This window comes from Semicossyphus pulcher, unplaced genomic scaffold (assembly GCF_022749685.1).
Source record: "Semicossyphus pulcher isolate SPU_LCO1_2020_fin unplaced genomic scaffold, fSemPul1.0.p SCAF_8, whole genome shotgun sequence".
In the NCBI taxonomy this organism is placed as follows: domain Eukaryota; kingdom Metazoa; phylum Chordata; class Actinopteri; order Labriformes; family Labridae; genus Semicossyphus; species Semicossyphus pulcher.
Genome location: NW_027211759.1, coordinates 12950036 through 13066921, shown reverse-complemented (window position 1 = coordinate 13066921; position 116886 = coordinate 12950036). Strand labels below are relative to the sequence as shown.

The 116886-nt window shown below is 40.8% G+C and overlaps 14 protein-coding genes across 17 annotated transcripts; 8 read left to right on the top strand and 6 right to left on the bottom strand.

Moving 5' to 3' along the window:
• Positions 1 to 2729: 2729 nt before the first annotated feature.
• Positions 2730 to 28496, top strand: dennd4a (DENN/MADD domain containing 4A). Of its 2 annotated transcripts, XM_069685684.1 has the most exons (31): positions 2730 to 2891; positions 7906 to 8237; positions 8422 to 8668; positions 8773 to 8842; positions 8931 to 9100; positions 9901 to 10139; positions 10244 to 10310; positions 10456 to 10514; positions 10625 to 10769; positions 11660 to 11835; positions 12173 to 12273; positions 13322 to 13540; positions 13909 to 14054; positions 14528 to 14548; positions 16061 to 16194; positions 16521 to 16653; positions 16851 to 17057; positions 17143 to 17271; positions 17374 to 17515; positions 18514 to 18636; positions 20267 to 20377; positions 21513 to 21584; positions 21681 to 22501; positions 22590 to 22806; positions 23349 to 23440; positions 23520 to 23695; positions 23953 to 24325; positions 24836 to 24953; positions 25241 to 25403; positions 25493 to 25557; positions 26749 to 28496. In XM_069685684.1, the coding sequence occupies exons 2-31, from the start codon at positions 7927 to 7929 to the stop codon at positions 26883 to 26885; spliced, it is 5184 nt and encodes a 1727-aa protein (XP_069541785.1). In that variant the 5' UTR covers positions 2730 to 2891; positions 7906 to 7926; the 3' UTR covers positions 26886 to 28496. The 2 variants fall into 2 exon arrangements, with proteins under 2 accessions (XP_069541785.1, XP_069541786.1); XM_069685685.1 differs by lacking the exon at positions 14528 to 14548.
• Positions 28497 to 29716: 1220 nt separating this feature from the next.
• LOC138612935 (sodium/potassium/calcium exchanger 1-like) lies at positions 29717 to 34829 on the bottom strand. Its single transcript, XM_069686469.1, has 9 exons — positions 33786 to 34829; positions 32941 to 33000; positions 32676 to 32784; positions 31442 to 31522; positions 30875 to 30963; positions 30479 to 30721; positions 30302 to 30391; positions 30058 to 30224; positions 29717 to 29966 (listed from the first exon to the last, which is right to left on the bottom strand). The coding sequence occupies exons 1-9, from the start codon at positions 34827 to 34829 to the stop codon at positions 29717 to 29719; spliced, it is 2133 nt and encodes a 710-aa protein (XP_069542570.1).
• A 2481-nt stretch (positions 34830 to 37310) lies between these two features.
• On the bottom strand, positions 37311 to 40353 carry LOC138612964 (sodium/potassium/calcium exchanger 1-like). The gene is made up of 6 exons (XM_069686504.1): positions 40283 to 40353; positions 39170 to 39243; positions 38183 to 38410; positions 38004 to 38093; positions 37645 to 37805; positions 37311 to 37554 (listed from the first exon to the last, which is right to left on the bottom strand). The coding sequence occupies exons 1-6, from the start codon at positions 40308 to 40310 to the stop codon at positions 37311 to 37313; spliced, it is 825 nt and encodes a 274-aa protein (XP_069542605.1). The 5' UTR covers positions 40311 to 40353.
• On the bottom strand, positions 39260 to 39787 carry LOC138612603 (sodium/potassium/calcium exchanger 2-like; the record flags this gene model as incomplete). The annotated part of the gene is made up of 1 exon (XM_069685962.1): positions 39260 to 39787. A coding segment is annotated over exon 1 (528 nt), but the record flags the coding sequence as incomplete, so codon positions are not given.
• Positions 40354 to 40731: 378 nt separating the features above from the next.
• ints14 (integrator complex subunit 14) lies at positions 40732 to 45921 on the top strand. Its single transcript, XM_069686751.1, has 12 exons — positions 40732 to 40789; positions 41237 to 41523; positions 41623 to 41730; positions 41892 to 42047; positions 42197 to 42315; positions 42410 to 42552; positions 42653 to 42745; positions 43247 to 43391; positions 43542 to 43675; positions 44034 to 44152; positions 44716 to 44781; positions 45053 to 45921. The coding sequence occupies exons 2-12, from the start codon at positions 41302 to 41304 to the stop codon at positions 45278 to 45280; spliced, it is 1533 nt and encodes a 510-aa protein (XP_069542852.1). The 5' UTR covers positions 40732 to 40789; positions 41237 to 41301; the 3' UTR covers positions 45281 to 45921.
• Positions 44978 to 49604, bottom strand: hacd3 (3-hydroxyacyl-CoA dehydratase 3). Of its 2 annotated transcripts, none has more exons than XM_069686753.1 (11): positions 49434 to 49604; positions 48593 to 48635; positions 48430 to 48503; positions 48164 to 48328; positions 47985 to 48030; positions 47759 to 47869; positions 47545 to 47672; positions 47324 to 47436; positions 46638 to 46744; positions 46419 to 46550; positions 44978 to 46305 (listed from the first exon to the last, which is right to left on the bottom strand). In XM_069686753.1, the coding sequence occupies exons 1-11, from the start codon at positions 49509 to 49511 to the stop codon at positions 46229 to 46231; spliced, it is 1074 nt and encodes a 357-aa protein (XP_069542854.1). In that variant the 5' UTR covers positions 49512 to 49604; the 3' UTR covers positions 44978 to 46228. The 2 variants fall into 2 exon arrangements, with proteins under 2 accessions (XP_069542854.1, XP_069542855.1); XM_069686754.1 differs by lacking the exon at positions 49434 to 49604 and adding an exon at positions 48711 to 48750 and having other exon boundaries at positions 44980 to 46305.
• Positions 49605 to 49773: 169 nt separating this feature from the next.
• ppcdc (phosphopantothenoylcysteine decarboxylase) lies at positions 49774 to 54681 on the top strand. Its single transcript, XM_069686794.1, has 5 exons — positions 49774 to 49958; positions 51086 to 51181; positions 51823 to 51951; positions 52063 to 52231; positions 53458 to 54681. The coding sequence occupies exons 1-5, from the start codon at positions 49815 to 49817 to the stop codon at positions 53583 to 53585; spliced, it is 666 nt and encodes a 221-aa protein (XP_069542895.1). The 5' UTR covers positions 49774 to 49814; the 3' UTR covers positions 53586 to 54681.
• A 4469-nt stretch (positions 54682 to 59150) lies between these two features.
• Positions 59151 to 69409, top strand: cunh15orf39 (chromosome unknown C15orf39 homolog). The gene is made up of 3 exons (XM_069685628.1): positions 59151 to 59308; positions 61665 to 64821; positions 67713 to 69409. Exons 2-3 carry the CDS (start codon positions 61707 to 61709, stop codon positions 68762 to 68764), a joined length of 4167 nt encoding a protein of 1388 aa, XP_069541729.1. The 5' UTR covers positions 59151 to 59308; positions 61665 to 61706; the 3' UTR covers positions 68765 to 69409.
• A 1287-nt stretch (positions 69410 to 70696) lies between these two features.
• Positions 70697 to 83268, bottom strand: arih1 (ariadne ubiquitin-conjugating enzyme E2 binding protein homolog 1 (Drosophila)). The gene is made up of 14 exons (XM_069685941.1): positions 82738 to 83268; positions 78226 to 78293; positions 77989 to 78136; positions 76336 to 76428; positions 76182 to 76237; positions 75439 to 75505; positions 75157 to 75263; positions 75008 to 75050; positions 74801 to 74872; positions 74462 to 74592; positions 74132 to 74189; positions 73442 to 73702; positions 72676 to 72788; positions 70697 to 72588 (listed from the first exon to the last, which is right to left on the bottom strand). The coding sequence occupies exons 1-14, from the start codon at positions 83023 to 83025 to the stop codon at positions 72504 to 72506; spliced, it is 1590 nt and encodes a 529-aa protein (XP_069542042.1). The 5' UTR covers positions 83026 to 83268; the 3' UTR covers positions 70697 to 72503.
• Positions 83269 to 83883: 615 nt separating this feature from the next.
• hexa (hexosaminidase A (alpha polypeptide)) lies at positions 83884 to 90572 on the top strand. The gene is made up of 14 exons (XM_069687158.1): positions 83884 to 84180; positions 84688 to 84792; positions 84900 to 84965; positions 85202 to 85248; positions 85381 to 85491; positions 85587 to 85688; positions 85924 to 86056; positions 86929 to 87109; positions 87491 to 87577; positions 87671 to 87743; positions 88774 to 88954; positions 89163 to 89253; positions 89355 to 89462; positions 89560 to 90572. Exons 1-14 carry the CDS (start codon positions 83886 to 83888, stop codon positions 89621 to 89623), a joined length of 1644 nt encoding a protein of 547 aa, XP_069543259.1. The 5' UTR covers positions 83884 to 83885; the 3' UTR covers positions 89624 to 90572.
• A 7669-nt stretch (positions 90573 to 98241) lies between these two features.
• nr2e3 (nuclear receptor subfamily 2, group E, member 3) lies at positions 98242 to 100336 on the top strand. The gene is made up of 8 exons (XM_069687001.1): positions 98242 to 98317; positions 98545 to 98695; positions 98814 to 98917; positions 99022 to 99285; positions 99399 to 99586; positions 99674 to 99914; positions 99993 to 100098; positions 100204 to 100336. Exons 1-8 carry the CDS (start codon positions 98242 to 98244, stop codon positions 100334 to 100336), a joined length of 1263 nt encoding a protein of 420 aa, XP_069543102.1.
• Positions 100337 to 101349: 1013 nt separating this feature from the next.
• Positions 101350 to 104238, top strand: stoml1 (stomatin (EPB72)-like 1). 2 transcript variants are annotated; one of them, XM_069686702.1, is made up of 7 exons: positions 101350 to 101682; positions 102157 to 102263; positions 102354 to 102503; positions 102819 to 103022; positions 103116 to 103320; positions 103409 to 103609; positions 103734 to 104238. In XM_069686702.1, exons 1-7 carry the CDS (start codon positions 101529 to 101531, stop codon positions 103928 to 103930), a joined length of 1218 nt encoding a protein of 405 aa, XP_069542803.1. In that variant the 5' UTR covers positions 101350 to 101528; the 3' UTR covers positions 103931 to 104238. The 2 variants fall into 2 exon arrangements, with proteins under 2 accessions (XP_069542803.1, XP_069542804.1); XM_069686703.1 differs by having other exon boundaries at positions 103738 to 103829.
• Positions 104239 to 106051: 1813 nt separating this feature from the next.
• Positions 106052 to 109432, top strand: cyp11a1.2 (cytochrome P450 family 11 subfamily A member 1, tandem duplicate 2). Its single transcript, XM_069686195.1, has 9 exons — positions 106052 to 106323; positions 107375 to 107530; positions 107664 to 107863; positions 107980 to 108183; positions 108306 to 108466; positions 108547 to 108713; positions 108872 to 108950; positions 109032 to 109223; positions 109310 to 109432. Exons 1-9 carry the CDS (start codon positions 106052 to 106054, stop codon positions 109430 to 109432), a joined length of 1554 nt encoding a protein of 517 aa, XP_069542296.1.
• A 410-nt stretch (positions 109433 to 109842) lies between these two features.
• Positions 109843 to 114826, bottom strand: ccdc33 (coiled-coil domain containing 33). The gene is made up of 10 exons (XM_069686051.1): positions 114579 to 114826; positions 114421 to 114484; positions 111678 to 111873; positions 111075 to 111163; positions 110846 to 110977; positions 110655 to 110748; positions 110459 to 110571; positions 110271 to 110360; positions 110040 to 110156; positions 109843 to 109935 (listed from the first exon to the last, which is right to left on the bottom strand). Exons 1-10 carry the CDS (start codon positions 114812 to 114814, stop codon positions 109882 to 109884), a joined length of 1185 nt encoding a protein of 394 aa, XP_069542152.1. The 5' UTR covers positions 114815 to 114826; the 3' UTR covers positions 109843 to 109881.
• Positions 114827 to 116886: the final 2060 nt, after the last annotated feature.

Genomic DNA, 116886 nt, shown 5'->3' with positions numbered 1-116886 from the left:
ACACCTAAAAGTTGTATGATTGTTCCCTTTTTTTCCTTTATACTGGTCTTATTTCAAAGCTCAAAATAACCCCATAACTCGTGCTTCTTATAAATCCCCAGTGTATGTCCCGAGTGACAACAGAGGGTGCAGTTCCTGTAAAAACACCTCCTTCTCTCTGTCTGTCGCATGTTGGTGAGGGAGGTTCAAAGATTCTTCTTTGTCAGGATTAAAAAATAATCATCCAGTCTGTTCAAACAGCGTTGCTAGCTTAAAGTCTTCTCTTTGCGATGAGCAGCGTCTCACAGACGTACAGGCTGTTGCTTTTGTTTCCCTGTCACTCAGAGCTTGACAGCTGTGTTGTTGTAGTCTCTGACAGGCCTTCATCTCAGGCTTCATCTTCTTTCCTTGTTATTCGCTGGAGTGAAACGCCGACAGAAACTGGCTGTTTGCGTTTGATCCCCAGCTCGCATGCTGAGCTATACGCCGAGATCCAAACGCATCATGTGATGTCAGCGCTATGGATTAATGCTTCTGTGGAAGCTTTATTATGTTAACCAATGCAGAGCTAGTATAGCTTTCTTTACCAGGTCAGAGGTCATGACTTACTGGAATCAATGTTATTTTGATCACATATGACCACAGGCAACACAGGCTTTTCATCCATAACACAAGGTCATTACATAACAGGATCCATACATGACTGAAGCTCTTAGAGATGTCCTCTCTTAATGAGGGACACAGAAATAACAATATAGAGTCTCAACACCAGGTACAGCATGTAACAGGGATTAACTTCAAGGCCCTGTTGGCCCAAATAGTCATTTTTTCTTTGTGATCACTCCTCCTGTTTGTACTCCTCTTTAAGTCCTCCTATAAGAGCCTGTTTGTGGAGACAATCCAAAGTCCTCATTTAGTGCAAAAATAGTTATCTGAAAAGGTTTATCCAAAGCTTATATGAGGCTTCAGCCCTCTGAGTCAGACAAATCAAGTAGTTATCTTCCAAAGTCACTTTCTTTCTAGAGTGAAATTCTCTCTTTGTGTTACTTTCCCTCCAGTGCAGCCCAGAAAAAGCTGCCCAGGGAACAAAGACAGAAAAAAAAGAAGTCCCAGCTTTTGATGTATTTTGCACAGAATGAGGACAGAGGATTTTGTCCCCAATCACTGACACTGAAAGCGTCTTAGGAAGAAACATTATACTTTTACAGCAAGCGGAATTTGTTCAAATGCACATATTGGCTCCAGAATTATTCATAAAACTTTGACCTTCAGTAAAGCTACAGTACTTCAGTGAGTCACCTCAAATGTGATGTTACTGTCACATGGAAACTGCTGCTAGCTTATGCAGATACACATCAAATAACAAAACTGTTCCTTGAGGCCTATTTGAGTTTTCTCATGTAATCTTTGTCTTCTGTGTAAAGGTAATACCACAGCTAACTTTTCTGAGAGACTGCCATGATCTTTGATCCCCAAATTGCCGTCAATCCACTGTAGATGTCATTATTAAAGAGGTATAAATACAGCAGCAAAGACGACAGAGCAAAATGGTTGAAAACAAATCCAATCTGTCTGCGATCTTCCGGTTTTCAAATATGGTCATTTATAAGTTTCATCTAGAGTGTATGTCTTAGAAATCACCACACAAGGGCAGCAGAGGGCAGGACAATAGGCTGTGTTGTTTCTGGACACCTACTGTTTCTCTTCTCTGTCAGCCTCTATAACAATGACACTTTCTGAACTTGTATTTTGACTGTCACTTCTAACAAAAACAACAACAACACAATTACTCTCTGCAGCAGTCCAACTTTCAGTGAAACAAATACAAATGTGCTGTATTTCTATTTTATGTTCTGTGCCAATATCTGCTTGGTTAAATGTGACTGTTAGCTGACGAATAAGAACAGCACACTGATTTATAGCTGCTGTGCTCCAAAGAATAAAGTGTGTTAATTACAATAGAAAATGCATGTAATTTCTCAAAATCAAAAGTATTTTCCTTCATATAAAAAAATTAGTATATAGAATTTGAAGGGTTTTTTTTGTTTCATGTCCTTTTTCACGATGCTATGTTTGAAAAATGTTTGTAAAATGGAATTAAACTGTGTCTTAGCTACCATTAAGAACACTGTGGTTACACAGGCTGACTTCAGTCTCTGTTAGACTTCATATATTTGAATTTGAAAGCTTTTGGGCCACCATATCACTCAAAACTGTATTTTGGCATGTGTGGAGAAAGCTGAAATAGAGCATGACTGACACAAATGTATTGCCAACCATTTTAATAGGTGAATTATCATTTAAATCAATTTATTGGGGCAATATGAACTGCTTTCAGCTCCTCAACTGTGTCGATTTCACAATTAAAGCCACAATAAATCAATTAAATTAGAAAAAAAATAAATGACAAAAATGTGTCCAAATAAAACAAAACAAAACGTGTGCATACAATGCAGTACAGTGATACATTGTGAGTTGGCCCAAATCATCTAATAAACTGTTGAATATAATGATAGTGAAAGTAATCCTAATCAAAATAGGCTGTGACTCCTGTATTGCTATTCTGTGCAGCTGTGTAATTCAGTGTTTGCAAATCAATGTTTCTCCACACCTTCAGACGTTGTTCTTCTGTCACGGCTGCCAGCAGTGTCATCAGTGACGTCAGTGAGGTTTGTAATCAGTCACGTGAACCGCGCAGGTCTGGATAAAGCGCTGCTCAGGTCTACACCGTCCATTCGGATTCATTCGTCCAGGCGCATTGTGAATTATTATTATTTTATGATAGCAAATTTAGACAGATAAAAAAACACCCAGCAGGAGCAGGCACTGAGGAACAATATTTCTCATCAACAGAAAGCTTGTTTTTCGACGTAGGCTCATTATTCGACATCATCTTTCAGTCGTGCTGAGACGTGAGTACACTCTTCTTTTACTGAGAATAATAACACGCGACGATAACACGCCCAGTCTCTATAATTAACGTGTTTTTGTGTTGATATTTTATATTTAGAGATTATGGGATGTATTTTTTTCTTTTATTTATTTTTTGGTGATGGTGGCTGTCAGCGATACAAACAATAAGGTGAATGATTATCTGAATATTTGATGGTTGATCAGGATAATTTAACGTCACGATTGCAAGGTTAGCTGTATTATCGTCTTATGCATTGCAAAAATTATTGGATGCTTTATGGTGAGCATCATTCTGTGTATAATATATTTACAGTGCGCCCATTGGCTACAATGAAGTCATATGGAGGCGTATTTCATTGCCTCCCGTGTAGATGCTCCATAAGATGGCTCCTTGTGATGTGGGCATGAGAAACCCCTCTCTGTAGTATTATGGTCGCTGTGGTCAGTTGTGGGCTTTTTTAAAGGGCTATTTGCTAGCTGCGTGGCAAACCAAAAGCACGTAATGCACGCTGCAGGCTTAGCATGCACGCTTTAATATTTTCAGCACCACTTCATAGTATTCTTTCTTCGTCTTTCTGCTGGATCTATGTCGTTGGGCGTGTGTGGTTTCCTCCTCAAACAGGAGGGGTACCCCCTGTCAAACATGAGGAATGCAAATAGCTGATGAGGGTAAAGGGTTGTCTCCGTGTTTAAGAGGGAGCAGATGCTGAGTGAAATGTTGTGGTGATTCCCTCCCCAGAGCAGACTGCCCTTCCTCCCTGCCCCCCCTGCTGTTGATACACAGCTCTCTAATCCCTGCACAGCCTGACTGACCGTCCAGCAGGGCCACTTCTGTCTCTGGGGCCATCATTACAACAACACTGTGCTGCTCAGAGCAAAGCAGAAATACAGTGCAGACAGAGGGTTATTGTTAAGTTGTTATCTGTTGAAATCCTGTATAACTGCTTGGGGGAAAATGTAGAAAACAAAATGTTCTTTGCAAGTCATATCAAAAGGTGCGGGAGATAAATAATCAATTATGTTGTTTTGAATGAGTAAAGCTCCTGTTTATCTTCCATATTGAATATAATCTCAGGCAAGCCAGCAGTTTGAGATGTTTTTTTCCACAGTTCAAGCTTTAAACAAAACATGTTTCATGATTTATATTATTGTAATTTGGCTGTCCCATCTTTACAAACTGATTCTGTGTGAGGACAAGCAATGTTATATTTAAAGAAGTTATATTTTAGTCAAGACTCCAGATTTTCCTTTATCTAATATGTTAGGGAAAGAGTTTAAAGGTATTAACAAGCATCAAGTTTTGTACATTAAATCAATGGTGCAAGCACAGACAGTACAATATTTAAAATGAAGCTCTGGGAGCAGCTGATACAGACGTGTGATGCTTAATGGCATCAGACAGTGGTGGGAAAATTTTAGGTCTGTGGCTCCTTTAGCTTGAAATTAAAATAATGGTGAAATTATCACACAAGTGGTTAGCAAATTACTGGAAATTGACGGTTGGATGTGACTCACAAACACAATAGTGGTTGCAAAAAAAGGGAAGTTGGCTTGTTAGCTGGTCAGAAGAGGAAATCCGCCATGTCCTTATTTGTGCTGCTTTTATGAAGAAAACTGTGGTGAATGAAAAGATTGCAGTTTCTGGGGAGGCCGTGACTCACTCACTTCCAGTCTTGAGATTACACAGGCTTGCCTGCAATATGAGAGATAGTTAGAAGATGGTAGAAAATCATGTGGAAGATAAAGTATAAAGTCTGGTCAAATCGGGTCTATTTATAAGCTTTTTTTTTAGAGCAGGTCTCAAAGGAGCTGAGAAGACAAGTTTTCCTAGACAAGACAAAAAACAAAGCAGGGAGTTGAGAGTTTCAGATTTCCAATTAAACACACCAGAAATCCCAAAAACATGAACCTGTGATATTTTATATTCAGGTTACATCTGTCAATATTTAAACAAACATTTCATCCCCAGGCTGTTTCATGGACTCACATTTTCCAAACAGAAAACATATGTGCTAATGACACAGCCCATTAGTCGACTTGTATTTCACAAGAACAATGTTCCCCGGCTCCTTTAAGCATCAGAGAGAGAAATGTTCAGTGTTCGGCTTTAATGTTGTTTCCATGGCGAGGATTAGATGTAATTTTAGGACTGCTTCCTGCTGAGGGGGAGGAATAGATGCAGTAGATGTAGCGGTTGTTGGAACTGGAGATTATTTTTATATTTAATCCTGAACTCTATTTTATGACACATCTGCCATGCCATCAGATGTATGTTGAGCATCGCTCAGGCAAAGCCTGCTGAGAGCAGGTATTAAAGAGGTGAGCAGAGAAATGTTGGACTTTAACTTCATGGTTGTAAGGTCACCAAAACTGATGGATTGTGGACACATATTACAATGGAAATAAGAATTGAATTCTCCATCATGATGACTGTCTGACAGGATTTGAAGTGACGATGGAACAATTGTGAACCCTTTAATAAACTGTGAATAGTTTACTGCCAAATAATATTGTAGCATCCTGGTGGTTGGGCATGTTGGGATAGCCTCTCAGAATGGTGGGACGTTGGACCTAAGTTTGATGTAGATGAGTATTCCTGCAATGTTATTGACTTGCCGTGTTAAAACGATGTTTTCTGTTATCTTTGTTATAGTCGGCATGCAGTTATAACATGCAGTTGGAGTGGTCACCATGTTGAGACGAGTGTCTTTCTGTTGAAGGCTAATAAAGTGCCATTCAAGACCGTGCAGGTGTACTGCTGCATCAGTACCTCACTGCTTCTTGCTACAAGAAGAATTCTAGAGGGACAGCAGTCTGAGATGTGAAACACTGGCACACATAATCTGCTGCCAGGAAGTATTTAATCAATTTAATACAATTTTCAAAAAATTATTATCTTTTTATATATAGACAAAACAAGAGATATTCTACTAGTCTGTAGCGTTTGGAATTATGGCTCTTTGAAGGGAGCCTTATGGCTCCGTTCTTTTCCGAGAGAAATCGTTCTTTTTTTTCAGGGGGCGGAGGTTTCTAGGTTTATTTGCAAAATAATCACTAGGATAATGATAGGGTAAGATTAGGATCAGATTCGAACTTAGACATCCCACCAATAGGCCTATAATTTCAATTTGCACGTGTGGACTAGGTTTAGCAGCACTTAATCACTTCGGCATAAAGGGGAGTGGATCTAGGGCGGGCAGTGACAGTTGGGCACAACAATAAAAAGAACGGCTCTCACCTATGACTCTGTTCCCGTCGTTTGCACCAAGGAGCGGTTCAAAAGAATCGGATCGTTTGCGAACGTCACAACACTGCTAGTCTGCTAAGTGCCACTTCCAACAACACAGCTGCAAACCTCTGTGCTGCTGTAGAATCTAAGCATTTTAGCTCAGCTGCTGTGATCTGGACTATGACACTCCATGCATAAACATTTTGGCTAAAGTTTAATACAGTCTTTCAAGGAGACTAGTTAAGCCTCAGCTTAAAGGATCTGTCAAAATGTTTTTAACCTTTTAAAGAAATGTATTGTTCAGCTTATAACTCTTTTTGAATCTTATGTGAGTGAACAAAAGATGCAAGAGAAAGGCAGCTGCTGTCATTCCAAAGCGCTGCTGCAATGTAACATATTTAATCAAATCCAGCGTTGAAGGAGATCAAAAGAAGCTGAAGTGTTTTTCCTGTTTGGCATGCTGAGTCATTGGTTTTGCCCACAAGGCTCAACACTGTTGAGCATGAATAACTGGAATCAAAACAGCCGTTAGCTTAGTTAGATATAAACACTTAGAAACACCCGCAGTCTAAAACAGTGCAAGTCAACCAGCAACCTTGTGATGATGAGTCATTTTAAAAGACCATTCGCACTAATATACAAGGCAAACCAGCTGATGAAACAGATTTTTTCTGTCTGAATTTGTTATTGTTTTGGACGAGTAGACTCAGAAATCATCTAGATATCTAAATCAAGGTTTCTCTGACTGACGACTGAGTCACACTCATTCTTCTAGCATGACTTTGCTTGTGCAGTTTATTATCTTTCTTTTTCCATGTTTTCATGTTAGTGCTCAGTTGCGCGCTCTAAGCCTGTTAGCACCGCTCAGCTTTCTGTCCCATCACTCAGCCACGTGGGGAAATGGCCGCACACTCATGCGTTAGCTTTAAAGCCAGTGGAAGCTAAAGTCCTAAGTGGGTGAGATATGGTCACAGCTTCTTTGGTGCCATGGCTCCTAGCGGTGACACATACAGCCCCGGACAAGGGGGATAACTTTATTCTAACTCCTTCATCTCCCAGTAGGGGAAATAATAGTCCACTGTTTATCAGTTAGCTAGTGAGTGTGGAGGAACTGCTGAGAGAGATAAAACAGGCTCTTCAGCTGAAGCACAATGAGCTGCCCCAGCTCTGAGAGGGCTTCCAGGGCTCCATGCTTCGTGATAAAGTTATAACAAGCTGACTCACAGGCGCTCCCTCTTTTCTTTCATTTTCCCGACATTGTTGAGCACAGAATCTACGTTGGCTGAATATTTCCCTGCTAAAAGCTTTTTGCTGCACCACAGTGCTCCCTCTCTGCGTCTCTCAATGCTCAGAAATAGTTCTGGTACTTTTCCTTTCCACACGTTTCTTTCTCTTTTTTCCCCCCACATAGGCATGTGTTTTATTTTACATAATCGGTCATGGCATATAGCAAGGTCATCGGTTCTAAACCCTCCCTTATTTCATGGTGAAATATGGTGTTGTTGCAGACAGGAATGCATACTAAATACTTCCAGATGCTCTCACTACATTTTGTTATTTCTCCATCATAGTATGCATTTGTAATGTAGGTAATGTGCATGCTGCATACTTCTATTCCCATGTTTATTGCAACAATTGAAGGAGCCAGAAAATTAATACATTGTGTTCCAAGAAAGATTTTAAAGCCTGGTCTGCTCAGCCAGATTGTTTCCTGTTGAAAAACGCCCTTTTTTTGTTTTTAAGCTACGTCTAGCAATCTGATTCTCCCCTTCTCTTCTTTCCAGCCCAGCGTGTGGGAATGGGAAATGATGGAGGATAAAGGGCCTCGTGTAGCCGACTACTTTGTGGTTGCCGGCCTGACCGACTCGCCCAAGCCTCTGGAAGAAGATCTCCACTTTGATGATGCCGGTCCCAAGTCTGTGAAACCCAACGCCCCAATCACCGACGTAGCTGTGGTGATCCGCTCCCTGGGTGAGGAGGTACCCCCGGGTTTCACCTGTGTGGAAAGCACCCCCTCGGGCCTCTCTGCAGAGCTCAATGGAGCCAGCCTCAGGGGCCCGCAAATCTTCTTGTGCTTCAAGCGAGGCAGAGATAAGCCTCCTCTGACAGATCTTGGGTAAGCAGTAATCCTCAGTCACTGACCCTTTACTCACCCAGCAACACTAATCGCTCCTCTGCCTTGGGTCACTTTAATCTGCTCTCAAACACATCCTTTAATATGACGTGTATCATTGAATCAAAGCTCTCCTGTCAATTTCAGATCATAAAAGAATTCACTCTGTTTCTCTCTTGTGTTTTAGGATTCTGTATGAGTGGAAAGAGAAGCTGAAGTCTGGATGTCACATCGTCCAGACCACGCCCTCAGGTCGCCCTGCCAACATCAGCAGCTCCTCATCCCAGCGCATCTACATTACCTACCGCCGCGCCCCGAAGAGCCAGCCCCACACATCACTGGCTGTCACAGATGTCTGCATCATCATCCCCGGCAAGGGGGAGACGCCCCCTCACACCTTCTGCAAAGTGGACAAGAACCTCAACAGCAGCATGGTGGGACAGAGCTCGGAGAACATAGACATACACCACGTGTGTCAACACTAATATTGCAGCTTATGATCGATCTGTGATGGTCTTTGTCTTTTCTTTTGTTCCAGTGGGGATCATCCGTTTACCTTTGTTATAAGAAGTCTCTGGCTAAAGCAAACACGATCTCATATAAAGCAGGTAAAGAAGGGTGGAGAAGTTTTATTAAGGGCTAAACCAATGAAGCCTTTAGATTAGTACAGAGTTTGACTTGTGTGTTTGTGTCCAGGTCTGCTGTGTAGGTACCCTGAAGAGGACTACGAGTCCTTCCCACTGCCTGAGTCAGTGCCTATGTTCTGCCTGCCCATGGGGGCTACGATCGAGTGCTGGCCTGCACACACCAAACACTCTTTACCTGTTTTTTCCACATTTGTACTGACGGGGGCCTCTGGAGAAAAGGTAAACCACCTACTTACAGTAGCGTTACAAAAAAATCTTCCTTTCTCATCATCTTTTTTTACATTTTTTGTGTAAAGAAACCTTCAAACATGCATACTGATCTTGCAAAGGAACTCATTACACCCATAGGAGTCCTCCTAAGTTTCATTGACATCATCATTCATTAAGCAGACGGCAAAGCCGTCCTCATTTTAGCCATCCCCTTCATCTCCATCACCCCTCTGTCTCTACTCGTTTCCCTTATGGATTACTTTGTTGATGAACTGCATTTGTGTTTTTAAGAATAGCAGACAATCTTAATCAACTTCTAAACTCTGACTGGAATCAAAAATAGTCTAAAGGCTGTGGCAGGAATACTAAATGGCTGTTAGTCTTTGAAAGCAATGCAGCATAAAAGATCTTTTTTTGCGGCTCATCTTTTGAATTATGGATAGCTCATGCAGCACTCAGACTGGGGCATAAGTTTTAAATGCTGAATGCCTCAGTGCTCACTCCTCCTTCTCTGCAACCTCTAGTCTGCAGACCAGTCTCCTGGCATTTCATGCCTGGAGTGAGATTTTTATTTATTTGGGAGCTTCAAAGGACGCACAATGATTTAGCTGATTTATTATGATGGAAATTCTCGAGTGGAGCCGCCACAACATCTTACATGATAAGGTTCTTTCAGAGGACATTAGACTACTGTGGTTTGTATCTTAAAGTTAGAATCACTATAACAAGTCCCTTTGTGCATACTTGTGCATGTATTAGATATTCTACATGCAGATCATCACCCTTATATTTGATCCTTTTGCCTGCAGGTGTACGGAGCAGCCATCCAGTTCTACGAGCCTTACTCAGAGGAGAACCTGTCTGAGCGTCAGCGCTCGCAGCTCGGCCTGCCAAGCTCTGATCTGGGGCCTGATGGGACCAGGAGTGTTTACAACAACAAGAGCATCTGTCTGCTCTCACACTGGCCCTTCTTCCAGTCCTTCAGGAGCTTTCTCACTTTCCTCTACAGATACTCCATCTCTGGACCGCACGCACTGCCTATTGAAAAGTAAGCAGTGTTTTACAGATTCAGTGTCTATCCGTCACTCTGGTGTAAAGATTCAGTTCTATTCTTAGTCTTGCTTTATTAAGTGATGATGTTTTTACTCGCAGGCACATCTCCCACTTCATGCAAACAGTGCCATTCCCCTCCATACAGAGACCACGCATCCTGGTGCAGGTGAGCTTAAAATGTGAAATTTGATCAGTGAAGTAATGACGTCACTCCTGTATGCTTTCTTTATTTGTTTTGACATTAATGTCTTTATAGCCATGAGCTTAATCCTCCACCTACTGAAGCTCTAATGCCTGTGTGTCTTCCACAGCTGTCTCCACACGACAGCCTGATACTGAGCCAACCTGTCTCCTCTCCGCTGCCTCTCAGGTAGGAAAACATCAGTGAAACTCCAAATTTATAGCATGAAAACACATTTTATTTGCTGCTTTTTTGAACCACTTGATTTATTCGTGTGTGTGTGTGCTTTGGTGCTGTAGTGGTGGAAGCCTTTCCACATTACTCCTGAATCTGGGTCCAAAGAACGCAGCCACTCTGCTGGTGCTGGCTGTCACAGAGCACAAGATCCTGGTTCATTCCCTGCGTCCAGCTGTTCTCACCAGTGTAACAGAGGCCCTTGTGTCCGTAAGTCTCTTGTTCGTTCCTTCCTTTCCACTATTCCTTTTAATTACACGTAGGAGGGTGGTCTTTAATGTGATTAAAGCAACAATGTGAATGAGGTAAGAGGCAGGGCTCAACTGATTATAATGACATCGAAGACGACTCTTGGTTGTTATGTATTTCCAACAACAATTATGTAGATCTTCAAAAAGAGAAGGCAGTAAGAGAGATTGACTAGTTTTAATATCTTCTTTCATCCTTTGAGTGTATGTTTCAGTTCTAACAATGCATTCACTATACTCATGTGGTGGCCATTTTTCTCTGACTTCACAATCAGAGTGGGAGTTTAAAATGCTGTTATAATGTTGTACTACTGTGTTCAGCTGTGAGTCATATAAATGTAGGGGACAGTATCTGACAACATTTCTAATTTTACTGCTTCTTGATTAATAAGCAACTTAAAAGACAATTCATTGTCTCCAGAAACAGTTAGCTAATGTTAGCATTTAACCACTTGTTAGCTAGCTAACATTACGTTAGCTTGGAATTTACACCTTTTCTTTTGTATCAACAGCAACACAGCCAAACCTTATAGTAACTTTCAACCACTTCCTAGCTAACAGTAATTTTATCTAGTTAATGGCTTAATGCTAACGTTAGTTGTTGTCAGACTGAAGCTAACTGGTTAGCGTTTTAGCTTGAAATTTCCCTCCAAATTTCCGTCCTCTTTTAACTGTAGATTGTCTTTTGTTATTGTCACATAGCCTACTCTAAACTTATTTGACTTTAAACCTGGATCACAACTCTATGACATTAAATTATGACATTTCTCCACCCTGAGCTTGACGTCAGAGGAAAAGGTCCATTGTTTGAATAAGTTCAATTTTACTGATGAAAATGTCCCCTCCCTTCAGATGATCTTCCCCTTCCACTGGCCGTGCCCCTACATCCCTCTGTGCCCACTGGCTCTGGCCGATGTTCTCAGTGCACCCTGTCCCTTCATCGTGGGTGTTGACTCCAGATACTTTGACCTTTACGTGCCCCCGGCTGACATAAGCTGTGTGGATCTGGACACCAACACAATCTCCCAGTAAGTGACCTCTGACCGCAACCGCTCTGTGATAAATGGCCACCTTCAACTTTAAGACACCCAGCCTAAATTTGCTTCAGTTAAGCTTTTATAGGCTCATCGCAAGGTTATCCGTATCTGTCTGTGAGAGCCTCTTATGTAATGATAGGAGCAGGAATGTCAAATATTCTTTATGTACGGTAAAGCACATTTGGGGGACTGTTTGAGTCCCATATCCATTTAAAAGCTTTTTGTGGAGATTAAATTGTCAGTGAGTGTTTCTGTGAATCCATCTTCCTCCTTATATCACTTCTTAATTATCCTCCCATGTAACGAAAACCATATGGTGTGTTTTCAGAAAAGAAGACAAGAAGGCTTTAACGTGGAAAATCTTGCCCAGGCGAGCCTGTAAACATCTCCTGAACGCCCTGAATAAGCTCCATCAGCAGCTTATTGAAGGTGAGTCCAGTCTGATGCTGTATCACTATGGTTTCATGAATAATTTAGGCTGGCTGCTTGAGTGTGTTGAGTCAGCCTGTACAGGCAATTTTACAGGAAAACTCGACGCATGCTTACATTGTTATATAAACGTAAGCTGTTGAGTGCTTCCCAGGAGATGATGTGGAAGAAGTGTAAATACGTCTTAATGGTATACCCTTTCAACCTGCCTGATTTACATTTAATTAAATTAGCCATTTCCCATCATTCTCATGAATAAACTTTCAGCAATCCATGTTGCTGAATGAGTTTGGCTCTTTTATGTATGTACTGAAAAAAACAGAATTATCCGCCTCCTCTTCATGGATGTCTTTCTCTGTTACGGTTAAAAATGGATGCAAAATGAATCCCAGAAGCTCTTTGATTGGGACTGATAAACACTTACCTTTGATGTTTTCTGCTTTCACACTGCATTTTGGTTGACCTGAAAAAACAGTGATGTTATGTGACATGGTCTTTTTTTGGACAGGGAACCAGAACACAAAAAAACATAAAGACATGAAAACCAATTGTTGTTCTGATCAGTGTGTTAGACTTGTTTTAGCCAAGCTAGCTATGTAGCTTTATGTTCCACGTTAGCACATTAAATTAGGATGCTAAACCTAACATGCTAATCACCAGTGTGTTAGCATTATCCTTGTGAGCATGTTAGTTGCTGACATTAGCATTTAGCTTCTGAGTACAGCTTTGTTGTAGCTCTAGCATGGCCTGACTTTATGCTAGCTGTACTGTTGTACAACTAGCACAAAGGTATGGCTGTACCACTTTTAAAAGATAACTTAGATAGCTTTTATTTGGCTAATGTGTAGGTGGAGCTATCTGCTTGTTAAACAAGAGTCAATTTAACCACATTTAGCACATTTGAAACAATTTAGCTTCTGCTCTACGTTTCTTTTCTTGTCTTTCTCTGATAAAGGTCATCTGTGCTGCAGCTGTGTGGTATTTAATAGGCAATTCCATTTCTTTTGTGTGTGTTTATTCTGCATAACCTTCTTTTGTGTGCTCTCAGGTGGCCAGCTTAACCGTGAAGATGTGCAGATGGAGCACACAGTAACTGACAGTGAGCTGAACGGTGGAAAGAGCCTCCACACTCTTGAGCTGGAGATCCAGGAGGCATTCCTGCGCTTCATGGCGGCCATTTTAAGAGGCTACCGCTCCTACCTGCTGCCCATCACCCAGGCTCCCTCTGAGAAGACTACTGATGCCAGCTCCCTCTTTGACATACAAGGTACACCTCAGTCTCAGTCTGTAATGTTATACTGTAAACACAAAAAATATGCTGACAAGCTATTGTTGCAGTGCCTCAATGTGATTTATTGCTGTAGTGTTGGGTTAAAGTCTAAGTTCTGCCACATCAAACTTTGGCCTAAATCGCTGCTTGTAATGACTCTTGTGATTTAGCTGAAGCCTCAGCATGATTAATAGCACATCTGTGTGCTCTTATGCAAGCAAGGAACAACTTGTTTCATACCGCAGTATTCATTTCCTTTAAATCTGCCTCCTGAAACAGCTTGATGAGTGAATGTCGAGTTTTGTAATCTCAAATTAATTCCCCCTTGTCATGTTTGTCATTACATAATCTGTTCTGCTTTATAGGCTTTCTAAAGAGCAGAGACCGCTCCAATCAGAGGTTTTACTCCCTCATGACCAAGACCCAAATGTTCAGCCGCTTCATAGAGGAGTGCTCCTTTGTCAGTGATAAAGACGCCAGCCTGGCTTTCTTCGATGAGTGTGTTGATAAGGTGAGGTTCGCAGCTAATCTTTATTATGGATTTTCTGTGTCAGAGACGATTCATCGCATGAACGGCATAATTCTGCTGTGTGGGAACAAATCCACCAAGAACAATATTTAGTCTGGGCTCTACCTGCCTGCAGAGGAAAGAAGCTTTAAGGGGCTTTTAGAGGAAAGATTAATCACACGCTGTCCTCTCAAACAAGACGCCTTATTAAGGTCTAATTTGGAAGAGCTAATAAGCAAATAACAGGAACTAATAGAAATAAACAAGGTGTAATTAACACTCCAACATCTCCCTTGAGCCTCTTTCTAACTTTAGCGCTAAGCAGTTCTCATCTTTAATTTCCTTTTTCCTTTCAGCCGTTCTAAAAGTGCTTTTCTGTCATTTTTTTGGTCTTTCCTCTTCTTCTCCTCTGATTTTCTGCCTTTTTGTGTCTTTTTCTGCTGCTCTGTTTGTCATCATGGCCCCCTGCCTGGTAGCTATTCACCACTGGAGGCAAGGTAAGAAACCCAAGCCTGTGTTTTGAGCAGTAGTAACATCATCGATGATCAAAAGTAAAGTGTTTTCCATTGTAATTAGAGAATCTGAGTTTTAGTGTGCGAGTGCTGAATATACAGAGTCCCTTTGAAGATGGAGTGGAGTGAAAAGTGCAGGAAAGCAAAGTACTTGGATATGAGGATGTGCATTAGCTGTCGGTGTGTGTCAGCAATCTGCATTATTGAACCGGGTGCCATTAAAATGAACCGCACAGAGGAGATATGCACAACTGATACCGACTGTGAGGTGACGCCGAGACAGTGAGATTAATTATTTGTGCTTGCTATTTGCTGACTGCACACTAACTATCCTGACTCTAAAAGTCTCTTTGAAATATGACGAAGAACGAAAGAGACACAGTTGGAGGCACTAATCCCTATTTGTAATAAAGAATGACTTCGGTTGTTGAAATCCCTTCGGATGTGGACGAGTCCGGCTCATGTAGAGTGAATCATTTAGGGATATGACAGCTTTCGTTAATACATCCCGCCTACACATGTTTTGTAATGCACAAAAACATCCTCCTCCTCTCCAAAAAAAACCCTCTCTGCTCTTGCAAACTTGTGAAATCCGGATGTCACATTAACATCCTGCATGAACGGTACGAGCTCCTGTATGAGTGGTCATTGCGGTTATTATCGGGAAGTGGAAGCACGGATCTATTCTGCTGCTGAGGTTGACAACAAGTGCGTGATTGAGAAATGCCTCGTGGGTGTAAGAGGAAGGGCAACAAGCGGAGAAACACTGAGCAGAATCGAAGCAGGGGCAAATAGGTCAGAGGGAGTCAGTTGACTGAATCATCCACTCGACTGAGTGGAACAAACCCTGTAACGCAGCAGCACTGGGGAGCTATTCAGACGCTGACATAATATTAATGTTTTAGTGAAGCTCATGTCCGAGATAAGCTGGTAATCGATTTAGATAAGCCGAGTGACTGCACAGCAGCATTTCAGGCTTCTAATGATCACCCAGACGGCTATTCTGCAGCGATTTCCTCTTAAAAAGAACATGTGGGCTTTACCTTGCCACTCAAAGGAGTGATACCTCTGTTGTTCTCAGACGGGCAGAGGAGCTTTGAACACTTTTCTCCCTGCAGCAGATTACTCAGTCACTTCTGAGCTGAAGGAAAAGTGGCAGTTTAGTATCAAGCATGGCCGCCAAAGTGGTTCAGTTTAATGGTTTCATGTCCCTAGAGCAACATGGCATCAATTTTGTCCGGGTCACTGCGGCCTAGATTAATTTCGTCCTGAAGGATTCATAGGATCAAGCCTCGGCAAAGCCATATTTCTGATGCAGATGGACTCATTAATGACATCTGTTTGTCCTCACTGACCCTCATATCTGATCTCAGGGCTCGTACTGTTATCAGAGTCCCATGCAGCATGAGCGCCGATGGATATTTGTTTATAGCAGAACGATGAGCAAACTGGGAAACAGAAGGATGATGAATGTGTGTGTTTCTCTTGAAAAACCAGATGGACAGTGAACGCCCGGAGGAAACCAGACTGATCGAACTGGATGAATCACACCGCAGTGAGCACACGGTCTATGTCAACCCTCCAGAGCTGCCTCCACTACCACAGGGAGAAGAGCATCCTCTGTGCTATAGGTACACACTGCAGATCGATAACTAAACAACAGCTACAAGACAGGCTGTGTCTCTCTTTCACTCGGCCTTACACAGACAAGCACTGCAAGAGCGCTTCTCAAAGACACAATGCAGCTCCCGAAGGAGTGACACAACGTTAACCGTCTCTTTTGTTCAATAATTTGTCACTGCTTTCAGCCTTTGTGATTATTTCAAGCTGGAACACGTCGCCTTTTAGATTCTTATTTCAGTCCTCAAGCTTGCCTTAGCTTACCACTGTTTATGTTGGATTGCTGTTTCTGTTCATGTCAGGTCTAATATATATTTGATTTTATGTCTTTGTGCAGCTACTCTGGGTTCCCTGTGCTGAATGCTGAGCTTCTAGAGCCGCTGGAGGGACCGAATCCTTCATCAGCAGGCATGGCCTCACGCCACAGCAGCCCCGCCAGCCCTACGGCCATCTTTAGACGCTCCAAACAGGTCAGCTCTCAGAGTAGTTCAAACATTTTTTAAAGAAATCTAGTAAATACCAACTGATTTAATCTAGAAATACAATATAGAATGGAAACCTTTTTCTACTTCTGCACAAAAATAAGGTATAAATGTAAATGCAAAATGCAAATCTGGTTGCCAAAGTACAATGACTCATCCCTACATGTGATCTTTCTTCATCTCAGGAGATCAAATCAGCTCAAAGGATGGCCAAAACCTATTCATCTATGCCTCAGATGTGGTCCAAGTGTCTGCTGCGCCACTGCTACGGCCTGTGGTTCATCTGCCTGCCAGGGTTTGTCGGCACCAGCCACTCCAAGGTGCGGGCTCTGCGCACAGCTTACGACGTGCTGAGGAAGATGCAGGACAAGAAGCTGCAGGCTCCAGATGAGGTGAGACGACAAAGCTCAAAGCTTTTTATATTGCTCAATTTGTTTGAAGTGCAAATTCTTAATTTTAGTGATGTTTCCTGTCAAGGTGTGTTACCGTGTGTTGCTGCAGCTGTGTGGACAGTACAGCCAGCCTGTCCTGGCTGTCAGGGTGTTGTTTGAGATGAAGAAAGCTGGAGTTCAGCCCAATGCCATCACCTATGGCTACTACAACAAGGTGGGTGCAGTATACTTAACATTCATACAAGCTAATCTGACAGAAAATTTGAAGAAGAATTGACAAAGTGTGACTACATTCTGTTTATGTTCATTGTTCTAGGCGGTGTTGGAGAGCACGTGGCCCTCCACCACCAGAGGAGGCTACTTTCTGTGGGGGAAGCTGAGGAACGTGGTCCTCGGTGTGCTCCAGTTCAAGCAAGCAGGAAGAAAACAGACTCTGCACAGAGATCCTCAGCTTTCAGGTAAGATACTGAGGGCCTGACTCGGGAGATACGCATCATCATGTTAACATCAGCGGGAAACCACACTGATATTTTAGTATTTTATTACTGATAATGTTAGTCTCTGACGCACTGGTGCCTCAAGTCAACAGCAGTTTGAATAGATATTAAATGGGGTAAAATTATACTTATACTTAAAAACAGAATAAAAGTCAGCGTTTTATACCCGAGACTAATCAGGTCAGAAGTGATTTGAGATTGTTCGGCTGTAGTTACTTTTCACTGAAGCACAAAGTCAGTAAGTGATAGACTGAAAGTAGAGGGTTTTTTCTCGCCTCCTTTGGTTCCTAATGAATAGAAATATAAATGAGTTTGATCCTCTGGGTGCAGTTGTTTCTTCAAGGCTTCTTTCATGGTCTCATAACAAGGTTTATCCTGACTGCAGCCTCCTAAAGCGCGTTTCGCTCCCAACCCGCCTTTCTATAATGACACTAATTAAACAGAGTGAAGAGGTTTCCCTCCCCAGCAGTCTCAGCACACAGGTTGCTCTTGATGTCAGTCCCTTATTCCCGCGACGACCCACTGAGACTCTCATTACCATAATGCCATGTTGTGAGAGGAGGTCTGATGAAAACATTATGCTTCACACCACACTGTGTACACTGTGACGTTGTTTGTATTGAGGTCATTGAATCAAAAGGAGGATATTACACAAAACTCCCGATGTGGTTACATTCTATGTTGAGAATTACATTTGTTGCATCATTTAGTGCAGTTAAAAGTAACTCGTCCGACCCTCATGCTGCTCTCCTTTGAGTTAAAAAAGAAATGTGCAATGCTGATTGTCTTTTGGCACTCTGGCGTCCTTTGTGGCATTCAAAGCATTCCAGCAGCTCCGCAGTGACGATAAGGATAACAGCACCGTTCACTGAGTGTTTGTACAGTGATTTCAAACCAGCTGGTCCTTTAATCCTGACGGTCCTGTGTCTTTGTTTCCTTTTCCTGTTATCTCACTTCAGACGGCAGCGATCTCGACACAGTCAGTCATGGCAGTTTGGACAGTGCTAATGACTCTGCTGAGCGCACCTCCATCGACACCGACTTCACTAAAATGGACTCTAGTGATGATGGATTCAGCACAGGTAAGGAGCCAAAAGCTGCTTTCTTCCTTATCCCTTAACTGTGTCACTGTTACAGCTCGTGTCCCGTCTCCCTGGATAAATCTAATATCAATTTTGGCCTGATTTAATTCAACACCCTACAAGTGGCTAAACTGTATGATACCTAAATATCTTCTCTGCTTTAATGTCACTTTGCTCAAATAAAATAGTTCAAACATCTTCTAATCTGCACATTCTGCTTCCTGTCAATCACCCAACACCTACAGAAAGAAGTTAAGGGCTCCAGTGCCTACAATGCGTTTAAAATCATGTCACCTTATAACTATTGTTTCCAAGTGTTACAGCAGCTCATCTGAACATTTAAAAGTAAATACATAAATAATACAATTAATTTAATATTCATAATTGATTAAAATAATAATCTCATAGATTTTCATCTAAATAAATGTCTGTTAAGTCACTATGAATCACCGAATGAGGTAACACAATGGTGATTGATGAAAGCCTTTCACAGAAAAAAATCACAAAAAAAAAAAATCAAAGCGCCCAGTTAGTGACACGTTTTCCATCACCCAGCAGTGGTTGGTCTGCCAGAGAGGGTAGGCGGAGCTAAGCGGCTGCTTTTCCAGTCTCTGCAAGTGTTGCGAGTAAACAGTAATCTACTATGGCTGAACAAACAAAGAAAAGATCGATGACTACAGATACAACTTCAAAAAGAAAAGAAAAAGAAAAAGAAACAAGCTTGACGCTCAGATGAAGCAAACAGTCTAAAAAGGAAAGCGACCGTCAGCGAGGAAAATCAAGAGTTACAACCGGAGCCAACTGTGGACGTCACACATGCAACACTGTCTGGATATCCGGGAAGTGTGCCCGCAATTACCGGTTCTCGCCATAGGTGCCGCCAAAGGGAACAAAACTGAGCTCTTCGAGATTATAACTTTAATAAGTGCTCAAATGACATTTAAAAGTTAAACTAGGCAATCGTCAGGCGCCACATGCACATTTATACATTTTAAGCAGGTGTTGTGTAACAATAATCTGCATGTAAGATGGAAAAACTGCAAAAAACAAAGAAAATATTGTTTTGTCCATGTAGAATAATAAACAAATAGTGAAGAGATAACAGTTACTTGTATAAAATGTATAAGGCTTTGAGCACTAGTTGGCTCGGTAAACTGTGAGTTTCTTCAATACTTCACATGATGAATAATGCATCAAAAGGACAATCAGCAGGGATTATAGTGATCTATCAGAAGGCTACAGCTCCAATATCATGAATTTAAATCTACCTCTGACTTGTCTTATATCCGTGTAGCAAATAGTTGAACATTGTGTGAGAATAAAACAAATCACAGCAGAGGAGTTTTGTACTTTTCCCTGCAGTTTGACCTTGTGAATATGATGCATTCAAAGACTCTTTTCCTCGCCTGCTGCTCCTGCCTTTCTATTCTGGGAGTGTTGCGTGTTGTAAGCTGTAGGGAATGTAACCACGCTCTGATGCAGAATAACTCTTAGATCAGTTGTTTCTTACGAAGCATCCATGGAGACTAAATGAAATACCTGTTTTTTTATGCACCCAGCTCTCCGGAAAGGAAGCAGGGTGAAAAAAATCACAGTTTCCCTGACAAGTTAAGCTTCTTATCTCTTTCAGGTGGACAGTCAGACCAAGGCTACGACTCACTGTCCAAAGAGGAGGAGAGGATGTGCAGCAGGGAGAGCGTCAGCACACCGCTGATGGAAGAGAAAGGACCGAGGCAGTCCAGTGAGTTATAGATCAGCTAATCTTTGACACTAAGTTTCCTTCTCTGCTCGAGTAAATCGCAGCTTACTGGCAGCAATGTGAGCGCTCTCTCTTTAAAAGCCGGGGTATCATATCGCAGTGTGGGTGTTCTGTAATGCGTTCTCTGCCCGTCCATTTGCTGTTATATTTAGATGTTTTTTAGGGAGCAGATTCTGTTGATGGATGATTGTGTTATGTAAGCAGGTCATTGTTTGCATGACAGGATTTGTCAAGATGTTGTTGCAAAGAACAACATGCTGTGTCCGAAACCAATCACTGTTTAAGCTTCTCTGATTAAAAGTCCTCACTCATTAGTGTGATGTTATAACAGAAGCTTAATTGCTTTCTTTAGTTTTTGGGATAGAAAAAAACACAGCGGTATTTTAATATAACAGCTGTCCCTTAAAGGGGCCATATCTTTTAAATGGATGTTCTCATGTGTGTTTATTGTTCACAGTGAAAAAGTGAAAACTGCATAATTCCGTGTTTTTCCAGAATGACATGTTTAAAAAGGTCGCCTCTGAAATGGGCCGTTCAGAACAGCTGCAGGTTTCTACGTAGAACCTTGCTTTCGCTTAAATCGACCAATCGTCGTTCACCGTCATTCACCTCAGGCGGCCTTCTTGCACTAGCTTGTCGACAAGTCAACATTCTGATACCTCCCGGCGATTCTGGCTCGTACATATAAGGCCGAATAACCGATCTTAGAGCAGCCATGTTTTCTACAACTGTGGAGTGACAGTGCAGGATCGCACACATGGGGGAGGGGCTATGCGGTCATTCCAAATACTGTCAGTCAATCATGGCTAAGGTCTGACCTTTAAATGGCAAAACGGCTGGTTCGTTTCAGGAGGAAGGAGAGGCTCTGAAAAATAATTCAATTAAAAAACTTTATGATATGTCCCCTTTAAGGAAGCACAAAGCTGCCTGTTGTACCTTCTCCACCCCACTGCGACAGTTTTGTGTTGGCTTAAACTCCAGCAGCACAGACGTGTTTCTAGATAAAATCAAATGAATCCTTTGAAGTAATTAAATCTAAGATTTTCTTATGTTGTAAATTTTGCATGATTGAATTACTTCTGTCATCCTCACAATATGATGTGATTTAAATCTCCAGCACCTGAGACTGAGGTTCCCATCAGCATCTCTCCATCTACCAGAAGCTACAAATCACCAGACGTCAGTGGAGGTAAGTTTTATCATTAAAGAAGATTACCAAGAAGCCACAGATCTTATTCTTACTGTTTTAGAGCTGAATGTCTTACAACATATTTTTTTGTCACAGGCAATGACAGGCCTGTTTCCAGTTCACCCAATGAGGCGATTCTGTGTGGAGTTCTGCCAAAAACAGAGAGGCCAAAATCTCTGGACCTGTCTGGTGCACAAGGAAGCCTGAGGCTATCCGTCCCTCTCCTTGGCTCAAAGCAGCCTCACCCAGCTGCTGACAGACTGCATGAGGTCGAAGAGGAGACAGAGGTGGATAAACAGGAATGTCTGGTGGAGGGCAGCCTTGAATTAAAGAGGCAGACAGTGTCCAGAGAGAGGAGTGTCAGCTGCAGTGCTGGGACTGTGAGGAGGACGGGTATTCAGAGGGGGTTTGATCCCCTGTCTATGATGGCAACCGGTGCGGCCCAAGAGTGCGATCAGGGGAACAGCAGCACACCCACAGCCCGCCGTGAACTCGCCGAAGAGATTGAGATGTACATGAATAATGGCAACAGCCCTCTGAGCAGCCGCACGCCCAGCATGGACCTGCAGAACCCCTCCAGCCCTTTGTTTCGCGCCTCCTCGTCTCCTCACGCCTCCCCACGACCCTCCACCCTGCTCCGAGCCAACACACACCTCCCGCTGCCCATCAAACCCAAGGAGAGGCTGAGGTCGTCCCCGTCTCTTCCTCTCGGCGTCACTACAAAAGACAGAGAAAGGCCTTCCTCCTTGGTGTCACCCTCGTCCCCTACTCCCTCCAACTCATCGTTCTCCATGGACTCACTGTTCACTCCCACTCTGGACATCTTCAAGAGCAGTTTCATGTCAGCGGGGAAGGGCGTGGCCGAGAAGGCCAGCCGCCTCTACTCTCGTCTGTCCTCTCAGACTTCATTAACACAGGTTGGTGGTGCACCATTTCTCACTTACTAGTACTTTAAACATGACTGCTGATGAAATCAACAATGAATATTTTCCTCCTCTCATGCAGGATACAAACTGTGACCGCATCAGTGTATCCTCACTGACCTCAGGAGAGGCAGACTGCTCCTCGCTGCTTGATAACGACTCCTGTCTGGACCCAGATGGCTTCACCTCCCCTCAGCACGGCAGCGTGTCCCGGCTCAGGAGGAGCCCTGTTGTGGGTCACACCAACCTGGCCAGCCCCAGCACGCCCAACAGGGTGTTCAGACACAACTCCTTCTCTGGTTTGTTCCTTTAATCCATCTGCAAAACAGACATTGTTGCAATAAAGCTGTTTTAAGTTGATACATTGAATCTTGTTGCCTTAGTCCAACAGCACATTTATTTAAAGTGGTTTGCTGTCTTTATAAAAACGTCTCGCTGGCATACAGCTGTGCTCATTAAACGGCTTTTTAACTGCAGCAGTGTTTTAATGCTCAGCAAAACACTTCTTGACAGTCTAGATTTAGTTAGAGCAGGGCTCAGTAATGGAGAGAGTCGGGTGTTGTTCTGTGTGAAACTAGGCCAGCAGGCATGAGGGCTGATTCAGTGAGTAGGCTCCTCTGCACTCAGCCACATGAAGGCCCTGTGCTAAACATAAACATGCCAACTCACACGTGCATGCACGCTCACATGCACTCTCGCAGACTCCCCGATGTGAATCTAAAATACCTGTGCCATCAGCAGATGCTGTTTTTTCCAATGCAGATACTTACAGTTAAGGTGCTTGTGTTAAATCTTGGCTTTGCCTTGTGTGTTTAATTGTATAATCCTCCATCGTATGCAGGTGGTTTGGCACTTCCATCCAAATCTCCTCACACTCCTGATTCCTCCCCTGACACCAAGCGCTTTCAACCATCTCCTAATTACACCATCGAGGTAAGATACTCATACATGGAAATGCCTTTCAGATTATCGTGATTGAATTGTCTTAATAACGTTTACTTTTATGTTGTAGGTGCAGATGTCTAGCTGTTCGCTCTGTAAGACGTGCGACTGTCTGGTGTATGACGAGGAGATCATGGCAGGCTGGACAGCAAACGACTCCAACCTCAACAGCACCTGTCCCTTCTGCGGCACAGCCTTCCTGCCTTTCCTCAACGTGGAAATCAAAGACCTGAGACCACAGAGGAGGTAAATGATGCCTTCACAGTGTAAATTCACATATAGTACACGTAATCTGCATAAATAATCAGGTGCTGCCATCATTTTTCAAGGACTGTAGTTATAATATGAGATTAACTGTCTTGGATTTCGCGTGTTAGATTCTGTTTTTATTCCGTCTTGCTAATTCCCTGCACTGAATCACGCACACATAACCGCACGCTCAGACCCAGAATCTTTCATCCCTGTGGCCTCTTTAAAGAGATCTACTCTGCGTCTCCCCTCAGGTCTTTTCAAGAAACTAATCCTGTTACAGAGGAGGACACGACGGCGGCACTCAATCCAGAAGCCAAAATGTCTGCGACAGAGTCTGAAGCTCGCCCGCAGGAACAGCAGAGCAGCGGGAGGGCTAAGCCATCCTCAGCCCCAATCTCTGCCTCTGCCCCAGTAACGGTGCCCTACCTAAGCCCTCTGGTCCTGTGGAAGGAGCTGGAGAGCCTCCTTGTTAACGAGGGTGACCAGGCCCTCTCCTCCCCGAGCATTGTCGACCAGCATCCAATTGTCTTCTGGAACCTCGTGTGGTACTTCAGGAGGCTGGAGCTGCCGAGTAACCTGCCAGCTCTTATCCTGGCCTCGCAGCACTGTAGCCATGGCGACCAGGTAAAGACTGTCCCCTTAGCCATGAAGACATCTTTTTATCCACTCTGTTTTAAAGGACTTATTTGACATTTTGGTAGTTGGTTTAGTTTAGTTAGTAACATATTCTTGCCTTGATTAAGATAATACTGATACACTTCAGGTCTAGGTCTTAGCTTTATGAGGTCAGAATAAGCAATACTGTTTTTTTAACCACCCAAGAGAGTCACACTGATCTACTCATCTGTGACTTTTGGCATGAAAGCAAACGTGCGTTTCCGTAAATAAGGAACTATTCCTTTAAACCTCCTTCAGTTAGAGTTTAAAAGTTATGACTATGGTGACACCTAGTGGTCGTTTCTAAAAGGACACGGCCACAACGGAGCATGCATAATAGCATCACATCGATAATACTCATTTTGCTCTGGAACATATTTCCCTTTCTTAAAAACTAAACTAAATACTTTGACAGATATAAAAGTATAAACTGTAATGGCTGTAACACTCTGTAACAAATTCATCTTCCACTTGCAGACTCCTCAGAGCTTTTCTTCCGAGGACAGTAAGCAGGTGCTCGTGAGGATTATGTGGGACAATCTGAAGTTGCACCAAGACAAAGTTCAACCCTGCTACGTCCTGTGGAACACACATTGTAAGTTATTAAAGCGGTAACAGATTGACGTGTAATCTATTAAAAAAAATGTAAAATTACTTCAGGAAATAATTCTGCCCTTAACATCGGCAAATTTGATCAAGGTCAGATATTTAAATGCAAATTAACTAATGCATATGAAGTAACTAGAAGATCATGCATTATTCAGTTAAGGACTGCTGTTAGTAGTGCCCCTCTTATCACTGTGAGGCCTTCAGGGTTGATTTTCAGGGATGGAGATGAATGCGTCTTTGATCAGGGTGACTTTAATCTCCCGTTCTTTGCAGGTGCTAACTCGCTGGTTCGCTCTGGGCTGTGTGAAGAAGGGCAGCTCTTCACGGTGGAGTTGCTGCAGGGTTTTGTGAGGAGCATTAAGAAGGGCGATGTTTATCAGCCCATGAGCCAAATCATCCAGCTGCTGGGGCCAGAGCTCGGCTTTAAGAGACAGAGGTGAGGACGTAAAGATGTAAAGTGTAAAGCCACGAGTTAAAGGTGATGTGAATGGAAAGTCTAATTGTTTTTTCTTCTCTCTCATAAAGGAGTCTGTATCGAGATTTATTGTTCCTCGCTCTGGTGGCTTTGGGCAAACACAACATTAATATCAGTAAGTTCAAAAGCATGATAACTTGATTTTGACTTTCATCAGTCCATCACTTTGGTCCAAACTGATTTATCTCAACTGTTGGATGGATTGACATAAAATGTTGTACCAATATCCATGTTGCCCTGGAGCTGAGTCCCTCTGACTTTGGTGCTCCCCTGATATTTACTCTAATGCCGTCAGCAAGTTTTCACTTATCCTTTGAAGTAGCTTAACCCTTTCCTGACAGGATAGCACACAAACTAATTCAGATATTTCTATGATGATATTTAATCACTCTTGTGATTCCCTGACTTTTTATCTAGTGCCATCATCAGGTCAGAATTTGCCCATTATTAGCTTTAAATACCTCAAAACTAATGGCTTTCCCATCAGCCTCAGCTGTACATTGAGTTTAGCTAATTAGTTAATGTTAGGCTGCTACAAGCTAAATTAAGATATAAACATGGTAAATATTAAAGTTATAATCTTGAAGATCTCAGTTTCGCTCTCTTTGGCGGCACCTATGGCGATAAACGGTAATTGCGGGAGCACACTTCCCAGATATCCAGACAGTGTCACATGTGTGACGTCCACAGTTGGCTCCGGTTGTAACTCTTGATTTTCCTCGCTGACGGTCGCTTTCCTTTTTAAACTGTTTGCCTTCATCTGAGCGTCGAATTTTTTTTTCTTTGGATTTTCACTTATCGTTGAAGTTGTATCTGCAGTCATCGATCTTTTCTTTGTTTGTTCAGCCATAGTAGATTACTGTTTACTCGCAACACTTGCAGAGACCAGAAAAGCAGCTGCTTAGCTCCGCCTACCCTCTCTGGCAGACCAACCACTGCTGGGTGATGGAAAACGCGTCACTAACTTTGCGCCGCCTGGGATTTTTTCCGCGAAAGTTGCACCAGAAACCCAGTCCATAATAATACTATATACTGCAAATGCAAAGGCTTTCATCAGTGAAAATCTTCAAGATTATTACTTTAAACCTGTTAAACATCAGAGTTTTCCTTGTGCCCGTTAGCATGCTGATGTTAGCATTGAACTCACTGCTATGGCCGTAGACTTGTCATCCTTTTAATACAGATGCAAGAACTGTTATGGTCATGCTTTATCAACTACTTGGAAAAGGATAAGATAATAAAGCAGAAAAGTGCTGGCAATGACACATTAAATCCACATTTTAACCCAACTGTTATCTACTTGCAGATGCTTTTGACCGGGAGTACAAGTTGGCGTATGACCGCCTCACCCCCAACCTGGTTAAACTGACACACAACTGTGACCGGCCCCCTGGAGCGGGGGTCATGGAGTGCAGGAGGACTTTTGGGGAGCCCAGTCTGTGAACTCTTCTTCTTTCCCACCATGTTTCCCTTTCAGCCACAGTCACTGCTGCTGTTTTTCTTTTGGACTCAGACTCCTCACACTCAGGACCAGCTCACCTGACAGGAGCACACAGCTCTGAAGCACAATGTGAAAAGGACACTTAAGCAACTGCCATGAGTTTCTTGTATACTGTTAGAGCTGAGAGGCGTGGAGAGACAGGTCTTGTGCTTGTACATATTATAATATTCACTGTATTTTCATGTATCACTATAGTAACACGTTTGTACAGTTATTATACAGTCTATTTTATGACTTTGTTTCTGTTGAAGCTGTGAGTCGAGTATGTAAAAGTAAGTGTGTGGCACGTTGTTGAAACTCCCAAATGGTCCTGGTGACCTTGTTCAGACTGTTGAGTGTGTGTGTAGAATAAGTACTTTGCTTTTAGACCTTCATGTTTTTACAAAGCACTTTGGCAAGATGAGTCCTTGCCATTCATTCCCATTTACGTACCGCTGCGACCTAGCACCCCACGCTTAAGTGACTTTTTATTTGACAGCTGCAGGACTATCTCTCCTGTCTCATTTTTCCATTACATGCAGTGAACGAAAGCAAAGACATGTCTCCTCTTCTGCACCCTGTGCACGTGGCAGGGTAATGCTTATATGCATGAATACACTAACTCGATCAAAAAGGAGGAAATACAATAATATTTCTGTATTAAGAAGGGAGAACTCAATTAATGTATATGCACAATGTTTATTTGTTGACCTTTTTTTGTACACTTTACCTAAAGAACCCAGAAGGGAATATTACTCCTGTGATTCATTTAGGTTTTTTTAAGCAATACCTTTTTTAAACTGAGGAGTGATGTGTTATAAGGGACCACCAAGGATAGACTTCCTCCAAAACAGTACAATCAAATTAATTGTAGATAAATTAAAACTAAAAATAAATTTCTGTTGGTTTAATTAACATTTTAAATAAATAACTTTATTGACTCAATAATGGATCTATAATAATGTACAGAATATTCGATTCTAGTATTTTAAATATTTCCTTTAGGTCTTCACTGTCTGGTGTCGATATCAGTTTTAGACATTGGGACAACAGTGCACTGTGTGTTGTGTGACATGCAGTGTATAAAAAGACCTTGTTTGCACTGAGCACACTCAATGTGAAAGGTGTTAGAACAACAGCTCCGACCTGCCCTAGTTCAAAACCACTTCTAAAAAAAAAATGCGTGTGATGGTTCACTGTGTTATAAATGTCTTTCACTATAAACTGACAAAAACCTGCCTAGATGTGATGAAGCTCAGCAGCTTGTTTCTGGACTTCACTACAGAGACTTGGTTCGATACGATGCTGGATTACACACGGCTGGAATGATCACCAGTCTCACAGCATGTACATTTGCATTTTATTCACCTTGTAAGATGTGAAAAAAAAGCACTGATGACCAAAACATCATTTGATGTCTACCTGTTGTTTACTCAATTTAAACAATGTTTATCAAGTATTATTTATCATTTGTAACACAGATACTAATTTGTATGATTTTTATATAAAAAGGAAATCAAATATCTTCCCTGGCTGGATCAATAGTTTGCTTTCATTTATGAATAAACACGTTTATTCTATGGCTGTCTCGTCCATTTCTGTCCAAGCTGACTGCTCCTTCTATGCCTGACATCTTTATGAAGACTTCAAGCGAGCTCAGGCTCTCTCTTTAATGACAGTTATATAACAGTTGTTGGCGCACCTGTATACTTGCATATAATACAGTGGTTCCCAATCTTTTTTCCTTGGAGCCCCCCCTGCTTGTATCTAAGAAAGGCTGAGCCCCCCTAGCCCGCACACACGTACACCAAAACAATAAAAGGGATTCATTACAAATCTTTATGGGCAAAAATAGCACCAATCAGCCTGTAGTTCACAGAGGTGTGGCCTACAAAGCAGCTACTATATTTGATTTTTTTTTTTTTAATAGTTGCGTTAACGTGCAAATTTAATCTTCCCTCGCGCACCCTCTGCGATCTTTGGTGCCCGGACCCCGGGTAGGGACCTTCTGATATAATACAAGATTCACATTTAGAAACTACATCGTTTTTCAAAATGTTTACACATCCTAGATTTGTAATCTGTATTGTTAACACTGAAAATATATTTATAACTCTGTTAGTGTTCCACTGTTTTACACTAAAACAGTTCAAATTAGGGATGCACAACATTATCGGCACGTTATCGGTATCTGCCGATTATGGCTTGAAAATGTCTACCGATATTTTCTGCTGATAAAACAACACTTTCATTTTGCCTAAGTGCTCGATGATTCAAAAAGCAAATATTGCAGTTTTATTTGAAAGAAAATGTTACATACAAATAAATTTTGCATTTTGCACATAACCTATGTTTAAGTAGTTTTCTTGTGTTGCCCAGTGAATGTGTACATTTTTAAAAGCACTGTATTATGTTATTTCTACATCTGTCAGTGGGTCACGACAGTAAGAGTAGCCATGATATCAATTCCACTACAGGGGAGACTTAGGTGAAAAGAAACACGTGCCTAATATATCGGTAATGAAGGGTTGGGAAATATCAGCATATTGGCAAAATATCCAATATTGTGCATCCCTAATTCAAAAAAAAAAAAGCTGCCATTGTTGCTAAAAGTGAGTAGTTCTACAAAATGTTGCATGTGTACTGCTGCTGTTGTGCTGGACATTTGCCACTTGCAGCAATGAAGAAAAACTACAGAAGCTTTCTTTAGAGTTTCTGATATCCAGTCCCATGTTCAGCACACGTATGGGTTCACAGTTCTGCTTTAGTGCAGAGATGCCTGCTGCTCACACAATCAGATGGACACAGGGCAGATAATGATGCGATCCTCCAGCATCACGCTAAGCACCACGAAGATAAAATAGAGCAGGAACATGGTGAAACCCAGAGCCTTGTTCATGTTCCACTTACAGGATGCAATGGAGATGATGACAAAGAGGAGCATGATGAAGAGAAGCACGATGGCGCAGAAGAGGCCGTTGCTGCTGACGGCCACTGGAGCGAACCCGTGGAAGGACGAGTACAGGAGCCACGGGACTGGAAGACTGTTGAGATTAAAGGGCACGGAGAGAAAATTAGATTGCGTTTATCAGCATTTCTTTTTCAAACTTGACACTTAATTCTACCGGAGCTCACCCCACAGTGATGTCAAAGATGTTGCTCCCCACAGAGCTGGACACGGCCATGTCCCCCAGGCCTTTACGCGCCACTATCACACTGGTAATGAGGTCGGGGATGGACGTCCCTGCAGCCAGAATAGTAAGGCCCATAATCTCCTCTGAGATGCCGATGGTCTCACCCACCTAGGAGGGAACACCAAAGCTCAGAGGGGACAGAAGCTACAGAAATAGAAAAGAAGTCTTGCTCTACTTGAACTGACCTGATGGGCCCACCACACCATGAGGTAGGAGAAGATGCCAATCCACATAATAGAGCCCAGGAAAGTGAACGCAAAGAATTTTCTGGATTTCTGTTGGATAAAGTTTGTGATACAAAACAGGACGTTGAGGCCTTTAAAATACCCCAGCTGATGTCGGAGATGTGTCTGGTTCTTTACCTGGTTGCGGACATCTGGAACTGTGAGCCACAGCGGGAAGATTATGGGCAGCAGGATGAGAAAAGTGGCTTGTTTAAGCGGTGTGTTCGGCCATTCTAAAGACAGAGGTTCCTCTTTCTCCTCCTCTTCCTCATCCTCATCTTCACTAGACTCATCGCTGTCGTCATCGCTGTCATCATCATCGCTGTCAGAGTCTTCTGAGCCTCCAGAGCCACCCTCACCCCCTCCTCCTGGCACATCCTCCTGAAGGCATCACAATGGACGACAGCAGAGGCAAAAGAGGAATAAAGGCAAACACCAGAGAAGAGGCCTGACGTTGTAGCTCTGTACAATGACAGGTATCAAAGACTGACTTCTGGGCTTTTTGATAACAACCAGGACGTGGTTGGAGAGTACCTTCTTGTCGTCTGGCTGCTCCTTCTTCTCTGTTTCTGCGGCTGGGGAAGCCTCTGGCTCTTTGGTCTGCTCGGTTTTCCCTCCAGCATCTGTGAAAGGAATCCAGAAATGTTGCACATTTCCCCCTAATGCTGCCACATACTCAGTCAGCTACCTTTAATAATTCCCCTTTTATTCTTAAGACTTTAGCACTGGCCATCTGGAGAAATGAAGCAAACGTATTAATATACTTTCATAAAATAGTACCCTTTGTTTTTTATACAGTATATTGGAACTGTATGCAATTTGAACCTACAGTACAGCATTAAAATGAAGGCTAAGACACTTAAGTTTGTTATCTTATCTTATCACCATGAAGGGCATTAAGCATGTATATCTGATCTTCCTGCAGTCACAGATCTGTTTCTTCTCTTTCATTTCACATTCTGAAGTGTTTTGGTTTCGCCGTGACTCAGAGCTTTGCAGCCCAGACGATCGGAAGCTTTCAGACTCTGTCCAAGATCAGACTCTGAAAGCTCAGTGAAAGCCGCCTGATCCGAGGATGATCGTCAGATCCTCCCAATTTACCTTCACTTTTGTCCTGAGTTTTTCTCTCTGCTGTCCTTCTAGCCACATTATTCAGAGTCTCAGCCTTATCCTTAAATTTCCCTACGAACAATCAAAGAAGCAAAAATTAACTTGGAAATGTGCCATGAATTACTCAGCCATGTGATAATAATAACAATTTCATAGTTTAACAGTTAGATAGAGGATCAATTTAAACTTGGCAGCGCAACATCACAAACAACCGCAACATAATTATACAGCAGCACAGAGCAATGTCATGAACAAACACATTTTTAATACACTTTTCTTCTCTTTACTCTGCTCCTACTACTCAAATATCACATCTTATAACATCTTTTTGTCTGTTAGTGTGGCAGCCGATAATTAAAGCTGCTGTGGGGAACTTTCAATTTGTGTTGATTTTGGCGCCCCCTGTGGACAAAGCCGTACCTCTGATCTCTTGTTAAGTAGTGGTTTTAAACAAAAAAATCTCATCGTGCTTTCTTAAACAGTCACATGTATCACTCACTTTAAATTCCAGCACTGAAAAATGTAAACAAAGGCAGCGTGCAGTTAATCGCTTCGTCTGACACCTACCCCCCGCCAGCAGTTTAAGGCATTAAAAATAACTATATAAAAATAATCAATCTTGTCGCTGATGGTCTGGTTTGCTTTTTTAGGTCATATAGAGACACCAGAATTAATTGCAGTCTATTTCAGACAGACAGAAGGAGCTTTAAGGTAAGTAAAGGAAACCACAGATATTTGTAATGTTGCTTTAAAGCATCTTGATGTCACCGCTGATCTCAGAAGAACATGGACAAAGGAAATGCCGGCTGTGAATCAGATTTGACAGAACCATTCAAAAGCTTGTTATTGTGCTGGAATAGTGTTTGCTGCCTGGAGGCCTGTGAGATGAGGACACAGCGGACACAGGTGTCCTCGCCTATGGCAACCATCCAACAGGAAATAAGACCGTTGCTGTGATATGATCCTATAAGGGAAGAGAACTTTGAAAGCGGTGCGGGACAACTGAAGGCCAGCTATGTGCATACTTGGATTCTATTGTATATTTCACTGTGGGCCTTCAGTGAGATCCCTCCATAGACTGAGATGAGTATTTATCTGCTTAGTATCAATCTGGACTTAGTGCTGCCTTCGTTTAGGACACTTTGCTAATCTGTTTTACTATGAGAAGGACACACAGAAGAGCAGACAATCATTCAGTCAATCATTGCGTCGATATGGAACTCACCCTCTCCTAGCGGGTCTAATGTGTGGATCATGAGCTGGAAGATGGTGTTTCTCATGGTGCTGTTGTGTAAAGAAGCTGAACTTCCACCACGCTGAAGGGCCGGCTTCAACTGAGGAAAGAGACATGGATGTTAGACAACCGTGTCATGACGGAGATCGGGCTTGAATTTTAACTTTCAGTGCTTTGAAGGAGGCATGTTCAGTGGGAGGAAGTCAATAGGAACACTGTCTGTGTCTAGGGTATATTGATTATGGGTTTTTTTTACCTTTAACCAATTCTTGTTCTCTGGAGCGGGAGTGGCGTTATCTTCAGCGTCCCCATTTGTCTGTGTGCAACAATGGTTATTCAGTTACAATCATTTTTATGTTTTTACATTGCTGTTTCACACACTGTACACCATGATATCTTGGTATGTGATGGATTATTTTGTGGAAGAATACTATAGAGTGAGTTATTATATACAGTATATGATAAAGCATTATCATCAGTTGAAATAATAACATGTTACTCGACAGGAACACAGCTCTGCTGAGTGTGACAAAAACCGCAGCTGCACTTTGTGTACATTAAGCCTCAATCACACTCACCAGGGTTAAATACACTATATGTCGATGCTACAGTTTGCACAGAGCCGTGGCTCCTCGAGGGATTAGTGTACTGCGGCTGATCAGCTTTGGTCCCTCAAGGCCTTCGCCGGAGTCATTTCGCTCTTTTGTCACAATTTGCGTAAAACCCACAGCGGGTGGGAGTAGAGAGGTCGCAAGTGATGAATAATGTGGGTTTCTGTTTAAGTGATAAACCACTCCGCTTGTGATGACTCAAGAAGAGACAAAACTGTGCATGAGTGAATGGGCTAGTTTCACTTCTGAGAATATGCATGTTTTAAAGAGTGCTTTATTATCTGATAGAAAAACTTTGTTTCAATATCACTGTTCCAACAAATAAAAGTATGCTTATATGTTTAGAAGCATTTTGACAACTTTGGGGAAATGTCTGCACACTCTTCAAGGTTTCTTCTACCCATTGAGATTGATAAGGCCCAATATTAGACAGCTCTGTGTCAATTGATTGTAGATGAGGGTCGTGTTTTGTCACAGGAGGAGTGCTTACCTTTTCAGGTTCATCCTCAGCAATAATTTTGACAATGTTCTTGTGTTTGAGAAGTTGGGTCTTGAAGGCTCGCTCTATTTGCACATTAAACTTCATGAATATCACATAGAGAGTGTAACTGGTCACCAGCATCATGCTCTCCCACCACATGATGACGTTATCCAAGAAGAACATGATGAGTAAGATGAGGTCAAGAATGTAGAAGGAAACATCTCTGAAGAGTGGCCACCAGGTAAGATGAAGAACCTCCCGGGAGAATAAAGCACACATTCCGATCACGAACAAAATGTTGAACACCGCTGAGCCGACGATAGTGCCAATACCCACGTTGCTGTGGGCGATGAAGACTCCTATCAAGGAGGTGAAGAGTTCAGGAGCAGAACCTCCTGCAGCCATGAAGGTTGCTCCTGCCACGTCGTCAGAGATGGCTAACTTGTCTGTGATTACCCCCAGAGCAGGAACAAAGAACTCATCGCACACGATTGCGAGTGAAATGAACATGTACATCATCCCAATGATGTGGAGGATCACCCAGCCTCGCCTGCGGTCCTCAACAGAAAATAAATCTTCAGGGTACTCCCCCTTAATATGCGGAGCTTCACCAGGAGAAGCAGGGGTGATGGTGGCGACAGGAGGGGCGGGAGCCGGTGTGGGCGTCTCCTGTGTCGGCTCAGGGGCCACAAAGATGCAATGCACAAAAGTCCGGTTTGTGGTTGGGGATGTTGGAGATTCAGTGGCGGTGGATGTTATTAAATCTAAAGTTGTATCCAGCGAATGCACCACATGCGTCTCCGGCGTTGTTTGATCCGTGGACTCTAATTCATGTGTCACAGTGAGAAGTTCCTCTTGCTCCTGAGTGTCTGTTGTAGTCTCCTCAACCCCCTCTGTTGAACCTTCTCCAAAATCCTCTCCAACCTGAGGCAAGGGAAAAGGTCCGTACAGTCTGGCACTGATGGTCAGCTGGTACAGGGTACAGAGAAAAACCCCAGAGAGGAGGAACAGGACCCTGCTTAGCTGCAGTCGCTTCCTTCTTGTACTATGCATTTTGGTCCAAAGCGGTAATGCTACTAGCTATGCAGAATAAAGCAGCATCAGTGGGCTTTGATGGAGCAAAGGGCCGGCTCTCTCCCCAGCAGACAGTGGGGTGACAGGATCCAAAGCTTCAGCGGGGGGATTCATGTTACATCCTCAACTTCTAAGAAAATCCAGCCTATTGGAAAGAAAAGAAACATCAGAGATAACATGACATTTAGACGGAAGGTGGCACAACAGTGGTGAACTACTGAATAACAAGCCCAACTACTTTCTTTGCATGCAGGTTTACAAAGAACAACATAAGGGACAACATGAGCACCTGCAACACATAAATGGACACTGAACGTTAAAACAGGATAACAACTACAATATTTATGGTTAAAAAAAAACAATGCATTTACTTACAAGGAAAGTACAAGCAGAATTCCACAGCTGGTATTGTGGCACAAGCTCCAAACTGTTGCCAATGGCCGAAGGGTTATGTAGGACACAGGACAAGTGTTCACAATGGATCAGCATAATACCTGAAGTCTTCTAAGAGGATTATGTGCATTGTCTCACTCTCACTTTATCATGAGCATAGCATGGTAATATTTAATTTGCTGCAAAATATAAGTGGCGCCTTGGTCTAATGCTAGTATGTTGCATATTTAGAAAATAAAATGCATATGAAGCCTCACACTTTGAAATTATATGTTGTTAAAGAAACATAATAATTAAAAAGGAATGGCTAACTTTCAATCCCAATGCCCAAAATGTATATAATTTTAATATAAATATTAGTTTTAGTTTTGCTGATTTTTTGTGCATACTTTTCTCAGGACAGGAATATGAAAATCCCCTTCGCAAGATTTGATCAGAGGCTATTTTTATTGTAATTTACACTGCTTTAACCCAGACAGAAGCAGTGGTGCACATCATAAAGTTCCTCAAAAACAGTACATACATAGGTCATGCATTTTTGTCGCTTTTAGTCGCTTTTAAGAAAGGTACGTTAACATAAGTGAGACGAGGTAGCCTACCTTAGCTGTCCAACAGTAATGCTAATTTAGCTAGCCTTTCAATTTATGAGCACAGCGCACAGAAATAAACTTTAAGACTTCGCTTTAAGAGTAATAATTGATGTTTTTATTTTTTCTTGTCATGTAAGATTCTGTAACTGTCCTATAAATTTAACAAAACTGAACTTTTAACTGTGAAATCAACATCCACCCACACCACACACCCCACCTGATCATTTTCATTGCGAAAATAATCACACTTTACAGGAATACTGTCTATCAAATTGATCTTGTATCATACAAGATCAATTCGATACACAGACGGTTAATACACAGAGCGTCAGCCAGATCAAATGTTTTTCTTTTCATTTATTTAACAAATGTAAAGTAACACAGAATCATTCAGGGAACTATTAAGATTTAAAATTTGGTATATGAGGATGTGAGCATGTTTACAAGACAGAAAAAAGGTGTGTGTATTTGTGCACTCTTTATAAACAAATACGTATTGCAAAAAACACATTTTAACATTAAGTAAAATATATTCTGTTTTTTTCTTAGGTGTAAAATATAAACTCACTGGCCACTTAATTAGGTGCACCTGTACAATCTAATGCAGGTCAATACAACAGCACTGCCATGGACTCTGCTCTTATGAAGCTTTTGTTGACTTTTGTTTTGTTGAGAGTCAGAAGTGTGTAAATTCAATGATGTTTATTACTGAGGCCGGAGTTAAAGGTGCTGTTGTAGTGAACTTAAGTATACTGAGATGTGTCTCTAATCTTTTGTCCTCCCTATTTACATACACGAGGGGGCCAGAGTATTAGAAACACCTCTGAATATAATACAGCTCGGTACAGCCCCGCCACCAATTATGACCTTGACGCTGAAACATCATTGAATTAACACCTCTGTGACAGCTTAGAAAAAAGCCTGTACATTACAGGCAACATCAAAGCAAATCTTATGGCTGAGCTGTTGTACTGGATTACATTAGATGTTTCAGGTGTACCTAATGAATTGGCCGGTGGGTGTAGATTTGATACTTTACTAAAAAACATATAAAAAGTTTGTCTGTCAGGCCACTTACATACAAATGTGATATCTACCAACATTAATCAGATGAAACTATTCAGTATTAAAGTCACTTTTTAAAGACTGCTTTTGAAGTAAAAAAAAACAACCTTACTGAATGATATGAGACCTAAATAAAATCGTACAGTGGGCTGTCCTTTACTTTCCCTGTAACAGAGTATTCAACTTCAACATCATAGAAAGCAGTTGTATGAAATATCAATTATTTGAACTAATCACAGATATTTAAATGATTTCATTGCAGTTATTATACACACAGTATGTTAGTTTAATTGCTGCTGTTTACATTTCTCTGAATGCACAATGCGATCATATAACAGGCAGGCAAATAAAACCAAGAAAAAACATACACATATAATAAAAGCATAATTTCAGCTTCTTTGCCCACAACGCACTAAACAGGGCATAAAATGACACGATAATGAAACATCAGTCTCACCACCAAGAAGATGAAGTAGAGCAGTGACATGGTCAAACCCAGCACCTTACTCGTCCTCCACTTACAGGATGCAATGGAGGTGATGACTGAGAGGAATGAAAGGAAGAGCAACACGATGGCGCAGAGGACCCCGTTGCTGCTTACAGGCACTGGAGCCAAACCGTGGAAGGACGAGTACAGGAGCAATGGGACAGGAAGGCTTTGACAGAAAAAGACAGAGACAAACAAATGTTTGTTTGTTAATCAGAGTGTCCTGTCAATCATGACACAACCGGCCATGAAAACTCACCACACTGTGACGCAGAAGATGTTACGGCCCATCGAGCTGGACACAGCCATGTCCCCCAGGCCTTTACGTGCTACAATCACACTGGGAATGAGGTCAGGGATGGACATCTCTGCAGCCAGAATGGTTATAATCTGATCGGAGACGCCGATGGTCTCACCCACCTACAAGAGTGACCCCATGCTCAGACTGAATACAAGCAAGAATGTCTCTCATGTTTTGTTCAACTTTAACTCTTTCAAATATAATTAAGAAATAGCATAGCATTGTTGTACAAAGTTTCCTGATGTCTTCTTTTTAAATACTGTAATAATCAATGTAATCTCAAATTTCATCCCATTTTTGTGGCCACAGAAACTGACCTGACAGGCCCACCACACCATGAAGTAAGAGAAGACAGCAATCCACACAATAGAGCCCAGGAATGTCACCACAAAGAGTTTTCTGGATTTCTGTTAAAGTTTGTCATGTAAAAGCAAAACAAGATGTTAAGACCTTTAAGATACCACAGCTGACGTCAGGGATGTGTCTGGTTCTTTACCTGCTTGCGGACATCTGGAACTGTGAGCCACAGCGGGAAGATTATGGGCAGAAGGAGGAGGTAAGTGGCTTGTTTACATCGTGTGTCGGGCCAGTTTAAAGACAGAGGCTTATCCCTTTTCTGATCTTCTTTCTCTTCAATCTTCAAATAATCGCGATCAATGTCATCCTCATCCCTTATAGCATCTTCATCGCCTTGTGACCCATCCTCTCCTGCGGGCACACACTCCTAGGAAAGAGCATTTTTGTGTTGCTCATGTGGGCAATAGTTTAAGCATAATAAAGATTAAATGAAATACCAAAGAAGCCCTAAAAAGTTATTCGCCTGAAGTTGTAACCTTGTACATTGGCTCTTATTAAGACTTAAGGTTATAGAGATATTTAATAACTGCCAGTACATGGTTGAAGAGTACCATCTTGTCCTCTGGCTGCTCCTTTTTTACTCTTTTGCTGCTACGTTTTCTACAGTGCTGCAGCTCCTCAAAGGGGGAGTCTGCGCTTCCTGTTCGTTTTGCTTCCCCAATGTTTAGCATTCCCCAAGATGTTTAGCATTCAACAGTAGGTTGGAGTAGAGGTGACATGAAGGATGAGTACTGGCGGTTTCTGTTTCATGAGCAGTTTTGATAGCATTGCAGAATGAGAGACAAAATGATGAATTCAGTTTTCTCAATATTAAACATAGATGTTGCTTTTTTCACAACTATTTTATCAGTATGTGTTGTTCTTAAAGGTGTAGTAGATGTGTGATCAAATATGTATACTGGCATTGCAACATGCAAGTATGTAAATGTTCTTAGATGTATTTAGTCAATGTCAGTAATGTGCTTGCAAACTGTCCCATAATCACTGCTCTTCGTGGTTTCTCCCACTCTTGTAAAAAGAACAACAAATACCAGATTCATGATACTGTTGGTCACAGAGTATAGGAGTAGGAAAAACCTTTAATTTAATTCAAATGAGAAAGAACATATGTCACAAGAGTGCTTACCTTTTCAGATTCCTCCACAGCATCAATGTTGACAATGTGTTTGTATTTGTGAAGTTGGGTCTTGAAGGCTCGCTCTATTTGCACATTAAACTTCATGAAAATCACATAGAGAGCGTAACTGGTCACCAGCATCATGCTCTCCCACCACATGATGACATTATCCAAGAAGAACATGATGAGTAAGATGAGGCCAAAAATGTAGAAGGAAACATCTCTGAAAAGTGGCCACCAGGTAAGATGAAGAACCTCTCGGGAAAACAAAGCACACATTCCGATCACAAACAAAATGTTGAACACTGCTGAGCCGACGGGTAGTCCAAAACCCATGTTGCCGTGGGGGATGAAGACTCTTAACACAGCGGCAAAAAGTTTTGGTGCAGAACATCCGGCAGCCATGAAGGTTGCTCCTGCCACATCGTCAGAGATGGCTAACTTGTCTGTGATTACCCCCAGAGCAGGAACAAAGAACTCATCGCACACGATTACAAGTGAAATGAACATGTATATCATCCCAATGATGTGGAGGATCACCCAGCCTCGTCTTCGGTCTTCAATAGAAAATAAATCTGCAGGGTATTTACTTCTAATATGTGGGACTTCACCTGGTGAGGCAGGCATGATGGTGGTTACGGATTCAGGGGCCACAGAGGTGCATTGAATGGTTGGATTTGTGTTTGGCAAAGCTAGAGATTCAGAGGGGTTGAATGCTTTGAAATCTGAAGCATCCACTTGTTGAACCACATGCATATCTGCTGTTGTTTGACCTGTGGACTCTTCTGTAGTCTCTTCAACCCCCTCTGTTGAATCTTCTCCAACCTGAGGCAGGGACAATGGCTCATACAGTCTGACACTGATGGTCAGCTGATAGAGGGTACAGAGAAAAACTAGAATCCGGCTCAGCTGCAGTTGTTTCCTTCTTGCAGAATTCATTTTGCCCCAAAGAAGCTGTGGTATTGGCTTAAAAAAAAGGTGCAAAAATGGGCAACAGGAGAGAGCAAATTCAAGTTTCTTCACTTAAAGACAACAGAGGATAAGTGTAGTGTCTTCTTTGAACACCGAAAGCGATCACAGAAGCAGTGGTTTCGGTCACAGTCTGAGCTGGCTAAACTTTACCTTGAGACGGACGATTCTTCATCTTCATCACCAGTTTCTATGGAAAATGTGCCATTACATTATCATCATCCAGGATTCTGACACCATCGCCAAAATGCAAGTATCTAATTGTGCACGCTGGGCAAAAATCTTCCCCTTGGGACATCGAGCATTTTCCAAGAATTACTTTTCACGCGCAGTTAAGTGCACAAAAACAACTTCTGTTTACATCAACCCCCGCCTTAGAGCGGGTCTCTCACGTAACAATTTGAACTGTTGAAAATGGATCAGGAGTAATATGAACCTGATAAAGTCTCTAGCTTTAAATTTATAATGTGCAAAAGCCAAATGAATCAATGTTAAAATGATCGAGTTTCCTTGTTAATTCTCATTTAGAATTTCCACGCACAGAAGTATGAAAATGTTCACATAGGAACTCTTTATTCGAACGTACACTGTTGTCACCCGGACGGAAGTAGTGGTGGACATTACAACACAAACACTGGATGGCGAGCGAAACGTTGAATGGCACGTAGACATTTATTCTTTGACAGACAAAATATATAGTCTATAAATTCACTTATGATTAGTTATCTTCTCATGTTTGTTAAACAGTATCCAGAAAGTATCTTCTGGTGGTTCTTTTTGGTGTTTTGTTGCAGGATGCTACCGTTAGTTAGCAGAACAGCCAGCCAACATTAGCTAACAGTCCTCTGCTGTGACATATTATGTCCCTTTAAGCTTTCACCATTGTTAGTGGTCTTTGTTTGATCTAAACTAACCTCATTATGACACTCCAAATGAAGTGGCGCTAAGATAAACACTAGATCATATTAACCGAAATAATTGATAATGGACCTTGTCAACATTTCCTACAGAGACAGGAAAAGATGCTAACGATAAGTTAACGACAGTTAACTCTTAGTTTGTGCTGTTGACCTCACAAATATCATATTTGTCTTTCTTGTCCTTCAGCGGGAGCACACTGGAAGATACTCTAAGTCTATTGTATAACTGGGACCCAATATAAGCAGTAAGCCATGCCTACCGTAGTCTTAATGGACGTGTCCCTGTCCATGACACGGCCAGTGTCGCTGGATGGCAGCGAGGAGTTTCAGAGGAAGAACCTGGCTGTCCATGGACTGAATATGTTGTTTGAGCACATGGCCTCAAACTACCGCTTAGAGTTCACATCACTGATGGCCTTTTCTTCCCTCTGGGAGCTCCTGGTGCCTTTTACCAGGGATTACAATGCTTTACAGGTAAAGTGTGCCTCATGTGTGAAGCAAATCTAATAAAATAGAAGACAACATTAGTCTGAGTTGGGTATTTAATGTTTAATAATTTTTTTTTCTGTGCAGGAGGCTTTGAGCAACCTGGAAGACTATGACAAAACCTGTGTTGAAGCGGCTCTTCAAGGAGTTAGTAACGTGGTGCAGCAGGAGTGGGGCAGTGCCTGTCCCTGTCAGGTATTTTGGTCCTTTCATCAATAATATACCAATACTCAATTTCATATTAAATAAATAAAGTGTATGTGGGTCAACTCATTAATCTCCAATGAGCTTAGCTACATTTGCTTATTTATGTGACATAGGATTATGTCTATGTACCCTCTTCCTTTGTCCTGTAGGTGGTGCTGGTTACTGATGGATCTCTTGGTATTGGAAAGGGTTCCCTACGTCACTCCCTCCATACACTGAAGCAGCGTGGAGATGACAAGAAGTTCCCACTCCCTTTTCCTTTCCCTACCAAACTTTTCATCATGTGTGTAGCCAATGCAGAGGAGGTACGGTGATACCTTTTTTCATGTCTGCTCAGCAATTAGTTTCTTTTTACTTGTATCTTGATCTGATAACAGTCAGTGTTCACCATGTCAGCGTTAGCCTTTTACAAGCGGCCTCAAAAAATGCAACCCCTTGTCTTGTGTAATTGCAGTTACAGATGACTGATGCCATGGACAACTTGGAGGAGCTACTTCATATCAGTGGAGGGGATGGACAGATCTTCACTGTGGAAGGACCACTTTGCATGAAGAGTGTACAGGCCATGTTTGGGTATGATTCCTTCACTCAGAATAATAAGTATAGTTATGTATATCATGTTTTCTATATTGACTAAGGAATCTGTCTTATTATTATATGTCTTCAGGAGGCTGATTGATCACGCGTACTCTCCCTTCCATGCTGTCTTGCACTGTGGGAACCTGTCCTCAGACGTTCAGGTTTTCCCTCGCCCTGAACCAATTGTGATGGATGAAGAGGTGGAGCCCATGCCGCGAACAGTCAATCCAGGTGCTGCTTTCAAATTTCATGAAAATTATTAAAAATAAATAAATAATTATTAAAATATTTTTTAATTTTTTACTCTTAACACATCTTTATTCTGTTTCAGATTTGGAGATCGTAGGCTTCATTGAAATTGCTGACATTTCCAGTCCCCCCGTTATATCCAGACACTTGGTATTGCCTATTGCTGTCAACAAAGGTTAGTGTTGAAATGTGTTGTGTTGCTATAACAAAAAGCACTCAAAGACCTATCGTTGCTTATGTGTAACCAGTTTTCAGTGAAGAGTTTGTTAAAGTGAGCAGTCTATTTAAACTGATTTTCACGGATGATTTGGCCCAACATTTCAGAATTGGTTTCCTGCTTCAAAAAACACTGTTCACTGCATTTTTAAGATCAACGTTGTATTTTTGCAACAGCTCAGATTGTGCTTCCAGTTATGCAATAAATGAGTAAATAGGGAGAATATGTAAACAAGCTTCTGGGAACAACACACAGTAATTAGAGTAAATAAAATAAATCAATAAATAGTTAAAGTATTAAATATACTGTATATGTATTTTTAAAAGCCATTTTACACTGATTATTGTCCTCTTTCACACAGAAACTAGCTAACCTTTTAAAAAACACAAATACCCTGATCATGCATGCCACATGTCAGATTATGGTATGATCAAAAACAAATGTTCTGCTTTATTTCAGAGGTGGATGAAGTCGGTACTGGAGCCACAGATGAGCTTGAGGAGGAACCCTCTGCCAGTCAAATGGCAGGAAAAAGTCCCAATTTTTGTGTACTTCTACATGGCAGTCTTAAAGTTGAGGGAATGGTGGCACTGGTCCAGCTGGGGTAAGATGCAACAACTGTTTAAACATCACACATTAGAATTCCCTACTATCCTAATTTAAAATGTAGTGTATTTAAATATCATCACACCTGCAGAGTAAAACTGTTTAATACACTTTGGAACTGGCCTAAATCTGGCTTGCTTATTCTCAGGCCAGATTGGTACGGCATGCTGTACTCTCAGGCAGACAGCAAGAAGAAGTCGAACCTGATGATGTCTCTCTTCGAGCTTGGTTCAGATCCTCTGCCTTGGCTGGGCAAGATTTCACATTTGGGACCAATATCAGGTAACCCCTTCATCACGAGTGCTCTCTCTGCAGACAAACAAACAAGCAAACTACATGTTTTCTACATGTTTAGAGCCAACAACTACAAAGTCTATTTAGCAAACGGAAAAAAAAATATTTGCTGTATCCTTCTTCCTAACAGCATAAACTAGGTCATATTTGGAACATTGTAAAACCACTGCATTTTAATGTGACATATGACTCACTAACCCATGAATAGGTAAATGATAGTTTATCACTAGAGATCAAAGGCCTCTCTGAATGTGTACAGAATCAGGCAGTTAATCAATTACACAGTTTTATAACAAAGACTGGTTTGATCGTGATAGTGACTTCTCCCTGATGTCCCATATTTCAGAGGCTGCTGAAAATCCCTATGGAGAGGATGACAGTAAAAGTCCTTTCCCTGTACAGCCCCAGGTCAAACGGAGCTATGCACAGAATGTCACTGTGTGGATTAAGGCCAGTGGACTACAGGTAAACTAAAATCACGCTTTAAAAGCTTTTTCTTTTTGTTTACAATTAGTCTAAGTTGGTGGGCTTCATTTTTATAAGGTGCTCCCAAAGTGCACATGGTACTTAAGAGAGAATTATATCCCAGTACTCTGAGATTTTATAGGTCCAACTTCAATGTAATTATACCTAATTCTAATGGATAAGGTGTTTTATTGTAGGTAAAGTATTTTAACCCTCACTTTACCAACTCTACAAAAACTGATATTATGTGAACTCTATGAATAGTAAGTTTTGAACTGAACACAAGATACTTGTGCCCTAATGATAAGGATAAGCACTCAGTATAGAAACCCCTCCCCTTGAGGCCTCATCTTAATACTTATTAACCTACCACATGACCATTAGTGGTCACTGCAACCCAAGCAGCATTGCCAACTTCAACAGACACACAGTTAGCCTTAACAATGTGTTTATTTACAAAAGTAATTCAATCATTATTACTCAGATTAAGGACTATGAACGTGTCGAGTATATAGTCAAACATTTTTGAACGTAATTAACTTAATTACGCTGTCCTTCTACAGACTGATGTGCAAAAGATCCTGAGAAATGCAAGGAAATTGCCAGATAAAACTCAAACCTTCTATAAGGTAAGTTCATTTAAATTTCCTCTGAACTATGACATTTTTCTGCCACGCTGGTTTAACTCAGTTGGTAGATCGGACTCCCCACATGCAGAGGCTCAGTCCTCAACGCACTGATTGCAGGTTTGTCTCCTGGTCTGCGGATCATTTGGTAATTCATCCAGCAATCTCTACTCTCCTCATTTCCTGTCTCTCTTTAGCTGTTCTTTACAATAAAGGCAAAAAATCTCAGTATTTTTCTTTATTTAAATTGCTTAATTTTGCTTTGATCCGTCAGGAGCTGAACCGTCTTCGTAAAGCTGCCTTGGCTTTCGGTTTCTGGGAGCTACTGAAGGGAGTAGCCGATCTGCTGGAGAGGGAGTGCACCATGCTGCCAGACTCTGCCCATCCGGACGCTGCTTTCCAGCTCTCACATGCCGCACAGCAACTCAAACTGGCCAGCACTGGTGACTCCCAGTATGCAGCTTTTGATCACAACATTGTTCCTATGCACACAGACTTCTGAAGCTGAGCAACGTCAGAAAGAAAGAATGAATGAATATGAACTAAAATGCAGCAGCCTCAGCCTGTGTGGACCAACGAGGAAACGGCACCTGTGTGTCCCGAGTGCTGTTCAAAGAACTAATGAGAGGGGCTGCTTCAAGGACGTGTATGTGGAATCTAAGAAAGTCGGATTCATATGATACACTTTTAAACCCGGCCTAAATGGTTAAATGTACATCATGAGGTTAACTTGTACAGATTTTTTTTACATGTTTCTTTGTTGGTTGTTTTCACAAATGACCAAATTAAAATTTCATTTTTATTTAGTATCACAATTGCCTGGGAAATGACTGTTAACGCTGGCATTTAAAATGAATGTCACATAATGAAAAACAGAACAAAGAAGGGATGCAAATATAAAATTAGTCATCACAGGTTATTTTTGAGCATACAGAACATATAATACTCTCTGTACTTCAGCAGTCGCCAGCATAATTTTCCCTGAGGTTTGTTAGAAAATTCAGAAATCTGGAATGATTAGAAATACACTAAGTGTTGACAATGTTGTTGCTTTCTTCATTCACACCTAAAACATTGAATATCAACAGAAGGGTTTCCTTATCAGAGCCCGTTGCGAGTGACACAGCAAAAATACTGCATTAAAAAGGGAAGAAACACTGTCATACAGGATATGAATTTCTATGGCTTTCTACAGGTCTTTACTTGTTAACTAACTTCCAAAAAAAAGACATCTAAGAGAACTTAATCAACAGTAAACAAAGACTGTTTATGCAATGATGACATATTGCATATAACGTGGGATTTTTCATCCATAACCAAATTATTTTAGAGAGAACAAACAAAACCTCAAACTGCTTTAACTGGACCGTGGTTTACGGGGATCATTTCAACGTTTTCTCCAGTAATAAACAGGCAGCAAAGGTGTTAGAATTGTTATCGGGGCTGAATCTCAATTTGCTTTCCTCTTCTTGGTACGGAAACGTCTCTTCCTCTGCTTGTAAAGATGACGGAAGTTGATAAAAAGTCCTGAAGGGGGGTGGAGTGGCAGAACTTCAATTTCAATATCAGAACAAACTTGCTGAAATTATAACGGAGCATTTATTTAAAGATATAGATGGCTGTTTTATCTGGACACTTACCCAGAAACATGAGAGCAAGATAGATGTGCAGGAAGTAAGAGAAGCTCACAGAGGTACCGAGTGATTTTGGCAGAGGAATGCTGAAGAGTTTGGTCTGGTCAAAGATGGAAATGGATTGTATCACAGCAACGGCTGTATGGGATTGAGAGATAACATTTTAGCACTTCTGCGTGTAGAATAATAACTCCCGGTAATTTGGAGGGAAGTAAACAAGCTCACCTTCAGCGATAACTCCCAATGGGTACAGTGGAATCCAGATGGTGTATCGCAGCCATGTGAGAGTTTTCCACTCCGTATTGAAACAGCCCAGCATGTAAAATGGGTACCTGTAATTTAAGCTTCATGTTAGCATTAGGCAGCATCAATAACTAAGTAGCAGAAATGATCTGCTGTTACACCGATTCTTGCTGCACCAGCTGCTTAAACCTTTGACACTCAAGTTGAGACTGTAGTTACTGTAGTGAAGCTGCTAAACCGAGCAGATTTGCACTGGGGTCTTTTTCTGACCGTGTGCTTTTTCAAGATCGATGAATCTACTAATTATGTTCTCGTTTGATCTGAACATCGGTAAATAATGTTGACATGTTTTTTTAACTGTCAAAAACCTAAAACAGAATTATTGTGATGTCAGACGAAAGAAAAGTAACAAATTCTGACATTTAAGATCCTGGGCTGTCAAATGTTTTGCTTTCTTGACAAATAATTAACTGATAATCATTGCTGCAGATTTACTTCCTTTGTTTGATTTAATGACTTATTGTTGCAGCTATAATTTTATCATTGGCAACATTAAAAACCTATGTGGTTTTGTGGGCAGAATGAAGCCAAAAAGTACCATTATCCCATTTTATAATATTTTAGATCACAAATTTACATGAATAGTGACAAGGCAAATGCATACTTACCTAAAAATCTCAATGGCGCTCCACAGATAGAAAACGAAGAACACCACTGGCTGGTTGTGCATTTCCTCCAAACTACCGAAGATGATGAAGAGGATAAAGTTCCTTCCAACCACCTTGTAAAACAACAAAACCCAGAAAGTCACTTACACGCCACCTGGTACATGCATTTTTAAATAGCGCAAAGCAGGTATCACAACAAATCCAAACTCTGGGAAGTGTACCTGTATAAGAGTTGGAATAACGCCTGTCCGGACTACCCCAAACGCAGCATTTAGGACCTCTACTGCTGCCAGGATCTGGCAGAAGAACATGACATCCGATATGGTGTGAAATGTGTCATAGAGCGAGTCTGAAATGAGAGTAGGGTTGAAATTGACAGGATTTGGTGATAAAATGGATCGATGAACTTTAATCTACAGCAGTGTATGTCCTCACCTCGGCCAAAGATGAAGAGCCGCACAGTCATGTTGACAAAGATCCATGAAAAACCAAGAAACTGTACCAGGTTGTATACAAACAAGAATCCACTTTTAAGGCTGACAAACCCTGAAATATTTAAGAGACACAAAACTCATTGAGGTAACAGATGCAGACAGCTTGCTTATACAAAGATATACCAAATGTCTACCCCCAAAAGTTTTCCACATATTTCCGTACTTACCCTCTTCTGTTTGCCTTGCAGCCTTCAGCCTGTTCTTTTTCTCCTCCTTTTTAAAGTAAAATAAATGTATTTATAAAGTTCTCAGTCTTTGCCTTTGATATTAATAGTACAATCTTAGTTCTGATACATTTAACACAGCTGGAACAAAGCTGTAAAATGCAAATGGTTGGACATCTCACCTTTTCCCGGATCTCCATCTCAGCGTCTGACTCGTCCAGCCAGCGGTCAAAGTCAGGTGCCAGGAAGACTGGTTTGCGCTCCTGCAGTGTTAACCTTTCCCACCAACCTCGCTGCTCTTTCCGCACTGTAATATTCACCTGCCGCTGTGTGGACTTGAAGCTCACCTAGAAACAGTTTCAGTTAGTGAGCACTGCCAGCAAAACTAAGCAACATAAGAAAGAAAGAGCAGTAAATGTCTAGAAGTGACTTTAAAACAGATGCATACCTCTGGCTTTACTGGTAAAAGAAACTCCAAGCTGAACTCATATTCATTTTGTCCTTTTGCACCATGGCCCTGCCCTTAAACACAAGATACCATAAATAGAGTCACAAATGATCAACCTTAAAAAAATATATTCAAAGTCAAATGATCATCGAATGTATGTTACCTCTAAACTGGAGCACTTTTTCATTTACGCTGACATCAATATTCTGCAAAGAGAGAGAGAGAGAGGCGGATGATGAGCTGACTTCCTCTTACAGATATTTTAGCACCATATTACAAACCTGTGTCCACTCCAGCTTAACAGTGACATAAGACATATAAACAGTCAGAAAGAAAACTCAGTTAAGATAAAGTTACACAAGAATCTGTAATCCATACTCAGTGGTGTTATCAAATTACCAGCTAAAATAATTTCCTGGTGTGAAGAGGAAATGAGCAGTTTCACAGTGTCTCCACCCCAATCAACCCTTCTTCATGTTGTAGCTCGCTGTATAATAAACATAATGGCATTATTCTGTGATACAAAAACACACTACATGAATGCCATCATTTAAGACCTGAGCATCAAGAGTGTGCTGAAAAGGCTCCTTCCTGTGACTTGAAATCTTAGGGTGACATAACTGGGTGAATGTACACCTTTTCAGCACCTGTGCACTGACCTAACTTGGGAGTAATGAGGTATTTGTTCTTGTTATTAATGTGACTGGCTGAACACACAATCGCATGATACTCTTTAATTTGGCGCATCCGTGAACAGGTTTGGCGGGGTTAAACCAGATAAATAATAGGGCTACTGTCTAAAAGGATCTCTTGGTTTATTATCCAGCATGCAAAGTGTACAGCTACCAGCGGTGTGGCAGTTACCAGAGCCTGCATGCCACATTTGCATTACTTGATATGAACCCTTGGAGTAACAATAAAGCACGACTTGGTCAGTAATTCAAAATGTCCTGATAAGAGGCTGCAGGCAGGTGGTGTTACTCAAGATACTTTTGTTAGCTCACCTGAGCGTCTGTCAACTCCACTCGCAGGTAAATGTCTTCATGGCGTTGAGCCCAGTAAACGAGAGGTGTAAGTGGCATTGTGCCTTTTTTGTTTTTTAAAGAGGTTTGTTTAGAACAGCTCCAGATTGAGCAGACAATGAATGAAGCCGCATTGCTTCATGCTAGCTTTCCTTCTGCTCCAGCAAATACCCAGAATATTCTGCGAACGCGCGCGCTCGCCATCTGTCAGCGCAGAGACGTGCTCGTGCAGGAGCCATTGGTCGTGCTCCACTCTGATTGGCTAGTGGTGAATGTTTACGGAAGTAACTTGTCGTTAAATTAAAGCCGTTTTCAGGGGAACTACACGGCTGCTAGTTGATCCTATCTTGGTGATATGCTAATATGCAGGCAGAAAACCATGTTTCTTTTCTCAAAACTGATTTGTTGAAATCCTGCGGGACATTTCGTGTTCTCGTGGGCGTGACGGGAAGTGTTGCAGCCTTGAAACTGCCTCTTTTGGTATCCCAGCTTCTTCAGCTCCCTGAGGTGAGCTAACTTGTTTTTCTTTCCTATTCCCAGCCTGTTTTTTACTTAACCTTTCTTCTGTCTATCTACTTTACATATACACCAAGTATAATCCGTTGCATCAACTCACAATCTTGTGAACCGACTCTAGCTGGCTGAGCGCGCACAAGCTTGCCTTAACCGCAAGATGGAGATGTGACAGCTGTACATAAACCACAGCAGTAAAAATCCAGCAGTGTCATTGATATAATTTTATTGATTTGCATTTTTTTTTAACTTTCAGATTTGTACTTTCAGAGAAGTGAAAACGGAAAACATAAAGGGGTTATGCGTGGAAAGTTTTTCTAAACATTAAATAAACCAGAAAGGGCGGTAAGGATCAGATATTGTTGTACTTGAGAGGTTTGGGAGATGTTTTATCTTGTTACTGTAGTGGAAATGTTATCATTTTTCATCTATTATGACTCTGCATTTAACATAATAATCCTGTTATCTATTATGGTTCTATATTTGACGCAATAATCTCTTTATGTGACTCGTAAATACAATAATCTTCTATATGACTGTTTGTGTAATACTGTTTGTGGTAAAACATGTGACTGGACTTTTCTGAACTCATAGTTAAGTTTTCTTTTTCAACCCAGGAGCATGCTTAATCTAATGCAATGCCTGGCCAGTATACAACATGTACCTGTAGAACAATGTAATGATGAAATATAGTATGTCATGACGGATACAAGAGTGTGCATTCATTTGGCAAGGACAGGCCAAGATGGAGAAGTAGCCCAAGATGTTCTTAATGACTTAAATCTGAATGTAATCGATTGTTCCCTGAATGTAATTATTGTTCCTTTCATCTTGTGCATAAAAATCCTGGTGAACATGTACTCATCATTGACTCCTGTTGACGCTGACTGTCTCTTTTCTCTTGTACCTTTATTCTTAAATTTCCGCCACAGTTACTATCCCTAATTAATGCAAATTGTTTTTGATTATTACACAACGTAATGAATGAATCTGACTATGATTAACGAGTTTATTGAATCAAAAAAGATGTCATATGGTCCAGAGGAGGCTAATCTTCATAGTTTCTCTTCAGCCCTATAGTAATACTAAAACATCTGTGTATGTCTTGTGTCATGCTTCAGGTGGATGTTAAAGTGGTGACCACAGAGCATGCCAAGCACTTCTACAATCCTGCAGAGGTTTCAGTAAAAATCTACACTGACAAGGACGAGTGGGAGGTAACCCAAAATTTGTCAAATGTCCTATTACAGCCATTACTGATAGTCTTTAGCAGAGTTTCTTTATCTTAGTATCACATAAGCTGACTTGATTGTAAAGAAAAACAAGGAAGAGGAAAGTTTGGGGAACTAACTTAGACATTTCTTCCAAGACCAAATTTTCTAACACTGCAGGGTTATACGTTTTGAGACATAGTGAACCTGGGACTCCAGGTGAAAGAATTCTGGGAATTCTAAAAATGAAGTAGACTTCAAAAGCATGTACTGTTGCATTGTTCTGACCAGAACGATTTTGTATTCTGTATATTAATTCTCTTTTAACTGAGTAAAGCTCTTTGAATTGCTCTATGTATGAATGGTACTTTATAAATAAACTTGCCTTGCCTAAAAGAGTTTTAAAACTTATATATAACATTATAAAGAAAGCTATAATCAAAACACACTGAGTGAATAAAGTGTGGCATGAGTTGTCAAATCATCGCAGTTTGGCAGCTTTCCAGTTGCTGAGGTCATGACAATTTTGAGACATGACAACATGGTCAACTGCCAGTTAAGACAGAAACCCTGTCTGCATTCCAGTAAGGAAATGAGGAAGTGAGTGTGTCATAGGATCTGTGCCTAATGGCCTTTCTTTGTTCTAGCTGTGGACTCAGAGATCTGACCCTGTGCTGCACATTGAGCTAAGGCGCTGGGCAGACCTGCTCGTCATTGCCCCCCTTGATGCCAACACTCTTGGAAAGATTGCTAATGGCATCTGTGACAATCTGCTGGTGAGAATATGAACTTATCAGAATACCTGCAAAATGTTTTTGCAAAGTACAATTATGTTCTTGTTTTTTTCTGAAATGATATTCCCATTGAATAGTCTTTGTCGTTGGCAGACATGTGTGGTAAGAGCATGGGATACCAGTCGCCCTCTCCTCTTCTGCCCTGCCATGAACACAGCCATGTGGCAACATCCTATTACTGCCCAGCAGGTGTCGAGGCTGACGGAGTTTGGATACGTGGAAATCCCCTGCATTGCTAAGAAGCTAGTGTGTGGAGATGAAGGTGGGTTTTTATACCAGAACAAAAAAAACATTAAGTGCCAACATTTACTTGAACATTTTGATCTGAGAATGCCAGACCCTCTCAGTTCGACCAAAACAACACAAGAAAATATGCAAAATGAAAAAAATACATTGTTCAACTTGAGAGAACATAAGGAGATGCTGCAACCAATTAATGGTTGGTTTGTGAGAAACTACTTCAGAAGTTAGACTGTTAATTATAATAAAAAAAACAACTTTTGATGGCATGTTTGTATATTACATCCAGCACAAAGACACTGTATATTCTCATCATCCTTCAGCATTGTCCTCTACAGTAATCCTACATCAGTGATGAGTTAGAGAAACTCTTTTGACCTGACAACATCCATCAACATGATTGTTTTGTTAAAGGACTGAAAGTATTTATAGGTTTTTAACAATTATGTAAGAAAGGTAAAGAAGAAGACAAACTGCTGTCACTAATGTCGCTTAGGGGAGAATACACTTCTGTCAAAGTGGTTCTTCAAGGACACAGGCTGCACATACTCAATGTAACTCACTGACCTCATGAATCTCTTTCTCTTTCATGTGTCTTGTGACTATAGGATGAAGTAAAAAAAAAAAAACATTCTGCTTTATGTATGTGCTCCACTGTAAGACAGGGCTTGATACTGTAGCTTTTTAAAGATCTTAGTACGCTTCTTTAGATTTTTTTCATACTTTTTTCAAACTGTTATAATACTTTGTTTTTCTCAAAGACAGCTTACATAAATTCATGCACACAATTTAAAAATAAACGTAATATTGTTCCATCAAGAAAAAAGTTGTAAAAACTTACCGATGAAGATTCTTATCTTAGTTAAAAAACAACCCTAAGATCAACTATCTAAGACTATAAATAAGAACTCCTTTTGTAGCGGCTTCCACAGACGAATAGATTTGTTCCGGACATTCTTTACTTGGAATCAGTTGCAGCTGGATGTGTTGACTTTGCCTTGACAGCATAATAGGATCAGTCTTTGCATGAGCCAGCTAACTGAACAACACAGTTACATGATTTCGCATATATTTAGTTATGGAAACCCTGTGAGTGTACAACAAAATATGTTTATCAAAGAGTGTTTGTGAGTACGTAATTGTCAAAAAAGCGCATGACAAGTGTGTTTTTGTGTATTATTGCATCAAAGTAGTCGAGTGAAAATGGATTGTGTGTTTGTAACTCTGCATGTCTTTGCTTTGTTGCAGGTAAAGGGGCCATGGCAGAGGTGTCGACTATTGTAAATGTTGTCAAACAGTATCTTTCAAAAGCGGAGGACTCATCTCCGAAGTCGCCGCATCAGACTGTAGAGTCAGTGTGCACCGAGGGCAAATAGAAATTGCCCTAACTTGCAAAGCTTGGAAATTGGGTAATGAACAAACAAGAGTCTTTCTGGATTTTAATCTTAAACACAGGCACAGACAGATCCTAGCACCCAGTAAATTTACAGAGGACTGTCTGTGGCAAAAACTCCTCTTCCCCTGTGCGTATTTATACTTCATGTTGGCTGTACTCATTATTTTAAATTATTATTTTTAGTGAGACAAAGTCGCTGTTTGCTGATTCTGTTTTGGCTCTCTTTGATTTGTGTCCTTTGACTTGATATATTGTGGACTCTCCTTTTATCAGGCTCCAAGACAGACTCACAGTTATTCATAACATAATTATTTCACTGAAACCTCCTTTGATAAGTTCAGTATGCGATCAAGACAGCTCATCAGGTCATGCAGCGTTTATGGCTCTATATCAAAAGGTCATTCTAAGTTTACACTGCAAACTCACAAGGTTGTTTTCACCCATTTTACCCTTGTAAACAATCTTATTTGGATTGCATTGGTGTGTTTACAGACCACAATTGATTGCCATCGCACTGTTACTTGTGTCTCCACCTTCTAGGGGACTGCAGCATCTACATTTGCCCTTCATTCATAAAATTGCTTCACCTTAGTGCAACGTCTAATCAGCCAGCAGAATAAAAAACACTTTTTATCATTTAGCACAGTCATGCTGACTTGATTGATGGCTTGTTGGAGAGAATAAAACCATCAGCTGGTCTACTTTCTGCAGAGATTATTAATACCAGAATGACATTGAAATGTCTTAAAGTACATTTCTGCAGCATTTCATTAATGACATAACGAAGCTCAGATACATTTAAAAATGCAATTTTTCCACTTCATATCACTTTACTGAAAAGTATGCAGTACGTGTTAGTCCATGACATTTTCTTTACAGGAAGTTGACAAAGAAATGGTGCGTTGCCAACATAGTGATAAGTTATTGGACAAACTGTTTTGACAAACCTGTTTCAACTTGCCTCATTACATTTAAGGTGTGTTCATCTGAATTTCTCTGACTGTTTATTTTGTTTCAACACCGCTGAACAATGTGCTTGTGATGTTATCAATAAAAACATGGCAAGTTTGGGCGAATTGTTGCGTTTTGTCAAATTTCTGTGTCAGTAAAAATATTAGTCTAACTAAGGGTGGTGATATTTACAACATGTGAACATTCTTCTTATTCGAGTAAGTGTAAGCTGTCATGGTTCCTCGGGGGTTAATTACAAGATACAAAGCAGCAGGAATTCTTTCCCAAAAGGCCTGTTAACAAAATGGCTTTACGGCAGGACGACTTACATGGAAGTGTCAGCTGAAGAACTGACCCCCACGACTCAGAGAATCTACGTATTAGTTCTTATTTTAGTAAACGTATATTCTTATTTTATTCATGCAGACAATATTTGTGTAACGTTTTTTTTAAATTCACTTCACAGAAAATTAAAAAATCAAATTAAAGTTATTTCAAAGATTCACAGATGTATTCAATGACATGCTTTTAACCATGACTCTAAGAGCCAAAGGTCAGAAGTGAGGAAACCCAGCTTTGCACCCTGTTAGACGTGTTTATCTTCGTGAAAACCCTCCATCTTCTCACAGAGTGAAATGTAACCGTCTGGATCGTGTCAAGAGGAGACAGACAAGAGAATGTGGAACCAAACCGGCCAAAGGTTTGTTTATACCAGTGAGTGGAAGCAAACTGTGACAACTGTCTTTACTTGTAATTAAATGAGTGGGAACAGGAAGCTTTTGGTGGGAACCCTGGATGTCTTATCTGTAATATTATTATATTGGAAAACAACGCCTTTATAAGAGGTCAAAAAAAAAAACTCAACACATTATCCAGATAGTTGTAAAGCAGGGTCAGAATAACAAACACTATCTTAATCAGCACCGTTGGAATGAGTCTTATTAAATTCCTCAAGGCAGTAACACCTTTTATTGTTTTACAGCACACTAAAAACAAACCACTTCCTGATGACATGCACCACCAGTATCTTTATCTCTGTGTCATCAAACTGTAAACTTCAGCACAAAGAACTTCTTTGCAAAGCATTGAAACCTCTCCTTTATTCTTTATTCCTTCATCACCAACATTTCTTTTGCGTTCCAGATAGTTTTGTTTTATCGTGGTTTATCTCTGTTCCCACCATATCCACGGCGGGCAGAGGGGAATTTGGTTTGCAAATAACCAGGGGCACTGATACTGTTGGGCCTTCGAAGTAGCAGCACATGGAGTCATGTGAATGGCTCGTAAAGAAAAGCATCCTTTCCTGAGCTATAACTTGTCCTGCTGCTATTGGCTGCTGTGTGATTGTGATAATGATGCCAGAGGAGCATTACATCAGCCGCAGCGGCGAGGGGAGTGTTGGTGAGGCCTTGGCAGCTCTGTGGAGGAGTGTTCAGCCTGCAGGTGCCCACAGTGGGAATACACAACATGTTCTCACAACAGCTACGGACCAACTATCTTAACTGCAGATAGAAATAATCTCTTATGAGACTAAACATACAGATTTCCTCTGCTGCAAAGTACACACCTGTTTATCAAATAATATTTACACTGAGAACTTCCTGTACGGCCTCCCCAAAATATTATTGCACCCACTCTATCAAACCTCTTTGTTTTGATGTGCAAAACAAAACTGTGAATCCCAACAAGTCTAATAAAAAATACTGTAAAATAAATGAAGGTTAATGTAAGTACACACAGTCTGCAAGAGACTAATCCAGCAGCATACCAACTCAATCAGAATCCCCTACTATCACAATGTACTTCTGTCACTAGTGATAAATGAATTATTATTTTAATTATTAAATAACAAATGTCAACTCAAAGGACAAGTTCAAAGCGTTTGAAATCCATCACTTAATTCTGTCAACCTTCAGATATGACTTTAGTCAATCAGGAAGTCTCGTTGAAATCAAGAGACTTGAGAACAAGACACACTCATAATAAAACAACCACACAACTAACATAGAGAACATCCCATTTTACCAACATAATAAAGTAGTTATTAGTTTATTAGTTAGTAGTTAAACAATAACAGGCAGCGTTAGCAATATCTGACAGGAAGCTTTAAAACCCCCAAGGAGTATAACAGAATATAGCTAAAGGGTATTTTACAGTTTCTCTTTTTTAAAGGTGCGTCATTTCCCTGCAAGGTTATTGTTTGGACAAGTGGATGTATAAAGCAGAACATGGACTGTGTTGTGTAGTTAGAACGTTTGAATTTAGATGGTTAACAAGAGAAGAGACGTGAGGTAGTTTAGAGGCTTGAATAGTAGAAATGTGGCTTCAGCTTTATTAAGCATTTAATGTAACAAGTAACACAAAAATCCTACGTTCTTTTAACTCAGCAAATTATTTGCTTTAATGAACCAGATTATTCACGATATAAATGTGCTATGATTGACTGTGAAGTAGATTAAGTTGAATATTAATCTGAATATAACAGTGTTTTTTTAGTGCATTTGTTAAACACATTGAACTCTAAAAATTGCAGTTGAGTGACTAAAAAGGCACGTACCTAATAAGAGAGCAGTAACAAAGAGGACGCTCTGTAATTTTCAGATGTCCACATTGCACACATACTTTCCATAGTGTGTGTATTATCAAAAGACATGTGATGCCATATTTGCATTACATGTATATAACAGCTTGTTCTCTGTGTCAGTGTGTGGGTACATTCAGGTGCACATGAGTCTCGTGTGTGTTGCAGCCCGCGTCTCCAGGCTCCCCGTGTGGTTTCTGTCCTCTGGGAATGTTTAGCGGTGTTTCATCAGAAACAACCTGCTCTGCTCCCTGTGTCGCCACAGCTCACCTTATCGACTGTCAGGCGATTAAAAGTGGTAAACATCTCGTGGATTAACTCAGAGGCGAGGAGAAGTTAATGAATCACATACGTGTAGCACAAGCTGTGACATATACTTTATGTCTGTATATATATATGAACATTGTTCTGTTTGTTACACACGCAAGCAATTATAAAAAATGACTTGTGAAACATCGATTAACTTTAACTGGCAAGGTTTTATTATGATTTAATGCTGGATGTCTTTCTTTGTTAAGTTTGTGTTACTATAACTTCATAACTTTCTATTCAGGATATGAACCCTTTGAACAAATATGTCATGTTTAGAGGCCCAGGGAAGGAAAGTCCCCCAAAAACATGTTACCGCTGATTTTTATGTATTTAACTACATCAAAGGATATTTCACAGAGAGAAATAACCTTCAACAATACTGCCAACTACGCTGCATGTAAGTATTTGTCAAAGCATCAGGAGATAAGAAGCCACGGATCCCTTTAAAAACAAAATCAAACTGTCTTTTTATTCTGTGTAATCATTCACTAAGTTGGCGAGCAGCAGCAGCAGCAGCGCACATGAGGGATTTTTGTTATTTTGGTATTTCTATCAACCATTTCCTCCTGGCTGCAGCTTTCCGTCATAGAGTGCTGCTCAACTTCAAACAACAGGATGTGTTTAATGCATCATTTTTGTCATGTATTTTTGATTTGTGTGCTGTACCCATATGCACACTGTTAGCCCCTTGATGCTGTGTGTTGGTTAGCCTTCAGCTGTAACGCCATGGTAACTGGAAATGGGGGAGATGCAAAAGCGCTCCACAGAGACAAGTACCTGCCTTCAGTCAAACCCCCCTGACGAGCGTCTCTTTACCCGCGAGGCCACAGGGGCTGATGGAAGCCACTAACTTGTCTAGACCAAACTGTGGCAGTCCTACGGGACGCACAAATTAGCCTCAAACTCACAGGTGAAGAGGGACAGGGCATGATGCAAGTGCAACAAGAAATGAGCTCAGTCAGAGGGCGAATCAAGCAAGTGGAAGAATGTAGGTGTAATGTTGGGTTACCTCTATCTCACCACAATGATTGTAATAAAGTATGCTACTATTACAGAGTGAATTTATTATGTTGTATGTGTCAATGTGAACATTCATGGAGATGTGCAGGGGGAGGTGAAACAGTGTGACAGAGGTAATGGCTGACCTGATTTTAACTTTGGTCAACCATTAACTACATTAGGATGAGGTCAACACATGGAGATCTGTGCTGGAGCCTTCCTTCACGGGAGAGTGACTGCTCTATATAAGTAGTAATTTCATGCTCATTACTTTTCATCTAATACATTTACCATAACTCTTTTATTCTGTGGTTAAATTGTTTCTGAGGAGTATTTCTTAAATTCACTTCCACTGAGTGAGATAACAATTATATGGGATTTTTTTTTCTGCCCTGAAGACTCTAAAGGGTAGGAACCAAAACTGGTAAAACAGATGACACCTTGTGGTATGTGTTCATGGATGGATAAACAATTACTCAGCTCGCTTTAGGTGGCATCTGCAAGCTGGTAGCCTGACATCAGGACACAGCCAATAAAAGTGAGAACGTGCAGCGGTAAAACATCACATGAGTAGAAAACAAGCTTTGGATTGACAGAGGGCGTGACTCCGCCTATTGATCAAAGACCATCCTCCTCCAACCCTTTTGTCTTTTCTTCAGTTTGTTAACTTCTCCAAAAGCCGCGTGGACTTCGCGCGAGCCGCTCAATCGTTTTGGCAGGCCCCCCGTTTCATTACGTGGGAATTTGGAGCATCCGGTTTGACCGAGTCCACAAACAACAGGACGACATTCCCCTCTTTTCTTCCAAGTTTTGTTCATGGAGTCTTTGTGGAAATCATATTTGGTCATCACAGCAGCGAGGTAAGAAAACACATTTACAGCTCTCCAAATTAACGTCAGATAATACAGATTGCGAAACAAACAAATCTACCCAAGTGTTTACCTTGGCAAACGCACAAAAGGGTCTTCTTAGAAAGCATGACAGATTGTGAAACCATTCCATGTAGCCAGTGCAGCTCATCAGTGTTTGGAAGTGTGTGTTTTTAACCCACAGTGTGGTCTTTAGTTTTAGCGTGGGGCGTTCACTGCCTGTATGGAAATGACTCGCACTGTGATCCAGCTCTCGCGCGTGATATTTCCATATTATTTGCGTCTTAATGGTCTAAAAAAGGCTATTCATACAGGCATCACAATGAGCCTGTGTGTTCTCATGTAACTCCTAAAAAGACAAGTTATTACTTTTCTGCTGCCTGTCTAAGAAAGCGAGAAGGCATGTTTTCCGTAAAGTTACGTCCTTTTATATTTGTGCTGACAAGAACCGTTTCCCCCTTTATGTCACGTGAACTTGATGACCTCCTCCAACTTTATTCTTCACCTGAGGTATATTCCTACGAATTAGTTATGAGATTATTGATTTATTACTTGGATTGTTTTGAAGTGACGTTTTGCCCTCTCACTCTTGTCTCACGTGCTTTTGAGGCAGTTTGGACGGTTGACACAATCTCCATCACACTTAAACCACACAGAGGTCGGGTGGGCGGACACACACACACAACGACAACACACACACACACACACGATCACACTTCAGGGCTCATCATGCAGTCAGTTGAAGGTGCTATAGGCCTACGGTTTCCTCCATGCACAGAAACCACATGTCTCGTTGCTATTTGCAGATATAGACATCGTTCTGTACTTTTCTGAAAGGTGTAAACAGGATGAACTGATAACATCTGGTAGCACACACAGGCCTGAGTGTCTATGAGCCTAGATTTAGCCTTTAAGTTGTCTGTGTGGGCTTACAGTGACACTATGGTGTTTATTTTACTCCATCTTTATAACAGACCACAGATATACTACAGATTTTATTATTTATTTTGTCTTAATAAAGTTTGCTTTACATATGTGTCAATTCTACATATATTGGCAGATACGCTTAAAGTTTGGCTGCTAGTCAAAGGTCAACATTAATATTTTTCACTATGATCTGCTAGTTTAAAGGAGAACTACCCAGTAGTGTTGGGAATTTCGGCTCTTTGAAGGGAGCCGGATCTTATGGCTCTGTTCGTTTCTGAGAACTGGGGGTTATAATGTTGCTCACCGTCGGTACCATGTTGTGGGTGGCGACACGTGACCTCGAATAACAGTAATGCAGTTGGAAAAAGCTGCCTGTGGTAATTCGACATAAAGGGGAGTGGATCTAGGGCAGGCAGTGAATTTTGGGCATGACTATAAAAAGAACGGCTCTCACCTACGACCTGGTTCCAGTCTTTCGCACCAAAGAGTCGTTCAAAAAGAATCGGATCGTTCGCGAACGTCACAACACTAGAACCCAGAAATGTTATAACAATATTAACAGTTCAAAATAGCTAATAAAAAACACAAAACATAGCTATGTTCTACTATTTCATAATATTACGGCCATGTCATCTTTCTCTGTCCTCCTATGACTGTCTCACTGATGCACTTTTTTTTTTACTGTGCTGCCTTCAAGTTACTTTTGGATAAGTGCGTTAAAGGTGAAACAGGAACTTTGGTATAATTAAAGGTAAGCAGTAATAGAAACATTTTGTGTGGGTCTCCGAATAAAAAAGGGCTTGTTAGATAAGGCGTTCAGTTTCAAGTGAAGCTCTTCGATGAGATTGCGATGACACATTCTGACATAATTCAAAAGCAATATTACACTAATTAAGTCTCACAGCAGATTTCATGTGTCCTGAAGTGAAGACTTGTTTTAACCACACAGGGACATTTTCTCACCACCATAACCAGTGGTGTTTTCAGATGTAGCACGAGACCTGGTTTGTTGGTTTGTTTATTGTAGCTGCTATGACTTTCTCTGTCTGTAGGAAATGTTCTCTTTATCAGCCACTGCCATTCACTCGTGTTTCTTGCATAAGTTGTGAATCTTTCTCACGCACTACTTTATGAAACTTGTTGCATTTTGCTTCCACTTATGTGGATCTGCTGATAAGGGCGTATGTGATATACATGTGATAAGCCACAAGATTAGTAATGCTTGAGAAAATGCCTTTAAGCTAAGTTGTTATCAAATGATGACTCTTTTGTGCGTGCAAAGTGTTTATTTTTCTGCTATGTTTCCTGGTGTAGTATCTGATGTCTGAGGTGGGAGGCTTAGTAAAACGATTGATCCCCTGAATTAATCCTGCATGGATATTTAATAATTAATGTCTAATTATTGTTTTTCTATTCATAGGTCTGGAGCCGAATCATTGCACTATCATAGCAAAGTTACTACATGATGAGCAGCCAGTCCCTTGTTGACCCTTTGTGTCGAAGAAAGATGCCATTATATGACGGGACCGTAGCATCCGCAGGACTGTCAAAACCGAAGATCATGTCTGATTTCAGGGGTAAACAGCCGCTGCAGTACAGCGGGGCCTACTTCACTTATGACCCGAGAGGGAAGGAAGCAGCAGGGTTTACTTCTCCTTGGAGCAACTCAAAGACCTCTCCTGTGATTCATCTCTCTGGCATGGAAGGACAAAACCACATAATTTACAGGCAAGACAGCAATTCGTCAGATGAAGGCCATCCTCATTCCTCCTCTCTGCATCACCCTGCAGTAAAACAGGGTTTTACATTATGCACTAAAAGTCCTGGGATGAGCAGTCCCACAGCGGCTACATCCGTGTCTGGTAGAAAACAGAAAAATGGAGGTGAGAATTTATCACCCCCTTCTGAAAACGCTGTGTACTTAGCGATTCCTAAGCCAGTTTACGGACATAACCCTTGTTGTAATGAGCTGGGTTGTGTGATAGGGCATCGCTACAGTGTGGAACGTGGCTCCCCGAGGATTCCAAACAGCGTGTATGAGCACGAGTGGATGCAAACTGATGCTCACTACACTGACAGACAACCCATCCAGAGGAAAGCACAAGGTTTACACTTTGAGCCCAGTGCAGAACCACTGAAGAGACCGACAGTGGAGACATACAGCCCAGGCAGAGTGAGGACTTTTCCTGCTATTATTGAGCCAAGCTACAGCAGCTACCCCTGCACTCTGCCTCGCACACTGTTTGGCCCGCGTTTACAGACTTCTCCCAGAGGCTACCCCAGCTTTTACCCCTCCCACCCTACATACGAGCATATGACCTCAGAGGTTTATCAGGAACATTCTCCCATGTCCAAATATGGCCACCTAACACAGCACCCGATGTTTTACTACCCCCAGGCAAATATGGAGGTAGAAAACAGGACCCAGTGTAAAGATATTGGCAGTAAGCAGAGGGAAGATGTCCCGGTTATTCTTAAACACACAATCTCAAACCACAGGGAGCATTACTTGGTGCCCCAGTCGCTTCATGGTGAAATTCCTTTGCCTTTGTCTGATGAAACTTTGCATAATCATTCCTTCATGCGGGGTTTTGACCATCCATCCTATGCGGTTCCTAGATTTCACGCAAATGCAAGTCATGTAAGAGAACTCTTGAACTCTCATCGCATAAATGTTTCCCCAACCAGCCATTACACAGATCACCCTTTGACCTCTGCAACCAACATACATAAGGACAAACCCAACCCCAGGCATGTTGACCAATCACGAACCAATTCAGCGTTCCTAATTGCGGACCAAACCAGTTCTCCCAGGCGTATGAGCCAACCTGGCATCTCACCATCCAGTGTTCAGGCTAACCGATTTTATTCGCCACTCGCCGGCCTGCACAGACCTGTCCTTTCACCAACTGCCTTGAACATGGACCGACTCACGGACTATTCCTCCTTTGAAGCCCAGGTTGCGTATCAAATGCAGGCAAAAGGATTTCCTGTTTCCCCGGGGGCATGGGTGCCCCGGTCATCCCATCACAGCTCAGGTCAAATCCACACAGTTGCACCAAGTAGTGCAAAAATAATTAATCCCCCTGTTGCACCAGGAAAAAAAGACAATGGCCCTGTGTCCAGTTCAAGCCCCACTGTCATTAAAGGGTGCCTAAAGAGAAGTATTTCTCACTCATCGGCACCCATCAAAATAAAAGAAGAAAGTAGGGAATTGTGTGAGATGGAACTCGTTAAGAAACGACAAAAGGTGAAAATGGAGGCTATACAAGACGATAGTAAAACAGACTCTCCTCCCATGCCGGTTATTGACAATGTCTTCAGTCTGGCACCTTACCAAGCATACCTGCAGACCCCTGGACTGTTATTTCCTGGCAGAGTATGTCAGAGAACCGCCCAGTCGTCTGAGCACAGGGAGGAGGTCAAAAGCAAGCCAGACATCAAAGAGAAAAAGGCATGTCGAGATGAACAGCAGCCTGTTGTCCGTCGAGTTTCCAAAGAAATCCGGGCAAATACTCCAACAGAGAAGCCCGATGTAGAAATGTTTGAAGTCAAAAATATAAAAGTGGAAAAAGTGGATCCATCAGACAGCAACAGCCCTGTAGAGACTTGCAGCAAAGTTACAGTCAAGAAAGAGGCTGAAGATACTGGTTCACCCAACAGAGAGCATATGTTGGTGATAAAAAAGATTGAACCTGAGGAACTTGAAAGTGAACCCTCACAAACAGAGAAAAATGACACTTCTGATGAGTCCAAACCTGGTGAAGAGACTGCACAGATAAAAACATTTCCCCAGGATGATGCATCGACACTGCAGGAGAAAGTGGTCGCCCTTCAACCAACATCCATAACTCCACTTCAACCACCTGACCACAGACTCAAATTCAGGAATATTCCTCCACAGTGTCTGAAACTTTCCCAACACAAAATCGTCTTCCATGATCCGAGGCTTTCTAGCCCCGTTCCGCCTCCAGAAAAACCACCTGTAAAGCTAATAACTCAATTTGTACCAAACGTAGAGCTCCAAACTCCAGTCCGCAAGCACTTCTTCGACTTGCACAATTCTTTCTGCAAGCTGGTGTCCAAATCTGTGCTGGCCTCTTCAGAGCAGGACCTCAAAACCTGGTTGTCTCAGCTGGAACTGACTGAACTGCCATCTCCGTCAACCAAAGTCCTGAAAGTGTCCTGTTTGTTGGGGATAAAAGCCAGAGAGTTGTGGCTCAATGAGGAGATGAAGTCGGCCCTCCAACAGCTTCTGGAGAGGCTGAGAGAGTACACCACCCAGGGACGCTGTCCTTTTCCGCACGTCATGCGGACGGGGGCGGTGTTCCTCCCCATGCTGGTGGTGAAAGAACTGCTGTTTTCGACGGTCCAGGGCGGCTTCATCGACCAGGTCCTGCAGGAGCACAAAGTGGAGCTTCGGCCCACCACGCTGTCCGAAGAGAAAATCCTCATCCAGCTTCACAAACGAGCCTTTTCATCCCGGCTCAGGAGGCTGATGTCGCTCAAACACCTGCCTGACATCTACGCGGACGTGGTCAACCTTATGTACTACACCTGTGTCTGCAAGCACCTGGGTAAGTGTAATAATGTAATGTATAAGTAGAAAAGTGAATGGGGAAATGCTACTACTACTTATTTGACCAACACTTCTGTTCACGAGCAAGACAGGAAATGAATGAATAATGGACCTTTATGCTAGGAAGGAGCGTGCATCCTACGGTTATCCTAAGGTGAAATGAAACGGTATTAGCCAATCACTGCAAGCATTTTTCGAATGCTCTGTGATTGGCCCACTGCTGCAGCTATTACCACAGAGTCTAAAGTTTGGTGGAGTAGGCAGTTAAAATGAAAAAATACCCAATACCCAGTACTAGTGCATACACATGATTATATAAAGTGGTTCCCTTTTAAATCTTACATAATATCTAGCAGCAGTTCTTCAGCACTAGAATTTTAATTTGTTTTGTCAGTAAAGTCAAGTTTATTGGTCATGCAGCAAAAGAAATGTTGTGTTTAACCTCAGTCATGAGTGAAAAGCATGAATCAGCTTGTAAAAGGGAAGGTTTAGGAGTCTCACAAGATGTTCTGAATTGTTAGTGTGACACTGTTTTATGTAGAATTCAGCAGAATGTTGGTTTCATGTACTGGAAATGTTCGTTTCCTCACAAATACTCGGGAATCTTGGACCACTAGTTGTATGATTTGACCATGCGGTTTTTAGCGACAGCACTTCCTGCCTTTCCTTGCAGATTTCTGGAATCCCCCTACAGAGTGTTGTGGATTTTATTATACAGCATCCTAATGTGACTGTTAACTGTATCATTGTTTAACCTCAACGGTCTTTTAGTTATCCTTTTTTTCTTCATTATTGGCCCATTTTGAAATGGAATAAAAAGGATGGCAAAAAAACCTAAATATTCAATATAAATCCATTTATTTTTTACAGAATCAACTTCACCTGATGGCCAAAAGAAAGTCCAGGTATATTTACTTTTTATGTTGACCCTCAATCTCACTCCTCTCTGCTTTTCTGATACAAAAGCGGAAAAACTTCTCCTTCAATCACAATAAGTTGCATGATCGCATTATGCTTTTATGGGTGTGTTGGGGAAAAAGGTGCCAAGCTGGGATATTTGTGGAAAAATTGACCCCGCTTCATGATTCTGTTGTTTGTCGTCATGTACTTTTTAAGACTGCGACGCTCACATTCTCAGAAGAAGGAAGTGATGTGTGATCTGCACCCTCTAGGTTGGAGACACGTTTACATTTCAGGAGATGGTGGTCATCATCTTTTTACTGACCACTTCCCTCAAAAGCATCTGTGGTGTTAGTCATAGAGGGAAGTGGGACTGAACAACGTGTGTGAGAATTAAATATTTTAGTTACTATCAACAAATACCATGGACCAACCAACAATGTCTTTCTCTGTTTCTCAATACTGCCTAACTTACCCAACTCTCAGTGGCTCCCCACAGCCCATCCATTACTAATGAAGACTGAACTTAAACAAAAAAAGTTTTCTTAAGGCTCAGCGACTAAACCGCTACACACTTATTTTTCTCGTATTTGGTGCACTAGTGAGTATTCTGGCTGCAGTGTGGTGTATGTGGATTGGACTCATAATAAACTACCTTGCCTACTGTCCATGATAATCATAATAAGAGAGCACGTCACATTTAAAGATATAATCTCGAGGATTTCAGTTGCGTTCTCTTTGGCGGCACCTTCTGGCGATGAATGGTAACTGCGGGAGTACATTTTCAAATTTAACCAGACGTCCACGGTTGGCTCCAGTTGTAACTCTTGATTTTCCTCACTGACGGTCGCTTTCCTTTTTAGACTGTTTGCCTTCATCTGAGCGTCGAGTTTGTTTCTTTATCTTTGGATTTTCACTTCTTTTTGAAGTTGTATCTGTAGTCATCCATCTTTTCTTTGTTTGTTCAGCCATAGTAGATTACTGTTTATGCTAAACGCCGGAAATGCAGCCGCTTAGCTCCGCCTACCCTCACTGGCAGACCAACCACTGCTCGCTGATGGAAAACGCACCACTAACTGGGCGCCGCTTTTGATTTTATTTAGCTAAAGTCGAAACAGACACCCCGTCCATAATACTGCAAATGCAAAGGCTTTCATCAGTGGGCCATAGGCTTAATCACCATTGTGTTGCCTCATTCAGCGATAGACAGTGACTTAACAGACATTTATTCAAATTAAAATCTTCAGGATTTTTACTTTAATTTTGATCCTTTGGCTTCGTAACAACTTATGTTTAAAGAACTAATTCGTTTTTTGGTCTTCTAATGGGATATGTTGACATCGACAGTAACAAAAAACAACTTTCTGGTAACTTTTGCTTTGTGTCCACAGTTATTTTATTCGGCACATACATTTACTAACTGAATTGAGCTTCATTGAATTTCGTTCACTGCTGACATTAAGAGTCGACATGGTTTGGGAGCACTTTGGTATCTGAAGATTCCCCTTGTTTTTCTCTCGCCCGGCTGCAGTATCTCTCACTGACAGCATCACTTTCGAGCAGCTGATTTTTTTCCCTAACCTTGGTGTTTACTCCCACGGCCTTCTATTCTCTCTCTATTGAAAGAGTGTTTCATGCTAGAGGATCACGCTGTCCAATAACCATGTCTGCTGTGCTGATATAAATAGAATAGTGTCTCATTGTTCTGGTGTGCTGAATACGCGCTATGGGAGCATTGATTTGTCGACTTATGTATGGCGGTGTTGGACTTTGGTTGCTGGCTTGCTTTTTAGGACTGATCTGCTGGAAAGCAGCATTTTCTTTCGTTATTTACATTTATGCCAAATCTTCAACACCCACCTGTATCTAATCAAACTGAATCAATTCTATTAACCCTTACCTTCCCTTTTTCAGCACCCTCTATATATCTGGCATGTTTTTTTAAATACTTTTTGACCTCTCCTAATTGCTATCATCCCTGTGTTGCAGGATTAGATACGGATGATCCCGCTAGCAGACAAAAAGATGAACGTTGTGAGGAAGCTATCAGCTGCAGGATCCCTGTATTTTCAGACATCACAGCGTCACCAGCCTCACCCGCAGAGTCACATCCAGAGAGACATCTGAATGACCAGGAAACACATTTTAACAGGACTAAAGCAAAAAGCAGGGTGAAGACCAGTTCAAGGCGCTTGTTTCTCGACAGCAGTTTGTCAGATGAAGATGAGGCAGATGATACAGAAGCGGCTGTGAATGGAGGCGTGCTTCATGCGTTTGCAGAGCAGGAAGCTTCTTTTATTCCAATAAGCACATCTTCTGAGAATTCATGGACGTGTCCTTTAACCTTGGAGGAACTTTCATCATCTTCCAGTGGCACAACACCAGAGGAACCCTCCAGTCCTGATACTCCGTACTGGGGACCAGCTGAATCTCCGGTTACAGCTGACAATGGTTCAGGCGTGATTCTCAAACTGAGAAGAATGTTTAGCAAAGGTCTGAACGGAAAAACGGCCTGCTACCAAGCGATCTCAGACTCAGGGACATTTGCTGATCCTTCTTTCTCCCAAGCTGATGACGGAGAGGGAGAAGTGAGCGGCGAGATGGAGCTTCCCCGGAGGACTCCGAAGATGGCACACAGGTGGCAGCGAACAGGAAACTTCTGTCACGCCTTAAGACCCCTCAGCAGCTCTTCTAAAAGAAAACACAGATCGCTCTTAAAGATCAAATACTGTCCCTACTTGTCCGCCTGCCACAGCGCCGAGCACAGGAGGCGATGGGTGCTGCGATCGGCTGTTCAGAGGGCGCGCAGGACCATGAGGTTCTACTACCCGGACCTGGTGGGAAAGAAGATTCGCCATCTGTATGAGGAAGATGACAAATCAGAAGTGTGGTACAGAGGAGAAGTGCTGCGTATCCACGAGGCCCACACAAACCCTCTAAAGACGATATTTGAGGTCCGGTATGACAGCGAGCCGGAGTGGAAGTACTACCTGGAGCTGCTGATAGATTATAAAAAAGGCTGGCTCAAAATCGAGGACTAGTTTCACCACAGGAATGTCAAGGTGCTTGTTTTGTTTTTGGTCCCAGCACTGAGTTTAATGATTTTATTCAGTCTCATCCACCTTTTCTGTTGTTGTTGTAAGCCCTAAATATGTGGCCTCCTCAGGAATGGAGTTGGACCTGATCTGTTTTTTGTATTGAGGTCAGCTAAATGTTCTTTGTCACCTGAGAGCTACATCCTGTAGGTGTTTAAGCCCTTGCCTTTGACGAGTCAGTCAATGGCATTTGTAGTTTATTCAGTAATTAGATTGTGGTTTTGTGAGAGACATGCCTTAAAAAAAACAAGTGTCCCTTCAGCTTTTATAACTTGAATTATAGTAGAGCCACATGTAAGTATGTTTACAGCAGTAGATTTCCAGTCGTCGTCGTCATTATAGTAAAGAGTGATTTTTACCCTGATGGTTGTTTTATTGTGTAACTGGTGCCGTGCAGGCGTTAAAGGGTTCTGTATGAAGCTGCTCAAGAGTTCTTCTTTCTCATGACACGGTCTGAGATATAATGAGCTGTCCCCATGCCATTGTGTTTTCAATCACTGTGAACATTACCACTTTCACCTCGACTCTTTTTTTTACATGGATTTTGTATAATTGTCTTAGACTTTTGCATAGATGAATGTTAAAACATCATTATCACTGTTGTCTTCAATAAATGTTTGTAATTATTTCATGTTTTATGTCATGTGTTTGTTTATTTCTTTTACTTTGGGACTATTTTATGGCTTTTCATTTAATAAAAAATATATCCTATATTGGTAAGTCTTTACCCCTTGGTAGTTTCAGCTACACCTTTTGATTCTACATGTAGAAAATGAAATCAATTGTAGTATAAGAGTCTATTTAGTCAAACTATTCTAACCTGTCAGTAAGATTGTCAAATGATGTGCTGAATGTGTTTTATCCCCACCAACAAATCAGTGACTGACATGTCTTTCAAATGAGCAGTATTTTTGTTAACATTGCCTCAGAGGAATAACATCTAAAGGTGAATATTCAAATAGGAATGAGTGTCTTTGCCCCATCCTGTGGCAGGAATTTTAGTTGCAAATTTCCTTTGAAATTGTCAAAAGTGCTGCTGACTCTAAAAACTATTTCCAGTGATGGGTTATGATTTTGCAAGTGACTACTACTGCGCACAGTCATCTCAATTGTTATAAAACACATGAAATATCGGTTGTGGCTAAAAGCGTTTTAAAATGAAAATGGCTGCTGCCACAGCAAAAACATCATGTCCATTATCAAACAACCACCCATGCCAGGATAATGTTTGCAACATTTTGCACTTTAATATTTTCTCCAAAACAGACAACTAATTTTTCCCACATTTTTACACTAACAGGAAATAAAACAAAATTTGATAGCATAAAGAAAAGATATGTAGAAAAGTATTAAAAGTTTTTGGATGTCTCAATGTAATGTAGGTAGCTGCTTCGGTTACTTCAAACGTTATGTCAAAATGTTCATGAACTACAAGCAGACACAATGAAAACAGAGTGAGCCCTGGAGAGCATATTAGCCTAATGATCACACAGCTGTAGCTGTTGTGTTTCCTGCAAGGGAGCTGAGAGGAGAAAAAAAAGCCCATCTTTTGTTATGATCCATTCAACTTGTGTCATCGGTTTGACGTGAGAGACAAAATGAATCCAGAGGTGACATCATACAAACGACCATCCGATCTTTATCACACAATCTGTAAAAGTGGTGCATAAAAACTAAACATTTTTTTTTGCCAAAAATCTAAATTATTCAATGAAAGTTACCAAATTAATTCCACTCAATTCCGGAAGACACAGCTCTGCCAGTCTGTAGTACAGTACATTGCAAAATACATAGCGCAGAAATGCATCATAGCTGTTTGGGTAGTTAATATGACTGAGACCAAACCTACTCTAATGACTCACACAGTACTCCCAAAAATGAGATTTCTCATGACATTTATTCAAATAAACAATACAGTTTTATAATTTGCTAGGATAAAATAATAAGTTTGAACACATAAGAAGCATTTGGGAGAGAATTTCCCGAAGATTTGAAACTGGGTTAAAGGATGTGTTTTAATGAGAGCTGACACTTTGGTGTCATCTTCTGACTTGCATCAGTGCCTGTATATTCATGTCCCCTCCAGTCAATCTTGTGAAGACCGCCATAATGCAGAGACATGAACGAGCATTTACAAGCAGAGAACTTGACACCCAGAGCAACCACCACATTGAACAATGCAAACCTGGAGGGGCACTGACATTTCAATGTCGAATGCTCAACCCATGTGCGAAAAAATACAGTCTTTAATGCAAAAGCATAACGTTATAAAACAGTCCTACAACCTTTAGAAGTTTGCCCTTTATTCCTCATCTGCCTAAGGATCACGCTAGTCGATCTGTGTAGCTTGGTTTAAAGCGATGTTCAGTCTCACTGCAATGTAAGAGATCTCTTCAAAGAGGCATGGCGGCCGTCAGCCCCACGCCCTTCCAAGTTCTCCCTGCAAGAGTGATGCAAATGTCTGAACCTGTTTGACAGTGATCCAGTCCAATTAGCAGCACTACAAAGCAGTGCTGGCAGTACATTCTATTACCCTCATTCTATCCCCAAGGTGCAAGCTGAGCTTTACGAGGGCAACCTCAAGCCACGTTGGGAAAGAGAGAAAAAGAAAAAAAAAAAAGAGTGAATGTCACTCAGTTTGGCTCTTGCAAATAATTAGTAAAGTTCTTAAATGTTAAACACCTCTAAAAACAACTAAGAGGGTACGGCAAAAGGTTAGAATAGAGGGACACAGGGCCGGAGCATTCTACCTCACCTTTGAACTGTAAAACTTATTCTGCTCTTGGTTTTCTATATCATCTGTGCACTTTTACCGAGTCCTTTATCTGATCATTTGGCAACTAAGAGAGATTCTTTCTATCGGTCCCCATTTAGAGTTACTGATAAGGTGTAACTTGTGCACTGCTCTGACGAGACTGAGGATGATAGGGCGAATGCCTTATTGCCAAAGACCTCCAAGCTCCTGCACACTATGGAGGGAGTAAACAGACTCAACCTACATGGTAAAAGTACACCTTTTTCAATATTGGTAAAGAATAAATATTTCAAAATTTCAAAATTATGCAAACACGTGCCACTCTTGCTCTTTAACTTCCATGCATATGGACTATTTACAAATTGAAAAATACAGACTTACTATTTGTTCTTTTGATGTTTTTTTCTTCTCCCCCCCTGAAATGTCTTTGCCCCTTTGCAATCAGCCGATCAACATTCAGCCACCCCAGACAAGGATCTCACCACATATTGCAGACATGGCCAGGACAATTAAAGCTGTGTTGAAAAAACATTTTCACACTAATGGGAAAACAAAAGTCAAAATCAAAACAGAAAAGATTCACAAGCAAAAAAAAAAACGAAAAAAAAAAACAGGAAAATAATATCGGGTCAAGTTCAGGGGAGGTGTTACAATACAAGCCAAAAGGATGTATTTGTTTAAGATGGATTTCTGCTTTCTCAAGACTCCACCCTGTTGCTAACAATACTGTAGTACACTCTTTTATTACTCTACCTTTTATTTAAATATAATTTACTTTGAAGATTTTGTTAAACAAATCCAGGAAAAAATGATGCAAAAGTGGTTTGTTTGCCAAAGAGAGGCGGCAGAAGGCCCGTGCTGCCCTGTTAAATTGCATCAGCGCTCTAGTTTGTCAAGATACTCAAGAGTCCTTTGCATTGGGACGTGTCCTCAATCTTCAATGTACTCCCACAGGTCCTTCTCATAGCCTTCATGCACGTGCTGTAGCAGCACTCTTCGCCTGCTCTCACAGTATCTGTAGAGACACAAATCATTTGTTAGGGTCCAAAAACACACAAACCCTACAGGAGCAGGTAGTGATTACAAATCTTCTTTCACTCACCTGTACTTATCTTGTACTTTCTGCTTGATATCCTGCAAGGAATCCTGGGAGATGTCCCGCTCTAGGTAGCCAGAGAGCACCTCAGTGGCATTTTCCAGGTCTGCCTGGTTGTTCTGATGACCCAAAAAAGATAAATATATTTTTATGTAGCAGCACGGCCTAAAAGACATAATGTCAGAGGTCCATAATAATGTCCTCTCAAGTGCCCTGCCCAAAGCTTTGGGTTTTTGTAAGTGATTAAATTCTGCTGCCAGAGAACGAAACCATGAATGGAAATGTGGTCAGAGTTTGTTGAATAATCGTTCTTCCAAGAAAACCCCCGACTGTACAGACAGAGAGAAGCACTGGGTGCCAAGTCATGCCAGTCATGAGAGAGTGTGTAAATGAGACAGCAAGTCAAAGAGATGACTGTGTGTCAGAGGGAGAAAGCTACAGGTGGTGCTTACCCCTTTTAATATACATATTTTCCATTTTCTCTTTGGTTAAAATCAATCACACAATAAGACTAAGGATTTAAATATATGATTTCAGCGCTGTTCTATTTCTATATCTGTATACTGTACATGTATAGATACATGTACACTTCTGCCTCAAGATATCCTTAAATGCTCTTAATTTATAATAAGACAACAATGAGTATTACCTATTGTCACAGTGAAAATTGAACACTAAAAATCTGTATTTGTATTTAAAAATATAGTCCTTTATCATGCATGACATGCTTACATATTTAACATTTGAGCCAACAATTTCCCCCTTTACATACCTCAAAAATAATGGACTGGTTGTTCTTCTTGAGGTAGAAGGCAAAGACGTAAGTGAACATGAGTGTGGAGCGGCACTGGCACAGCACATCCACAGCCTTCTTCAGAAACTGCACCTCAATCCAGGACATGTTGTGCTGCTGCATCTCCTCCATCTTCTGCTTGACCTGAGCATAGAGCTTGTGCTCAAAGCGCAGGCTCTGCATGTGGTTCATGTAGCGGTTGCAGTAGAACAGGTACCTCTGCAAGGCTGCCCTGGAGCGCTGCAACACAGCATAGACCTGATTGTAATTCAAGCATGATCAACCTGACTTGTACCAGAAAAAATCTTTAAAATTCACAGATTACTGGATCATCAGCTACATTAAATGCAATGTCTTATTTGCATTTTGCAGATCTTTCAGGCAAGAGCATGAAACAACCACTTTTGCTAGAGATGTAGAGGAAATGTATTCTAAGCAAAGCAGCAGCCTTCCCTGTATTGTTTCAACCCCACAGAATCCATGTGTTTGGATTCTTTACACTTCTTTTACAACAGCAAGGGTAGTGAAGGTATTGTCACATGCTTGATTCGTCAGAGTAATTGATATGCTTACAAAGTGTTGTAGATATTTTTGTATGCAGGAAATTAAACTGTTGTACTATGTATCATTTGTTTAAATCAATGCATCAGTAAGGAAGTCATTTATTACCTCTTGAGCGTCTCTGGCTGCCTTCGCATCATCTTCATTGTAGCGATTGCAGTTGTACCTAAAAAAGTAACGGGGGGAGGCGGTCAGAACCATCAACAATGTTTCCTGAATACTATAAAAACACCATTACTGTTTGACTACACTCCATTAATTTTAAGTTTTTATGCTTTGTCAAATAAAATGTTTAACATTGCAGATGCCTAAAGTTTATTTAGAAGATGTGAACACCCCACAATAATGCAAACACTTTTATCAAAAATAACATTACTTGAATATTCCAACATGGATCTGAAAGTGACGTTCATCATTAAGATTTTTTAGAGTTCTTACCAAGCAGAGCCGTGGGGTTCCCATGGACCCAGGCAGACCCAGCAGAACTCAGCTTTGCAGTTCTGGTTCCGACAAACCATGTGATTGCAGCCACCATCTTTCTCAATGGTCACATGGCATTTTGGACACTCCTGGCAGGAGAGGAGAGGAAAGATTTCTTTTAAAGTTTCTGCTCAAAGCCAGGTGTTTTACAAAAGAAAGGAAACATATTCAATGTTTTAAGGAATTTAAGCAACAAACAAGTCGAAAATTTAAAATTTATTTTTGATCATGACATTAATCCCCTAACAACATAATAAACCAGGCAAGAGCAAACACAAAACCACTTTTCCTCCATACCTTCGTATTTGCTGCAATCCAGTTTGAAGTTTCACTGTCATCATCACATTTCTTAATCCATTTTCTCAGCCACTGCAACAGAATTTAAATAGGATTAAGAAATAATAATGTTGAATATAATTGTTTATATTAACAGAATTTCAGAGCATCAGCTGGTGAGTAGGTTAATGTTACTGTAAGGTGATAAAATGTTCCTGATCGGCTCACCTTACACTTGACAGGATCATGCCAATTCTCTCCACAGTTGAAGCTGCACCAACGAAGGCATAACAAGTCAAAATCAGGTTATGATAAATAATTACTAATACATTTACAAAGTCAACAGTCACTGACACCGTTTTCTAAAGCTCTCCTACCAGAACTGACGGCCACACTTGCACCTCACAGGCTTGGCATCTGGATACTGGACTTTGACAACATGATGGCAGTCTGGTGCAGGGCACCACTTTAACAGTCGATTGCACTAAAGGAGCAATGAAAGCAACAACATCAAATCATAGTGGCTCATAGAGGCTTAAGTTAAAAGATGTCCCAGCTGTTCCAAGAAGTGCATACATGTTAACAGTTGAACATCATAAATCGATGCTTTATATTCAAATTGAATGTGTTGTTAAGAAGAAAAAAACCTCAAAGCTTACCTCTACAAAACTATTCGTAATTAAATGCTGGTACTTCAATTTCACTTTTGAATCTGTTATGAGGCGCCTGTAGGAGAAGTCAAATCATTTATTAACCTTTTTTGCATAGAAGGTATGGCTCTGATTAAGAGTTTCTTTTCTTCAAATTTAATGCACTCCGCACTGCCCAAGCAACCAGCAGAAAACAGCAAGACTGCAGACTATTACCGTTTTCTTAAGTGGCTCAAAAAAGAAATTTAGGGATACAAAAATCCTTCTATAAAATGACATATTGACACAGGGAGCATGTTTCTGCATGTGTAGCACCTTAACCTGGTCATTGAAAACATAATTAGCTTTCTTCCTAGCTGTTCAAGTTAGAATGTAGGTTAAGACAATTACAGTCAGCTTAACAGCTAGTAAAGGAGATTAGTGTCCATTCTTTCAAAATGAAGGCATGTATATCAGGGGGAAGGGCCACCAAGTTACACATTTACTACTTTACAGTGCAAATGATATCTTTTATGACTATTCGACACCTTTAGTTAACAGCTGCAAAATTACAAATCTTTACATTATGTTACACAAATCCGGGAAAAAAAATCATTTTCAAGAAGTTTGTTACTAAAATATAAAAATGGAAACATTGAGATCTTTTTTGTTTCCTGCTCTTTACCAGACTGGGTTCTTTACATCTATGTATTCTGACACAGCTGACCATTATGCAAAGATACATCAAAATTAATATAAATACAGATACTCACATGACTGTGTTGTCATCGACCAAAATGTCACAACTATGAGCAGGGCAAGAAATGGTCTGAGAAGACAACACAGAAGGCAAATCATTAGTAACACAGTATTAAAAGACTCTCAGTGATCAGTGCCTTGTATCCTTCAAACAAACTTTGTTGATACCTGTCCCATTCCTTCTTCTATGATTTTGGTGGTCAGGTAATCTCCCCAGCACTGCATGCAGAACTTGTGTCCACACTCCAGGCCTGTGAAGTACTGTGAGAGAGAAGCATCCGGTAAGTAAGGAAAACGAGACCTAACAAATATAAGCGTATAAAATAATCAAGAGCTGACATTTTTTTTTAACAAACTGATTATAATATCCAACAGATAATGTCATGTGCTCCAACCCCAGACCTAAATATATTTTAGATTAAAGTAGTTGATATTGTGCAATTTTCTTTCTGATTTGGAAAAATCAACAACTTAATATCATAGCTGAACAATTAACCACCGAGCCTCAAGGATATGATTTTAAGAAGGAAACATTGGTACTTCCTACAACTGTGATTTTGCCGGCTACATGTGACATTTTATAATAGCTAGTTCCACAGCCATAATATTTATTGGGGTTGATATCTGGAGTGCAGAAGCCAGGGAAACATAATTGTATAAAGGTAGATGTTTGAGGATCTTGAAAGTTTTTGTTCTTTGGTGATTTACCACCACATAAAGGATGGATTGTTTGAAATAACCATGCCCTTCAATACATGATGGCCACGAATAGATCAACCTGATCTTCAAACAATTATCTCTGCCTGTCTGTGCACAAAGTAAAATACGCTGGGTAGCCATGCACATACACATAAATCAACCTCGAGTAAATTCTAATTTTGGATATTGTATTTTTTTACTTTGATTTCAAGTATTTCTATTCGTATTTACCTTCCTGCTACTTTGTCTTGTGCTGTTGCAACACCCGAATTTCCCCTCTGGGGATCAATAAAGAATCATCTTATCTTATCTTAAGTAAAACATATAGCGGTAAGTGGTACTCTGTAGAAAACAACTAGGAAGAGGAGAGAAGAAATAGAAATGATCCTGTCTTTGGGACAACCTATTTTCCATTTTATATTAATATGGTTGAGCAATAATACTTGATAGCTGTTGCTGTATTTAATGTGTTTAACATCCGGAACCGCCTTAAACGGATTCTCCAATCCCAACCTAAATGTACCAAGCCATCAGCGGGTAAGGGGATGTCAAGTGACAAGTAGCAGAGTCTCAGTTCATATCCAATTTTAATTCCATAACTGGTGGGCAATTCATACAAACTTTGGATTTTAACAATCACTTTAGCCCCCAAAGTAAAAAGTAACTCAGTGTACTGATAAGGAATTTAAACCACAGTGAATACTGTGAGTTAAATTAATTACACCGAGTTAAACACACATATAATGTCTATGGTTTTAGACGGTTTGAAAAACTAGTACTTCACATTTTTAGTACACAATGATGTCCTCACTTTTTGTGAAGTCAAGTCACATTGCCTCTTTTTGACTTGCTAGTACAGACTATTTAGCCAAGGACGTTAAATGAACTTGGAAAAAATTACTTAAAAAAGGATTCAAATCTCATTGTGACGATGCCTCAGTTAATTGTCCCCTTGCATTACAGAAGTTAAAATGTGCCCTTAATCTCCATGGGCATATTAAGCCAAGATGCACCTTTAGAGTCTTACAATTTTTAAACAAATCTCCATTGTATTAGCATAACTCAGAGCAGAGCACACGTTCAGCTAGTGCAGCACAATGTTGGTATCATTATGGAACTCACAGAGTTGGGGAAGTTCAGATAGCAGATCTGACACGGCATGTCCTGTGCCGATGATCTAGTGTTGATTGGAGGACGGATGCGAGGCTTCTTACTGGGGTTAATGACATGACACTCAGAGAAAAGCTTGTCAAGATTGCCATCAAAATACCTGCATAAAAATGAGACAGAAATCAAATCAGACTTGTTAGCGGGCAATTTAACAGGAGGCAACTCAGAAAGGACCTCTGATATTTTTACCTTTCCATGAGCTTTTCTTTATCCCAGTTGAAGTGACTGAGAAGGATGCGCGTTATTGTTGCAGGATTCTAGAGGAACAAAAAATTGTTGGTCAGAAATAAACTTGATATTCAATTTGACAATTGCTACGTTACAATCTTAAATTACTTTTACCACTCTAGTTCTACTATAAGTCAAACTTTCATTTTTGGAAAGGTTAATACATCAGGTTTTCAGATACTGAGAAGCCTAGTGCTTGTCCAGAATAGAAATTAAAAAGGGCAAACTGAAAGGAAATAAAGTAGTCGCTAAAAATAGTAGGAGATTCAATAGTTTTCAATTGTATTAGAATGTACTGTCCACACATATATGGTCGTGGGAATGGATATCAATATCTAGAACACCCTTCCCCACCAGCACCACATACTACAGCCACACAGTTACAACCAAGTTGTCAGCTTGCACTTGCATCGTCTAAAAACCTAATGACGTACTTTACCTCACCTTCATCACAAAAAAAAGCCAGTTCACTGGTACAAACGTATTAAATGGTTTTGTTGGGATCGTACTGTTGCCCTTATTGACGAAGGTCTGACAATCCTGAAATCTGATTAAAATGGCAAGAAAGCCAAATGGAAAGCTATCCCCAAAAAACATTTAAAGACGAGATGAAACGGCATTTCGAGAGCATCTAGCTTCCGTATCGTGACGTATTTCCGTGTGAAACAGGACGTGCAGGCGGGACATATCATTAGAGGGATTTGATTTGATCATTGAGAAGTGGGTGTAGACAGACGTTCTCCACAGCGCAGTAGCTAGCTAACTGACTGAGCGTTCTTGATGCTCTGCGGCTAAATGTTGCAGATTGATTGACAGGTGGATGTCATGATATTATTGGTCGAAATTGGTTTGTACTAGCTTCAGTAAGCACACGTGACATTTTGTTTTACAGGAAAACTTTTTTTGGCCTATATTGTCAGATAGATGCACAACATTACCAGGGATGTGATCTAAAAGGATTAAAATTACATTTCTCATTTCACCTCGACTTTAGTAAGAAAGTTCCGCCCCATAATATCAACATCAATCAGATGCAAATGCCTTTTTATTTTGCATTTTTATTTGCAATGCGAATCTTACAGTGTTCATATGATAGGACCGTTCCAGTGCTGACAGCACTTCAATATTCTAACAGCATTGTTACACTGTATAAACTTTTTTCAGCAAGTGTATGATGACACATTAGACACCCTCTTCTTGAGATTCCTTTCTACCTTAATGAGGAATGAGCAGATACCATGATGTAAAATATTAATGCTTTTTGTACCTGCTGTTCTTTAACCTGGTAGCGATTTCAAACCATACAGACACTTCTTTGTGTATTGATACAAAGACATCCATTGGTAATTTGCAGCCAAAAGACTTAAGACTCTGCTGCTGAAGTGAAGTTTCTTTAAATAACATTAGACAAAATAAGTTCTACATTGAACACAGCTTGAAAGCGATTTAGTGAAAACCCCGAGTTTGTTAACCCTGAAATGAGGGAAACCTCTGGTTTGCCGTTTCAAAAAGAGAGGTAACTTTAACCCTGAGTTGGTTACTATGGTAACTGAGTCTGTGAACCTAACCTGGTCGCCAGCAGGTTTTCTTCAGGAAACTCAGAGTTTCGCTCTGTCTCCTCCCTCTAGAATATAAAACCCTCATTCATTCAGCCCGTCTCACGCGTGTGTTTGAGCGGTTACCGAATTAAAAGAAGAAACGTTGCGTCTCTGTGCTGCTCTGACCCCTTTGCAAAAGTCTTTTATAATTATGATAAAAAAAATCTAATGACAAATCTGTGTCAAAGTCATCATTTTTAGATTTTCCACCACCACTGCCGAGAGCACTCAAATAAGACGCCGTAAGTTATTGGATTTTTTTTTTTTTTTTTTTTTAAACTAACACAATTCAGTTTAATCAACATGAATTATAATGTATGTGAAGTCAGCATCATGTTAGGGATAAAGCTAATGCACATTAAAACAGCCACTGAATGATATTTCAGTTTAATATTTAAAATATGATTGAAGTGCTTCCATGTACGTTTTTTTCTCCCGCTGGATTGCTCCTAAATTAATATACATTTTAGCTTCCGGTCATGATTAAGTATTAGATAAATAGACCAGTTCACACTTGCGCATTTACTCGAGCAGCAGTTTCTTCCCACGTCGCTTCTCTCTCTTTTGCAGCTGCAGCCGTGTTACTTTATTTTTCTAAAAACATGCTCGCATTCGCTGAACGTCCGCATGAGGATTTCGAGCTCCACTGGTGTGACGTAGAAGGGCCTCTTTTTGTGTACCGTTGCCATGGTGAATCGTGGTATCGGGGCATTAATGCTAGCTTTTTACAGTCAGCGTGCACGCACTTAACTCTGGCTAAACCTACTCAGAGTTGATTGAACTAACTCTGATCCACTGTTCTGGAACCGAAAACTCAGAGTTTCCTATCTCAGAGTAGATCAACTCAGAGTTCAGGGTTAGACTCAGAGTTTGTTGAACCTGCTTTGTGAAACGGACCCCAGGTGTCAGAACAGTTAAAGGCAATCAGGGGTCTACCGACACCTGGGTATTATGATGTGCATCAGTTTCTCAGAAGTGCAGCAAAACATATTACATTAATTGCCTGCTGAAATTGTAGAGTACATTATAGTACAGTGCCATGGTTTCGTTATATAAGCAAATTATTGGGGATTGTTCCCAGCAATCACAAGATAAGATAAGCAAATTGCATCTAGTACCTGTTGAAACACACAATGCCCATTTCACTCCATCTGGATGCAATTAGGGGATGGGGGTATCAGGGCAATTTAAGACACAGAATTCCAACAATACTACCTTTGAAAATGTTTGACAATAATGAGTGTATCTCCTCATCATACCAGAACACGTGCTGTTGCCCAAATGTCAAACAGACACGAAGAGGCTAAAGGCTTAAGCACCAAAGCAAAACGGTTCCTTGATAAAAAAAATTTCATATAAATAGTTTTTAGGTCAACCTTGCTAAAACTAATGCAGTCTATTACAACAGGACTTAAAGTTAAATGCTACCTTCATAAACCTTCAAATGCTCAGCTTTCATTGATTATCTTAAGAGGCTGTAGTTTGTGGTGCTGGTGAAATGTTGTGCTGTCAGGTCTACTATTTGGTCTGCACTCACTGATATAAATGAGGTGGTAAAATATTACAAATTCCTTTCAAAATATTCATGGACAATGTTTGTGCTTCAGTTTAAGTTTTCAGTGCAATCTTTGACAGAACATAAAGTCTCTGAATGTGACACTTAATGAATACATAAAAGATATTACAATTGTCATTTTAAGCATCTACGGTGGCCAGGCATAATCAGTCATTTGACATGTAAAAGCACAGTCACTAGATACATTTACAAGAAAATTGATTTTAAATAAAAAAGGTATCTTTACTGCAGTTCCACACTGAAAATGTAGAACAAATGGAATGATTTAGTTTTAGAAGTTATGCAAAAATCTGAAAAATAAGTAGGTAGACCTAAAAACTATTCTTAGAAGAAACACCATGTCAGTTGTCTCTGCTTCGGAAAGAACTGCCATGAGGCTTTACTGTATCCACAGTACCGATAATTTACCTTTAAAGTTTCATAGCTTGTTTTTAGTGAAATTGTGACTAGGGAAAATACTCCATGTATATGATCCAACGTTATTTCTTCAAAATGTTAATGGTGAAAGGCCTATGAGGACCACTTTCCATTTTATTCTGTAACCAAGTTAAGTGAAAGGAAATGGAGGCCCAAGTTGACGATAAGGCGAGGGGCTCCACTGAGTTTCCCTGACATCTAATTCAAGATGTAGCTAAATCCAGAATATAAGGTTCGTTTGTGTGATCCATTCAAACAGTTTTGGAAGTGCTGACAATAGCCTATTAACGTTAACTTAAGTTAACTAGCATATAACTTGCTAACCAACTCGATGACCAAGCCTTTCGTCCAACAGTAAAATAACGACAACGCTAATATTATTAGATACATTTTGTAACGTTCAGTCTCATCTATTTGATTAACATACTACGATTGCGCATAGTAGGCGACTGTAGTGTTCTAATTCTAGAACTTAAGACGTTATGCTTTTCCGGATAGGTGCTAGGTTAACGGTTACCGTTGGCTATTTAGCAAGCTAGCTGGCTAACTTGGTAGCTAACATTAGCTTAGCAAACGTTTCTGCCAACTTCTCAATTGGGATTAGACTACTTCCTGGAATAAAATTCGTATCGAGGGTCTTAATGAAATTTACACACTTAACATTGTAAATGCATCTTCATTTTAAATATGCAGCACAAAAAGCAAGATACGTTAAGAAAAAATAGTCTTATGTTAAGCTTATCACTGTTCTGAAACTGCCAACTTCCAGCAAGTAAACTACTCCTACAAGGCTAACGGCTAAGCTAACGTCCATGGCCTGTTTACGCTTCACCCGAGCACGGACCCCGGTCTTTCCTGACGCTGACATACCAAAATACCTACCTGGATGACCTCGTTGACCTCCCTGATACACTCCACCATATGCTGGAGGATCTGCTCGGCAGTCAAAACCTCGAAACGGTAGTCCTCCTCCTCTTCCTCACCGGGACCGTGGCCACCTCCACCGGTCTCACCGCACTCGTCTCGCTCCCCACCGGCCACCACGGGATCGACCAACTCCACCTCTCCGAGCTCCAGGGTGTCGTCCTCGGGCTCCTCTTCGGCGCTGTCCTCGCTACATTCCTCCTCTTCGTCGTCGTATTCATAGTTATAACCCTCGTCTGAGTCCATTCCTAGGGTGGTTATCAACTTGTGACAAGCACACCTAAAGGTCTACAGTGTGTGAAACGTTGGTTGCGGAACAATACGAAAACCAAAATTATCCGAGCCTGTTTTTCAGCTGCAGCGAAAATAACAACAAAACGTCGCCGCTGCTAAGCCAACAAAGAGACACAGCGTCACCGACTGACGACGGCCTTACGTCAGATGGGCTGAACAAGAAAATGTAAAATAAAAGTATTGATTTTATATGAAGCACAGTATTCACATAAATATATTCTAAAACAATTTTATAGATACAAAATAATCATTACTATATCTCTGAGTAAAACAGCGGCAGCTAAAACCGTCGGCAAGTTGAGTAAACACTTCCTCCTCATAAAATGTAGGCAAGGCCAACGGTTCGAAGAAAAAAAAAATCAAAAAAGGAACAGGCTAACGGAAAGGCCAACTTTATAAAGTGGACTGTGCGGGCTTCACAGCTGTTTTGACTTTGCCTAACCGTCTTATTATGAGAGGCAGTTTTTGCCACTAAGCATGTATAGTAGTAATAAAAAAATGTTTTGCTTAACAGAGTTACAGTATACATTTGCTTCGATCTTCACAACCGTTAATTTAATAGTAAAAGTAGCATTAGTACATTTTTGTCTTATATTAGTTGGCTTAGTAAAGGTATAAACTATAAAATAGTAGGCCTAACTAACACAAATGATACATAGCATAAATATATTGAATTTACAAAACTATACAGGGCATTTACTTCACCATTTGTTAAAAATATAGAGAAATGGCAACAAAAAAAGGCCGCACCTTTTGGCCCTAGTCATGTGACTGCATGGTCCTGAGCACCTGACTCGCTGCACAGTTTGTGAATGCAGTTGCTGCCATCGAGTGACAGCGAAGTCATGTATATGGATAGTTCTGGACGAGTTACTCGTCCAAATGTTATTTTTCCTTTATTAATCATACTCCAGAGTTGCTTATACACAGTGGAGGGAGTATGGCCATTACCGCAGACTTTCATCCCCTCATCGGAGCAATACCGACTTAGCCCACAGGCTTTCTACTTTGGATACGGAAGACAATCAGCCGTACAGCCGGGATGTTCTGTTCTGGATTCTGCATTCAAGAGATATTTTTCTCTTGTTTTTCCCGACTTCACTTCTGGTAGGTTTTAAAATGAAAAAGTAAAAATTTCCACCTTGCTGTAGTGAAAATCATTTATAAAGGTATTTTTCCACATGAGCCAAATGTACAGTGCTATCTTATTGTTATGATTATAAAACGTATAAAGTGAATTAACTCTGGCTTCTTGGGTGAAAATTAAGACACATCACAATTCTGACAATGGACAAAAATACAGAGCAAGGTGCTTCCTTGTTTTGTTTTGAATGTTTTGTTTGTCATGTTGGCTTTTAAAGCAGATCAATGGGCTTTGTAGAGACAGCAGTTCATCAGTCAGGCAGTGTAGTAATGCCTGCTCTACCCCACCACAATGACAGCAGGCCAGAGTAGCACAGCTTAATGTTTGTTTTCTAAATACCAAAGGTTACAGGATAATGGAAGCTTGAATCTAACATCCTAAAAATACAAGTTTACAGGCAATGCTTTCACTCTGCTAAACTTTAACCCAACAACTGGTGATGGTAATAATGCCACTTTTATGATCAACAGCTTATGGTGCTCTGCGATTCAGTGTGGATAAACCATTTACTGTTGAGGTCAGTGTTGACCATGATGACTGTGAAGGTTACCCAAATGAGGACTCCTCTGAAAGATGTAAGTATGTCTAAGAAAGGTCACCACAGATAGAGTGACAGGTGCAACAACCATCCCAACTAGTCGGGTTTAAAGCACTGTTTAACTTGTTCTTTTTTGTTTTCCAGACAATCTGTCTGTCTCTACAGGACATGCATCCCTGAATGCAGAAACTGTGTGGGGAGCTTTAAGAGGTAATCCTTTTTCGGAAGCATGTATGAATATTAAGGAACTAGAGTGAACATAAGGACAAAAACTAAACAAACATGTTCAGAAACAGCTTCAGTTGGTTAGGGAAACACTAGGCCCTATCAAAGCCTGATTAGCGGGTTGCACTGGATTTTTTTTCCTTCTGAACAACATGCATATCTGCCTTAAAATCTCTCTATTAACTGTGTTGATTGACTTCATATCCCTTGTTTAAGCACAGGTCTGGAAACTTTCAGTCAGCTGGTGTATCAGGATGATTATGGCTCAGTAAGTCAGAATTTTTCAAATGCTCAAAGTAATAAAAAATCCACTTCTTGAACACACAATCTCATCTTGTCATAAAATGTAATTTTTATATGGAATAGATCAATTGAATGGCTGTTTCTTTTTTTTTTTCAGTATTTTGTGAACAAAACTGTGATTGAAGACTTCCCCCGGTTCCAGTTCAGGGCCATTTTGCTGGACACTTCGCGACACTATTTACCAGTGCAGACCATTTTAAAAACTCTGGTAATAATCAGATGACACAAAGTGAACTTGAGCCTTCTGTTTCATAGATCACACTTGTCAGCATCAGTTGTATTAACATATGTTTTCCTTGTTAGGATGCAATGGCCTACAGTAAGTTCAATGTGTTTCATTGGCACATTGTTGACGACCCCTCCTTCCCTTACCAGAGCCGCAGCTTTCCAGACCTTTCCAGTAAGGTATGTCATGTGCATTAAGACAGCTGTTGAGCAGCAATGAGAAAGTTTACTATCCCAAGTCATATGCACTGTGACTCTGCACATTCACTTTAATTGCCCTGCAAAAAAATATATACATAGATGTATTTTATATTATCCTAGATTTTAAGAAGGCCTGTTGCATGTGGACTAGTTAGGTAGGAAAATGCAGAAAGGTTTCATTAACAGTGAACAAAGACTTCTGGCTCTGATTCAGGGGGCTTTCCATCCGATGACTCACATCTACACACAGTCAGATGTGAGAAGGGTGATCTCACATGCAAGGCTGCGGGGAATAAGGATCCTTCCTGAGTTTGATTCACCCGGCCACACCAAATCTTGGGGAAAAGGTACAATTTAAAAAATGAGCCGAATTTTCTCAGAAACAACTGTTTTATGCACAATGACTCAGCTCCCTGCTCCTCAACATATAAATGACTTGGAATTAAGGGTGGTTTGGTCCAACAGGAATCCTGTCTGCCAAAAATGAAAGTCAAGACTATAAATGGCAACAAGCCATGTACTGAACCTTTGGCTTAACTCACTTCTTATTTGGAGGACTCTCAGGGCAACAAATTCCTGCACTCAACAGACAATTCACCATGTTCACATAGCAGCCATTTTCTTCCAACATGCTCAGGGTGGGAAGCTTAAATGCGAATGTCATTCTGCTTTGTTGTGGGTTATAAGTGGTATAAATTGAGGGTATCTGGCAATTGTTATCACTTCACACCGTCTAGATTGATGAGCAACTAAATATACAGTAAAAACTTAAATTCAGAGGTAAATCTGGCTAATTTTCAAGTCGAAACAACAGTTGATAACCCAGTAGCTAACATTAGCATTCAGCCTCTTATTAGCTAAGAGTAGTTTGGAAGTGGCTAAAAGCTAATATTACTTCTGAAGTGTTACACAAAAGTAAAGTTCCAAATACCTTGATAATGTAATGTTAGCTAGGAAGTAGCTGAATGCTAACATTAGCTGTTGTCTAAAGGTAGCCCGCAAGTTATCAAATATGTGTAACAAGATACCCTACATTTATTCAATTGACACAGCAGGAACTGACACTGCTGGAACACAGCAGCAGAAAATTATGTGAGAATTTGAACTTCCCACTCTGATTGTTACTTTAGAGGAAGTGGTCGTGTGAATATGATGAATGCTAGAAATGTATTTAAGCAAAATGGACTTAAACTGATTGAGAAATGTTTTTGTTCCTCAGGGCAGCCTGACCTGTTGACTCCCTGCTACAAAGGGAGCGTACCCTCTGGTACTTTTGGTCCTGTAAATCCAGCATTACCGTCCACTTACCAGTTCATGAAAGGACTATTTAAGGAAGTGTCATCAGTATTCCCTGATTCCTATATCCACTTAGGAGGAGATGAGGTTGACTTTTCCTGCTGGTAAGCTGAAATATGACTAACTGTAAATTTTTGTTTGTATACTATGTGGCTAAATTTGGCACCAAAAAAATGCAAGTAATGTCAACAAAAGGAGTATTTTCTTACTTTTGTATGTAATGTCTAATCATGTTGTTTTTACCCTTTAGTGCCAGACACTGCATACTTATATCTGTGCGTTTGTTTATATGTTAAAAAATATATCCAATATTTTTAAGAGATATAAAACAACATTATATCTTGTCCCAGGTAGTTTCTGAAGGTACATGTCTTTTAAAACCACAAAAAAACATATAAAAACAACTTTAATTTAGTTTAAAAAATAGCTCTCATAGTCAGCATCATGTCATGCAGATAAAGGGCTTCTTATGCTGGTTTCCGTAGGAGATCCAACCCTGATGTTCGTGCATTCATGCAGAAGATGGGGTTTGGAGGAGACTTCACCAAACTTGAAGCGTACTACATGGAGAAGTAGGTTGAACTTACAATGTAAAACGTCCTGGGAAATGCATTCAACATCACAATGATGTTAAAAAATGTCATTAATGTCTTCCATATTTCCAGCATTGTGAATATCACTTCATCTCTCAACAAGACCTCTATCGTGTGGCAGGATGTGTTTGACTACCATGAAAAAGTAAGTGCTTCCCAGTAAATATCAACTTTATGTGTAAAAAAGACCTTGTTTTTCAGTTCAACAACTCATCATAGGCTAGTTATTGTCCAAGTAATTAGTCTGTTAGAGCAAGAATTAATCAGGAAAAAAAACGTATGCACTCATCCACATACTCTGGAATATACTGAATGTCTTGGGTATTTTATTGGGTAAGAAAGTTTGTAATATAATATCAAACAAAGATGAGTGAATACAAGTCTGATAGTGTATAGCTTTGTGTTGCAGCGCAGCTCTCTATCAGTGGTGGAGGTATGGAAAGAAGGCTGTTACCTGTGTGAAGTGCGCAGGGTTGTAAAAGCAGGGCTCAGGGTGATTCTGGCCTCTCCCTGGTATCTGGACCAGCCAGGCCCCACACACAACTGGGCACGCTACTACACTGTGTGGCCCCTCGCCTTCAAGGGTTAGAAAATTATATGTGTGCAGTGGTTGATTGGAGTTCTGCTGTGGGGTTTTTCCTCTAATAGAAATTTTCATTGAAGCTTTGTTTCCTGTAAAATTTAGACTATACGTGGCCAAACTTGGTTGACTGTCAATGCAGCACAGGATGTTCTATTTGTAGCCACACCACTAGGTGGCAGTAAAGACCATTCCATGCCTCTGTGTTAAAGACACATTTTGTGTCCCTATACATAAGTGTATGCATTGTAATACATTTTAAGTCATATTTTTGTTAAACATAAAAAAAAACGACTCACCTAGAGACATAACATGCTACGAATATGTAAAGGAAGTATAGAATATGGACACAGCTACATAGAGGTATGATTGCTGTGGAACACGGTTATAATGCTGTCCTATGTACAGTCCCATGACTAAAATGCACACTTTTAACCTTTCATAAAGTAACTGTATGAAACTGTATTTTTTTTCTTTCTGAAATATAAAACAATACGTTTAACAAATCAGTCAATAAGAGGATAAAGCAGGCAGATTGGTCCGAAGCAGTACTGTAAGAAGGGCAAGACAGCATGTTGTTTGTCACCCTGTGCAGATTCCTAAGGACACAGTGCTGCAAATCTGGAAGGGCACACCAGCTAAATATAAGGAAGAGCTCAGCAGGATCACCAAAGCTGGCATGAGGGTCCTGCTGGCTGCCCCGTGGTACATCAACCACATTTCCTATGGCCAGGACTGGCGAAACTCCTACACTGTGCAGCCACAGAACTTTTCTGGTGTGTGCATGGCCAAGTTATATCACATATTAATATAATTGGCTTTGGTGCTGGTGATGGAAGCTGCAAATGGGAACTGACAGTTATATGGGCCTGTTTAAACTCTGACTTGTTGAATTTGGATTTGAAGTGGTGTGAAAAGATTTAAATTCATGACCAGCCTGTGCATCATGTTATTTTATTGAAGCTTTTCACTGTCCTCTCACAGGTACTGACGAACAGAAGAAGCTGGTGATAGGGGGTGAGGTCTGCATGTGGGGAGAATATGTTGATGCAACCAATCTCACTCCACGTCTTTGGTACGTATTCAAAAAGACTCCTGACAAACTAGAATAATATAGTAAGTGCAGCAGCAGTTTCAGGAAATCAAAAATAATTTTGATCACACCCAAAATCACAGGCCAAGAGCAAGTGCTGCAGCAGAGAGACTGTGGAGTGATGAGAAGCAGACATCCAGTGTGGACAAGGCATTTCCTCGTTTGCAGGATTTTCGCTGCAAGCTCTTGAGGTACTTTACATTTTTTACCATTAAAAGAAGAAGAAAACATTCTCAAAGTGTTCTGCTTTATTGTATACTCATGTTTTTGCTTCCCTGTCTCCTCAAGGCGCGGTATCCAAGCAGAGCCTCTGTATGTTGGACACTGCAAACATGAGTACCAAGGTATATGAAGATGTTGGATGGATTACCCTTGCAAGATTTTTTCTGGAAAGAGTTTGAACTGAATACTTTTGATTGTGGAAATCTAGTGTGGTGCATGTAAAGGGATGTGAAATCTATTTTGTGTTTTCAGATTTTTAAGTTAGGTATGAACACACAACAGTGCTTTCTCAGGGACCTAAAAAGGGGCCTAAATGCAGACCATTTGCGGACATCAACAAGAGCATGCACAAGAGCAAACCATGTGATCTCAGCTGCTCGTCTTCATAACGTTTTGTATGAAAATCTGCATGTGCATGTGTGTAATCAAATGGCAGGGCAGGCTAACTGTCAATCACTTCTTAATTTGGCCAATGAACTTTCTCATAAAAGAAGGGGGAGGTCAGACACTGAGAAGCAGGGCAATTTACCCGGGAATGCTGATCACACTCCGTTAAATCAGCTCATAATCTCAACCAAATCAACGTTTCCCAAAAAGTTAGAAAATATCACGCAGCAACAGGGTGCCATGAACCAACCCTGCACAGAGCTACATAAAGGTAAAAAAAAAAAGAACAATAAGATCAAATTGAGCAGTTGAGAAAGTGCGATTTTTAGGTACAAAGGTGCCTTTTGTGGAGGTCTACCATTTTGTCTGCAGCTAGGTTCTCTTGGACTAATCAAATGAGCTATATATTCTATTCTATATATTTTTATGATTTTTTTACTATGATTTTTGTTTTAAATTTTGTAAATAAAGTGCTTTCAGTATAGAAATGTTAACAACCTTCCTTTGAGGAAGTTATTGTAATTCCATGTTGAATTATACTTGATTTTAAATGACCACAATACATACAATGTTGATTTTCTATTTCACTGCCAGACCACAAAAGGTTATGATCATGGATAAAAATGAAACAAAATTATTGTTGTTGTGTTTCTGCTTTTTCCTTCTAAATTGCTGTTGCAGCTAAATAAAGTTCTGACTGAAAATGAACATGACAGGACAGTCGTCAGCTAAACTGAGAATTGAAGCAAGCAAAATGAACAAGGGGACAGAATAAGAAAAGAGGCAACCGACAGTCCGATGCAGCTTAAATTATGTATTAAAAGAGCGACAAAAAGGCAGGCAGACGCAGAGAGTACTGTAGGAGCACAGACGCAAATATAATAATCTCTTCCAACAAGATCTTGGTCGTCCTCGAGGTCTCCTCCTATTTGGACTCAGAAAACCTTTAAAGGAAGGCGCCAAGAAGATCCTAAACAGAATCCCAAACCACCTCAGCTGGCTCCTTTCACTGCAAATGAACCATGGCTCTACTGTGAATGTTTGAGCTCCTTACCATATCTCTAAGGCTGAGCCAAACCACCTTGCTGGAGAAATTAATTTCAGCCGCTTGTCTCCCCGATCTCATTCTTTTTGGACTCTGCCCAACGCTCACAACAAAAGGTGTTTTAGTATTGAATATGGATCAGCTTTTATATCTAAAGCTTTCATTTCCAGCCCACTTCTCTTTTCGCGACAATGGTTTGGTAATACTCAGCATTACTGCTGACAATACATTAAACTCAGTCATGAACAAGACCCCAAGATAATTCAATTCCTTCCCTTGAGGCAGCACAGCATCATTTCCCAGAACAAACCATCGCCTCAAAATTGGAGGGGCTGACTCATCACGACCACTTCAAAACCTATAAACTTTCCCATTGCCTGCTGGAGCTCACAGCTTGATGACGCCAACAGAACCCCAAAAAAATGCAAGTTTGAACCACTCCCCTGGTCTTCCACTCCACGAGCACTGTTGTAATCCTCAGCATGACATCGAAGAGGCATGTCAGCCAACACGGACCAGCAATGTCCAAAGCCTGCAGCTTCCCATTGGGGCTGTAGAGACACTCTGCGGCATCTTTTACAAGACACCGCCCAAGGACTTAAAGAAAGGCACATACTCTGTGCTGCTGTTCAAGTATCTTTTCACGATTGAGGTTAAAATGGATCATGAGATTTACAGACAGATTTGCAGATAATGAGGGCATTGTTTTGAATCCTCAGAAATTGAGCCAGGAGGCAAAGCTTTCGATTAAACAGTTGATCTTGGGTCCAACCTCACTTAAGGTAAGGGCATCTTTTAAGGATGCATCCCGGAAGCCTTCCTTTGTAGATTTTTCAGGCATTTCCAACTGGTAGGAAACCTGAGGTCGATCCAGAACCAACCCCATAATATATGTCATGTTATGGGTGACGGCGTCAGGATCCCCTTGGAGGAGCTGGAATTTCTTGCTTAGTAGAGGGACTGACGTGCTTTGCACGCTGCCTCTGTGACCTCGGCCCTGACAAGCGGAAGACACAGGGTAGATGGATAGAAAGTTAGATAAGTACACAGCAGATCCTCATAGAAGGCTTGCAGATTTCTTGAAGTTACAGGTTTTTATAATGTGAGATAAAAGAGTCATAATATAGGTGTCATAATACAGCGCAATAAAAAGTCACCTACCACAAACAATGGACGTTTTCCTGTCCGCTTCCACGAGCCGCAGCAACAGAGAGTTAAGAGGAGCTCGACTCAGAGATGTGTCTCCTACCCAAGCAGGTCCACTGTCTGTCTGTCAGTTGGCTTGTCTCTCTCTCTCTCTCTCTCTCTCTCTCTCTCTTTTACACACACACACACACACACACACACACACACATTTGATAATAGTTATTTGTTCCATAAAGAGCCTAGCGTGCCTGTATTCAAAATCTCAATTAATTGATCTGTAAAAAGATCTACTGCACCCCAATAATCTAATCTAATCTTTTCCTCTGTATCCTGTTACACCTTGTGGAGAGTTAAAACTGGTTTCAATAAAAGCCATATTCATGACTCACATTAGACTACTTTAGAAGTTGCCATTTATGTCTGCTCAAATTGATCATTTAGAAGGCATCAAATTCTTTAATTAATTCTTTAACTGGCTTCGGAAGGCCCTGATTTTCATCAGAGCAGATCCCTCGCTATGCTGAGGACATGTTTTACATCTTTGAGATTGATCAGGTCTAAATTAACAATGAATACGACCCAGAAGCTGTTATTACTGCAAGTATACTGTAGTATGTAATCCTTTTACAATTGTTCCACTCACACATGGCATCTCTGACTCATCAGCTGTGGCTTTATTCAGCTCAGGTCAACTATAGTCCTGTGTCCACACGTGTTAGTACTCAGTGAAACAGCATGTGTCACCCTCTAGAGGCCAACGTGGGATCTTCAAAGTAAATTTTGCTGTAATGCTGCAGAAATGACTTTTTTCAGGTTGATTCGTGCGCTTACAGGTGAGACAGGACTCACCGACTTGCCCAGTGAAGATTTCAGAATATCAGCTGAAGTCACAACGGCAAAACCAGATTCTGATCTGTGAATGATCAAATGCATTTGACAGAGACAGAGAGGTAGTTTATGTTATGGCAGACTTTAAGTGTGCTACATCATTTCAAACCTAACTTTATGCTGTTGTTAAGTTTAAGGGCTTTTGGTCATCTTTGTATACTTATTTGAAATATTGTAACATGATTAAAAAAACACGGGGGATGGATAATAATGAGACAAAACTATTTAGATAAAATATGTGTTTATCTACATTTTAATATCTGATTTTATTCCGAAGACATAACCAAATAAGCGTCTCAGTTCCTTTGTCAGCAGTTACATGAATGTAACAGTCTCAGTGATGCTCATTTACCTGTTGAATTGAGCGGACATGACTTCGATATGGACTGACTTTTCTCATTGTGTGGATTACAGTGGCAGCAGATGGCAAGGCGGGGCAATCCCTGGTAGCCATAGTGCTGACACCTCAATCCTTCTACTTCATCTGAGTTGAGGAGGGGGAGGGGAAGTGGGTGCACAGGAAATGCTGAACTGAACCTAACAAAGCTTAGCCATGCAAGCTTGGTTCATTCTAAGCTTAATCCAAAAGGCAACTGGACTTGGTTGAAATTCTTGAAGACGTTTCACCTCTCATCCGAAAGGCTTCTTCGGGTCTAAACTGACTGGTGGACGGAGCTAGAAATAGTTTAGAACTGAAGAAGTCTTTCGGATGAGAGGTGAAATGTCTTCAAGAACTTCAACCAAGTCCAGCTGCCTTTTGGATTAAGCTTAAAATTATGACATGACCTGGATGACCTTCACAGACAAGCTTGGTTTACCATTTTCTGAGGCTACTTGAAATCAGACATGCTGAGTGCAGTGTACTAGAAGCTTATGCTGTTGCAATGGGGCGGGTTTACAACTATCCTGCTGGGACATTTACTGCCTTTACATTCATCACTATTTTCTGTCAATTTGAGGCACCTGCTCCCTGAACATAAAGAGGACACCAACCATTTAAAAAGTTAATCTCACTCTTTGACAATAGCTGACATACAAGAAGATTATATCAAAAAGCTGCTTAGGCTGATGCAAAGATTTGTGAACTTGCATCCAAGGGCATACTCAGATTTTGTCTTGCACATGTGTGTGTTGCAGAGCATGTGCTTTCCATGTTTGCAGGTACAAACAATGAAAAGTATTTGAAAATATTTAGAAAGCTAATACCATTCATAAGCTAACAACCGGCTGATCTGCAACATCTGAGCCAGGATTGTCCCGGTGACGCATGTTCAATCACCTGCAAGGCTCTGTCATCATAAATGTCTCCACTAAATATATAATCGTCCAGCTTGCTCATGGCAGTGTGCTGCTAAAGATTCTCTGCATCTGCACAACAATGACAGGGCTGAGGCGTGAAGAAACGTGACGGTTATCCCTGCCGTGCAAAACCTCAAAGCAGCACTTTGCTGATGGCAGCAGAATCTTATCTTACCCGTGCTGCCCAGTGGAGAGACCTGCATCCCAAAAGAGAGACAGACAGGACTAAGATGGAAATCTTTAACATAGAGTTGTTTGCTTAAGTGCATGACATGATATCATGACATACATGATATGACTGTATTATCATTGATGACAGACAAACTTTCAAACTGGAAACGGTCTGAGACATCCAACCAATCTGTTGTCCTCAAAGATTTTTTTTTTTTTTTTTACATGCACCTTAAATGTTAATTTCCTGTCTATTAGTGTGGAAGTAATCAGCTCACACCTGACATGTGAGTGTTACCTGTGTTATGTAATCTAATATAGGACTCCAGATTAGTGTACACTTAATACTGCGTAATAGATATGCATTTTAAGGCCTGTCCACGCAGTGTGTACCAATTGTGTTTAGAAGAAAAAATGAATTACAAATAGTTATTAAAGGTTAATTTGAAACATTTTATGTGCAAGTTTGAACCATTTTACCTTTGTAAAGGTGTTTTAACTGGTTTGATATCCAGTCTGGATTGTTTTGGTATGTATCTTATAGTCATATTGTTGATTGTTGTACACAAGGCAAAACAAGAATAACTACTGTTGCACCTGTGCCCAATGAAAAGACTATTCGCTGCATACTATTATTATATGTATGCACCTACTTCATAGCAGCTACATTTTTGACCCCACATTCAAACTGTTTTGTCTCTGTTTCAGGATTATAAAACTGATTCAGACAGCAGGTTCTGAGTTCAAATGGCTCAGCTTCTGCCCCTAGTTTGTAATCCTTTTATACACCAGTTTAAGCTAACAGAAACAGCTTTGTTTTCAATACTGTGTTGTATTCCTAAAATCAAGAGTGACTTAATAAGGATTACAGACATGATCGAGTTCAATCCTTGGAAACAGCAGACAGTCACAGCAGTATCTTTTTACGTCTGTTCTACTTTTGATCTGATTATCAAGCTGAATAAATGTTATTAGCTAAATGCAAAAAATGCTCTGATGGATTGACAATACCTTGCACAGGTCTTAGTATTTCTGATATTTCTGATAGTGTAACATCCAAAGTTGAAATGAAGAGGTAAAACCTGTGACTTGTGAACTTCAATGGCAGTTAATTGCAGTGTTACTAATTGGGCAGACAGAGGCCCCTAAGAGCAGGCACCATATGGCAGAGGAGTGGAATTAAGGGTCAACTTGTTGCTGCTTTTTCAATCTCTGCACTAATTGTTTTTCCTTCCCACAAACCCTCTTTTGTGACCCCCCCTTCAAGAAGCAATGTGCATTTCATGAAAGGTTAAGCTACTTTGCTGATTTGGGGTGGCTGTGTACTCCTGAGGCCATTAGTGTCATTGACAGGGCCAATATGTCACAGAGGGAATGTCTGTAAATCTAACCTGTTAACTACCCACAATACCCAGTTGCTCTTGCATTAAATGAAACATTAACTGGAATGGGTTCCTATTTGGTAACACAATTTGACCATTGGCAACAAGTTAACTGGACAATGACTATTTAGCAGAATCTAGAAAAAAAGCAGTGTTGTGGACCGCTGGAGTACTATTTTATCACTATCATCACTATAACTGTCATCACTGTCATCACTATCATCATCAAGGTCAAGGCCAAGGACTTATGTATTTATAGAGCGCTTTAAAACAAACTGGATTTGTACCAAAGTGCTTTAAAGCAAGCATTAAAACAAACTTTACAACAGAAATGAAAAACAAATTAAAAGAGCAATGAAATGATAATTACACGACATTAATATTTGAAATACATGTACAAATACATAGAAAGCACACCCATACATATCATCATCACTATCATCATCAGTATCCTCATCATCATCATCACTATCATCATCAGTATCCTCATCATCATCATCATCAGTATCCTCATCATCATCATCGTCATCATCATCATCATCACTATCAACATCATATCATCATCACTGTCATCATCATCACTATCATCGTCATCATCAACATCATCACGATCATCATCACTATCATCATCATCACTATCATCATCATCATCAATATCATCATCATTATCATCATCACTATCATCATCACTATCATCATCATCACTATCATCATCATCAATATCATCGTCATCATCATCATCACTATCATCATCACTATCATCATCACTATCATCATCATCAATATCATCATCATCATCACTATCATCATCACTATCATCATCATCACTATCATCATCACTATCATCACCTTCATCATCATCATCATCATCACTATCATCATCATCATCATCACTATCATCATCATCATCACTACCACCACCATCACCATTATCATCATCATCACTATCATCGTCATCACTATCATCATCACCATCATCATCACTATCATCATCACTATCATCGTCATCATCATAATCACCATCATCACTACCATCACCATCATCATCATCATCATCATTACCATCATCATCATCACTATCACCATCATCATCATCATCACTATCATCATAATCATCATAATCATCATAATCATTATCATCATCATCACTACCATCACCATCATCATCACTACCATCATCATCATCATCATCATCATCATCACTACCATCACCATCATCATCATCATCACTATCATCATCATCACCATCATCATCACTATCATCATCACTATCATCGTCATCATCATAATCACCATCATCACTACCATCACCATCATCATCATCATCATTACCATCATCATCATCACTATCACCATCATCATCATCATCACTATCATCATCATCATCATAATCATCATAATCACTATCATCATCATCACTACCATCACCATCATCATCACTACCATCATCATCATCATCATCATCATCATCATCATCACTACCATCACCATCATCATCATCATCACTATCATCATCACCATCATCATCATCACTACCAATGACTGTATATATAGATGGACAACGCGTCTCCATCTGCTCCCATTGTACGTAATTGATGCCAAAATAGCCCCTGTGATAGGCGCTGCCATCTTGAGATGGCGACGTCATATGGAGCCAGAGTCTACCACCAGTAGAGCCATGTCGGAGAACCTCTTGTTATGACCTGGCAAATATGTATTTATTACTAACACAAGTTGTGTAGAACAGTACAGCAAATGAAAATTATACAAGAGGAAATCTTATATGATAATACAATGGCCCCTTCGCTGGCATGAGTGAGGCCACTCTACATAGATTACATGATTTCCTATAATAACAAAATAATAATAATTTTAATTTCAGTGTTGATAAGAAGTCAAATATATTATTTCCTTTTCTTATTCAGGGTTCACCTTTGTTAAATGCAGTTCTGCCTGTAAATAGTGTGACTGATTGATTTAGCCTTATAGACGGTAAAGATTAAGAGGATGACAAATCAGCATTTGCTTACACAGCGCCTGGTGCTAATCTCCTTGTCTTCCTTCAGAAAGCCCCAGACGTCTCAGGCTCGCAGACTCATTCTGGCAGAGAGACGGGAAGAAGTAATAACTCTGTTGACCCACCATTACGTCAGAAACGACAAAGGACAACAGCACTGGATAAATATCAACAAGCATTCCTGGAGTAACTATCTGATGATCTTTGAAGAAGCTAAACTTAAACTATAAGCCTTAGTGAAAGGAACAACAAATTCTACCTCTCTTTTTCTGTTTTGGAGGCATTGCCATGAGTGAAAACTTTACATGAAAAAATACAGCCTGGCCACCATTCAAACCACACTTGATACAGAAGAGGAAACACTACTGGGAGCAATCTCGTCTAAAAAACATTTATAAAGTGAGATTCAGACCATGGAGGACCACGTGACCGAAATGAGCATGTTTTCTTCTGACAAGTCCAACGACTTCACAGACGCAGCTGAAGCAGGTGAGACATTACATGTTTCAATATGCAGCTTTTGTAATATGCAATCTAAAAAAAAATAGACAGTCAGAATAAATATGTCAATAATATTGTGTTGTGTGCACTATATATAAAAAAAACAGAACAAACATTCAAATGAATTTATGAAAAACTGCGGTTACAATTAAGTCATCCGTCGATCCTTAAAGGAGTGTGCAATAATGTTTTTTCTGCTTTTGTATTTTCTACAGATACATGTCTAGTCTCAGGTAAAGCACACGGCCATGGCCTGCTGTGTAAAGTGTGTTGTGATTCAAGCAGTGGTAAACACTATGGAATCTATGCCTGCAACGGCTGCAGTGGCTTCTTCAAGCGTAGCGTGAGACGAAGACTCATATACAGGTGGGCAATGTTTTAATTGACTTTGTATATAAAGCAGAAAAACAGCTGTTCACAAGTACTTTTTAAAAAAAATAGTACTTATCTTTTTTCAGAAAACTGTTTTTTGTCTGTATTTAAGGTGTCAGGCTGGAACTGGCAGGTGCCCTGTTGACAAGGCTCATCGGAATCAGTGCCAAGCTTGTCGACTGAAGAAATGTCTCCAAGCTGGTATGAACAAAGATGGTGAGAAATGTCTAAATAGATTGACTCTGTAAAGTATTTTCTGTCATTGTACAAATATTTAGACTCCACAGTTTAGTAACACCATCTACCTGTCTCTTTGGCAGCTGTGCAGAATGAGCGACAGCCTCGAAGCACAGCACACATCAGTCTAGACTCTTTATGTGTGGACACTAAAAAGGAGCACCTAGCCACCACACGGGAGCTCACCCCCCCTTCCACTTACTCGTCAGTCATCTGTAGGCCTCTGGTCACTTCCTCGGTCACCACCTCGGCCAACATACAGCTCTGCAGCAACCCCAACAGCAACCATCGCTTCATGGTCAGCCTGCTGACGGCAGAGACCTGTGCAAAGCTGGAGCCAGAGGACGGTGAGATCACAACAAGCCTCTTCTTTAATGGGACAAAATTGATTAGAAAATACACTTTACGATTAAGTTTATGTACTTCGGCTAAACATTTGTCTGTCTTTTTCTACTGACAGTGGAGGAGAATATTGATGTGACGACCAACGATTCGGAGAGAGATCAGACTCCCTCTGACTGTCGTATGTCCCCATACACCTCCAGCTGTTCAGAGAGTATATATGAAACATCAGCACGACTCCTCTTCATGTCTGTCAAGTGGGCAAAAAATCTGCCTGTTTTTTCTCAGCTGCCCTTCCGAGACCAGGTGAGACTAAGTGATAAGTGTTTTTGTATACTTAGACAGACATAATTCTACTAAGACTAATAACGTGTATTTCTGCGACATCCTCAGGTGATTCTCCTTGAAGAAGCCTGGAGTGAGATGTTCCTGTTGTGTGCCATCCAGTGGTCCCTTCCCTTTGATGCCTGTCCTCTTCTGTCTCTGCCGGAGCTTTCTCCCACATCACAGGGCAAGATTAACCTCCCCACAGCCGACCAACGCATCCTGGAACAGGTCTTTAGCCGCTTCAAGGCCCTGGCTGTTGACCCTACTGAGTTTGCCTGCCTGAAAGCCATTGTACTGTTCAAGCCAGGTGAGGACATATTCCTTCAGCAAGTTATATTTGTTATTGAACTGACATTGTAACTAGTATCTGCTGTTTGACCCACAGAGACACGCAGCCTCAAAGACCCAGAGCAGGTAGAGAATCTGCAGGACCAGTCCCAGGTGTTGCTTGGTCAGCACATCCATTCAGTTTACCCGAGCCAAAATACCAGGTTAGCCTGTTCGAACCTAACAACATTTGTAGTATGTGGGAGTCTGTTATATAAAAGGCTGAATTGTAACATGAGGTTCAATGCCCTTTGTTTTTGTCCATCAAGGTTTGGGAGACTGTTGCTTCTGCTGCCATCCCTTCACTTTGTGAGCCCAGAGAAAATAGAGCAGCTGTTCTTCCACAGGACCATTGGCAACACACCCATGGAGAAGCTGCTGTGCGACATGTTCAAAAACTAAACAAGCATCCAGGGATGCCTAATGACACTTGCTAGGAAAACACAATAAACCAGCCCTCAGGCACCATGTTTTTTGTATGTATTTTCACACCGAAGCACAGAGTGACTATTGAAACATTTTTTCTTTTTATGAATTTTACATCAGAACTGAAAATATTTTGTGTTTGTGATTGTTTGCAAGGAAAGGCATTTCATTACAGTGTATCACAATAAATTGAACTGTTGTGAGGAACTTTCGGTTTGTGTTGGTTTTGGTGCCCCCTGTGGACAAAGCTCTTACCTCTTTGCTGATTTTTTCCTGTACATGCTTAAATGGTGGTTTCTAACAATAAAAATGTATCCTGCTTTCTTTAACAGTCATATTATCGCTCCCTTTAAATTGTTTGCCCTGGAAAATGTAAACAAAGCCAGCATCCAGTTAACTGCTTCGTCTGACACCTAACCCCCCGTCAACAGTTTCAGGCATTAAAAATAACTATATAGAAATAATCAATCTTGTTGCTTATGGTCTGGTTTGCTTTTGTAGTTCATGTAGAGTCATCAGAATGAATTTCAGTCTGTTTCATGACCAGTGAAAAACTCCTAGACTATAAATGTTATAATTATTTTAGCCTATTTGGCATGTTTATCTGTGGTCATTTGTTTATATCTGGTTTTACAGGAACAAATGAACAAAACCAAAAATGCAGGAGAAAAAAACCCCAATAGGCTATGCAGAATGTATTTGGTAAGTTAAAATGAAAACATATTATAAAGAGAAAAATTCCAAAAAGGGGTCCGTAATACTATGGGTATCCTTGGGGAAGTCTGAACAAAGCACAATAACACTTGACTGCAAACATATCTAAATGGGAGACAGTGAATGATAAAGGTCAATCAACCTGTAGCCATGCTTGCAGCACTGTCGTGTAATGGAAACTCTAGTTGTGCTACATCAACATTAGGGGGCGCTGTTGAACAAAGCTACTGCCGTCAATAAACACCGAGAAGAAGAGTTTGAGGGAAACACGGAAGGACGATTCGTTAGCCAAGGAGCTAATTAGCTAACATTACTATCTACAGCGTCCTGCTTGTGAGTCACCATAACTACTTTGTTTACGTCAACGAGGCAACTTTGGTCGACAGCTATAGCGGTGACTGGCAACTAATATGACGTTTTAGTAAATAAATAAAAATAGTTATTTTAGGTCACAATGTTTAGCAACTCGTATCAGCTGCTTCCTCAGAGGGACTCCACAAGTCCGAGGACCCCTGGCTTGTTTGTGGACTCTGATGGCTTTTCACACGGCTACCACAAAGGACTTTCCTTTGACAACATGCCCAAGGTTTCTGAACACGACTTCAAAGGTGGGCTGCTAACGTAGCTGAGCTGACTTTAACTTAACTTGGAGTTTAAAGGGGTATTGTAACTTCATAAATAAACAATATCAAGGGGAGCCGCTAATACAAATATGCTAATATAGATATAATAAAAAATAATTATTACAACTAATAGAAAATAAGGGTATATATTAACAATGTCTGTCTAAATATGAGTGGTTTACAATTTATGTTAAACACAAAATGTCAACTTCTTATTACTACCTTTTCAGTGATGTTTTGTGTTTCTATGTATGCTTTGACTTAATTGTCTCCAAGGAAAATTTGTCTTGCATACAGTTGAAACACGAAATATACACGCAGACTTTGGACATACTTCACTATAACATACGAAAAAAATAAAAATAGCAAACTCCCCTTTAGCCCCAGACAACGTCATACAGTTATTTTGCAGACTGAGAAGCTCTCACCATGACACTCTTTTTCTTTCTGATCTTTAAGATACCTCCCAGGGATGGCTGTCCTGGATTTGCAACCTCATTGTCATCTTCCTCGTCCACATCGGCACCTTTATCACATTTCCTATAACAGGATGGTTTGTACTGAAAGTAAGCTGAAATGATCTCTCATCAGTTACTCTCATGTCCACTATCTTTTTAAGAATACAAACATCCAACTTTGACTCATTTTGTTTGTAGACGGTTACAAACTACCAGAGGATAGTAGTTTTTCGTCTGGGTCGAGTTTGCCCTCCAAAGGGTCCTGGTATCGTCCTTGTGCTGCCACTCATTGACCACTGGCAGAGTGTCGACCTACGCACCCGTGCTTTCAACATCCCTCCATGCCAGGTTAAACACTATTTTATTTTATGGAACAATGTTTTCTTGCAGAGCTGCAGTGTAGTTGTTTGTGTGAATAACTTTGTCCAGCAGGTGGCACTCTTGGTACACTGTTGATCAGTGGGAAACAGGCAAATGCAAACTGTCAAGTTGTCAAGTTCATGTCATTTCTCTTACTCTCCCACTGAGCAGGAAGCATTTGTTAGTTGTGTATTTAGCCGTACACAGTAAGAGGGTGTTTACTTATTCTGTCATATCTGACATATTGTTAAATTACCCGTATTAGGTCCAGCCCTCATGTAACATGTCATTCTGCTGCTGTAGGTGAATACTCACGATGGTGGTGTGTTGTTAGTGGGAGCAGACATCCAGTTCAGGATCTGGAACCCTGTCATGTCAGTAGTATCAGTCCAGGACCTGAACGCCTCAACCAGGATGGCGGCACAGAATGCTTTGACCCACAGCCTGGCCAAGAAGAGCGTCAGGGAGATCCAAACTGAGAGAGTTAAACTTGGAGAATATCTCGGGGTGAGACTAAACTCAAACTCCTCTTTGCTGGCATTTTTTTAAATTTTATTTTTTACATCACATCAAACTCACATCCTTTCTCTCTCTGTTCAGATGGACATAAATGAGTTGACTCGGCACTGGGGACTGGAGGTGGACAGGGTAGAGCTTACCCTGGGCTCTCTACTGAAAGCACCAGAGGAGGGTCCCTCAGGACCCCTTATCATGCCCCCTTCTGTGCCTGGACTGGAAGGCCTTACTGGTCCCATTCAGCAGTTGGCCATGCACTTTCTGGGTGGCATGTCACAGCCTAAACAGGGTACGGCTCATCTAAATCACAACATTAATTTCACAAAAATAGACAAATTGTGATATGTTGTAAAATGCCTCTTGCTTTCATTCTTCAGAGGACAGCATCACTTTCACAGATGAGCAGAGCAGTGCCTCTCAGGCTGTTAGGGTCGCACAAGATTCTGTTGGAGAGCTGTTTGGTTGGGTCAAGCCCCTGCTCTCTGAGGCTTTGGTCCACCAGGTCGGGGCCTGCTTCCAGTTTGACATTAGCTCGGAAGATGGACAACAACGCAGTTACTATGTGGACTTGAGCCAAGGTAATAGTCATATATTGCTCAAATTAGGTTGTGCTAAATCTGTCCAATAATAATAATACCATAATAATAAAATGTGTTCTTCCTCATGTCTTATTTTCATCACTGTGTATGGTCTGTGCTGTAGGTAGCGGTGCAGCAGGAGTAGGGTCGTTGTGCAGAGAGCCAGATGTGACACTGAGTATGAGTGACAGCGACTTTCTGGCCATGTTCCAGGGCGAGCTACGACCATTTGCAGCTTACACGAGTGGCAGACTGAAAATCCAGGGAGACATGAAGACTGCCATGAAGCTGGAAGAAGTCATAAAGCTATTTAAGAAATAGCCTTAATAATAACTTTTATATATGTATTTATTAAATCTTTGTTTTACCTGGAAAGTACAGGTTTTCATGTATGCACTGTGTCCAAGAAAAATGACACTTATGACGCCTATCTCACAAGAAGATGAAAATTAGCTTCTCCAGATCTATACATTGTATTGTAATGACATGGTCGCTCAGCCAGATATTTAACAAACCCATGAAAGTAGGAATACCACAGGTGTTCCTCAAATTTCTTCCTGAGTTTTCAAGACTGTCTAGATAAATAAAACTTATTACATTTGAATGAATATTAAAGTCTTTACAACGACTCTGTTTGTACAACTGATTACAATTTATATAAACTAAATGTCTGTCATGGCCTTCACACATCAAAGCAGATTATTGTTTACAAAGGCAACACACTTTCTGAAGGACTTAATGTCTGATTGTTAGCATACTCTAGTTTCTGACACTTTTTATGGAAAGATCAGATGATTGCAGCAGTTTCAGGACCGCATTTCTAGGACCCTAGTTTTTTCACGACACTGCTACCTATTGAAGTGGATAATCAAAGGACCGTCACAGCATACTTTGGACATTGATTGCAAAGAATAACTCAGACACTACGTAGTATGTTTGTGGAATAACCCTTTAAACTACAAGTTCTCGGACACAAAGAATTTGGGAGGAATAAACCTTAATTATTTTAAGTATTTTCACAGAAATAAGTAATTTTTGGTGGAATAAACCTTTTGTGGTTATCCAATTCGGTAGGTGGCGCTCTTGGGTCTTAGAAATGCGGTCCCAGGACTGCAGTCATTTGCGGTCATCCAATTTGGGTCCGAGAAATGCCGTCCTGAAACTTTCAAAACATTTCACAGTCAGTTTAAATTTTAAGTTAGGTATGTATAACAAAAAAATAACTAATAACTTAGACAAAAACACAATATACATATAATTTCATACAAAATAACTCCTACAAGAGGTTTACTTATATAGGAGTAAACTTTTAATGTTTGCATAAATTAAGGGTATTTAATCTTTTAAAGTAAAAGTGGTCTAAAATCGCCCATGGTGAAGGCTGTAACACCTTTTTGTCATTGTTTTTTCCTCTGTTTGTGACCCCCATCACGAGCACTTCGAGCTGTCAAAACGTTCATCACCTTCGTCTTCCTCGCGTTTGTTTCCGTGATTCACCCTCCTGTGATCAGCCGCCTCATTTGTATGCATTTCAATTCACGAGGTGCATTGCATCGAATATTTATGGTGTAATTTGGGCTTGTAGAGGGCGGAATAAGAGGCTCATTCGCGTGCACACATTTTCCAGGTGGATTGTGATTTATAAAGTAAAACAGGCATAGGACGTGCGTGCGCATGGTTTCATAAATCTAAACCATTGACTGTATAAAAAGACATTGTGCTCCCAGGATGCAGGTCGGCTTGTGGTACCTAAAGTCTCTAAGAGTAGTATGGGAGGTAGAGCCCTCAATTATCAGGCCCCCCTCCTGTGGAATAATCTACCAGTCAGGGTAGGGCAGACACCCTCTCTACTTTTAAAAGTAGACTTAAAACTTTCCTCTTTGATAAAGCATATAGTTAGGGCTGGCTCAGGCTTGGACCAGCCCATAGTTTTGCTGCTTAGACTGCAGTGGAATCTGACACATCGAGCTTCTCTCTCTCTTTCTCTTTCTCTGCATTTATGTTATATTAATGCATCTTATTAACTATGTGTCTTCTTGTCACATTAACGTTACTTACCATATATCTTCCTGGGAGTTTGAGCTCCCTTGTCTGGTGTCACCTGCTGCTGCGGACCTGCTCAACTCAGACTGCAACAACTATTGATAGTCTTCCCCATAGTATCATGATTATTGTTGCTAATGCTTATAATAGACCTGTTAGCCAAATAAAATTGGATTGATTGATTGACTGATGATACAATTTACAAAGCTCAGTAAGTATCCCAGCTCTGACATACTGTGCTATATTCTATAATCCTGTCAAGGTCAGATGGACAGCCTTGATCTGCACAGAAAGGGGGGCTGACTATTTAGACCAACCTCCCTCTGTTGCACCAGTCGTTCCTGGGAGAGCCACAGTATCTTCTGGAGGTACAGCACAGTGGGGATTTTTGTTGTCGGGATGGCGAAGTGGAGTGTGTGGCGCAGCCCAGTGATGCTGCCCCTGTCCTGGGTAGACAAGCTGACAACAACAGGTGTGCGCTGCAGCAGCAGTGTGCCGGTGATCAGACAGGCGTATTCAGAGAGCAGCAGCATTGTTCGGCCTTTCAGTGAGATTCCTGGACTGTGGAAGAACGGGGTGGCCAACTTGTACAATTTTTGGAAGCTGGATGGCTTCAAAAACCTTCACCGCATCATGTTGCAGAATTTCAACACTTTTGGACCGATTTACAGGTAAGGAGGGAAGTAAAAACATAAAATAAACCTGCATGTGCACTGCTTCCTTAACCCTCGTGTTGTCCTCATTTTCTGTTTACACCCCATGGTCTATAGGTATAGCTTAATACCTATAGGTATTAGGTACAGCTTAATTATAGCAATTATCATTGTGATGGTTATTGTTTTTGGTGTTACAATTAGATAGATAGCCTTTTTATTTCCCAAAGGAAGCAGACCTGTGCAGAAAATACTTTCAACTTCATTTTGTATATAGGAAACACTGACAACATGAATATGTAAATGTTCCTGTTCCTCTGGAAAAAAAAGTGTAGCCATGGCTTTAGCAAAGACAGAACTGGATGTACTCTCATGAGCTCCACTTTTATAGCAGATGGCACCACTTTCATGGTATTCTCCATTGGTAAACAATGCTTTGAAGAAATGTTTTATATTGTCTGAAATCAAGTTTATTTTACCTGTAAACTCTTTGAACTCGGAACACGAGTGGGGTCAAGGAGGGGACAAGATGATCCCGCACTACAGTGTTTTACTTTTGTCTCAGCCCAATCAGTAGCACCCACAATGACAATTTGTCACGTGTGCGTGTGCGTGTGCGTGTGTGAGAGAGAGAGAGAGAGAGAGAGAGAGAGAGAGAGAGAGAGAGACAGTATTTGTTTGCAGGTTGGTTGGCTTCTCTTGGGATGTTTAAATGCTTTTAGAACTGCTGAGTCAAAAATGACCCGAAAGGCGCTCGTTGTACCCTGTTGGTGTACAGCTCACATGGAAATATAAACAAGACAATGTTTCACTATTTCAAATGCTTGGGTCATATTAGGAGAAGTCAAAAAATTTCAACCCATAAGACAACACAAGGGTTAAGTAAATTATATGTACACAACTAGACAAAGCAATAAACTTTGATTATGTCACTAGTTTGCATCCTTTTGTCGAACTATAAACACTTTTGTTTGTTTGAAAATGTGTCTGACAATCCGAAAAGGTCATGTTTTCTGAAAACAACCAGCTGATATGGCATTTTCACCCCTTTTGTCTTTCTGTGTGTCAGAGAAAAAATAGGTTATTATGAGAGTGTAAATATCATCAATCCTGAAGATGCAGCCATCCTCTTCAAAGCGGAGGGCCATTATCCTAAAAGGCTGAAAGTGGAAGCATGGACGTCTTATAGAGACTACAGGAACCGCAAATATGGAGTTTTACTAAAGTATGTGCTATTAATAACCCCTCCTACCTGTGTACATACTGCTTTACCAATGATTTGAAACTTAATAAAAATAAGGGTTTTATCTATAAAACTGTAACCTGCTGGTTTAAGCTAACATCCAGTTTTCCCTCAGGGATGGAGAAGACTGGAGATCAAACCGTGTGGTTCTCAATAAGGAGGTGATTTCCCCGAAGATGCTGGAAAACTTTGTGCCTTTGCTGGAGGAGGTGGGCGAGGATTTTGTGGCTAGAGTTCACAAAAAGATACAGCGAAGCGGGCAGAACAAATGGACCACTGACCTTTCTCAAGAACTCTTTAAATATGCACTAGAGTGTGAGATTGACTTCACTTATCTTGGTTTTTAAGTATCATTTATTGCACTCATTGTCTAAGCCAGTGCAATGCTTGTCCCCAACATACTGCCTGATTGTTTACTCTGTCTGCCGCAGCGGTGAGCTCAGTGCTGTATGGGGAGCGTCTGGGTTTGATGCTGGACTACATCGACCCTGAAGCTCAACATTTCATTGACTGCATCACACTGATGTTCAAGACGACCTCGCCCATGCTGTACATACCTCCTGCTCTGTTGAGGCGGGTCGGTGCAAAGGTGTGGCGGGACCATGTGGAGGCCTGGGATGGGATATTCAACCAAGGTAGGTCTAACTATTTAGTTTTTCTGAGTTTTTAAGTTCTGTTGTTTAAAAGTCACATTTCCCATTTTTATGTTTGTGCTCTTTACGTTGCATTTTGTAATAAAATCTACATTATCCTTTAGCGGATCGCTGCATCCAGAACATTTACAGGCAGTTACGACAGGAGACTGGCTCCTCAAACAAATACCCAGGAGTCCTTGCTAGCCTGCTCATGCTGGACAAGCTGTCCATTGAAGACATCAAGGCCAGCATCACTGAGCTAATGGCTGGAGGCGTAGATACAGTAAGAAAAAACTCAAACACTTTCCAGAATGTAACCTTTTTTCTGTCTTTCTTAAGACTGCTTCTTTCTGTGTGTTTCAGACTTCCATAACGCTGCTGTGGACGTTGTACGAACTAGCAAGGCACCCGAACCTACAGGAGGAGCTGAGAGCGGAGGTGGCTGCAGCACGGGCTGAAAGCCAGGGAGACATGCTGGAGATGCTCAAGAGGATCCCATTGGTTAAAGGAGCTCTTAAGGAAACACTGAGGTAAAAGGGTCATCATTTATACATTAGAAGTGTCAGGGAGTCGATTATACTTACAGCAACTTAGATTGTTCTGATCTTATGCAAGTTTTTCCAAGTCTGCCATCTACTAAACAGTATTAGTCTGCTATTAATACAGAGCTTTCTCTTTGATTCCTCAGGTTACATCCTGTTGCAGTGAGCTTGCAAAGATATATTTCAGAAGATATCATTATTCAAAACTACCACATCCCATCCGGGGTAAGAGGCTGTTAAATCATAGAATGATGTCTGTATTTGAGCATGACTGACCTTTCTTTGTTTCTACATGTTTGTGTTCAGACTCTGGTGCAGTTAGGACTGTATGCTATGGGCAGAGACCCCAAAGTGTTTTTTCATCCCGAGCACTATCAGCCCTCCCGCTGGCTGAGGACGGAGACGCACTACTTCAGGAGCCTGGGCTTCGGCTTCGGCCCCCGTCAGTGTTTAGGACGCAGGATAGCTGAGGCGGAGATGCAAATCTTCCTCATCCATGTAAGAAATGCGGGGAGTAACATAGTTTTACCCGTGGCTCATTTACACTGAATATGACCTGTGTGCATTATCCACTGTCTTTGCAGATGCTTGAGAACTTCAGAGTGGAGAAACAGCGGCATGTGGAAGTGCAGAGCACCTTTGAGCTCATTCTCTTACCAGAGAAGCCAATAATGCTGACTTTGAAGCCTCTCCATACCAGTCGGTAACACCAAGAGTGAAAATTGTAGAAACATCTTCCATCCTGAGATGCCGATGGGAGACTAAAACATTAGGAAAGACAATAGAAAAAATGTGCTTGAACAATTTACCTCAGTTATTCCATAACTAGTGAACAGAAAGTATGTGCTGTATGTTACTTAAAGACTAATTTGAATTATAATGGAAGTGTGTAGTGTGTGTATAATATATTGTAAAACATTGAATGTAAAGTGCCTTTCAGCCATGTGCACATGGCAGAAGTATTATTTTAATTGTATCTATTCAATCAGTGATGAATAAAACTCTACAACCTTTTCAAAATATGTCCTGTGATACCTCGTTTTATTGTACATATCATCATCACATTAATAGAATTTGAAAATGTCTTATTTGTTTCATCAATCAAAACTCTGTGTGTGTATGTGCATGCATCAACAGTTCAGTGGATCTTTGCAGATCATTTTATGGGCTTCTGAATCCTCTGTCTGCTCTCCTGCTCAGATACAGACCTCTGTAAGAAGCAGAAATCATTTCATTGCAAATAATCAGTCGAATAATTTATAAAATAGTTACCCTTAGCACAGCCTGTGTTATGTAAAATGAAGGGTAACTCACAGACGGATCATTCTGAGAGACTGTGATGGATGTCTGGACGAAGCCGTGCCTTTGCTCACTCAGTTTTGTCATCATTTCTTGTTTCTGTTTCCCCCATAGTTTAGAGTTCTCCTCCAGCTGTAATACATGCAAGCAAAGGCAAACATCTTCTTAACCATGAATGAACCATGGATGACACAGTGAGTCAATGAATCATACAGTATTCAGTATTGATTTTATTGGTATATTCACCTGAGCCTCCAGTGTTTGGACTCTTGCCTCAGCCTGCTCCAGTTTGTGAAGGAAACTCAGTCTCTCCTTGAGTGGCAGTGTGTCTTTTGTCTGAGGAGGACATGAAACATTTACAATAACAAGACAATTTGAGATTTCAGTGACTGCAGGAGAAGTTTTAAGATATTTTCACATCATGTTGTGTGTACCTGTTCCGGCTGCTGCAGAATAACTGCATCAGGCTGCTGGCGAATCCGGTCCAGACGACTGTTTTCTGCTGCCTGGGCCGACTCTACCTCTTCCTTTCTTTTGTCAGTCTCACCTACAAAGCATGAAGAGAAATTCAGGCGACTGCAACTGCTTTGTGGACACACATTGTTCCCTTTCCTCACCGAGTCCACCTACCTCTTTGCTTTTTCCCCACTAGCCTTTTTTCCCCACTTTGTTTATTCCTTTCTCTGAGTTTACTATCTAAAGCCTTCTCCATCTTCTCAATCACCTGAAAAAGTGGAGATGACTCAAATGTAAACAAATATTACAACATCCCCTTTGTAAAACCTGATAACAGTAACGGCCTAGCGGACTTCTTAGCAGACTTTTTCCTGCTGTTTCACTGTGGCCTCCAGAGTTGCCATCTTTGCCAGGCGACTCTGGTGATGCTGCAGATCCTCCCGCTGCTGCTGGTGGACTCTCTGAAGCTTTAGCAGCTCCCTCTCGCTGTCATTCTTCTGCACAGCACGCACGAAAGGAAGCAGGAACATGTAACTGAATAGACACTACATACACACTTGTTTATAAGATTTAATAATGTGTGTATCTTCTAACCTTGATGAGGTCATTCTGCAGCTGCTGGATCCTGCCCCTTTGAGAGGCGGCCTTACTGGTCTCACTGGCAACCTTGAATTTCAGAGAGGCTTCAAAAGACAGGAAGACAAATCGTACACAGCACATAAATCTGGGTATCAATATACATGTGTCTCTTATTAATGCTGATTCGTATTTTCTGTTGAACTTCCAACTAGTTCCTCTGATGTGCTGCCAGCAGACAGACCGTCAGCGTCAGGAACATCCTTTCACCGAGGGTCACAAACTGTCCTTCAGGAGATAAGGGACGTACCACCCACACAGCTTATCAGGGTCCGTGGCCTAAATGAGCTGTCTTATCATAAAACAGCCCAGTCGGCTTGGGAATAGAAACTCACAAGGATTAGCAAGCACACAGTGAGCCATCTTCTTTATCGCTGCTTCATATGCCAATGAAATGCCTTTAAATTCACAGCAACATGGACTACAAGTTCAAGAAATGTCTGGGTGGATGGTACACTTTGACATTTTTGGAAACCAACCAATCGGGCTCATGTACGACAGCATGCAAATAAACACATAATATATAATAGTGACTACTCATGATGCTCTGCTGTGTCTTACCTATACATTTAGAGACGTCAGCCTTGGTCATTGCCTCGATGTCTGCGTCATTCAGCAGATCTCGGCCGAGGTCCCGGTGCAGTGACAGGTCAGTGCGAAGCTGGCTGTTTTCTGTCTCCAACGTCACCACCTGTGTCCTCAGCACTATGATGTCTTCCGCCATCTTGCTCATGGCCGAGCGGTAGTTTTCAACCTCCTGATAGAAAGTCGTGGACAGTCAAGTCTCCAGTTTGCTGTGCTGAAGTAGGATATTTGTTATCATTTGAATATCCATAATAAAAGAGTCTTTAAATCCCATGTAAAGCTCAGAGTAAAACGATGTTGGAGTCATTAAACAAAAGGTATTAAGTGTATGTTTTGGCGAAATGGAAGTTAATACTATAGCGACATGTATGATTCCAGTGAAAAGTTTCCAGTGAGAGATATGCTGCCCTCACGTAGAGACTCGTTTCTACAGGAGGAGAGAGTACAGATAAAAAGCTTTGACACATAATGCAATTATCATCACCTTAAGTCCTGATTGTCATCCAGTGAGAGGAAGTGAAAAGGGCAGATTCATACAAGTACCTTGGAGTCTAAATCAATAAGAATTGGATTGGATTGACAATATGAGGCACTATGCTGTCGCGGGGAAGTTGACCTTTCAACCTTTGGGTAGAAAATGTCATCACTTCATTATTTTAAACATATTAGAAATTTGTGTCATAATTAGTGTATAAATTCTTGAGTTACGGCCACAAATGTGTTTTGTGAAGTCACAGTGACCTTGATCTTTGACCACCAAAATCTACTTGGTTCATCCTTGAGTCCAAGTAGACGTTTGTGCCACATTTTAAGAAATTCCTTCAAGGCATTCCTGAGATATCCTGTTCACAAAAATTGGATGGACATGAGATCACAGTGACTTGACCTTTGACCTTTGACCACCAAAATCTAATCGGATCATTCTCGAGTCCATGAGGACATTTGTGCCAACTTTTATCATAATTAACGTAGGAATTCTGGAGTTGTACCCAGAAACTTGTGTTGTGAGGTCACAGTGACCTTGACCTTTGACCTTTGATGACCAAAATCTAATAAGCTCATCCTTGATTCCAAGTGTTGTGCATCTAAAATTCCCTTCAGGCTTTCCTAGGATATCGCGTTCACAAGAATAGAATAGACATGAGGTCACAGTGCCCTTGAGCTTTGACCTTCGAAGCTTCGAGCTTTGACCTTTGACCTTTGACCACTGAATTTCCCAGAGGGAGTCATCCCAAAGGGATCAATAAAGTTGAGTCTTCAAAATCTAACCAGGTAATCCTTGAGTCCAAGTGGACAATTGTGCCAAATTTAAAAAATCACAGCTGTCGCCGGCACGGAGGCATAAACATGGCAGAAAACCATCCCCAGGAACCAGGTGGGACAAATGCGATGCTGAGTTGTTCTGTTATTCACCACCAGATGTCTCTTCAGCTCCATCTTTAAGAGTTGTTGACCCCAGGTTGTAGAAAACAAGACACTTCTGCACATACAAGGAGAATCTAAGAAGATCCCAACAGCAAATACATATTACACGTTCTGCATGTCATGATTCTAAGTGCCTCAGTGAATAATTGATTCCTCTTGGTGTCGGATGAGCACAAAACATGAGACATAACTAGACACAGAAAGACAACATAATGCCATCAAGTGTGAAGTTCCTGTAATTGATTGACTGAGGTTCAGGCACAGTGAATTAATGACTCCAGCTCCTCAGATCTAGTGGGACAATAACACCCTATTCTGTGAAAGTCTTTCGTCACGGGAGCTTCGAGTGGGGATTTTGGATGAATCCTAGGCAAGTGTATACCGAGCCGCCCTCCCGTGAAAGCCCATTTACTGAATGGTTGAGGTAAAACTTGTGCCAAATTCATGTATTTGTATCGAATATTTCAGCAAGACTGACTAGAAAAATGTTCTTATACATTATTTCATGTACATATTCTCCTTGCTTACATTCCCTTCTACAAGATTCCTCACTGATTTTAGCTTCAAACCAGAGCTGCTTTCCAGGAATCATACTGTTGCAGAGCTCTGTTATCAAGACATTTCTCTGTGAGAGTGATGCAGCTCATTGTTCACACTCCTTCACACACACACACACACTGAATAGACAGAATTGAATGGAGTGTAAAGCAGGGTCCAGCTGCATGTATGAGGGGGGGATTCCAATCTCAGGTGGTGTGGTTGTGACTCCCGTGGGACACGAGGGTGAAATTGAGCATCTAATTGAAAGGGCAGGGACGGGGTGACAATCATGACTGTAGATGAGATGGTGTCTCTGCTGGGGGGGGTCCACAGGCATGATGGGAAGGCGGGCTCCCCGTGATGAGTCCCATCATGTGTCAAAAATATAACAAGAGTCTCTTCCTGTGAATGCTGGAGGTTCTCTCCCTTTTTATTTGAAGACATTAAAGTGGCCTTGCTGTCATGCACACTGTCACTTTAAGAACCTTGTATACCAGACAGAAGGCAGCTGGATTATCAATGTCAGAGAGTGAAATTAAATAATTAAATTGAGAACACCTCTCAGCAGAAAAATGTCAAGATATGCATAAATAAATAAACCTCATCTACCAGATCCTCCTTGAGTGTTACCTGTTAGGGATACAGAATACCGTCCTATCAAGCTGGTGATGTCACTGTTCACTAACTACATCTGACAGTGGTGATTGCTTTTCTGATTGATTCCAGAGTTTAGATGTCAGTGAGGTCTAATCACCTTAGTTTGAAGACTGGAGATCTCTGCCATGTGGAGATCAACCTCGAGGTCACGCAGAGGAGGTCTAAGGCAAGAGCACATAAAAAACATTGGTGAAAATACTCAATAGAAATCTTATGACCATCAATATATCCATGCATCTTAATTGTCTGTATTACCGTTTATGTGGATGATGTATTTGATAGGTGTGGTTAATGTTGGGTTTGTTGACCTCTGGCCTCTTTTTTACTTGTTGGGCATCTCTGTGGAGCTCCGTCTTCGCTCCCTTGAAGAAGTGGCTGTAATTTGGTAGAATCTGCGCCAGGGCATCATGGGATGGGAGGTTGTATGCACCCTTTTGAAGCTGAAGAGGAAATATTGTTTTCACCGACACAGTCCATCTCCACACTGACATAGAAATTGTCTCAGGAATAGCAATAATCACTTTAAATCCTATTGTCTCCGGTCCTTGAGTTTCCAGATAAGAAAATATACATAGCATTGAACATACTCACAGTTTCTTCTGACATCACGCTCAGGGCGGGAAGGTCAAATGTTAAAATGTCTTATTGTTGTTGTTTTAGAGTGAGATAAATCTTTATTTCACCACTTGACAGACTGACCAACCAACCAACTGAAAAGACGCTGAACACTGAAAATACAGAGGGAAATTGTGCCAAATTTCCAGTTGAAACAACATATTGGATAACCCATGCTAGCTATGGTCACAAACCGCTAATGTTAGCATTAAGCAAGTTTCTAGAGATTACCGTTAGCTAGGAAGTGGCTGAAAGCTAATTTTAAACTTTGGTAGTGTTACCAGATACAATAGGAAATGCATTAAGTCCTAGCTAATGCAATATTAGCTACTTTCACTTCTAGCAAACATAATAAAAGCTAAGTGGCTGAATGCTATCATTACCCTTTGGTAATGTTACAAGATAAAGTCATACATTCCTAGCTAACACAATGTTAGCTTCTTTCAGACACTTCATAGCTAACATAATATAAGCTAGGAAGTGGCTAAATGCTAACATTAGGTGTTGTATAAAGGTTGTATATTGGGTTATCAAATACATTGAGGACAGTAATACAATATAACAGCATTAGCTTCCATCCCTGAGAGAGACTTCACAGGAAAGTGGCTGCTTTTCTTCGTGACGTCTAATTTAATGAGAATTGCTTATAAACACAATTCTACATTACTGCCATGGTTGAGAATGATGCAATACCTGTGGTTAGAGTCTCAGAGACACTATCCATTCAAACTGGTGAAATGCACACCAATAAGCAAGGAACAAAAATTCTGCAATGTTAAATCTAACAGTCGTGTTTTACATAAAATAAAAGCTTTTATCCAAAAATCATTGTAGCTTTGAACTCTCAGTACTCGCCGTGCTTGTGCGTGGCTGTTCTGTCTCTTCAGGCTTACATCACTATGCATACAGTTCCCACTCTATAACAAGAGAGCACTTAGTCAATAGCCTGAAAGTCCTTCAGCTATAGTCCTGCATATACAATGTACACTGCCAATGATTGCAGTTGCCAGGTAGCATAAATTCAAAGTAATGGCATGAAAAAGAGTCATTATCTATTATCTTCCTACAGGCTCTCCCTCCAACACACATACCTCCACACTGTCAGAGCCTACCTTTACTGCTTCAGGGCTGCCGAGTGATTTTGTCTTTTTAGAGGCCTTCATCCTACAGAAATAGTCCTTTTCAGATGAGTGAACGCGTAACTGATGATCGATGTGAAAGTTGGAGCTATCATCGTGTCAGAACAATCAAGCTGTAACCACAACACAAGCCATAGCAACTTTCAGGGCCAACGAGTTCATGTTATGTAGAAATGACTGTAGTATCATGTTTCATATTACAAAGAGATCAAAGCAAAACAGAGGAAGGTTTCTGCAGTATTGTATTAATAATTTTATTGAAGTAAAATATCTAAAAAACTTCTGCCACTATTTTGCTTTCTTATCTTTAAACCTTGTGTTTATGCTTTGAAACAGCGTGAAACAATCAATGGAATCAAAGGGAGGTTCCTGCTCAGTAAATACCAGCCCCCACATGAATTCTGTCTCAGCCTGGATAAACAGATTGATGGTGACTGAATAATGATTTCTACGTGACACACTGTGCAGCACCTGTGGCTCCCTCTGAGCGTTTATTCCCAGCTTCACTCAACTCAGTGAGAGTGTTAAATCAATGATACCTTGCAAAAGAAATATTTCAGTTCAGCTAAAAGAATACATTATAAATCTATACATTATATTTTATCCTATTATATATACATATAATATTGTGAGCTTTTCAGAATAAGTGAAAAAAGTTGTTCAACTTCTTAAGAAGAATTAACCATTTACGAAATCCACTGGATTACCTGAAATATGCATAGTCCCAAAAATGGCAACAGAATGGTTGTGAATGTACGTTTTCATTATGCATGAAAAGTTTTAATTAATGATTGTGCCAGAGTGTAATA

Coding starts and splice junctions, on each gene's coding strand:
- arih1 (XM_069685941.1), bottom strand. CDS start 83,025: ATGGACTCAGACGAGGGTTATAACTATGAATACGACGACGAAGAGGAG. Junction 76,429..77,988: donor ATCTGAACTTCCCCAACTCT/GTGAGTTCCATA, acceptor TCTCTCTCACAG/TACTTCACAGGCCTGGAGTG. Junction 74,873..75,007: donor ATGATCCTGTCAAGTGTAAG/GTGAGCCGATCA, acceptor ATTCTGTTGCAG/TGGCTGAGAAAATGGATTAA.
- hexa (XM_069687158.1), top strand. CDS start 83,886: ATGCAGTTGCTGCCATCGAGTGACAGCGAAGTCATGTATATGGATAGT. Junction 84,181..84,687: donor TTTTCCCGACTTCACTTCTG/GTAGGTTTTAAA, acceptor TATGATCAACAG/CTTATGGTGCTCTGCGATTC. Junction 85,689..85,923: donor TTCCAGACCTTTCCAGTAAG/GTATGTCATGTG, acceptor GCTCTGATTCAG/GGGGCTTTCCATCCGATGAC.
- LOC138612964 (XM_069686504.1), bottom strand. CDS start 40,310: ATGAAGATGAAGAATCGTCCGTCTCAAG. Junction 37,806..38,003: donor TGGTGTGGTGGGCCTGTCAG/GTCAGTTTCTGT, acceptor TCACTCTTGTAG/GTGGGTGAGACCATCGGCGT. Junction 37,555..37,644: donor ATCTTCTGCGTCACAGTGTG/GTGAGTTTTCAT, acceptor TTTCTGTCAAAG/CCTTCCTGTCCCATTGCTCC.
- ppcdc (XM_069686794.1), top strand. CDS start 49,815: ATGCAGGCAGAAAACCATGTTTCTTTTCTCAAAACTGATTTGTTGAAA. Junction 49,959..51,085: donor AGCTTCTTCAGCTCCCTGAG/GTGAGCTAACTT, acceptor GTCATGCTTCAG/GTGGATGTTAAAGTGGTGAC. Junction 51,952..52,062: donor GCATCTGTGACAATCTGCTG/GTGAGAATATGA, acceptor TGTCGTTGGCAG/ACATGTGTGGTAAGAGCATG.
- dennd4a (XM_069685684.1), top strand. CDS start 7,927: ATGATGGAGGATAAAGGGCCTCGTGTAGCCGACTACTTTGTGGTTGCC. Junction 17,516..18,513: donor CAGAGATCCTCAGCTTTCAG/GTAAGATACTGA, acceptor ATCTCACTTCAG/ACGGCAGCGATCTCGACACA. Junction 20,378..21,512: donor GAAAGGACCGAGGCAGTCCA/GTGAGTTATAGA, acceptor TTAAATCTCCAG/CACCTGAGACTGAGGTTCCC.
- nr2e3 (XM_069687001.1), top strand. CDS start 98,242: ATGGAGGACCACGTGACCGAAATGAGCATGTTTTCTTCTGACAAGTCC. Junction 98,318..98,544: donor CACAGACGCAGCTGAAGCAG/GTGAGACATTAC, acceptor TATTTTCTACAG/ATACATGTCTAGTCTCAGGT. Junction 99,915..99,992: donor CATTGTACTGTTCAAGCCAG/GTGAGGACATAT, acceptor TTTGACCCACAG/AGACACGCAGCCTCAAAGAC.
- cunh15orf39 (XM_069685628.1), top strand. CDS start 61,707: ATGATGAGCAGCCAGTCCCTTGTTGACCCTTTGTGTCGAAGAAAGATG. Junction 64,822..67,712: donor CTGTGTCTGCAAGCACCTGG/GTAAGTGTAATA, acceptor CCTGTGTTGCAG/GATTAGATACGGATGATCCC.
- ccdc33 (XM_069686051.1), bottom strand. CDS start 114,814: ATGTCAGTGTGGAGATGGACTGTGTCGGTGAAAACAATATTTCCTCTT. Junction 111,164..111,677: donor TGACGTCTCTAAATGTATAG/GTAAGACACAGC, acceptor TGTCTTTTGAAG/CCTCTCTGAAATTCAAGGTT. Junction 110,157..110,270: donor TCCAAACACTGGAGGCTCAG/GTGAATATACCA, acceptor CATGTATTACAG/CTGGAGGAGAACTCTAAACT.
- hacd3 (XM_069686753.1), bottom strand. CDS start 49,511: ATGCCACTTACACCTCTCGTTTACTGGGCTCAACGCCATGAAGACATT. Junction 48,031..48,163: donor AGATGGAGATCCGGGAAAAG/GTGAGATGTCCA, acceptor TACTTTAAAAAG/GAGGAGAAAAAGAACAGGCT. Junction 47,673..47,758: donor GCTCTTCATCTTTGGCCGAG/GTGAGGACATAC, acceptor CTCTCATTTCAG/ACTCGCTCTATGACACATTT.
- LOC138612935 (XM_069686469.1), bottom strand. CDS start 34,829: ATGCATAGTACAAGAAGGAAGCGACTGCAGCTAAGCAGGGTCCTGTTC. Junction 31,523..32,675: donor ATTAGACCCGCTAGGAGAGG/GTGAGTTCCATA, acceptor GATTGTTCGTAG/GGAAATTTAAGGATAAGGCT. Junction 30,722..30,874: donor AGCAGCCAGACGACAAGAAG/GTACTCTCCAAC, acceptor TGATGCCTTCAG/GAGGATGTGCCAGGAGGAGG.
- stoml1 (XM_069686702.1), top strand. CDS start 101,529: ATGTTTAGCAACTCGTATCAGCTGCTTCCTCAGAGGGACTCCACAAGT. Junction 101,683..102,156: donor TTCTGAACACGACTTCAAAG/GTGGGCTGCTAA, acceptor CTGATCTTTAAG/ATACCTCCCAGGGATGGCTG. Junction 102,264..102,353: donor CAGGATGGTTTGTACTGAAA/GTAAGCTGAAAT, acceptor TTTTGTTTGTAG/ACGGTTACAAACTACCAGAG.
- ints14 (XM_069686751.1), top strand. CDS start 41,302: ATGCCTACCGTAGTCTTAATGGACGTGTCCCTGTCCATGACACGGCCA. Junction 41,731..41,891: donor GCAGTGCCTGTCCCTGTCAG/GTATTTTGGTCC, acceptor TTTGTCCTGTAG/GTGGTGCTGGTTACTGATGG. Junction 42,553..42,652: donor GCCGCGAACAGTCAATCCAG/GTGCTGCTTTCA, acceptor ATTCTGTTTCAG/ATTTGGAGATCGTAGGCTTC.
- cyp11a1.2 (XM_069686195.1), top strand. CDS start 106,052: ATGGCGAAGTGGAGTGTGTGGCGCAGCCCAGTGATGCTGCCCCTGTCC. Junction 108,184..108,305: donor GGATGGGATATTCAACCAAG/GTAGGTCTAACT, acceptor ATTATCCTTTAG/CGGATCGCTGCATCCAGAAC. Junction 108,714..108,871: donor GCTCTTAAGGAAACACTGAG/GTAAAAGGGTCA, acceptor TTGATTCCTCAG/GTTACATCCTGTTGCAGTGA.